General features: G+C 38.4%; 1 protein-coding gene across 2 annotated transcripts; it reads left to right on the top strand.

Annotated features, from left to right (window-relative positions):
• Positions 1 to 18,635: 18,635 nt before the first annotated feature.
• On the top strand, positions 18,636 to 52,458 carry hpgd (15-hydroxyprostaglandin dehydrogenase). Of its 2 annotated transcripts, XR_001170393.2 has the most exons (8): positions 18,636 to 19,033; positions 22,892 to 23,015; positions 24,271 to 24,377; positions 36,187 to 36,283; positions 38,125 to 38,288; positions 42,210 to 42,286; positions 45,000 to 45,163; positions 51,466 to 52,458. XR_001170393.2 is itself a non-coding variant. In NM_001007991.1 (7 exon segments), coding segments are annotated over 7 exon segments (795 nt in total). In that variant the 5' UTR covers positions 18,786 to 18,940; the 3' UTR covers positions 51,599 to 52,454.
• The last annotated feature ends 75,666 nt before the right edge of the window (positions 52,459 to 128,124 follow it).

Consider the following 128,124-nt stretch of genomic DNA (forward strand, 5'->3'; position numbering starts at 1 on the left):
AAACAGAGAAATAGTAGGAGAACTGATTAACAATTTAAAAAAAAAAACCTTCATCTTCTTTTCATAGATACAAGAAGATCATTGCTCCTGCAGATCCTATGCCAATTGCTTTCTAGTAATGACTGAATGAGAAAACATGAATAAGAGCATTAATTTGGGCATTGTGTTTATCATTAGAGTGTACATTATCTAGTAGAAATAAGTCTAAAGCAACTAGACTTTCGGAGTTTTCTTGAAAACCTTTCACCACTTATTTGAGCAGTTTCTTCAGTTCCCTGGTAGAAAAGTCACTTGCATTTATACCCTTAAGGTGGCCATACACGAGCAGATCCGCTCGCTTGGCGATGTCGCCAAGCGAGCGGATCTTCCCCCGATATCCCCACCTATGGGTGGGCGATATCGGGGAGCATTTAGGTAAAAAAAATAATAATCCGATCGTTTGGCCCTGGGGCCAAACGATCGGATTATGTGGGCGGCAATGGGGCAGTCGGATCGGGGACCGCATCAACGAGCCGATGCGGTCCCCGATGCGACCAGATTTTCTAACCTGGCCGATCGAGATCTGGCCAATTTCAGGCCAGATATCGGTCGGCCAGGCCGCTCTGCTCTCCCCATACACGGGCCGATTAGCTGCCGAATCGGTCCAAGGGACCGATATCGGCAGCTATAGTCGGCCCGTGTATGGCCACCTTTAGGCTAATACAGTCACCAATATCCATTCACAATAGTTCCATTGAGGCGTCAGCTCACATATAATACAGTCACAATGGTACGATGGTGCTCACTCCATGAGTTTCAGCTAACACCTAGGGGTACATTTACTAATCCACGAACGTCCAAAAAGCGCCCGAATGCGTTTTTTTCGTAATGATCGGTATTTTGCGACTTTTTCGAGCGCTCAATACGAAAGTCGCGACAATTCGCGAAAGTCGTACTGGCTATGAAAAAGTCGCGACAATTCACGAAATTTGTAATGGCAATGAAAAAGTCGTGACAATTCACGAAAGTCATAATGGCTATGAAAAAGTCGCGACAATTCGCGAAAGTCGTACTGGCTATGAAAAAATCGCGACAATTGGCGCAAGTCGTAACGGCTATGAAAAAGTCGCAAAAAATACGAAAAAGTCGCAAAATGTTCGTTTTCCAATCCGAATTTTTCCCATTCGGATTCGGATTCGTGGATTAGTAAATCAGACCCCTACAGTAATTGAATAGATTTAATGGAACCATTTTGATTATATGCTTGTGATTGTTCTACCCTTAAGGGGTTATATTCCAGGGGAATTCTCAACCACTCACTTGAACCAAAGAAGTTGCTCTATTGAATGATAAAACTTTTTCAGGAAAAACTTACAAAATCCAGTTGCTTAAGACTGAGTTGCTAAATACTGTATATCATGACCTGGATGAATGAGAATCTTCATAGACATCTTAACAGTGGATTTACAGTGAAACATGTACATGTTGCTGTATGTATATTATCCTTAGAATGCAAATCCATTATCAGTTTAGGTGCTTGCATTGTCCCAGAATATTCATTGTTTGTCTGATTCTGATGCAAAGCAGTGCAGTTCACTGTTTTGGTATCATCAAAACCTCAAACTGTTATCATGGTCAGCACTTGGTGCCTCATCCATCTGAAATATGTCTAGCTTTCAAATGAGGTTAAATGTATGTATGTATGTATATCTTTATTTATAAAGCGCTACTTATGTACGCAGCACTGTACAGTAGAATACATTAATACAAACAGGGGGTTATAAAGATAATAGATAAATACAAAGTATTATAATAAAGACAAATAAATAAAAGGTACAGTTGCAATAAGAGTCAAAAACATTAGAGGATGGAGGTCCCTGCCCTGTAGAGCTTACAATCTATATTGTTAATGTGTTCAGAATAGTTACTGTTTGCACAAACAAAGACTGCATCATAACTCATGGCATCCATTCACAATTACTCATTTAAACCAACACAGAATAAATATAAAGATTAATATCTTTTCTTGCAGTTCATAGTTATCTATACATAGGGTATATTGACTGTTCCTACACAAAAGAATGGCCTTAAATAAATTACTCTGTGGACACATTGGCCCTTTGCCCCATTAAGGGGCTTACAACCCCCCACTTTGTGTAAAGCAGAACTACTTAAGTCCATACAAGTTTCTGTGCCTTTTCTGTACACTCTTTGCTGTGTAAAAGCTTGGAATGTAATATAACTGAGAAGTGACTGCAAAGATGCAAGCAAATATTTCGTAACAAGCCATGACGTTTTAGTAAACTTGTATAAGAATATGCAATAAAAAATTGCATAAGGTATGTAACTTTGCCAAGTCCATTGAGGTGTATAATTTTGCATTCCATGATAACTCTGGCATGCACACTTTTATAAATAGCACAACCTGAACCTTTATATTCAACATGCATGCCAATGGGAAATTTTGAATCAATTTATATGTTGCAGGTTAATAACTGTTTAATTATTTTTTTTTGGATATTAAACTTTTTTGCCATTAATTTAGTTCAGATTTTCAAAAAGATTCCCGGCTGATGCAACATGTGAGGCATTCCAATACTATTTTTCCCAGATGTGCACCCCTTGGCACTTCATTTGCAATTCTGTATTTATTTACAAGTATTCCAAGATCCTTTCTTCGTTAAGGATTTTCTTAAATCCCATGAGAGCACGGGTTCCCAAGTTGAGTTTAGGTACAGATTACTTGTGGTAAAATTATTATTTTCAGTTCTAAATATCCATGGAACTATAGCTGTATAATTGATATTGTAGTGCTTTTGTATGTCAGTAAGTTTGTTATCAGCAACCAATACCATAACGATCATTTATAAACCTTAAACCCATAAATGCACTTTATAGTTTTAAATTAAATTCAATTTAATTATTTGGTAATTTTACACATCAAAAATCCACAAGGGCTCATTAACCAGCAAATTGGTATTTTGCAGAACATTGCCTTTTGATTGTAATGCTTTTCTGGGATTCAAGCCAGAAACCTCTTGGTTTCTATAGCATACCCTATCCACTAGGCCAGGTGAGAAGCTAGCAGGCTCGCTCATTACATATCACCTGGTCATTCCAATCTGATGGTTGGATAGGGTCAGCCAATCAGGGCTGACTCTGCACTATATAAACCCTCAGTTACCTCACTTTCTTGGCCTGCGCATTGGCATCTGTTAGCCCAAGCCAGAGGCACTGCTGCCATGGCGCAAATTGATATACAGTCACTGGGGGGGCCCTCTGCACTAGCACTGTGGCACTAGCTTGGGTCAGCGCCAAGATGATGTTGCCCCCTTGTGCCCCCCCACACTTTATCACATTAGAGGGGGCAAGGGGGGTGGCATCATCTTGGCGCCTCAGGTAGCTAGGACCACTGAGGTGGCGCTGGCCCAAGCACTGCAGCACATCCCTGGCTCTGGCTCCTGTCTGCTCCAAGTCCTGCTCCAATCCTGTTCTCTGCCCTTATCCTATTCTAGTCCAGTTCTTGCACCTAGGCCTATTCTAGTTCCAGTCCTGTCTGGCTCTTGTTCTCACTTTCAGTGCTGTTCCTGCCCATCGCTCCGTCCTGCTGCCTCCCGTCACTGGTTGTATGCCTGTGCTGTCCCTCTCCCTCCCATCACTGGTTGTACGCCTGTGCTGTCCCTCTCCTTCTCGTCACTGGTTGTGTGCCTGTGCTGTCCCTCTCCTTCCCATCACTGGTTGTACGCCTGTGCTGTCCCTCTCCTTCCCCTCACTTGTTGTACGCTTGTGCTGTCCCTCTCCTTCCCGTCACTGGTTGTACGCCTGTGCTGTCCCTCTCCTTCCCCTCACTGGTTGTACGCCTGTGCTGTCCCTCTCCTTCCCCTCTCCTTCCCCTCACTGGTTGTACGCCTGTGCTGTCCCTCTCCTTCCCCTCACTGGTTGTACGCCTGTGCTGTCCCTCTCCTTCCCCTCACTTGTTGTACGCCTGTGCTGTCCCTCTCCTTCCCCTCACTTGTTGTACACTTGTGCTGTCCCTCTCCTTCCCGTCACTGGTTGTACGCCTGTGCTGTCCCTCTCCTTCCCGTCACTGGTTGTACGCCTGTGCTGTCCCTCTCCTTCCCCTCACTGGTTGTACGCCTGTGCTGTCCCTCTCCTTCCCCTCACTTGTTGTACGCTTGTGCTGTCCCTCTCCTTCCCGTCACTGGTTGTACGCCTGTGCTGTCCCTCTCCTTCCCCTCACTTGTTGTACGCCTGTGCTGTCCCTCTCCTTCCCGTCACTGGTTGTACGCCTGTGCTGTCCCTCTCCTTCCCGTCACTGGTTGTACGCCTGTGCTGTCCCTCTCCTTCCCCTCACTGGTTGTACGCCTGTGCTGTCCCTCTCCTTCCCCTCACTTGTTGTACGCTTGTGCTGTCCCTCTCCTTCCCCTCACTGGTTGTACGCCTGTGCTGTCCCTCTCCTTCCCCTCACTTGTTGTACGCTTGTGCTGTCCCTCTCCTTCCCCTCACTGGTTGTACGCCTGTGCTGTCCCTCTCCTTCCCCTCACTTGTTGTACGCCTGTGCTGTCCCTCTCCTTCCCCTCACTTGTTGTACGCCTGTGCTGTCCCTCTCCTTCCCGTCACTGGTTGTACGCCTGTGCTGTCCCTCTCCTTCCCGTCACTGGTTGTACGCCTGTGCTGTCCCTCTCCTTCCCCTCACTTGTTGTACGCTTGTGCTGTCCCTCTCCTTCCTGTCACTGGTTGTACGCCTGTGCTGTCCCTCTCCTTCCCCTCACTTGTTGTACGCTTGTGCTGTCCCTCTCCTTCCCCTCACTGGTTGTACGCCTGTGCTGTCCCTCTCCTTCCCCTCACTTGTTGTACGCCTGTGCTGTCCCTCTCCTTCCCCTCACTTGTTGTACGCTTGTGCTGTCCCTCTCCTTCCCCTCACTGGTTGTACGCCTGTGCTGTCCCTCTCCTTCCTGTCACTGGTTGTACGCCTGTGCTGTCCCTCTCCTTCCCCTCACTTGTTGTACGCTTGTGCTGTCCCTCTCCTTCCCCTCACTGGTTGTACGCCTGTGCTGTCCCTCTCCTTCCCCTCACTTGTTGTACGCCTGTGCTGTCCCTCTCCTTCCCCTCACTTGTTGTACGCCTGTGCTGTCCCTCTCCTTCCCGTCACTGGTTGTACGCTTGTGCTGTCCCTCTCCTTCCTGTCACTGGTTGTACGCCTGTGCTGTCCCTCTCCTTCCCCTCACTTGTTGTACGCTTGTGCTGTCCCTCTCCTTCCCGTCACTGGTTGTACGCCTGTGCTGTCCCTCTCCTTCCCCTTACTTGTTGTACGCCTGTGCTGTCCCTCTCCTTCCTGTCACTGGTTGTACGCCTGTGCTGTCCCTCTCCTTCCCGTCACTGGTTGTACGCCTGTGCTGTCCCTCTCCTTCCCCTTACTTGTTGTACGCCTGTGCTGTCCCTCTCCTTCCTGTCACTGGTTGTACGCCTGTGCTGTCCCTCTCCTTCCTGTCACTGGTTGTACGCCTGTGCTGTCCCTCTCCTTCCCGTCACTGGTTGTACGCCTGTGCTGTCCCTCTCCTTCCCCTTACTTGTTGTACGCCTGTGCTGTCCCTCTCCTTCCTGTCACTGGTTGTACGCCTGTGCTGTCCCTCTCCTTCCCCTCACTGGTTGTACACCTGTGCTGTCCCTCTCCTTCCCCTCACTGGTTGTACGCCTGTGCTGTCCCTCTCCTTCCCGTCACTGGTTGTACGCCTGTGCTGTCCCTCTTCTTCCCCTCACTGGTTGTATGCCTGTGCTGTCCCTCTCCTTCCCCTCACTGGTTGTACGCCTGTGCTGTCCCTCTCCTTCCCCTCACTTGTTGTACACCTGTGCTGTCCCTCTCCTTCCCCTCACTTGTTGTACACTTGTGCTGTCCCTCTCCTTCCCGTCACTGGTTGTACGCCTGTGCTGTCCCTCTCCTTCCCCTCACTTGTTGTACGCTTGTGCTGTCCCTCTCCTTCCTGTCACTGGTTGTACGCCTGTGCTGTCCCTCTCCTTCCCCTCACTTGTTGTACGCTTGTGCTGTCCCTCTCCTTCCCGTCACTGGTTGTACGCCTGTGCTGTCCCTCTCCTTCCCCTCACTTGTTGTACACTTGTGCTGTCCCTCTCCTTCCCGTCACTGGTTGTACGCCTGTGCTGTCCCTCTCCTTCCCCTCACTTGTTGTACGCTTGTGCTGTCCCTCTCCTTCCTGTCACTGGTTGTACGCCTGTGCTGTCCCTCTCCTTCCTGTCACTGGTTGTACGCCTGTGCTGTCCCTCTCCTTCCCCTCACTTGTTGTACGCTTGTGCTGTCCCTCTCCTTCCCGTCACTGGTTGTATGCCTGTGCTGTCCCTCTCCTTCCCCTCACTTGTTGTACGCTTGTGCTGTCCCTCTCCTTCCCGTCACTGGTTGTACGCCTGTGCTGTCCCTCTCCTTCCCGGCACTGGTTGTACGCTTGTGCTGTCCCTCTCCTTCCCGTCACTGGTTGTACGCTTGTGCTGTCCCTCTCCTTCCCCTCACTGGTTGTACGCCTGTGCTGTCCCTCTCCTTCCCGTCACTGGTTGTACGCCTGTGCTGTCCCTCTCCTTCCCCTCACTTGTTGTACGCTTGTGCTGTCCCTCTCCTTCCCGTCACTGGTTGTACGCCTGTGCTGTCCCTCTCCTTCCCCTCACTGGTTGTACGCCTGTGCTGTCCCTCTCCTTCCCCTCACTGGTTGTACGCTTGTGCTGTCCCTCTCCGTCCCCTCACTGGTTGTACGCCTCTGCTGTCCCTCTCCTTCCCATCACTGGTTTTTCGCCATTTTCATCCTGCTCCTGTTCCAATACCCCTTTTCAGTTCCTGTCAGAACAATAACCAGTCCCTGCCCGAAGGACGCACAGCTTCCCCTCCATAGTATCCCTTACATTTACCCGTAATGTTAACTTTAAACAAAGTGCGTATGTAAATGAGCCTTGTGCCAATTTTTATATAACTTTTTTTTGTGCTTATGTTTAGATAAATTCTAAACCATCAAAATATTGCTAAACTTTTGTTGCAACATGCCCTTTAGTACGACAGCACTTTTTCAGCTGCCATGCACACATTTACCCAAGGGCAATTTTCACACTGTAACAACATGTTAAGTGATCTTTTTGGATGTAAAAAAAAGAGAACAGAAAAGAGGCTTAATCCTCAAGCAGCAGTTCCAAAAAAAAGCTTACGGAAAAGCTATGTGTAAATAGGCCTTCTATCACTTTGAAAAGTACCTAATCCATATGTTTTATTTTGTCCCTTTTCTATTTAATGATACTGATGTAGCTGGAATTCTACATACGTCATTTTCATCCAAAATGTTAATCACAGCAAAAGAACCCACAAACTACCACCCAAGGAGCCTTACAATGTAGGAGATTACATTCACCTTTACCTGACGTAAAGGGGATATTTTTCGAAAGGGTGAAATAGAGCCCACCATAATTCACCACATGAACATTTTAGCTGTCTCTTCTTTGTATGACATTTTAAATGGGACAATTTACCAATTGATAAAAGTGATTGATAAATATACCTCTAAAAATCTAATTTCACTCTTTAATAAATATGACTTATATATACCCCCATATGTAGTAAAAGGCACTAAATTTGCCCAGGAGCAGTAAACCACAGCAGCCTATAAGGTAAACAGGTGACCAGTAAATGCTTGCTGCTGATTGGTTGCTATGGGTTACTGCTCCAGGGCAAACTTAGTCCCTTTTATTACATAAACCCCTTAGGTCTCTTGTTCAAGTTTCCTGGGTGTGCTTATGTATCTTACTGAAGTACAGCATCTCCCTCTGACTACTTGCAAACCACCTTCATTTGACCAATAACTTTATAGTAATAAAGAATGTGGATTTATTAATTTTATAAAAACTTGCCTTCCAGTAGATGTCATTGGTGAGCATAGAATAGACGAGGCTGGCCTTCACTATGGGAGTGGAGGAAAAGAAATTTGAGCACTTGAAAAAAGTAAAAAATTCTGTGGAATTCACTGCCTAAAGGAAATGTAATAACTCATTCACAGTACTCATCCAGGAAATTACTAGAAGTTTTGTGGCTGGTGTAAGAGTCTAATGTTCTTTATTTAGGCAGAACTATAAGTAAGGGTCCATGTATGGAATGTTAGACTTAAAAGCTACTGTGGGCAACTAGTTGCAGGAATATTCAGTACCATTTTTACCAGGTGCCAAACTTTCCCAAATGCCGCAATAAATTAATACAATTAATTGGACAATTATCTAACTTTTGACATTGATTGACCTAATCCATAAAGGATACTGATAAACATTAGACTTTCATATATTTTAGATTCATTACACACAACTGAAGTAGTTCAAGCCTTTTATTGTTTTAATATTGATGATTGTGGCATACAGCTCATGAAAACCCAAAATTCCTATCTCAAAAAATTAGCATATTTCATACGACCAATAAAAGAAAAGTGTTTTTAATACAAAAAAAATCAACCTTCAAATAATTATGTTCAGTTATGCACTCAATACTTTTGCAGAAATTGGGTCTTGTGTCTCTCAACTTTCTCTTCACAATATCCCACAGATTCTCTATGGGGTTCAGGTCAGGAGAGTTGGCAGGCCAATTGAGCACAGTAATACCATGGTCAGTAAACCATTTACCAGTGGTTTTGGCACTGTGAGCAGGTGTCAGGTCGTGCTGAAAAATGAAATCTTCATCTCCATAAAGCTTTTCAGCAGATGGAAGCATGAAGTGCTCCAAAATCTCCTGATAGCTAGCTGCATTGACCCTGCCCTTGATAAAACACAGTGGACCAACACCAGCAGCTGACATGGCACCCCAGACCATCACTGACTGTGGGTACTTGACACTGGACTTCAGGCATTTTGGCATTTCCCTCTCCCCAGTCTTCCTCCAGACTCTGGCACCTTGATTTCCGAATGACATACTTTGGACCACTGAGCAACAGTCCAGTGCTGCTTCTCTGTAGCCCAGGTCAGGCGCTTCTGCCGCTGTTTCTGGTTCAAAAGTGGCTTGACCTGGGGAATTTCCTGCACACGCCTGTACACGGTGGCTCTGGATGTTTCTACTCCAGACTCAGTCCACTGCTTCCGCAGGTCCCCCAAGGTCTGGAATCGGTCCTTCTCCACAATCTTCCTCAGGGCCCGGTCACCTCTTCTCGTTGTGCAGCGTTTTCTGCCACACTTTTTCCTTCCCACAGACTTCCCACTGAGGTGCCTTGATACAGCACTCTGGGAACAGCCTATTCGTTCAGAAATTTCTTTCTGTGTCTTACCCTCTTGCTTGAGGGTGTCAATGATGGCCTTCTGGACAGCAGTCAGGTCGGCAGTCTTACCCATGATTGCGGTTTTGAGTAATGAACCAGGCTGGGAGTTTTTAAAAGCCTCAGGAATCTTTTGCAGGTGTTTAGAGTTAATTAGTTGATTCAGATGATTAGGTTAATAGCTCGTTTAGAGAACCTTTTCATCATATGCTAATTTTTCGAGATAGGAGTTTTGGGTTTTCATGAGCTGTATGCCACAATCATCAATATTAAAACAATAAAAGGCTTGAACTACTTCAGTTGTGTGTAATGAATCTAAAATATATGAAAGTCTAATGTTTATCAGTACATTACAGAAAATAATGAACTTTATCACAATATGCTAATTTTTTGAGAAGGACCTGTACATGCATACATATTCCCCCTTGAACACCTCTTTTCCTGTGTGAACAATCCACATGCTATTTACAAGCTTAGTAACATTTCTTTAGACCAAAATGAGACTGTGCTTTGTAAAGTGGACCCTTTTCTTCTGTGAATTTTACCACCCCAGTCATGAGCTCTCAGCCAGCACTTGCTGTATCGGCTTTCCCTTTAGAAAGACCAACATACCTTAGTATAAGAAGCAGTCATTTATGGGGCATTGTATCAAACACTTTGTTAAAATTCAGGTAGACCAGATCTACTGTAACCCCACTGTCCAGCTCCCTATTAACTTCATCATAAAAAGCAATCAAATTTGTCTGATGTGACCTATCCTTCATAAGTCATGCTATTTCCTACTTATAATGCCATTCTCCAGAACATAATCTTGAATGTGATTCCTACTTATACTTGATCACCTGAACCCAGCACAGGGTAGCTAGCATGGCAGATAGCCTGTTCACACCAGTGGAACTTTTCAGCATGCATTCCAGGGGTGCTATTGTCATTAAACATAACGTTGTTATGTGATTATGTTTTATGTGCTTTTATTTTTACATTTCATCTTAACTATTGTGTTAATAAAGTTGTGCAATTTCATGTCAATTCTTGGTGTGTTTTGCTTAAAGGTTAATGGCTGGGCTTGGGATACTAGGACAGGCTTAGTGATTGGCTATGTGTCTAGGAAAGCCAGTGTTGTCTTAACTGCCCCAGTCATTACAAATACAAACTTAAACGCCAAAATGCTGGACTTCCAATCAAACAAAAGAGCTTTAACCTGAAACACTGCGGTAAGGGATAAAAATATATTTTCTATAGACAATGGCAGACAAGTTGATTTTCAACACTGCAGAACTACCTGGCAGACAAGTGCACTGTTGTGCATCCAAACAGTTATCATTATCGTCATCTTCCTCATCATTTATCTATAAAGCTCCAGCAGTAATGTAGCGCTAGATTACACATTCAAAGAATGGCAATTCAGAACATTTTTCCACCATCCTGATGGGCTAGCATAAAAATATAAAATGGTGTAAAAACTGTGTAAATAGGTATATTTCTTTTTTTTTATTGTTTTTATTGAGTGAGTTTCTGTTCTGACAAGGCAATGAAAGATTTGCAATGTCTTCACAGTGTGGGTAGTAATAAGCAATTTTGTAAATATACATTATGTGAAAAATGGGGCTGTAACCACTAAACCAGCTGGTAATCCTGGCACAAACATTTTTACTGATCCAGTGCCATGTTGTGGTCATATATATTACTTTTAAAAGGAAATTTGCACCACCAGCTATACAAACAGGGTCTACACTACCTATATGTTTAACTTTACCACAACAGGATAAAAACATCAAGTATTTTTTTGTTTTTTAAGAAGAAGAAATGTGTGGCTCATAATTAAATCAGTTTAATATCCTTGACAAAAAAATGTGCTTGTTACATCTTCACATTCCCCTGCATTTTCTAATTCCATTTATATTCAAAATATCCTATAAAATGGCTTGCAGTGTCAATAATTTAACTATCCCATTATCTAAATGAAATATTAAGAATTCAGTGACCTGCAAAATATTTAATTTGACACAGAGGGAAGATTTCATTATCTATGCAGTGCTCTTAAATGACATTCTGAGCAGAAACAATGAGAAATGAAGACAAAACATTTATCCGTAAGGTGTTGACTGTCATTCAGTTGAAGCAGGTCAGGGGCATAGATACTATAATTATATAGTGCAAACTTGTTAAAACTCTACACCAGACAATTTATTTATTTTATTAGGTTTTGGCCTATTCTGGTATGGCCATGTCTGTAGGTGAAACCGCTAGACGTTTTGGAAAGGCATAGTGGGACAGGTTGAACCCATGTGTCACCCCCCTCAAACATATATAGCTCTATCAGGAATCTCAACAGCAGCTCACTTTTCCCCAATTACAAATATTTTTAAAAGAGAAACTTAAGGAGACCTATTTATCAAGCTGTGTGAAATGATTTATGCTGGAAAAAAAAAATGTAAAAAGCAGTGCAAAATAAATGGTGTGCATATATAGCCATGTGTAATTCCTTTATATGAATTATATGAAATCATTAAAGAAAAAGGAAAGGTAAAAACTAAGTAAGCTTTATCAGAAAGGTCTATGTAAATACAGCCATAAGCACTCACAGAAATGCTACACTGAGTCCTCTATCAAAAGAAACATGATTTCTTGTCTTCTTTTGTTACATAGTTACATAGGGTTGAAAAAAGACCAGTGTCCATCAAGTTCAACCCATCCAAGTAAATCCAGCACACACAACCCACACCTACCAATCTATACACTCACATACATAAACTATAAATACAACCACTAGTACTAACTGTAGATATTAGTATCACAATAGCTTTGGATATTCTGATTGTTCAAGAACTCATCCAGGCCCCTCTTAAAGGCATTAACAGAATCTGCCATTACAACATCTCTAGGAAGGGCATTCCACAGCCTCACTGCCCTCACTGTGAAAAACCACCTACGCTGCTTCAAATGGAAGCTCCTTTCCTCTAATCTATAGGGGTGACCTCTGGTGCGTTGATTGTTTTTATGGGAAAAAAGAACATCCCCCATCTGCCTATAATCCCCTCTGTTCTTCAGTATCAGAGCTGGGCAGCTATTTCTTCTCTCCCCTCTCCTGCTCCCCCCTCCCATATTCATAATCATCAGAATGTGTGATTTGAGCTACCAATGGCTAGAGCTGCTATGGAGACCCATTTTAAATGTCAGCTGCTATCTTACACAAATGAACTCAGGTATGGTAAAGCTTTCTGCAGAATAAACATAGTGTTCTAGGTGGCACTATTGTGGCTAATCTATTGGTAGCAAAATGCCAAAATGCCTTTCCCTCTCCTTTAAGTTCTTTTTAAGTGTTATTGGACACCCTATTCTTAACAATTTCTTTTTCTAATTTATTTAAAGTACGCCGCACGACTTTTTCGTACGCTTGCGTGAAACAATCGGAAAGGTTTTACCTCTGTTTACAATGGTTCTGTATGAAAATTTTGTGACTTTGGGTCGCCAATACAATATTATTGTGACTAATATGATTTTTTCGTAAGCATTTTCGGGATATTTGCAATCTTCAGAAATTTTTCCAATCCGAATTTTTCACATTCGCGATTCGAATTTGTGGATTAGTAAATCTGCCCCTTAGACTCATATATGCACAGTAGCAGGTCATCTGAAATGATTGCTCTACAACCCATGCACAAGTCTAACTCTGCTGAGGGGTGACTGGGAAAGTTAAGTAAGCTGGTGATACAGATGAGGGATCAATGGTCTGGGGAAACATGTATTAACTTAATTCGCTAGTGGGTTCCTAACATATTGTCACCCCGAGTGAAGTTGCCTTTCCTTGTCCTATAAAAACATTAAACAATAAATACAAAAGTAAGTTCTCTTAAAAAAAAAAAAAACTATGCAAAGTATATTGTGAGTTGCTACAAGGAAAAAGCTTTCCTTGACACCACTGACCATTGTTTGCATTCACTGATATCACAGACAGTAGGTACATTTTGCTTATTGATGTTATAATAAATTATTTTTTTGGAAGAATATGAAAACGAAGTTCCATGAATATGTGAAGTTCCATGAAATCATGTTTTCATGAAGAATTGAGGAATGAAAATGACACCACCTAAAACATGTCAGTATGCAATGGAAGTCAATGGGAAGTGTAGCTTCAATTTGGAAATCAAGGTTGTCCCTGCAAATTTTGCTATTCATGATTTATCACCTTGCTTGATGCCTGTACATATTTTTTTCTATAATGTTTAACCACAACTTAACATGATCATGATTTACCCATTCATTTCTTTGACTGGAAATACAAAACTATGCAAGGCTACTCAAGGGTTCAATTCAAGATAATTTAAGTGCAATATGAAGAAACCTGCCTATCTGAAGTGCAGCCAATAACAAAGAAATGATGTGCAAAAATAATTTATACTTCCTAAATCACATGACCATATCTCCTCTGTGACTGGCTGCAATATAAACAAACTTGCAGTCAATCACAAAGGAACAGAATAACCCTTTATTGTGCTATACCATATAGATACATTGATTTGGGAGTACACACTTCCCTCCCATCTTGACAAAGGGAGGTGTCTACCCCCTAAAACATTGTACCTGTTTGGCATGGCACAAAAATGCTAACACAGCAATGAACATTGGTTTGTTGGGCCCCCTCTTTCATTTATACTGGATTTATTGATGTGGCCATACATCAGGGAGTCACACCACCAGAGGGAAAAGCTTATCCTGATTCCATATTGTCATATGATTTTGTAGCACCAACTTCCCTTCAGATGCATTAAAGAGCACATAACAAGAGAGGTTCCTGACTAAAACATATTAAAAAAGTAATTTGACCCATGGCCACCTCTCTCATGTGGCTGGATAACAAATTCTGAATTAAAATTATGTTTGATATAATAAAGTATTGGAACTCAAAATTACTTTTTAATAGGGTCACAAATGAATGTTATAGTTAATTCACACTGGGGAAAACTGTTTGTGCAAAGGAACATTTTTCACATTGTTCATATTTTTCCTTTTATTACATTACTCCTTACATTTTAATAACACCTGACAGTGCATTTCTTTTTTTTCCCCCCCTTTGATTATTGCACAGTGTTATTTATATAGAGTTTTCTGACATCCGGAATATAATTGAACTGGGCTCATTTTACCACTAAGCTGGCTAAGGTTCTCACAGGATGCTGTCATTGATCTCAGGGACTACTGCTATTATAAACCAACAGCGTTAATGTAAAAAATGTAAATCTGTGTATTATAAGATGCAGCCTAATACAGAACAATCAATTAAATAATGTGAGTGATACAATTGAGTAACCATGTATTTCCACCAATTAAGCTTTGTGTGAATCATGATTCCCAATTGTTTACTGATTTACCTGATTAACCTGCATAGCAGGACTTTGTTTGGATACTGTACATATTGAAATGCCTAGTTTCACCTGAAATGCAGCATGTTACCTTTAATGTGGGTGCCATTGAAACTATGCTAATTGCGTGACTCACATGGGCCCATTTCTTGCTGTGCTAAAAACAAGGATCTAAAGAAATCATAATAGGCAAACAGAATAAACAGTTTCAACAGAAAAAAATACATTTTGTAATATAGGGCTCAATTATGACCCAAGTGTAGTCTGGCAACTTAAGGCGTAGTCATTGCACAAAATAATGTCATTCATTAAAGGAAAACTATACCCCCAGAATAAATACATAACTAACAGATCATTTATATCATATTAAGAGACCTTTTAAAGAATCTTGCCCAACTGGAATATATATATTGGTAAATATTGCCCTTTTACCTTGAGCCCCCATTTTGTGATGGGCTGTGTGCTCCCTCGGGAAATAATGCAGCAACAGGAAGAAGTGTGGGAGCAAAAGACAGTTGGCTAATGTGGTATTCATTATATCAAGCTATTGGAAATAGTTTTTGTTAAAGTGATACTGACATGAAAAAACGACTTTTTGAATTATGAATCTACATAAAAAGTTCCCTATATGTCATGTTGATCTTTTTTCACTGTTAGGGCTGGTTTTCTAAGTAATTGTTGCTTGAAGTTCCTAAACCTGACAGTTTTGCCAACCTGACTGTCCCTTCTCAGCCTGTCAGTTATAGCTTCTAATGCTAACGGCCTACTGCTGCACAAATATGGCTGCCCCCATAAGAACACGGGGGATCAGATAAGGAATGGAAAAGCATCAGCAAATACTTAAGGCAACATTATAAAGCTCATGCAAAGACAATGTTATGGTGTAAAAAAGGTTTAATTTCTGTTGTCAGTATCTCTTTAAAGACATTTTATTATGAAATCTTGCAAATCTTTTGACACAAACTGATACTAAATATAAATACTGCTGAAGCCAAGCAATGGATAATTTATTATCAATGAATGTAATAAGTAGTTTGATTCCTATGAATCATTATTCATAATTAACATATATATATATAGCATATATTTTACACAACAACTTCACCACACCCTGTCACACTCTAGTAAATAGACACCTTAGTGTGCATATTAAAAGTTTATATTAAGTTTCCAGAAACATGAAAATGGTGGGGGAGGGGTTGGTCAATGCACATTCCCTGCTCCACTGTTTCTTTAGTAATTTAGTATCTATGCAAGTGCATGTATTTTCAAAAAAAGGTTTTAGTTAAAATGTTATGATCATAAAATTGCCAAGCCACCATACCACATCAAGGTAAACCCCACATGATGGCCCCAACTATTTACCTTTTCATAAACTTGAGCCTTCCTGTATGGTTGCATTAATTGGGATATCTGCCCAGATATTAGTTTTTATAGGAAAGAGACTGCCAAGACCAAAACACTAATTTCACAGGCTTGATCCTCCACCCGCTTTTGGCTTTTAAGAGAGAGGGAGAGACCACCCAGACCACCTGCCATTTTTGAAGGCATAAGACCACCATGAGACAGGTGTGCGGCTGCTACAAACAAATAGAAGATGGCCCATTCTTCCTGCAGAGCAAATACATAAGTACAATGAGAGTGCAACTAATCTGGCCAAATAAACTACAAGCACACAAAAGAGATTGGATTGATCAAAGCACATTCCCGAGTCCCCAGTTTCACTTAGTAACTGTTTGAGTGTGTATACTTTCAAAAACAGAATTTTTGTGTATAACAGGTTTTTTTTTTTTTTTTTTTTTTTTTTAAAAAAGCATGAAAATTATGTTTAAAACGACATGGAAGTTTTTTAGTAGGGGCTTCAGGGGGCAGAAAATATATTATGTAAAGCTCCACTTAACACAATTAACCAGGCAGGACTTTGTTTAGACAACAAATTGTTCTCACTGTATAATGTGCCATTATTCTTGTGATCAGTGCATCACGTGCCAGGCTGCTATTAGCTTCTGCCTAGACCAGGGAATATTTCCAGCATTTGGGTTTAATGCATTAAGTGCACAGCACCTTGCAAAAGTATTCAGATCACTCACTCAGACTCTTATATAACTGAATAACAAAACCTAAATTGGTTCTTTCTAACGTTTTGCTCCAACATGAGGCTATTTGGATTATTCATTTGAATAGCCTTGCCCCATTATGGGCCAAAGCTTGCCCTAGTTAGCATTGAAGTGACATATGGTAATATTATTTTATGAGTATGTATAGACCTAGTGTGCTTTTCTGTATATTCTGTGGTGCCCTTTGGCAGACTTTGTTATGGTTTTCTAGGACTAAATGACTTAATTACGAATTGAACTGGACAATAAATGTAATAAATTGGACTGAAAATGGAAGGGTAGGCACCAAGAAAACTGGCCCGAAAGCAGTAACCACCAGCTTTATTTTTTTTTCTTTTGAATAAGTACACAGTGCAAAGGTTATTTAAATATGTGAATGCTCTCTGTACAATCCTGATATATATCTACTGATACCATGGATATTGGACATGTGGAGAATTTGGGTGATGTGCCCTATGTACCAATGCATGGACACAGGCAGATGAAGAAGCCATAGCTCCTCTACACTTTCTGCTGTCCCAAATAATTGCCTGTTAACCTGAATGGACAGAATAAGGGAAAGGTGTATAACATGGATGGCATGGATGTTCATTGCTGCCCTGGATACTCCTGGATCTATAAAAAAATAACCATTATGACAATGTTTTAATAAATATGCCTAAACTTAGAAGTAAAGCTAGCCCAAACCAAAAGGGTGGACTGCAAAGGGGACTTAAGTCTATAAACCTGCCGTAGCTACTATTAATAAAATTAATTGTGCATCTGTCAGACTGCTGGGCTAATGTGAATAATGAGAATGCAGTTTGGTCAGATCACAGGCACTGTGGCATGTCCAGCCTTTTTGTTGGGACTGCCATCTAATCCCAATATGTTCTTATTATTCACATAGACATTGGCTTTGGTGCCAACTCATCTTTGTGTCGATGCATTTACAAATGCACTGCACCTTGTTCCACTCATCTAAAGACACCAGCAGGACGGAACCTAACTCTGGCTTGCTCAGAGGACTCACTTCAGAAGAAATATTATTATAGGTATGGGACCTGTTATCCAGAATACTCGGGACCTGGGGTTTTCCGGATAAGGGATCTTTCCGTAATTTAGATCTCCATAAAAATTCATTTATATATTGAATAAACCCAATAGGCTTGTTTTGCCTCCAATAAGGATTCATTATATCTTAGTTGGGATCAAGTACAAAGTACTGTTTTAGAATTACAGAGAAAAAAAGGAATCATTTTAAAAAACTAGAATTATTTGCTTATATATGGGAGATGGCCTTTCCATAATTTGGAACTTTCTGGATAATGGGTTTCTGGATAAGGGATCACATACCTGTATCAGTAAATTATGTAACCATCAGTTGGGCCAGAAAGGCAAGCTTGAGCCCAATAAGGCTACAGTAGGCTCATTGCACAGCGCATGAGAAATGCTCCAGCAGTATAAAACTATAGTGTAGTTTCCCTAATATTCTAACATCAAGAACACAAAGAAAAGAGAAGCTCAATATAAAATAACTGCCACAATCAAGAAGTCCTGTCAGTTTTTCTCAGCTTGGCTCTGGGATTTGTGTGCAGAGAATACTGGCCCCAGCTCAGCCTGTCTGTCACGGATGATGAGAGCTGGAAACAGAGATGAAGAGATGAAAAGGGGGCATGTTTATGCAGGAAATCCAAAAATGTAAAATATTAACGGATAAAGATGAATATCACAATCAATCATTGACCTGTTAGAACACAGACAGGGACAGGACATAAACAATAACGAGACATAAAATTTAAGATCACAGACAGGGGAACTAAAGTCGAATGATTTATTAATGAATTGATAGTTTAAGAGAATAAAAGCCAAACAGGTACAACATCAGTGGACAGCAGTGCTGAAATGGTTAAAGGGCAGGTAAGGTAGTGGCTGCTGTACCTATAGCCAGCATTAAGCTTTCAGCACAGTTCATTCCCGCCCACTTGTAGAGAGAGTGAAGGAAAGGAAAACAGACAGATAACACACACACACACACACTACTAGCTCCAGGAAGGGGGGGAGGACAAACACAAAAAGCTCAGAGACGAGGCTGGTCACACACACAGCTTGGAAGGTGACAGCAGAGACCCAAGCAGCATCCTCCTACTGGGCTTCACTTTAAGCCTGGGACCTTGTACCAAGCCGGGGAGCACATCCAGCTGGAGCCCTCAGTGGAGCAGCTATCATGTATGCCAACGGGAAAGTGGCTCTGGTGACTGGAGCAGCCCAGGGCATTGGCAGGGCTATGGTGGAAGAACTTCTGCAGAAAGGGGCTGCGGTGAGTCCAGGCACTGTGCTCCTAGGAGCACTTTATCTTGCGCAGGAGTGAGCAGATCTTATTGGCTTGTAATGAATCTGAGCAGTGAGCTATTGATTGCCAAGCTGTTCCACTCATCTCTTTGCAGTGTTTGTACTGAAACTAGAATCCCAGGACAGCTGTGCAGAACTGTGTATATCTGTAGGATCTACTTGTTTTACTGACTTCTATACTTTGGTTTAGAGTCTGCATTTACAGCTGTTATATATAAATATATACATAGAGAAAGAGCTGAATAGTCAATTTGTTAAATCACGTTTAAGTTTGTATAATTTGCAGCTGTTGTTGTACTAGTATTCCCAGCTTCCTCAGCAGCTTTTGCCTGCCAAGGTTTGCCGGGAGTTGTGCTGCAGTTCAGCAACAACTGGAGGGCTCCCTTGGTCTAAATACACAAATGAAGCTTCTCAAGTGTTGCTGTGATGCAGTCAGGCTACCCACCCTTATAACATTTTGTGCTGTTACTCAAGTGTGTAGCTGTGTCAGACTGCCCTGTTTATCATAGCAACAGATACCACAAGTTATTTCTCTGCTGTTCTGATCAAATGGAAGGATGTTTATGGAACATGTATCACAGGCAACTGCACATTTTGTACTGCTGTTACGTCACACCCCACCGGTCGGTAATATTGTAGTAATAATGTAGCTTTAATATCCATTCTGGCAGCATTATGTGATATTGTGTGCTGCTCAGCTGGCGAGTAGATTATGGGATAGAGCGAGGTGGTGTCATGCTGCATTCCTTACTAGTCAAAACAGTGCTGGAGTGAAGGATTAGCCCTGTATTCACACAAGGTGGCTGCACTGAAACTCCAACCTGAGAATACAGATATCCTGCTCACTATTAACCCTTTCATAAGGCAGTCACACACCCCATTCTTTCATTCAATGCCAAATGACTGGCCATTCAAGGCAGAGAGAAACAAATGGGATTTTAATTACAAAAGGATCAAGATCCACATAACAACTTGTATGGCAATTGTTTGAATGTTTTCATCTAAAAAGGGCACAGTTTCACATGCTAAGTGAGGTTCCAGCACAATGCTCAGGTACGGGGTGGGCTGTTCCAAGTTTGCAAACTCTTAAGGTGGCCACACACGTGTCAGGGTTGAAACAGGCAGATAAGGAGGTAGAAACAATAGGATTTCTACCTCCTTCTGCCGATTCAGCCCCGACGGCAGATTTTGGTCAGGCGCCTTCTATGGCGCCCGATCAAAATCTTTTAACCGGTCCGATCGGTGAGTCGACCGATACCAGCAGCTTCCTGCGATATCGGTTGACTCGCCGACATGCCATACACGCACCGAATATCGTACGAAGCGAGGTTTTGTACGATAGTATCAGTGCGTGTATGGCCAGCTTTATGCTGCCTTTCCATGGGTGAGTGACCCTATTGCACCACCTAAACAATGCACAACCCACAGTAACCTCCCCCACCCAGCCTGTCCATTCCATATTTATTGTTTAGCTACCAGACCTGATAATGTGAGCAGCTAATCCCTACCATATTCATATTCCATGTTACCTACCATATCATATTCCCACATGCTTGCAGCCTTCATTATTACATTCGTGTAGCTTTGGCTATCATTCATATATGTATCAAGCTGTAATCATATACTTTGTAGTGACTCTAAAGCTGGCCATACACGCACCAATAATATCGTCCGAAACCTTGTTTTGTACGATATTCGGTGCGTGTATGGCAAATCGCAGGAGGCTGCTGATATTGGTCGCCGATCGGGCCGGTTAAAGATTTTGATCAGGCGCCATAGAAGGCGCCTGAGCAAAATCTGTTTTCGGGGCTGAATCGGCAGAAGGAGGTAGAAATCCTATTGTTTCTACCTCCTTATCTGCCGTTTCAGCCCAATGGTCGCACGAAAGATCTAAAATCGCCACGTGTGTGGCCACCTTTACTACAAACTAGATCATGGCAAATGCTGCTCTGGTTTTCTAGCGGAACTCTTTTCCCCACCCCTGTAGTAGATTTACCACCTCACCCTTTAAATACTGGCCACATATTGAATCCACACCCTGCATGGCTAGTTAGCAATTCCCTGTTGTAGGGTGGCCACCTCACGCCTTTAATACTGGCCACATATTAAATCCACACCCTGCATGGCTAGTTAACAATTGATTTAGATGCATGCTGATGGCAGCATATAAATCAGTTCAGTCTGCAGCATGCATTTAAATTAATTTGCTAATTAGCCATGCAGGAAGTGGATTCAATGTTTGGCTCATAAGGTGGCAACCCTACCTTGTAGTGATCTCAGTAGCATGGCTTGCAACCCTTTAGTATTAATGTATTGAGCCCAACTTAGTTGGAAGGTGCATCAAGGAGGTTTTATCTTACACTATATTTGATATTATGTGGTACAGTGGCCCTGTTATAGGTCCAGAGTGAATTTATGTTTTTTACATAATGAGACTACTCGTTGTCAACGTAAACATTTTTTTGTACTACTGTCCCTTTAAAGGACATGCCCCCAACATCCCACCAAAAAATGTAACAAGTGAACAGTGAAATCTTTAAATACATGGTTAATAGTAAGGCTGCAGCATCTCCTTGATCTCATGGGATTCCTCTCTCCTCCTGTAACCCACCTGGTCTCCTCCCTTAGGAATTTGCTTTGGCTCTTGGCTACTGACTATGCTCAGTTCTTCTAAACTCAGGTTACCAAACACAGCCTCCAGTCTAGCAGCAAATAAAGATATGGCACTGCTGGTTTCTATATTTTACACGGGACTAGCCACGTTCTTCATTTCCCAGGGTGCCACAGCCATGTGACTTTTGCTCTGATAAACTTCAGTCACACTTTACTGCTGAGCTGCAAGTTAGTTGGAGTGATATCACTCCCCTCCCAGCAGCTGATCAGTAGAACAATGGGAAGGCAGCAAGATAGCAGCTTCCAGTAGACATCAGAATAGCCAAGTCCAGCTTGGGACTCCTCCAGTTACAGTGAGTAGGAGAAACAATAGGTTACCTGAAAGCAGTTCTAATGTGTAGCGCTGGCTCCTTCTGAAAGCTCAAAAATATGAGATGGCTGCCTACATATCAATATAGGAATACAATTTAAATATTTTACAAAATAAATGTAATTTAGAAATAAAAAGTATATCATAACAGAATTTCTTTAAATAAATTAGAGTATCACTGAGAAAAAACATTAGTGTCAATTTTTTTTGCCCATCAACACTTTCTCACAGAAATGTGATCCTAGCTCAGCATAAGTCAGTGGTCTCAGTTCCCTTTGTATAACAGCTCCGCAGCATAAAGATTTATTTACACAGGAAAAGTACAAAAAATCATATGGTTATACTAACCCTTCACCTCTCCTAGATCCCCAGCCCATTAAACAACTATTAGTGGGTCAAATAAGTACCACTCATCATGCCCGTACAGACAGCTAACATTCTTTGCCTTGAAAGCAGAATGAATTCCTTATGCAATTTAAAAAAAGTCTGCTGAATCTTTAAAAGTAGTTTTTCAGCACTAATTAAACATTTGCTATTGTTGGTAGTTGTCCTTTCAGCTGATGTTTCCCTTTTAGTGTAACGAGGTCTAACAAAAAAAAACTTTATTTATAAAAAATGCCTCTGTGCCAAAAAAAACACCCCGCAATGACGTGAAAAGAAGTAAAACAATGAAAAATAAAACAGCTTCCATAGGCTAAAAATGTTACATTATTGTTAGTTCTATTGAGTAAATACGGCAAAATATTTCAGGTTTGAAAAATGTGAATTCTGTGGAGGGTTTATAGACCATAGTACCTCCCTTACATGTTTCTAACATACTTTCACGTGTGTTTTCTTGTAAAGTTGGCTTTAGTGGACCAAAATCGCATAGCTGGTGAACTGTGCAAAGCTTCATTGGATGAACAGTTTGGAAGTCACAGGACATTGTTTATCCAGTGCGACGTCACAGATCAGGAGCAGCTAAAAGGTACAAATGGGTGGGGTTGCTATTTGCTAAAATAGCATTGTGTGTTCTTTTGATAAGGTTGTTTGATAAGGTCCAGGCTAAAATGGAAAAGAAACAAAAAAGCCACAGAGGGCCTCCCTTTTTTTTGAATACATAAATACTGTATGTTTGCTCTGCTTTTCACCATTGTACAGATTATTGACTTTATGAAACAGTCCCAGATGTAAAAGCACTCTCTCTCTAGGCACCATTTATGTATACAGATACCAATATTCCCTTAGTTATATTGTTTAATATTTTAAATCTGTTTTCTTTAGCCATTCTCACCTAATCCTGTGCCTGGTTTACTTATGTCCCTCATGCTATCCCTAGCTTTCATTGTGTTACCTGGTGAGACACAGGCAAATCTTGCACTTGTTTAGTAATTAATTAGTAATTATTGCAAAAAAACATTAAGCAGTCATCTATTTGTGTATCCTGTAAATGACTTTGGGTTAGGTTGATGGGCCAATGGAGAAAAGTAATTATGAATCAAACCCAAAACTTGAAGTGCATTTAAACGTCCATTACAGATAGACCAGACACATAATAATCAGTCTATGAATAGCGCCCAATGATTCTTTAACTCCTTGCCATGGCCTTCCATTCCTCCTTTGACACCCCCCTGTAGTGTAATCCAAAAAATCATTATGTCAACCCACAAAGGCCAAATAAATCTGCATCAGACACTAATATAATAACCTGTACAGATACAGTGCAATATTATTAGAAAAGGTATTCATTCTACACTACTAGACACAATTCTGCAAGGAAAGTTCAGTACCCCTTTAATTAGTTTCATATATGAGTTATTTCCAGGTAAAGAAAACAGAACATATACCTGTATTTGCACTCAGAAGAGGAAAACATGGTCCATCCATTCCTCACATTAAAACATTGTGTGCATTAAGCTACTAAGATATGCCCACCCCTTTAAGCAAAACAGGGATTGTTTGTCCATATTTTGCTATATATTTCAAACAACTACAGCATAAGTCATTCCTGGGCTGGCCAGTCCTACACTATCATTCATTGAGAATTCTATTAGTTCTTTAGGCAATTTGTATAGTGACTTTACCTGCAACTTGCTTTCCAGTTACTGTATAAAACTCCCAAATGATTGCCCATGTTTTCGGACATCACAGGGACAGCAAAAAGGCAAACACCACTCGAAAATATATAAAGAGTTTAATATTTTCATATAGTGATTTTTTTTATTCCTTTTCATATAATTTAGATGCTTTTCGAAAGACAGTGGAGCATTTTGGAAGGCTGGACATACTTGTTAACAATGCTGGTGTAAATAACGAAAAGGACTGGGAGAAAACCATTGAAGTTAACTTGGTAAGTTTCTTGTGTTTCCAGTGCTTGTTTCTTACAATGAAAAGTGCTCATCTTTTAAGACATACCCCCATAAGTAATAAAATACACTAAGTTTGCCCAGGAGCAGTAACCTATGGCAACCAATAAGATGTTTGTTTTTAAATAGGTGATCAGTAAATTCTACCTGCTGATTGGTTGTTATGGATTACTGCTCCTGGACAAACATACTGGGGGTCATTTTTGAACACTGGGCAAATTTGCACCTGGGCAGTAACATGTGGTATCCAATCAGATGATTGCTTTCAGTGTTCAACCTGCAGCTGGCTGGAAAAATCTAACCGCTTATTGGTTGCCATGGGTAACTGCCCAGGTGCAGATTTGCCCAGTGTTTATAAATGAGCCCAAGTGCCTTTCATAACACATTAGAGTTAGAGACATATCAGACCTGATGGCCAACACAGATTTGGTCACTGTAAACCTCCTTGTGAATGAAGAGTGTTCTAGCCCTATTGGGGACATTTCTAATTGCCAGGCTATAAGCTACAGGTATTTAATCAGCAGAAAATTGTTTCCCATATACCCCAAACTTGCCATAATACCAAGAATTCTATTTTTATTCATAGGGGTGCATATTCACAATCTACATGGTAAGAGAGATATGTAATATGAAAATTTTTCCATACATTGTTACATTGCTATCTGTTGTCTAGGAGATGAGCAGCTAGACCCAAAGCCTGATGAGTTTTGGTTAAAATAACCAGTTATTAGAAGGTGGTGGTTTGTAAGGGCTCTGGCACACGGGGAGATTAGTCGCCCGCGGCAAAACTCCCTGTTCGCGGGCGACTAATCTCCCCGAGTTGCCTTCCCCTGGCATCCCATCGGCGACAATGTAAGTCACCGGTGGGATGGCAGACGCGGCGGGGTGATTTGCGCAAAATCGCGCCGCCGCGTCTGCCATCCCGCCGGCGACTTACATGTTCGCCGGTGGGATGGCAGGGGTAGGCAACTCGGGGAGATTAGTCGCCCGCGAACAGGGAGTTTTGCCGCGGGCGACTAATCTCCCCGTGTGCCAGAGCCCTAAGTCTCGATACAAGTAGTTAAATAAAAAGGCAAATCACAAAAAATCAATAAACTAGAGAAAAAGTTCTTACAAAAGAAGAGAGAGTTATAGTACAAGGAAAGAGGAGAGTAGTGTGACAGACTATGGCTGCACTCTATTTTATATGAGATATCAGTACAAGTGTCAATCATGTTCAACCTCTTAGTGTATTTCCCAGCATGGCTGACCCACATTAGGGAGAAAATGCACAGAAATATTAATAAAAATAAACTGTACTAGATTTTGCCAAAAGGGAAGTAGGTATAAAAATATGCCATATGACTCACAAAACTAACTCAATTAGACCTCAGCAGCGTATGATGGGAACAAAAAAGTGTGGCTAGGGTCAGAAAGATTAAAAGAGAAAGAGCTGAACAATGTAATATGCCTTCAGTTATACCAGCAAATATTAAATAAGTCAAATGCAAACAGCAACATATATATGTGAGAAAAGTTTAGGTGTTTGTGATTACTTTGACTGGAATAAAATGAAAGTAAATACATCAAAGTCACACAGGCATTCATTTTTTCATTTAATATGCAGACATGCATAGTGACAGTGACAGCACTCCGCAAGATTACCCATGAGGAGGTTCAGTGTTTCATTGCTTTACATTGATATTAAGGGTGGGACATATGACCTTAATTGCTTACAATATATAGTAATAAACTGAAGACAGGTTCTTCAACAACAAAAGCATTCTTCCTTATGTCATACATACACTATGTATTAGGAACAATTTATGGCAGACTAGCCATGCAGGCTTTGGGATCTGTGAATCAGATTTCAAAGGGTTGATCTGACAACCCTGCAGTATGCATAAGTGGCAATAATCCCTTTTATAAAAAAGCATTGTGCACGTGTATGTTGTACAGAGCCCCACATGGGGTATATTGTTATAAGTATCCTGCTTTCATTGATATACCCTTACTAACATAAACATTATGCTTTCTATGTACAATATGGGACATAATAATCAAAGGCTGAAACAGAGCTCCAACATGCTGCCGGGGGAAATTTCCCCTCCATCTATTGACCTGTATAGTAATTTAAGTTCATCTTTATTAATGGGTGAATATGAGAGTTCATACTTTGATTAATATGTTTCTAAAACCCCATACAAATGAGAGAACAGTAACATGCCCTGCCTCTTTCTTGTGGACTATTGTGAGGATGGTGACTATGCTATATATGTAGAATTAATGAAAATAATTGGCAGACTTAATTACTGAACCAAACTTTTTCTTTTATTCAACAATACAAAATAAAGGACAGAATGTTCTGGCTTCTCCTTGTCTCTCCATGGAGTCCCTGCTTCCTCCTCAGGCCCAACTATTCCTTCCCCAAAAAGCTCCTTTTCTTTCCATTTTCTTTTTTATTCTTAAAAAAAGCCATGACCCAAAAAAATCTGAGCAGTTTGTAAAGACCCAAAAGTGCAAAATGTCCTGTGTCTGCTCTTTAAACTGAAGGGCATTTAGGGCAGTGGTGCAAATGTCATTTAATCCAGCACATCACATTGATAAAATGCTCGGAGTAGCTTCCCATTACTACTTCTCTCAGTGAGAACATAATTGTTGCTGTGGAAATCAAGTGCTATTCAACTTTTTGAATGTCAGTTTGGCAATTTTTTATCTTTTTAGTTAAAACAATACCAATGAAGTAGTACATGCTATCCAATTGATATTACCTTTCACTACAGTTATGTCCCACCCCTAATTCTGTGGAACAGTTGAGAAGTTCCTTCAGCTCTGGCCAGGTTTCAACTATAGAATTATTTATCTCTATATCAAGCAATCATCCCACCCATGTACAGTGAGCCCACAATGTTTTTTAGCAAACAATGGAAGGCTTTTCTCTGCACTATGTTACCTGAACTTTTTATGGTGCTTGGACAATTTCCATCAAACCAACCCAATATAAATATAATCTGTTCTTTAAAAGGACAATAAACTATATCAAATCTAGAGCAAATGTTATATAGGCAATAAAAGGTAAATTGTGTCATACTGGAGCAATGAAAAGCACTCCAAGCAAACTTCTTCAGTACAGGTATGGGACCTGTTATCCAGAATGCTTGGGACCCATGGTTTTCCGGATAAGGGATCTTTCAGTAATTTGGATCTCCATAACTTAAGTCTACTAAAAATCATTTAAATATTGAATTAAACCCAATAGGCTTGTTTTGCCTCCAATAAGGATTGATTATATCTTAGTTAAAAAAAATAGTACCTTGTACTTGATCCTAATTACAGAGAAAAAGGAAATCATTTTTAAAAATTAGAATTATTTGCTTATAATGGAGTCTATGGGACATGGCCTTTCCATAATTCGGAACTTTCTGGATAATGGGTTTCTGGATAAGATATCCCATACCTTTATTTGTAATCCTTATGTTACCACTGATTTAAAGAATTGTATTTACTGCTACAGTATGTCCAACAATGATCAATGCAACTTAAAATGAATCAATGCAAAAGCATTGGAAGGAAGATGGATTGTAGCTTAAACACAAATATATTTATGGCTTGGAAAATAATTACTAGTCTAACATTTCATTGGTAAAACATTCAGATAAGGACTGTACTGTTTTCTTTTAATTTAAAAGAAAATGAAAGATACAATCACTGGATGTGCCAATATGCTAGGCACCTCATAATGACTATATTCTTTAACCTCCTAAACTGAGCTCCTTTTTAAAAAAATGCACTTGTTCGGGACACTTTGTTGCAGTGTGCAGTCCTCCCTGTTCTTTGGTTCTCCCAGATATCCCTGCTCTGATCTTAGAAGGCACAAATGCAGGCACTGAACTTTTTCACACATGGAGAAGAGCCTGTATCAGAAAACATGGACCCCCCCATTGACTTAAAGGGACAGTAACACCAAAAAATGAAAGTGTATAAAAGTAATTACTATATAATGTAATGCTGCCCTGTACTGGTACAACTGGTGTGTTTTCCTTAGAAAGACTACTATAGTTTATATAATAAAGCTTCTGTGTAGCCACGGGGGCAGCCATTTACAGGAGAAAAGGAACAGGTTACTTAGCAGATAACAGATAAAACCCCATTGTATTCTACAAAGCTTATCTGTTATCTGCTATGTGCCTGTGCCTTTTCTCATTTTTCCCAGCTTCAATGGCTGCCCCCGTGTTGACATAGCAGCTCATTTATATAAACTATAGTAGCGTTTCTGTTGCAAACTTACCAGTTTTACCAGTGCAGGGCAACTGTACATTATATTTTAATTACTTTAAAACACTTTCATTTTTTGGTGTTACTGTTCTTGCCCATGGAGGCCCTGGCAATGGTGCCTGCCAACTATGTAGAATGAATAAAAAAAAAAGGAAAGCTAAATGTCATGCTTGTCCATGCACCGACTCCAACCGGCCATGCCCAAACACACCTGTGATATTCAGTGTCAGGCTTTCCTCTATCTGCCCCTACTTGCTTTCCCTCTGTGCTCCAATGGTGGCAGCCCGGCCATGGAATAATGAAGAAGATATCACAGACACATTATGCAGGAAAGTATCCCAGGCAAGTGTGTTTTTTTTGAAAAGAGGAACACTGGCCCCAGGTATTGCCAAACATCACAAAATGGTGTTTAAAGGTCAAATACGTATCTACAGAGATGTATGTTCCAAGTTGATAAGATCACTTTCTATTTTTTAAGAATGTTCAGTTTTCCTTTGCTTTAATATTGCCTCAAAACATGGGCCAAGTGCCCTTTACAGGCATGCCCCTGCTCTGAATTCCTATGCTTAGTTAAGCCTGCTATTCTGCTTAATCTAGTGGCCCCTCCACTTTATATACAGTAGGATCAAACTAGCCACATTAATCATAGGCAGCCATAAAGGCCAATGCTACCATTGGCAAGGGGTGATTTGGTTTTAAATCAGAGTTACAGCTTTCAAACTATGTTCTTGCAGGAAGGGTTCCTTAATATTTCTAATATTCACTTTGCAGCTTTTACAAAAGGAAATAAGACCTTGACCAGGACATTACCACAGAATGATTCAGTGAGTAGAAGTAATAATGAATCATCTCCGGAGGGCTCCTAGCAAACTTGAGTTATGAAATACATGGCAATTAAGAAGTGAATTGTTTTTTATTTGCTGCCTTCTGCAAACATCTATTACCAAATTAAGGTGGGACATTTGATCTAATTAAACAGATATAGTGCTGATCATAACTTTATTAAATAAACACTTAGTCTGGGAGCCTGCTGGCAATCAGATGTTGATATATAATTTACTGTGTTTGAAGAATGTTACGTCAAAGGGTAATAAGACATAAGACATTTGCTTTATTACACAATCCTTAATTAGTAATGAGCAAATTGTCTGGCAGATTTGGATTTGCGGTGAAATTTCACATTTACTATTTCAGGAAAAGTACAATTTATTCTATGTGCTATATTTTCACTGGAATATACAGTAACACTCACACACAGGAAACCTTTTGCTTATGGGGTACATCTCTCAGTATACTTACAGTACTTAGATTCCATTGTTGCATGATTTTTAACCTTCATCTTACCTTAGGCATACAAAAAATAATTTAAACATTAAATAAACCCAATAGGATTGTTTTGCCACCACCATGGATTCAAGCAGCTTAGTTAATATAAAGAACAAGGCACTGTTTTATTATTTTAGAGAAAAAATAATCATTGACAATCATTGAAGCCCATAGGAGATGGCATTCCTGTAAATAAGAGCTTTCTAGATAACAGGTTCGCAGATAATAGATCTCACACCTGTTAAATCAGTGTTATGCCTTTTGTATCTGTGTATATAAAAACAATTGAAATAGGAAAAACATTTTTATACCCACATGCTTTTAGCAACACACTAGGTTCTTTATACTATGGTTCTATTTGCTTTTCTCAGCATTTGTTTGATTTATCTAGAAATTCCCCTTCTGACCTCTGCAGTGTTTGTGCTTGATACTTTATTGAAAGACAAACATTTCAAGAAATTAAGGGGGTGATTTATCAATGGTCGGGTTTGATTTTTATTCTCGATTCAAGTTATGGTTCGAAAACTCAAATGTCTGGTATTTATTTAGTGCAAAAAGCCGAAAACTCGAATGTAAAAATTTGCCACCTTGCGAGTCTCTATAGAAGTCAATGGCAGTTGTCATAGGCAAAGTCAAGCCATATTTTCAAACTTTTCTTTTCGGGTTTTTAAAGTACATAAACTCAAAAAATTAGAGATATTTAAACTAGTTTTCCTTATTAATAAATAATAATACATAATAAATTAGAAATACAAGCTCAAAATCACAAATTCAAAAATTGATAAATATACCCCTAAGGGGCCGATCTACTAATCCACAAACGGGTCGAAAGCGTCCGAATGCGTTTTTTTCGTAATGATAGGTATTTTGCGTTTTTTTCGTCGCCCCCACGACTTTTTCGGAAATTGTCACAACACGTAGCCGGTACGACTTGCGCAAATTGTCGCGACTTTTTCGTAAACCGTCGCGAAAAAATCGGAAAGGTTTGCCCGCCGTTTACTAGCGCTCAATACAAAAAAGTGGCGACAATTCGTGCAAGTCGTACCGGCTACGAAAAAGTCGCGACAATTTGCGCAAGTCGTAAGGGCTACGAAAAAGTCGCAACAATTCACGAAAAAGCCGCAACGGCGATGAAAAAATCGCAAAAAATACGAAAAAATCGCAAAATGTTCATTTCCAATCCAATTTTTTCCCAATCGGGATTCGGATTCGTGGATTAGTAAATCAGCCCCTAAGTGTTGTGTTTTCTTTCCTAGTGTTTTTGTAAATACCATATCTTAAGTTGATTTCTGCTCTGTGATAGCATTATCTGTTTAAAAGAATAATACTGTTATGTGTTTAAAAAATACTACATATAGGGGCAGATTTATCAAAGTGTAAAATTAGAGCTCACCACAGTAAAATTCCCTAATCCCCCTCTCTATTCATTCCTATAGGATATTTAGAGGCATATTTATTAATGGGTAAGAAGTTCACCATTTGATAAATACACTTCTAAAAACCCCATAGGAATGAACAGAGAGTGAGATGTTTTACTGTGGTGAGCTCTAATTTTACACTTTGATAAATCTGCCCCAAACTGTTTTGAATGCTGCACATTATCCAGAAAAACCACAGTTGATAAATTCTCCTACCCCTCAATACTGGGTGAGGGCATGGATGTCATAATACTTTTAATACTTGTTGCACGCTCCCCAGTTGAGTCAGTTTTCTAAAGAAGAACCTAAATGGGCAGGTTTCATGGTCTCGTGTTTTTCACTAGAAGACTGACACAAACACAACTGTAAGCAATACCACACTGTATATTATTCTACATAAATATATATTATTTTTCATACTTTCATGTCTTATTACTAATCTGACTTCTCAGACTCCATACCTAAAGTCTGCCATTAGAGTGCTTTATTCTGGTCTAATCTTGTGTTCCTGAACATCAAGTTATCCAGTGTATATAAAATACAGGACAAATTCTCCTCCCCCCCAACATCAGTTAGCACTGCATAAATAGGTGTGATATAAGTGACACACTTACTTCTTGTTTATTAAGTGTCAGTAAGTTATTATAACCTTAACCAGTTGGTGGCCAAAGAATATATAAACCCCATACGCAGGGAAGTAACTTGAAACAAATCCTTGAGTTTAACACAATTGCCCTTATAAGCGTCTCTACTACCCTTTACTGTAAAGAGGTTGGTTAAACATAGGGAACTGGGAAGCAAAGGAATTCTACCAAGTCTCTGATGTAAATCTCATTATGACATTATCAGTGGAAATATTGGTGTAATAGGAAAATGTATTCTATATGGAAGCAGAGCCTATTTTCACTGCAACTCTATTCTAGAATTATTTTCTAAAAACATAAAGTTTTACTACCCTTTATATAATTGTATATTTGTACTTTTTAATACGTATGAAAGTTGATATATGTATTTGTCCAAGGCCAAACAAAATATTATCCATAGACTTATAATAAAACTATAGTATGCTTGTTTAGTTTCATCAAAAATAATACACATTCCATTATGGGGTTGCCCTAGTGTTACTCACAGCTAGAAGCTTGCACTATCATTTGTTTCAAAATCTTACCAAACAAGAACTATTATATGCACATTCCAAATGTTATCATAAGATAAAAATGGAATATCCAAGCTTTTCCTGTGAAATTGTCAGCATGTACATGTGGTGATTTATGTAGCTGTCAGGGCTGTACTGTCTGGTCAAGTCAACTAGAATCATGGAAGAGGGCTGCATTCATGATCCAGGTGATTACACAAAACATCTGTTCCTCCTGTATATCTTTGGGCTCTGTTTTTCAGTATTTTAAGATTCCATGTACTTTATGAAAATACCTCGCTATACTATACCCAAAATAGCAACTTACCTAACAGCTTCTTGATAATCTTTAAATTGATTTAATGCAATGCAACACAGGGCTTAATAACAATTATTGCCATAAAATACTTGCCATAACACTGTATGAGAAGCAACACGCCTATGGTACATGATAGTTATCATCACATTTAGTATTAAGCCAAGAAATTTAGGGCAAGTACCCATATTTGACTGATGTGATTCTACACCAAAAAAGTCATGGCAATAAAACTGCCTTGAGTGCCAAGTGATAATTAAATGAATCTTAATATGCTACTACATAACATGTCTATGAAGATTCTCATTCATCCAGGTCATGATATACAGTATCTAGAAGAATTAAGTCTACATAACATATACCCCCATATGTAATGTAAGAGGCAGTAAGTTTGCCCAGTGGCTGTAAACCATAGCAACCAATAGGATGTTTGCTTTTTAACAGGTGACCAGTTAATGCTTTCTGCTAATTGGTTGCTATAGGTCAGTGATCCCCAACCAGTGGCTCGCGAGCAACATGTTGCTCACCACCCCCTTTGATGTAGCTCCCAGTGGCTTCAAAGATTGTGCCCATTTTTGAATTTCTGATTTTGAGGCAAGTTTTAGAGGCATAAAGACCATGTGTACTGCTAAACAGCACCTCTCGTCTGTCAGTCCACATTGAGCTACTAATTAACCAATCTGAGTCCTTATTGGTCACAAACTAGGAAAGTTTTTGTGCTTGTTTTGCTCCCCAGCTTTTTTTTTCATTGAAGTGTTGCTCATGGGTAAAAAAGGTTGGGGATCCCTGCTACAGGTGATTGGACCAGAATGAAACTTTACACCTTTTATTACATGTGTGCTCTGGATCTTTTTTTTATGTTCTATTCCATTAGTTATCATGTTATATATTTAGTATTATGAAAGGCTAAGTCAAAATAAAAAATACAAAACTATATCATTGTTCTTACATGAGCAAGCATAGAACACCATCATTTAACAGCATTCCAAAAAGAAAAACATAGTTCTATTTGCTATCTTTAAAATCTAAAAATTCCTAAACAGGGTATCAGCCAATAGTATAGTATCCAGCGATTACATGCTATGTTCAGACTTGCTAGGAATTAACATTTCTGGCCAAATTTTGACAAGCGTATATAATATTTTACAAACATATTTTCTACTATTGAAAAAAGGATTGTGAAATTAGTATTAACCTGCCTTTTGCTTAATGTCAGAGTGGTCTTTATGTCTCAGAGGGAAATGACTCATTGTCAGTATGTGTGAATACATTGAGCTTTTAAAAAACATCACTTAGAGCAGATGAATAAAACCTAGGTCACCCTCACACAGCTAACCTCCTCTTTAACCCATGTCACGTTCATTTTCTTTCTCATCAAATTGGATTAGACCCAAATATAAAATAAATATGTGGGAATGCTATAGTTCTGTCCATCCCAATGGCTGTACACAGTACAGGTATGGTATCTGTTATCCAGAATGCTTGGAACCTGGGCTTTTCTGGATACGGGATCTTTCCATACCTTAAGTCTACTTAAAAATTATTTAAACATTAATTAAATAATGATGAATTATATCTTAGTTGGGATAAAGTACAAGGTACTGTTTTATTATTACAGAGATAAGCAAATCATTTTTAAAATTTTTAATTATTTGATTATAATGGTGTCTATGGGAGATGGTAATTCAGAGCTTTCTGCACAACAGGTTTCTAGATAACAGATCCTATACCTGTACCTTGTAATGGGATATGATCATGATGGTTTTGAGATGAGACCTAATATGTCTGATTTTTAGTTTCTGTAATGGTAGGAGATGTTGTGGGGTGATTAAAATAGCATTTTTTATTTTATAAACGGCAAAGCATATAAATATTGTTACGCTAGGCCACAGTTCCCAAACCTTTTTTTTACCTCCTGAGCAACATTTAAATATAAAAACATTGGGGAGCAATGCAACCATGAAATAAGTTCCTAGGGGGTGACCTGTAAGGGCTGTGATTGGTTATATGGTACCCCTATGTGGACCGGCAGACTACATGCACCCACTTTTCGGCAACTGGGAGCAACATCAAAGGTGTTGGTGAGCAACATGTTGCTAATAAACCAATGGTTGGGGATCACTGCTCTATTCCCTAGATGATGATAAAAGCAAACAGACACCCCATCTGGGTCATTAAAAAACATGACACAATGAACACTGTTGCTCATCCATGTCCAGCACTGGGCAGACACAGCTTGCATTTGGCAGTTTTTCTGCCACCTGTCTGTTTGGCTTTATAACTGGTTATAGGCCCCTTGGTGGCTCTATCCAAGTGATTACAATACTATAAGTTTTTGCCAGCATGGTTTTATGTGTAACAGATCTTGCCAGACTAATTCAATTGCCTTTTATGAGGAGGTGAACAGGAAGCTCGACGCAGGAATGGCAGTTGATGTCATCTACTTAGATTTTGCTAAAGCGTTTGATACAGTACCTCACAGAAAGTTAATGATAAAATTGAGGAATATTGGCCTAGAACATAATATTTGTACTTGGACAGAAAACTGGCTGAAGGATAGAGTACAAAGAGTGGTGGAAAAATGGAACATTGTTAGTTGAGTACCGCAGGGGTCAGTCCTTGGTCCATTGCTTTTTAACTTCTTTATTAATGAAAGTGTAAAGTTGTGCATTTTGGTAGAAATAATATAAATGCAAGTTATACTTGCTACTAAAGCAAATAAAGTGCAGTCTTGTATAGAAAAGGGCATTGACTCAAGGGGTGAGAACATCATTTTGCCCCTTTATAGGTCCCTGGTAAGGCCTCACCTTGAGTATGCAGTGCAGTTTTGGGCTCCAGTCCTTAAGAAGGATATTAATGAGCTGGAGAGAGTGCAGAGACTGCAACTAAACTGGTAAAGGGGATGGAAGATTTAAACTATGAGGTTAGACTGTCATGCATTACTCTGTACAAGTACATTAGAGGGGATTATAGATTAGATTAGATTAGATTAGAGGAACAGAACTTTCATTTGAAGCAGCGGATGTGGTTTTCACGGTGAGGGCAGTGAGGTTGGGGAATGCCCTTCCTAGTGATGTTGTAATGGCAGATTCTGTTAATGCCTTTAAGAGGGGCTTGGATGAGTCCTTGAACAAGCATAGTATCCAAGGCTATTGTGATACTTAAATCTAAATTTAGTATTGATGTTGATATATATGGTTTATGTATGAGTGTATAGATAGGTCAGTATTGGTCTGTGTGTGCTGGGTTTACTTGGAAGGGTTGAACTTGATGGACTCTCGTCTTTTTTCAATCCAATGTAACTATGTTATATTGATTTGATTGATTTGTATCTCATTTTGCAGACTTCAGTTATTCGAGGAACCTATCTTGGCTTAGAACTTATGAGCAAAAAGAACGGGGGTCATGGAGGCGTTATAATCAACATTTCATCTCTGGCAGGTAAGAGAACAGTTTAGTGTAAAAATAAAACTAGATAAATAGGCTGTGTGAAATAAAAAATATTTCTAATGTAGTTTGTTAGGAAAAAATGTCTATCTATAAAGGCTGGAGTGAGCAGATGTCTAACATAATAGCCAGAAGATTACATCCTCCTTTGCCACTCTCTAAGCTGTTAGCAGTCAGTAACCAGCATGAAGCTTCATGATGGATTAAAATGTGTCAGCATCCAAAATTGCACTTTTTACGTTAAGCTTCTGTTCATAAATGAGCCTCTTATCACTAAGGACCACTTCCATTGTATAATTAAAGGTTATAAAAGGTTAAAGTCCCTGGCACAGGGTTAGCCTAATACATTTTTATCATCAAAAAGTTCAGTCATTTGTCATTAATTCAAACCAATTGGTTTCTTATCTTTTATTTACAAGCAGTGACGCAAATTTGTTTTGGTTATGGTCCATAGTTTGCTGTTTTGTTTTTGATCTGACTTCATCCAGATAAGCTTGGTGTCCAGTTTGTTGGTTACAAATACGTAGAAAAAAACTTCCATTGTTGCCTTACATTGAATGACTGCATTGTATGACTACACTGTGTGCCTTGAATTTAGCACATATAAAGCTGACCTTCGATCTGTGGCAAATTATGAACACAGGTGTGTCAAAACCCCATTTTAGTTCATATCTGTAATAGGCTCTTTCAAAATCCATATTTCTTGAATATTGATTAATTCTGCACATTAAGGATGATATATCTAGTAGATACTTTGCCCTAAGTAAGAATTAAAGATTGATCCAGAGCACTCTGTTCTGCACATAATAACCTGCTACCTCTATAGCCATTGGCATGTGATACTGCAGGCAGTATTTGTTAGTAATGTAGTAGCTGGGACTAATTACAAAACACTTTCCACTTTATATTGATTATGGTATAGAGCAAGTTAAAAACAGAGGGGAATTTTATGATAAATTACAAGTGAAATCGAATTCACTTTTTAGCTTTGTAGGTTTGGGAAAGAAATTCCATGTAATTTCTAAACATAAATGTTTGGGAATAAGATCTTCACCCCTTGGCACTACCATAACACTGTCTTTAACAATTATAGATATTTTAGCTACATCTGCTCCATTGTATTCTAAAATGGTTTGGCTACATTAGAGCCATGTCCTTTTTTATATAAAAGTCATATTGTCTAGTGCAAGAGGCCAGAAGGCTTGGCCAGCATATTGAATATGGTAAGCTGGACATACATGTTAATAGGCCTCATTCTGTGCATTTGCAATTGATGCGCCAGTTAATATTTGAGGTTTTACAATTAGCATTTTTTTTTTATAAACTGAAGTGCCAAATAGAGCCCCATGACAAATGGCCCATCGTTGATATGTGTATTGATAAGGGATCCATGCTCTATTCTGTAATCCTCTGAAATGATGGCTTATGTCTAGAACTAATATTGTGGTCATCAAATGTGCCTAAGCCTGAGCATGTACTGCATTTTCAGTTTTAAAGGGCATTTTAAGATCTAGCTCTAGCTATTTTGACACATATGAAAAGCTCTTAGTAGACGATCACTGCCCCAGATCTGTATTTTATAAAACAGATATAATATAGTAAGCAAGCTATGAAGAAAATGTAAATTTGAGTAGGTTGTACGTTTTTCCATGATTCTCTGGCACAGAGGCAGCCTAATACATTTTTATCAGCAAATCAACAAAATAAAGTTCAGTTGCTTGTCATTAAATCAAGCCAATTCATTTTTCTTATCTTTTATTTACAAGCATTGACGCAAATTTGTTTTGGTCATGGTCCATAGTTTGCTGTTTTGATTTTGTTCTTACTTCATCCAGATAAGCTTGGTCCAATTGGCTACGAATACTGGCTACGAATACTCAGCAAAAAGACTTCCATTGTCACCGCACATTGAATGGCTGCATTTTATGAACACTGTGTTCCTTGAATTTAATAGCACATATAAAGCTGACCTTAGATCTGTGGCAAATTATGAACAGAGGTGTGTCAAAACCCTGTCTTAGTTCATATCTGTAATCATAGGCTCTTTGAAAATCCATATTTTTTGATTATCGATTAATTCTGCAAACTAAGGATGATATATCTAGTAAATACTAGATTGATCTGAAGCACACTGTTCTGCACAAAATAACCTGCTTCTACTGTAGTCACAAGCATGTGATGCCGCTGGCAGTACTAATATATTTGCTGGGACTAATCACAGAGGGCTTTACAACTACCATTTGTGTTGTTTCATATAAAACCCTAAAACCCAAATGCAATAATATGAAAAACCAATACTCCTAAATGATATAGCCATGTAACTATTTATGATTGTTTGGCAAATACTATAAGTATTTCAGTCTGCCAAAGACAGTTAAGGCAATATGGTATGTATTAAAAATAATAATAATAGTTAAAAAGAATACTGTGACCATACTTTGCATTATGGTAACCGAAAAAATGAAACAAAAATAGTATTTTTTTTTAAGTTAGATCTAAAAAGGGATCAGCACATACTAATGTCCATTTTCAAGTATTTGAAATGGCTATGTAATTAGATACAGCTAGGAACTAGCCAACATTACTGAGTTAGTTCCATTCTTCATTGGTTATGGAAAAGGACTTTTATAAAAATAACAAGTGAGGCTCACTTTTTGGCTCTGTAAGTCTGAAAAAAAGAAATTCATTTGTATTCTTAAAACAAACATTTGGTAATAAATTCTTCAATTCTTGGCCCTATCATAATGATATCATAATAATAATCATTAAAGTCTTTAACAATTATACATACTATAGCAACATCTCTAGTTTTGGCTACATTAGAGCTGTGTTCTTCTTTTTTATATAAAGGGCATATTCTGTAATGCTATTCTTAATAGGCCAGGAGGTTTGGCCAACATATTGCAAAAAGTAAGCTGGACATTCATGTAAATAGGCCTCAATCTGTGTATTTAAACTGTGGCTAAAGAGTGAACTGAATTAGGTGTGTCCTGTTTACTATTCTGTACATATGGACAGTGGGATGGTTAATGGGAATATCCAACCTTTTGACCTTTGTTAATTAGTCAATAAGGGTATCCTTTAGCCAAGTACTTATACTAAAGTATAAAGTACTAAAGAGACCAGGCAATAAACACTTGTGTGTCTGTGCATAGTTGGCCTCATAAACTGACCTGAAGAAAGAATTTTAATGGTGTAGTTATTATTACTAAATTATACTGTGTACATTGCAAATAAGTCATTCTGCTATTTAAAATTTTATTCTTGAACCAATAAATGTATTTTTTAGCTGTAATATTGGTGTGTAGGCGCCATCTCAGGTTATTATTATAGGTGAGTCTGAGCTTTCAGAAGGAGCCAGTGCTACACATTAGAACTGCTTTCAGGTAACTTATTGTTTCTCCTACTCCCATGTAACTGGAGGAGTTATGTCCAGACTTGGGAGTTTTACTATTGAGTGCCATTCAATAGTACCAGGTGGGGCATGGGAGCATTTTTAGCAATGCAAGTGTCAGGGAGCTGTTATCTTGTTACCTGCCCATTGTTCTGCTGATTGCTGGGGGGGGGGGGGGTAGGGAAGGGTGACATCAAACTTGCAGTGCAACACAAATCACATGGCTGAAAGCAACTGGGAAACTAAGTATATGCCTAGTTCCACATAAAATTTCAAAATTAAATATAAAAAAATCTGCTTGTTCTTTTAAAAAATGGATTTAAATGCAGGATTCTGCTGGAGGAGCTCTATTAACTGATGCATTTTGTAAAAAACATGTTTTCCCACAACAGAATCTACTAAAGGTGCTATCTGTTTCTTCTGTTCCAAAGGCCTTTAAACATGCCATATGACATACAGGTGTTTGTTATAGATATGATTTGAGTAAATTACAGTAAATGAGAGGATCTGGATGCATATTTTCTTTTGGTGCAGAGATAAAAGCTTGCAAATGAAACTAATGTACTGGTGAGCATCTGCAAAACAATTCTCCTCCTGATTATATTGTGCAAATATTTAATATACATTTACACCATAAGCAGTGGCAAAGCCATTCTCTAAAAATACCTGATTTTTGTAAATAAAACACTTTTATGTAGACATTGTACTCCATGTTTTTTCTGTGTACATAATTATCCTTTACAAATATGCTATATGGCTAAAATTATCTGGGCACACCTTCTAAAATCACTTGCACTCATTTAGGACCCACTGCACTCTGAACCAGTGGAACTAGGTTCTTGGCAGTGGTAAATCATATTCTCCCATCTGCCAGTGGAGGAAAAATAACGTTCTGGAGCTATTCTTCATGATTTATGGTAGGGATCCCGTGCCAGTGGACTAAACCTTAACAATTCTGTTTCATACTACATTCTTGCCAATTCTGTGCACCCTTGTGGTTGAATGAATGTCCACCAACAATATTCTAAAATCAGAAAGTCTCCCAGAATAATAGTAGACTATTATAACATTTCTGCTAGAAGGTAGGTATTTTGCAGAAATACTGTATTTTTAAAACAATTCCTACAATATTTTTAAACAATACCTACCATCATAAGAAGTCCTAGAAGTAGCAGCAAGACTTTTACATTGTCATTTTAACTTCTATTGGAGAATTATAATATATTATTCATTTTTATTATATGAGCATATCATTTATAAATAGAAGGGCTTGTTTATCACATATTAAACTGGGGAATTTAGAAGGATTCCTAACAGTTTCATACTTTCCCCATTTTTAAGAAATTGCCACATTTATCAAAATGTATTCCTGTGTCATTTGTTCAGAATGTGTTCATCTTCTTTAAAGAAGACAAAACTCTTCTGAGCACTATAACTTTCAGCAATCTTCCTCCCCAATGGGTATCACATGCAGGGAGAAAACATTCAAGCAATTCCAATGCAAAAATTGTTGCAAGAATTGTTGAATCTAAAACCTTCTGTAATGTTTTACTAAGTCATAAAATTACCAAGGTTGATAAATTAGCCCATATATTCTAACATTTGAATATATATGATAAAAAATAGCATTGAACCCATGTTTTGTAAAAAGTTAATTGTCTATACAAAATATTTTTGCGGCAACTACAAACACATTGGTTTCTATAACTTACATTGAAGTGTTTGAAGGGAACACACACAATTTTTACAAGTACAACTAAATATAGCATTAGGTTTAACCAGACTGGTGTAACTGTTCCCTTAAGCACTGTATCTTATGCATGCTAGAGGCCTCTGGAAAGCCACAACCTTCAGATCTTTGGTGTGTTGCTAGAAAGAACTGTGTCTTATCAGTTAAAAACAACACTTCCTACCGAGGGCCCCTCAACCAAATAGCCTTTCCTTCCTTTCAGAATGCTATATCTTGGAAAACTACATCTTATCTCCATTGGCTATATTCCTTACATCTGTTACGGTTGTATTTCTCTTATAATACAAGTTAATTATTTTTACATGAGCAGTGGGATTTCTTCTTTATAGTACCTAATATAAGACAAGTTTTTAATGTTCTCATATGAGCTGCTTTTATACTCATTATTCTATACACTTTGATCTCAATTTATCCTCAGTAAGACCACAAAATAAATGAGAGAAAACCTAAAGAAACACACTATTTTTTGAATTATAAATATTATAATGATCAGTGATGAAACCAATGGCTGAGGTGTATGGCAGCTCATATACAGATATATATATCTTCATGCGTTTGTATGTGTACATGCTAGTACCTTCCTGAATTGCATTTTTTGTTTGCGTTTAGTTTTAAGTTAATCCCCATTGGTTAAGAGATGTACTGTTGTTGCCAGCAATTTATTGTACACCATTGTAATATAAAACTGTACAAGCATGATATGTGAAATGTATCACTGTGATTACAATAAATGTCTTACCAAGATAATATACCTTTTTATTATTATCATTTTAAAGGTCTTACACCCGCTGCCTATCAACCAGTTTACTCGGCTTCAAAACACGGGGTTATTGGATTTACGCGATCAATAGCTGTAAGTAAACTGAAGTCATCTATATCAATTATCATTCAAGGCTTCTTTGTAAAAAACAAAATTGTGAAGATTCAAACTCCAATGTTGTCATATGATTTATGATTTTCACTAAAAATAATGCTTCCCCCTCCTCCAGTTCGTCTGTAATACAAAAGAGGTAAAAGGAAAAATGTATAGCTCTGTTATTATTATGAATGTACATGTCAGCAATAGTAAAGTCGAGAGTGACTATACGTAACGATTCATTATGGGGTAACTACAACCTGTATCTATGTTGCAATTATTTTCTATTCATTTTCTGCAAATGGGCAGAAATAAAGCATATAGCTTATGGGGTGGCCAGAACATTCCATCTCTACATATTTCTATGTAGGTGGACTGCTGAGCTGTTTGCCTTTAGCCCATGAGAGTATAAAGCTGAGAATAGAAAATGTATTCATCTGTCCTATTCTGAGCTGTACAGTTTATCCGTACTATATGTACGTTGATTGTCATGTTCTGTTTGTAAAAATTGTATTAAGTACAAATGAAAAAAAAACAAAACATGGAGAACAATATGTTCATTCATCTTGTTCGATCTCCTAGTGCCGAGCATAACGCACCGTACATAACTCTATAAGATGAATGACGCTGTTTAAAACCAGTCGGAAATTAATGAATGAAAAATTTTGCTTCAGAGTCAAAAGATTATAGAAGATAACCAGAAATGGTGTATGCATTCTAAAAAAGTCAAAAGGGCTCGGTCATTTTTACCCTAAATCTGTTTTTATTATAATGAATGATATTATTAATATCATGTCTGCAACGAAAAACAACTAAAATCATTATCCATGAAATTTTAATATGTTGGGAAAATTGGCAATTTTTTTTTCTAATATAAATGTAAGTAATTATTTATAATATGCTAAATGCTGGTAATCTATCCATAATAAAAATAATATTTTATTTGTGGCCCTTGAGAGATTTGGATATACATAAACCCAAGTAAGAATTTTGTGGCCAGACAGGTCTAGCAACCCATAAAAACCAATCAAAAGTGTGTTTTGAAACAGGTGACCAGTGAATGGTGTATTTATGGGTTACTAGACCTGATGTAAATTTTTTCTACAAAACCCCTTGCCATGTTTCCTTTTGGGCTAATGGAATTGCATAAGACATAACCACAAGTCATACTGACATTTTGCACTTCTTCCTGATTGGTCTGTATCTTTATATTTAAACAGAACTTACAGAAAAGGCTTTTATTCATTATCATTTAGCTGGTTACAGTAAGGCCTTTTGGGTTTAGCATTATAACCAATCAATCTTGCACCGTAATTTCTTTGTCTGGCCAACATCAGTTTTCGCTTTCAAATTAAGCCTGCCAATAATTTTAGACAAGAATAATATTTGGGATTAGAAAATGTCATTATTTTATTACTTGTTTATAGTTTAAAAACACAGGTTTGAATATTTGCCAACCTTTAAATATTGGCAAGTAGATTTCTGTGAATGTGTAAGATATACTAAAATAAGTATGGAAATAAAAATGTATGGGTGAACAATGTGCACTGTAAGTAGTTCTTAAGTTGGTACATGAAGCATTTGAGTCATGGCCACAATTGTATAAATATGTGATTTATTCTGTAACTGAGATTGGAAGCATGACTTTCTATTGCCCAAGTGTATTTCCAGCTGCTCTATACTGTTCAGTTACCCATACTCTAATGTGGGTCATTGAACAGGGTGCCTCTGGGCAGTTTCAAAATATACCATCTGTTTTAGGCAGGTTCTATTTTCACAGTTTAAGATCTATTTCAAGTGAACTTTATTTGGTTTGATATTCTTGATTTTTATTGTTGATCATACAGAGCAGGATTATTGTATTTGTGAAAATGCCACAGGATAGCAGTTGTTTGCCATTTGCACAGTGAATTAATATTGGTACAGTATATGTCTTTGATAGTTACACAGATGACTTGGGTTGGAAAACTGTAATAGTTCAACAAGTTCAACCTTTATCCCCAGCACATACTGTATATACTGTAAGTACACATGTATATATAAAGACCTATGGATGCAGTAAGTTCCATGTGCATAACCCACTTTTAAAAAAAATGTGGTAAACCACAGAATCACTCAGTCGGATTTTGACTCATACTTTCCATTTAAGAATGACCCTGTCATATATATATATTTATATATACACACTGTCAAGTGTCATGTGCCAAGGGGGTGGATAACAAATAGAATAACGTAAGTGTACAAAAGTTTGGTCACTGGTGCTTAAGTGCCAAGATTGGACATGATAATGTTCTGGTGCTCCAAAAGGTAGGTTGAGGGAATTGCCCTGTGAAGGAACTCGTGGAATTCAAGAGATAAGAAGCAGAAACTCTTGTCTTTTTAGACAAGAGTTGGCAGTGATCATAGATGGTATGGTTGCTATGAGTGGTGGGGGAGACGAGAGTAGTAAAGAAGACAACAAGAAAAGTACAGGGAGTCAAGTAAAAAAATTAGATGAGGAGCAGAGGAGTAAAGGGCTTTGAATGTTAGCAAAAGGATTTTGTAAATATTTAATTGTACAATAAAACTATTTCACTTCTTGTATCACCAGTGTCCTGATTACTTCCTACTCACCAGCACTTATGACCTAATGACATGTATACAATATACTCCAAAAGCTACCAATCAGATAATCCACTCTAATGCCATATTTCTTTTTTCTGTTCCATAGGCACTTGCTTCCATTGGAAATTATGGCGTACGGATAAATACTGTTTGTCCAGCCTTTGTCGACACACCTCTTCTAGAATCTATTGAAAAGGAAGAAAATATGGGGGAATTTTTTAAGTACAAAGATAGAATAAAAGATATGATGAAATGCTACGGCGTTCTAGAGTAAGTACAAAAATTATATTTTATCAAGAGGAACCATAGACAATCACTTGAAGGACCAACAAACTCCACACAAATAGTGCCTTGCCTTCAGTATAAACTAAAACCCTAATGCAAGTTGTCATCAATGCTAACCACTAAGCCACCAGTTCTGCTCAGTTGTCATCTGGTCATTTAACCCTCAGGTCAGTTCAATGCTGTGCAATTTGGCATTTTCACACATAGTAAAATGCATTAGATCAGCGCAGTACAATTTGGCCTGACTTATCAGCTCACCAACCAATAGGTCAGATGTAAAAACTAGTCTCAGAGGCTTGTGTGATGAGCTTAAACCCTTATTTATCATTTTACATTGCATTTACTATAGCTAAAACTGATACAATAAGAGTCATAATTACCTTCAGCTTGGTAATTTAAAGTTTATCTGAATGTTCAAGATACTGAAGAAAATGTTGGTTTCTGAAAGAACAAGAAACCTATGGAGCAAAAATGTGAATTACAGGTACTTGAAAGCTACAAAGCATCCTAACAAATATAGGGAAATGCCAGTTACAAGTAAAAATGAGAGCTGATGAAAGTCGATCAAATATTCACTGAAAGGTTAAACCTCTCACGTTACACCGAGCATTGGCAGTGCCTATAGCAAAGGTGCCAACATTTCCTTAAGAACTGCAGTTTTCTGCTGAGATGTCACGTTGGAGCTTATCACGAGTATGTCATAAATCTGCAGGGCACAATGCAATTATCAAACACACTTGTACCTGAAGGGTCACAGTGCCAAAATGTGACAGTCTTATGAGAATGTGATATATAACAAGCAAAACTAAGCAACACCTGTGCCCTATAGCAAAATATTACTAAACTTTGGAGAAGGGACACTTTAATGATAATAATAGTATAGCACTAAGTCAGTTACTGAGGAATTATCTAGTGTAAACTGTGCCTTAGGACTATAATTATCTAGTGTAAACTGTGCCTTAGGACTATATAAGAGTGCTTGGCAATTGTCTATAATAGCACTTGACCTGTGTTCTATTTGTCATTGTTCATTATATGCTCAAACGCCTTAATTCAAGGAAATTCCCCTTCAATGTGATGGGCCTGAAGAATAATTTGTGTTTCCTTTCCTGACACTCCTTTTTATCCATATTGCAAAATAAATGCATTATTTAAAGTGAGCAAAAATCACTTGAGCACAAAATGAAAAACAGCATTCATGCCAGTTATAGAAAGTGACGAGTGCCACTATGCACATGGCAACACTAATCTGCAAAGAGATTCACAAAGACACAACATGTTCTCTAGAACTCATATTTACAAGCAATAAGAAATGAAGAAAATAATGTATAATCATGGGCACACACACAGCTGCTTATGCCAATAACTGCCAGATTGACCAGAATATAAATATTATATAGAAATTGTGGAAATAGGTCTGTTGTGTGGTATACTAGCTCATTATAGTTTGTGTCGGTGCATGAGAACCACACAGGATGGCTCAGTTCATGATTTTTATGGCGTAGTTTTTACTAAATTACACTGGGTACATTACAAATAATTTATTCTACCATTTAAATGTTATTCTTGAACCAATAAATCTATTTTTTAGGTATAATATTGGTGAACTGCTTTCAGATAAGCTTTTGATTCTCCTACTCGATGTTATTTCCCAAGTCGTGTGGGACTTGGCTGTCTCCTATTTCTTCTGCTTGGGTGCTTTTGTTATATCTACCACTAGGTAGAACATGGGAGCATTTTTAGCAATGCAAACTAATTCAGACTTCATTTTAGTTATACACTGTTAAAACCTTCTGCAGGTTTCAGGTAACTCAAGGTCCTCACTGTTTTACATGTATTTTGAGCTAAAGTTTCCCCTGCCTTTCACTGTATTTAAATGACGTGTGTAAACCCTACATTTTCCTACCATATTCCCTCTGACACATGGGGCTGAGGGGATACTGAAGCCTTACTATTAACCATTTAACACCCAGAATGGCAGGTATTTAAAGATTTTGTTCACTGATGACATTTTCTGTGGGGGGGGGGGTTACTTCTCATTTAATGTATTCGTGGTATCACTACCCTCTGTTGATCACTGTATAATGTATTATGGATCTGAAGTAATTTTTTATTGTGTGTGCATATATATCCTTTACTGCGCAGACTAATGGCAGTTTTTTTAGCTGCTGGTGATATTCCTGAAGCCACCCATGTCACATTCTATTGTAAATAGATTCACACTGACACCAGTGCAAAGGAATTTTTGGAATAGTTGACACTCCTAGGTAGCACAGATTTCTTGTGGAAAACAAGTCTCCCCATCTGCCATCACCCTAAAGTGAATGGAAGGCAGTATTGGCAGTTTTCCATATTTCCCCACAGGAAGGTTTCTTGACCAGCAGGGCTATTAGCCCCAAGCAGAGCAGTGACAGCAGCACAGAAACAAGGAGGCACTATTATTTCAGGCAGCTGAATCCTTTAGCAGAAGTGTCAGGGAGCTGTTGTCTTGTCACCTTGTTCTACTGATCGTTTCGGGGGGGAAAGGGAGGGGGTGGCATCACTCCAACTGAAGTTTGTCACATGGTCACATGGCCATGGGCACCAGAAAGCTAAGGATGTCTAGCCACATGTTACATTTTCAAAATTAAATATACAAAACCCACTTGCTCTTTTGAAAAACATATTTCATTACAGGATACTGCTGGCATAGAGTAATTAACCAATGTGTTTTGGGGAACAATCCAGACAGAATCCCTTTAAACACTGTAGTTCCAAAGGAACATTTATCTGAAGTGAGCCCTATACCAAAACATTAAAATAAATCAGCATTTTCTAACTTGCACACATCCTAATATTCTGTTTGAGGAGGCAGGTTATGCCAATGGGTCACCCACTGCTGTTTTAGTCCACATTGCTTTTTCATTTCAATTTAAAAGAAACTCCACCCTACTTTAGTTTCCATAATGGAAGAAGAGTAATTTTTAGGACCTTTCCATATACATTAATAAAATGTTAAGATTTTAGAGTTATATGTAATTGTAATTGTTCTCAAAAGCAGTATTTGTTGACTCTATTCTTTGCACTGCTGGTTCTGACTGTAGCTAATTAACAGGCCTATGAAGATGTGTGCAAGGCATTGTGGGAACTGAAGTCTTGGCTGACTTCTCCTTAACTGTTTGAAGAGTCAGTAGTAGCGGAGCCGAAACAAATACTGCTTTTATTTTTATTAAAAAAGTAACTAATGAAAGAATTGCTAAATTGTATTAACTGTGTATTTTAAAGCTGCTTGGAATCACATCTCATTTTATTCTGCAAGAAAACAATTTAGGTAGATTTTTCTATAACACTTGTGTTTATGAAAGGTATTTACTGCATAATCAGCACCATAAGCAGTGCACCCCTCACAGTGCTCCCCAAAAAATATACTAGAGGATGTAATTTACAATTCTACCTGATGCCGTATTGTGCTTCTGTCTGGGTAAATCTGCATTTATGTTACAGATGATAACAAGGTAATAGCATTTAGCCATCCTGCGTAATCCAACAGGCAGCATTGCTTGTGCTAACCAAGCCTTATGAGTATAAATATAGCTAAATGTTTTGTGACTGCCCGGGTTTGGGATTCAGAAGTCATTACAACAGAGGAAGTGGACTGCTACATTAGGTGGAAGATAGAGAAATACTTCTAACATTACTTAAAAAAGGTATTGCATGCTGATTACAGCGAGTTTTTTCTGCTGTTGCGGCATAACAGTTGCGAAGGTTTTGCCTATGGCATATACTGACACTTGTAGGCTTTATTTTAGCTCTGTTAGATTAATCATTGTTTATTATGCACTTGGCAACCTCCCTGCCAGAGGACTCAGTGATTTTTATATTCAGTATTCAATTTGTGTTTCCTCTCCTGGGACTCTTTGGAGAGTTGGGCGAGTGTAATTGCTTTAGTCCTATTTATACATATTAATACACAAGTATGCAGTACTATTAGCCATTGTAAAATAAATTGCTGCTTAATAACTGCATGAGAACAAATCAGCTTTTTTCCTTCTGAAAATAGGTTTTTTTCTGTGACTTTAAAGAGGTAACTTTAATCATATAATTTTGTTGATTGCACTTTTCGCTCCCTTGGCCCTGGGTGAATTACTTTCAAGTGGCCAAGCAATAAACTAACCAGAATCCAGTCAGAGCACTAACTTTAAGGTCCCCATACACCAGAAGATCCGCTTGCTTGGCTATGTCGCCAAGCGAGCTGATATTCTCACGATATCCCCCACCTACCGGTGGGCGATATCGGGAGAATCCAGGGTAATTTTATCATTTGGCCCTGGGGCGAAACGATCGAATTATAATGACGGGCATGGGTAAAGTCGTTCCGGGGACTGCATCAACTAGCCGAGGTTGTCCTCAATCCGACTAGATTTTCTAACCTGCCCGATTGAGATCTGGCCAGTTTCAGGCCAGATATCGGTCGCGCAGGCCCATTGGAAGTGCCCATACACGGCCCGATTAGCTGCCGAATCGATCCAAGGGACTGATATCGGCAGCTACTATCAGCCCATGTATGGGGACCTTTAGTTTATAACTAATCAGTAAAGAGAGCCACAATAACATCAGCAATACATTAATAGGCTGTAGAGAGCATTATTTATCATCTTATCTGTCTCATAACATATTGTTTACATATAATATGTGAAGCTATATATCTTAATATACCTTAGTCAGTGAAAACCAACAATTAACTAAGGATTGCCCCATGCCAGCTCAATAAGCCAAAAAAAAAGAAAAAATTGGGGCAAATTTGCTAGAATTTGAACTGGGGACTGATGAAGTATTTCCAACAGCTCAAATTTTGGCTTTGTTACTCACCACTTTCCTCAACAATTTCCCTGAGGAAATGTGTTTAGCCAATTGATGACACATTTATCAAAAGTAATGTATGTGCCAATTCCTTAGAATGTATTAAGCTGTTTTAAGCTCTTAACACCACTCTTAATTGTTAAAGGTCATGTAAAGTGTATTTCGTTGGGAGGTGCCCCCAGTAAAATAGATCACTAAGCTTTCCCTTGGGCCAGTGCTTCTGTTAGGAGAAAACAGCACCAGCCCATGGAAAAGCTGCCTAAGCATTGTATGCCTGCTATGCATCTCTATACCTCTATATCTCTATACCAGGTTAGAAAACTTCTGTTGCATAATGATAATATCTGTGTATTGTGTGTCTGACGATATCCTTGGGTGACCTACAATGTATTTTCGTGACATAACGTTCGTACGAACAAAGCATCTACAGATTTGTTATTTTTACGAAACCTAAAATTTTAGTCTGAATGTTAGTTTTAGATTGTTGCATTAAAACATACAATTATTATCTGAATGTTCGTCACAAGACAAATGAAATATAAACATGTATTGCCAGCTTTAGTGTTTAGCAAAAAATAAACATGTTACTACAGGTATAATATTAGACTGACAGATATTAGGATGTGTTTTGTGATGACATACTTTCCCTCTAGATATACAGTTGCACGTACCAAGCTGAAATAATATGATTTCTACGTTTACATACATTGAAATTGTTTCTGAAAGCTTGTCATATGTTATAACCATGTTTTAACAATAAGAAAGGCCTTTCTGTGCACCTTAATCTTACCATGAATGTGACACTGGCGTCTGGGAAAATTAAGTACTGTCATTTTGCTCTATCTATCTATCTATCTATCTATCTATCATCTATCTGTCTATCATCTATCTATATCAGGTTTGCGGCTTCTATAAAACAGGCTCTTACTCCTTAGGGCTCTGGCACACGTATGCCATCCCACCGGCAATTTACATTCTAGCCGGTGGGATGGTAGTTCGGGGAGATTAGTCGCCCGCAACAAGGGAGGTTTGTCGCGGGCGACTAATCTCCCTCGTGTGCCAGAGCCCTTACTGAAGTAAGTGTTTCAGGAAAGGGAATTTAGGAAATGTGCTCTGTCCTCTATTAGGCACTGATAGAAAGATTGGGCTTTCTAATGCAATTTATTTGGAGTAGATGGGCATGAAATGAATTTTTTTTTTAAAAAAGCGTTAAATAATTTCATATTGATGCCAAAAGTGTCAGCAGGAATACATATTGTTTCTTTCACCAGCTATATTATTGCTCTCACAACTCTCCTCCCAGCCAAGACCTTGCTAATTACAAGCTGCAAAAACAAAAAGTCTATACTGATCAAACATATAGACAAGTACCCAAAAGCTAATGGTGTGGAGTTCACTTTCAAATACAAAAAAGCAATTTCTTAATTCTGTTTTTGGTTTCTTTTCAGTCCAACTCTTATTGCCAAAGGAATGATAAATCTTATAGAAGACGATGCATCCAATGGGGCTGTAATGAAAATCACAACTTCCCGGGGGATTCACTTTGAAGAATTTGGAGTCCAACAAAAGACAAAAATATAAAAGTGTTTATGAACCAAATTACACTGATTTTGTATTAAAATTCTACTCTTGTCTAATCTCCCAAAGCTTTTCTACAATGAAGTTGGCGCTGAAGAATTTAAACATTTTTGTTAAATTTTATAATTTTGTTGTCATTTGCAACTTAATTATACTTTTTTAATAGCATGCAGCAATTTTATATTTGTCTTGATTGGTTTCCTTTTCAAAGCAATAGTTCTTAGCAAAGGCCTCTGCAAGACCGTGATCCACATTGCCATCAGCTTGCAAAGGCTTGCTGTTTAAGGCTCCTATAAGGGGGTACCATAGTGCTTTCCTTCCCCAGTGTCACTGGTTGCCTATGAAGGGGACCGGCCAAATGGTGTAAGATAGCATACTCTTAATTAATCAGCAATTTATTTTTAACTTTTACAAGTTTGCACTAATTTAATCCAAGTGTTTACCTTTCGATTAGCTCCACCGTTCATTGTTTCCTATGTAACATAACATACATATTCAATAGACAATGATGTATATATGAACTTAGTTTTGGAATGAGGCGCCATTTTCCAGCACGAGTCGCACTCCAGTAAAAGAATGGCTGTTAGAATATTACAGGGAAATGTTCAATTTTGTACAGTACAGTATAGTGAAGCAAACCTTGTACAGTTATTTAAATGTTATTCTTGTAAAATACTTTGTTGTGTGACTTGCTTTTACTGTTTTATTGAGTCCTTCTAACGATTTTTTTTCTTATTTAAAAAAAAAAATGTCCATATATTCTTATTTGTACAAATTTTAATACTCACCATTGACTCAAAATCCTTCAAAAATCTTTAAATAAATCATTTCTTAAATAAATATGAAAGTTGTTTACATACTTACATATTCTAGTTGCTGGTTTTTTTTTTTGTTTTTTTTGAGCAGATCATGAATTTCTGATTACAAGAAAATCAATAAATATCTAGCCCAGTAACTGTCGGGCTGCTGTGGGAAATTACAGTGCAATAGCACTTGGTATGATATATAGAAAAACAAATTACCTACAGCTTTACCCCAATTACAAAAAGGCAGAAAGGTGCATGTGTGATCTGTAGGCACTAAAATGGACAAAGAATTGTGCCCAGAAAAATTCAATACAAAATGTAGCCATGTATACTTACACTCATCTATACTGGCACCAAGCACCCATTTTCCATTGCACCCACATTGGTGTATGGTCCTGTGCCCATCACCTTCCCTAACTTGATGCAAGGACATTTGCATGTTGCCACTTCCAGCCATGTTGAAACAGAACTGAAGAGATGCGCCTGCCTCCTGTGCTGTTTGGAAGCTTTAAAGATGGCAGCTGCTTTGGGGAAACAAATTACTATACTTGAAGCACCTGTAGTCATTTGGTCATGTATTCTTTGGGACACTCCCCCGAAAGAGCTGAGCTTCATGAGAAAGTGGGCAGAGTTTGGGAGGAGGGTGTCAACTTTTAACTGTTCAAGGTGTAAAATGTGTGGGGTTGAAAAAAGACACATCCATCAAGTATTTGTCCATGAAGTGCTGTCCTGATTGCAGCTGATATGCAGAAAGAAATATCCATATAAAAAATGGATTCTATGGTCGTCTGCCATTACAACGGCTTTGGGGAGATAATTCCACAGCTTTATAGCTCTCAGTAAAAAATCTTATTCCACCTTAAGATAGAGCCTCTGTATTTCCAGTATCTGGAAGGATTTACTAGTGAATAAGGTACCAGAAAATGTATTGTTTACCCCCTTATATATTTGTATTTAGTGATTATATCTAAGTGATTATCCCATCATGGCCAGCCTTTCTTCATAACCTTCCCTTGATTAGCTTAATGCAGGATGAGGCTTCACCTGTGCTTTTTATATGGACCTTAAGCTGATGCTGAACTACAGTTTCCAGCTGTGAGTTGTACAGGTGTGATTCAGGTTGGGCAACAAGTATTTACATATGTAATAAAAGGCATTAAGTTTGCCCTGGAGCAGTAACTCATAGCAACGATTGTTTTCAAACAGGTGACCAGTAAATGCTACCTGCTGTTTGGTTGGTATTAGTTTCTGCGCCTGGCCAAACTTAGTGCCTTTTATTACATAACTTATTAGAGTATTATTTCCATCATGCCCTTCTATATGTAATCTCTGCCATCCATACTCTTACAAGATCAGAGATCCTGAGCATTTGACCTTATTTGGACCCCCTTAAGACATCTCATAGCTCATAGCAAACACCATTGTCTAATTTGCACCACACTATGCCTGATTGCTTGCTATGATTGTCTCTGATCTCCTATCTGATTTCTGATCTCCTATCCAGCACATAATTATGGGGAATGCTCTGATTAAACCACAATGGAGAGTGCTTTTTTATAACTGAATTGCAACCTCTTAATAAAATCATGGATCCTGCCTTCAGCATCATATTGTAGCTGGGCCTAATGCTGAACATTTTCGCTTTACAAATATGATCATAACCTGGCACTGGCATTTTTTTCCCTCAATCACTCAGGCTTTCTATCAGTTTAAATATATTTCTGTTTGACTTATTCTGTTGAGTCTATGTAAAGGTATTTTCTCATTTTCTGAAAATGTTGTAGTGCCCCAGGCATAGACTTTCATAATGATATGTGTACCTTCGACATTTATATGTTGTGATTGATTGGGATACACACAACACGCAATGCTTTACAGTTACAATTCTTTGATGCTAAACAACGTCTGTGTTTGTTATGTTTGTTGCATATTTGTATAAAAAAAGAAATGTTTTTGCACAGAATGGTTCAATACCCTAAAGGGTGACACGGGAGGGGGGGGTTTATTTATCAGTGTTCATATTTTTTTCCGTGATTTGAGCTTTTTTGCAATACAAATCATGGATTAGAATAAAAGCTAAAAAAACACAATTTATTTATATTTATTAAGCGAAGAAATTGTAAATGTAAAACTTTGGCATTTAAAGTCTTGTAGGAAAATTACACAAATATAAATTTTGCAATCCCCTCCTTCCACCGACTTCTACATGAACTCACAAGCTTTCAAAATTTTTTAAAATCTTTTTGCACCTGTTTTGGAAGCAATCATTAGAATTTGGGAGTTTTTTTTTGCACCAAAAAAGTTCAAATTGTGAGGAATAAAATATTAAAAAATTTGAACATGGATAAATCATCCCCTTAGGGTTTTTTTTCCAAGGAAACTGTTGAGTTTTTGCATGTGCTAAATGAACTGTTAAGTTTTCCACCACCATAATCGACAGTTAAGTAACACCCTGTGTTGTCCTTGTATAATTAAAGGGCAGTGCTTGTATATCTTCCACTATTTTCTTTGTAACAATGTGACATTCTGGCTTTCACAGGAGAGATAGGGGTGCTGCCTGTTGGAGAAGATATTTGGATTGGGGAGGCGGGATTAAGTGGGTAATGCATTTCGGGTAGAACAGAGGTTTTTCCATAAATGTCCCAATGTCCCATTTGATGATTTGGAAAGAATTTCTTGCTTTGTACAAATCCTATTTTTTACATTCCCTCCATAGAGCGAGAGGCTCATCCATCTTATTCTAGGGTGGTAGAGACTCCCAGTCACAGTCAGGTCCATACACAACCTAATGCAAATGCTGCTCATGTTGCAGTGTACAATACACTGTGTCAGCCAATGAAGATTTATAGGCTCATTGGCGTCTATTCAATCAGCCTCAAAGAGCCATATCAGCTGTGAAAACCCCTTTTTTCTCTCACTCATAGCTATTTATTTAGCCTTGTACATGCATCATAAATCTTTTTCTGACATTTTGACTGACTACAGTGGGTTTTTAGATATTAATCTTACGGCTTTTGTTGTTATGGGTCACACCCACCTACATTCAACAATTTACTATTGATACTATATTTGTATCTGGCCAGCGAGTAAGTATATGTGCTCGTGCATTGGGATTTCATGCCTTGGTTCATTCTAAATACAGCACAACATCTCCAGGGGAATGCCAGTACTGTTAATATAGGTCTGTGTGTCGGCTCATGCTTTTGTGTACATTTCCAGCTACTTTTAAAAGCTATGCTCCAAATATTTATTTTCCAGGACCATCTGTGTAAATAATACAACACAGTATCACAAAGAAAACTTCCCATTGCTCAATTCTTACGTAGCCGTAATGAAAACATGAGATTCTTGTGCATTTGTACATCTGGGTCACATTATTTTATTGGCAGGACATGGAATAGCTCCGGAGTGTGCATATCATAGTTTTGTGCATTTGTAGTTGCTTCTATGGATAATTTAACTGTTTTGGTTCCTAAAAGAGATTCTGAAATTCCTGTATTTGGGTTAGAACGGCACCGATTTCGGTTCACCGTATTAATAAGTGTCTGATTTACTTGGCCAGATCAGTAGTGGAGATACTAGTGGACTATTTTCTCTAGTAGCTAGTTAAGTGATCCCCAACCAGTGGCTCAGGGGCAATATGTTGCTCACCAACCCCTTGGATGTTGCTCTCAGTGCCCCCAAAGCAGGTTGTTATTTTTGAATTCCTGACTTGGGGGCAAGTTTTGGTTGAATAAAAACAAGATTTACTACAAAATAAAGCCCCCTGTAAGCTGATAGTGTGCATAGAGGCTGCCTTATAGCCAATCACAGCCCTTATTTGGCACCCCCGTGAACTTTTATGGTGCTTGTGTTGCTCTCCAAGTCTTTTTACATTTGACTGTGGCTCACAGAAAGGTTGGGGACCCCTGAGCTAGTGGAACATGGGACTACTGCCACTGTAGTGGTTATTCCAGGGATTCCTAGCATCAATGCATGCACTAAGCACTATACATCAGAGTCAGCTTGGTGGGAGCACATATTTGGGCTATTGTCTCATGTAAAAAAAAAATCATATTAGTGCTATTGGGCTTTTTAGCTTTATAATCCCCACACCTAGCTTCTCATACTGTTTTCCTTTTGGATTGTAATCACGTTTAGATAGGGCCCTCTCTACCTTTTGTATAAGTTATTGGTTGTTTTTGTATGTAAATCTGTATGTTCAATGTATACAAAAATTAAGGGGCAAATTTACTAAAACACCACATTTTCAATTTTTTTTTCTCATTTTTTTTATTTTTTAAAAATTTAAATAAACTCATTTCCACAAATGTCCGACATTTACTGAACTGAAAAAGTCTGTGCGGGAAAAAGTCGCTGAAAAGTCACAAAACTGCGACTTTTTTAAAATTGTCACATCCAAAAGCCCTAAAAGGTTCCTCCAGGGAAAGGAAGGGACATCTGCCATTGACTTCTCCATCATCTCAGCAAGTTTTAGCTGGCGAATTGTTCGTTTCAAATATTTAGCCGGCTAAAAATCTGAATTGAAAAAAAAAAATCTGACAGTAAATGGCCCCCTAATTGTACAGAGCTATGGAATAAGTTGGCACTTTATACATATGTGTTAATAATAACATGAGATGTATGTAATAACATGAGATGCTTCATAGCTACCATGACTGATCCATTCCTGAGTGCCATTTTGTGGTCTCATGATTTTTCTCTCTGTGAGGCTGAACTCCAGAACTGATTTTACCCATAATTAGCTCTGATATGAATGAGTATTTTGGAATATATTTATATATACAATATAAACAATATATTTATAAACTCTTCGAAAAGCACAGTTCTGTTGTACAGTTATGAAATCTATTCAAAAACCCATTGTACTGAATATGGCAATGTTGCTTCTCACAGTATCCCATTTAAGCAAGCATTTGTCATTCCTGATGGATTTGCTTTGCTCTGTAATAATAAGACAGTGGCTTGTACTTGATGTAAACATAATTTCATACAGATAGCAAAATGGCTCTGTTGTTCATTTAATGCCTAAAGGCATGGTGCTGCACATTACAGAAAGTCCCCTATTGGGTAAAACCTAGGCCCCATACATTCTGGTTAATAGATCCCACAGCTGTATTTATGATTTTTTGTTCAGCAGAACAAGAAGCACCATATCCCAATCCCCCATTTGAAGGCCATTGTTCTGTAAAAAGAAACAGTAGGAAAGATCATTCTTTGCAGTCAACATTTACGTTTCAGATAACTTAGATTCAAAGGGCTGATAAGCTTTAAATAAATATTTATTAAGGTTACACAACGCAAAATGCACTATTGGTGCCGAGTTCCTTGAGTATCTCCTGTGTTACAGTATCATCTCCCGTTTGTGCAGTGAGGATACAAACATACAGATTTCTGGCTAAGGTTAACTTGAAGAGGTGGGCGATGTTATATAAGCTCTGGAAGGGATCTGAAATTTCCCTAGTTTACATAGCAAACTGTAGCAGAATTGTTCTACAGCTTTGAAATAAAAGAATGAATTTCATGGTTTATCTAACAAAAACAAAAAGGTGATTTATTTCGAGGATACTGGTAAAACCACAGAAATGCTGTTTTTTATTTGTTTTTGTTTTTTGCTTTCCTAAGCAGAGGAAGCAGTATGGCAGCTCCATATATTTTGACTGGTCTTAAATTAAGTAAGACTTTTGGCATAAACTGTATTTTTTTCCTTTCTTACTTTATATAGGGAATTATGTACTCTATGGTGAAATATAATAAATACTGTGAAAAGCATTTATAATACATTTTGCAGCCAGAGTATTTATTTTTCCACAGCCTTCCCAGTGTTTCTCTCTCTCTCTCTATATATATATATATATATATAAACACTGGGAAGGCTATGGAAAAAAAATATATATATATATACTGTATATATATATATATATATATATATATATATATATATATATATATATACAGGGCCGCCATCAGGGGGGCACACTCATCCCGGGCCCGGGTGTTTTTAACTTTAAAGAGGGCCCGGCCATGCTAGAGTTTTCTTAGCTCGGGCCCCCTTTAATCAGGCCCGGGCCCTGTCATTGCTGGCGTCCTCCGCAATCTCCCGTGGCTCCCCGCTACATCTGCGCTTTTATAAGGTTGTGCCCGTGCCCAGAAAATTTTATTGTGAGGGGCCCCGTGATTTCTGATGGCGGCCCTGTATATATATATATATATGACATGCTTCTAGTATCTCTACTGTGCATTGCATTCATTCTACACAATAACCACCCTCAGATCATTATTCTGTTTTTCTATAGTACAGGTATCGGACCCCTTATCTGGAAACCCGTTATCCAGAAAGCTCCAAATTACGGAAAGCCCATCTCCCATAGACTCCATTTTAATCAAATAATTCAGAATTTTAAAACTAATTTCCTTTTTCTCTGTAATAATAAAACAGTACCTTGTAATTTATCCCAACTAAGATATAATCAATCCTTATTAGAAGCAAAACAATCCTATTGGGTTTAATTAATGTTTTATTGATTTTTTAGCAGACTTAAGGTATGGAGATCCAAATTACGGAAAGACCCCTTATCCGGAATACCCTTGGTCCCGAGCATTCTGGATAACAGGTCCTATACCTGTATGGGATCTATTATCTGGAATGCTTGGGATCTGGGGATAGCAGATAAGGGCTTTTTGTTTATGGCATGAATTACCATATCAAAAGTCTACTAGAAACGTTAAAAAAAAAAAAATAGGATTGTTTTGCCACCAATATGGATTCATGCAGCTTAGTCACCATCAAGTACAAGGTACTGCTTTTTTATTAGTGTTTGGGTTTTTTTTGTATTTCAACAAATCTTTATTGAATACTCACAATTTAGTTACAGCATCGTTATCTCATAAGAGTAAAGTATGTACTTGTAATCAGATGCTCTTAGGTATAGATAGTAAACTAAATAGGAAGAAGGTGAGGGGGGATAACGGAAAAGAGGGGAAGGAGGAAGAACAATTATTAGTGTTTTATTATTGCAATTAGAATTATTTGCTTAAAAATTAGCCTATAGGAGATGCCTTTTCCACCATCTGGAGATTTCAGGATATCAAGCTAAAGGAAGGCTCAGCAAAAGGATCATTGTAGTCTAAATAGGTAAATTACTAAGGTAGTGCAAAAATCCAATTTTTGGGCACAAATTAACATGCTTTAAACATGGTCATTTTAATGGGAGGTGTATGTTTAGAATTCAAGCTATTTTAAATATTAGGGTTTTTTGAACAAGTGACAAAAAAACTTGATAGTTTATTCAATAAAAAATAATACAACAATTTCCCAAAATTCCAAAAATAGTAAATTTGCATCTTAGCAGTGGCTTTCTCTGGGCACTGAGAGGTGGATATAATATATGTGAAGGATTAAGATTAGGCCAATAGAAGATAATATAGTGTAGCAGAACAGAATATCTGTGTGAAATATTAGAACAGAAATCATTTAGGCCAAACAGTAATAAATAGTATAAAAATGTAAATACCTGGAAAACATCACAATTTAGTTAATGTAAACCTAAAGCGATTTCAGCAGTCGCTTCCATGGAATCTGAGAATATACACACTTATTGCACAACTTCCCCTATTAAATCGAGTGTTCTGCTCAGTTCTTCCAGATTCATTACCCCAAGACAAGCATTAATCATGAGCTGCCGTTATTATTACCTGCAGAAACTTGTAAAAAATGTGGTTCTGGTGACTGCATCTCTTTCTTGTATTTCCCCCTCATTACCCTAGTCTTGCTACTATTACTAGACAAACATGTCAGAGACAAAGCAATATCAATTTTCCACTGCATCACACAAAACCGCGCTAAAGATCAGATCAGAAAAGACTTGATGAGGATTATTTTGTATAGACGACACCTGTGTTTCAGCACTCCCCGCTCTGGTTCAGCAGTTGTTTCTAAATTGCATTGATACACTCATTTGGTCAATGGGGAGAAGGAGCAAAAACAGGAGACAGACTTCCATTCAGTCACTTCCAAGCCAGGCAAATCCCTCAATGTGCATGACATAAAGCATTTGGAGCCCCTGCAGTGAGCTGCACCTAAAATTACTTTCATTAAATGCGCTCCTTGCACATCCCTATTGGTGCGCTTTGTACTGTTCAGTCCTTCCTGCCTTCTGTTCTGAATTAAGCATTGCTGCACCTATTGCAACAGTGGAACCCTGGAGATACTGTGACCTTCTTAAAAGGCCATAGCCTGTATGCAACAATCATAGGCACAGCGCACTTGCACCTGAAGTATTGTGGCAGGCACTTGCATGCTGAACACTGGAAATTACACAAGCAGACTTGCGCGCAATCCCTATTGGTGATAAAATGCATGCGCAATTTCAGTTGACACAGTGCAATTTCAACCACAGTGTGGCTGGAATTCTGGGATTGTGCAGATCGTAAATAAATCCCAGATATCAACTACAAGGCAAATATTTTCAATCCATACATGGGCCGTTAAACAGCAAACTCAGTAACTAAATGGTGAGCCAGTGCCTTCCCATGCATGGTCACCTTGTTGCTTATCAACACAATCCCCGATACCAATATTTTGTATTATTTACACACATTCCTACCTATAATGCTAAGCTATAGTTAGACCTTATGTAAACCCAACCCATGCACCCAACCTTCTCATTGCCCTTTTGCACAATTATTGCTCTTTGTACAAAAAAGAAAGAAAGATGTAATGGGCTGATGAACACAAATACAACCTGTGGAATGTCAGCACAGTTGTTAGAGACATAATCAAGCCTTAATCAAATCAAACAAGGTTCATTTATTTATATGCTGTGGTAGAGTGTTCCAAAGCTGTGTAGGTTTGATTGTATTAAGCAAAAAACAATCTCAATTCTTATATTGCAGACTTAACAAAAGAAATATAATCTGTTTTACCTAGCACACATCCCACACAGCAAAAAAACCACTGTTATCTAATTCAAATGTGAAATTAATTTCCTTTCATAGCCCAGCCTGCCTCTTCTCTAGAATTATTCATATTTTGATGTTTCTTTTAAAACTGAATTTGGAGGTCTCGCTTCTGCAATTTTCCATTATTATTCTCCACTTATATTCTCTTTTATGCCACACTCATGTGACGCTTCTTCATACATTCCGCTGAAAATGAATATAATAATATACAAATACAAGCACAATAACAAATATCCCCCGAAGGCATCTCTTTTTAATAAAACAAACCAAATTTGGGGAGACTTTTAATTTGTCGTTGACTTAGCGAGGTAAACTGTCAGTGCATGCAAACTGTCAATATGCCTGTTTGTATCCAAAATTATTATATTTATTATATTTATTCTAGCACTATACTGATCTTTTTGGTTTGCTGGGTAAGTTTATATATATATATATATATATATATATATATAAATGTATATATATATATATAAATGTATATATATATATATTTATATAAGGCATAGTTTCTTGCTCATTGCTCTTTAATCCTAACAGGAGAAGGTTGGGGTTTGTACATATTTTATCAGTGCTATTCACTTTAGGAGAAAAACTTTTGTTTCTCAGGCATTTAAGGCCAAAACCGTACATCAGGGAAGGGTGTGGTATAGTTTACTATTACATTTATAATTCCTAGTTAAATAAGTGATAATACAAAAAAGCTGTTAACCCCTATTTATGCAGTTTCTCTTGTACTGTGCTGTTAAGCAGTCTTGGCATGCTGTTCTGTCTGCATTGCATTGTTTCTTTTCCCGGGGTCATGTACTATATGACATGAGATAAACTTGTAAATGGAAGGTGGGGTTTACAAGCATGTCATCCCTGGGCCAATGCAAACCAAATTTTTTCATCATACTGCTTCTTTGTGCTTATTTAACATATTTTGCTATACTTTTGCCCATATGTCAGCCAAAAAATGATCATGATTTATAGTATGCAACCATCCCGCAATGTGTAAAAATAAAAACTTCATAATGAAAGAAACGTTTTTTTTTTTTTTGCTCTAAAATATGCTAAGATTTAAAAAAATATGTCAGACACAATTATAATTTGCAATATTATAAATGACGGGGAGAATATTACACTGCAAAATGTATTTTTCATTATTATATTTATTAGCCAAGAGTTTCTGATACCTTACAACACTTTTATGGGTCACCGCCCTAGGGAATTACACCTGGTAAAAGTCCAGGATCCAATTACAGGGGAAAAGAGGACAAATGGACCCTCTGTTTTAGGGTCTTCAGCAACTCTGACCCATTAATATTGCATGGGTGTTTAAACTTATTGTAGGGACCTATAGGATTAACAGTCTCTATGGCTGGATATTTCCTACAAGTGCTGTTCCCCTTGTTGCTAAGCCCAGGTAATGTATCCTTCCTGTCACACTTTAATATAATGATAAGAAAGGGGTGAGTACTTTTTGGCTTCTATCTTCTGAATCTGGTGGCTATAAGGTATGTGCCTAGGGTGCAACAGTTGGGGGAGCTAGGCATGTACCTCTATTGTTGCCTACCCCTAGTCTGGGCCCTTGCCCCCCCATGGGCACTCGTCGTTTGCCTGACCCTACCCCAGGTTGTCACTGGCACGTGTGTATGTGTGGGGATGGGTGAGGTGGCTGTACGACTTGGTTCAGCACTGGTGCTGAGGAGCCTGGAGATGACAGGGCCCAGTAAAGAGTCCTGCTCTAGAGGGACAACTATTCTAAAGAAACAGTAGTTGGGGAACAGGGACCACATAGACAGATTACACAACTAGCTCTGTAAGGAGTATGTTCTAGGAAAATAAGATGAAAATGCATAGCTAGAAAGAGCAGCTTTGTGCTCCACCATAGAATTGGAACTGGAGTTGGCTCTTCTTACGCATTACTGGCCTAAAGTGAAGGGACCACAGTGCTGAAGGGATCCAGGCTTAGTATTTACTACGTGAACAGTTCCACTGGAAATGGATCCAGGCCATTAGCTGGTAACCTAAGGGCTGAGACACAAGGGGAGATTAGTCGCTGCACGACAAATCTCCCTTTGTCGCGGGTGACTTATTCCCCCGAAATGCCATCCCACCTGCTAGAATGTAAATCGCTGGTGCTTGTGAAACTTGTGTGACTTCAGCAAATCGTGGCATCGCGTATGCCATCCCACCGGCGATTTACATTTTAGTCAGTGGGATGGCATTTTGGGGAGATTAGTCGCAACACTGTCTGCTTTCCCCCTCCACTTAGTGAGGGCCCATCTGGAAAAAGAGTCCAGTGTGACCCATATTCTACCATCACTAACTGGTAAACTACATTTTGGACCAAGATAGGGTTTCTCTATTTTACCAAATGTCCTTTCTGGTTTACTCTAGAAATGTATATAAGGTATGCTGTGCAGCTTAACCAGTTTGGAATGACTGCCACCTTGATAATGTCACCATCCCTAGGACTATAAGGACAATATTAAATACTAGAAAATAGGTCTGAGAATGAGATGTTATAAAAAAACTTGCTTTGCAATTATAACGTTTAAAAAACCTCTGTATTACATTAACATACAGCATATCACTAATTAGCAGCATACCTGTAATTCATTACATGAAGCGAGGCTAATTTATCCTTCATATGTTCTAGAAAGCTCTGGTGCCAAGTGATCATATACCCATGAGGAAACTGTGTACAAATTACAATAAAGCAAAGTTTCCTATTTGATATTTACAAACGTAGCAGTTCAAATAAGGTCGAATCTGATGTATTATCCTGAGAAAAAAAAATCATGTTTATTTGCCCTTTGAGTCTTATTTGGCATCATTTCATACATGAATCATCATTCCATCTCAGGATTCCTAGTATAATTAACAAGTTCATTTCACTAGAAGTCACCCCTGTCCCAGTTACAGCAGGTCAGTAGTGTTTTCAATGGTCACTTCAGATAACTTGGTAATTGTACAAGCAGAGCTATTCACTGTTTGAGTCGCTGTCCTTAGAAAGGGACACTGCAAGTGATTATTCCAAAATGCAGTGAAAACTCAAATTGTCTCTGCTCATTTAGGGGCAGATGTATTAAAATATGGGGTCAGAGCTCATTCACTCACTTTCTATTTATTCCAATTGGATTTTTAGAAGCTTATTTATTAATAGGGGATAAATATGCTTTTAAAAATCCCATTTAAATGAACAGAATTTAGGTAAATTTTTTCTATGGTGAGCTCTAATCCCATACCTGGGATTTTTGATAAATCTGCCCCTAAGAGTCCTTTTAGACTGTGGGGGTCACTTATAAAGTTTGTGCATATGTTTATCAAAAATGGTTGTATGCGCATGTTTCTCTTAAATTTTGCACTGCTGTGCTCGTCTTTCCTTTTTTTGCGAGTCACGGTGAAAATCAGTGAAATCAGTTTAGCGAATATTTTTTACACAACTAAAGTTGTGGCGTAACTCGGATGCAAAGTGTGCGTAAATATTCTCAATTTGCGAATATTCCATATTTAAAGGAACAGTAACACCAAAAAATGAAAGAGCTTTAAAGTAATAAAAATATAATGCACTGTTGCCCTGCACTGGTAAAACTGGTGTGTTTGATACAGTAACACTACTATAATTTATATAATAAGCTGCTGTGTAGCCACGGGGGCAGCCATTCAAGCTGGAAAAAAGGAGAAAAGGCACAGGTTACATAGCAGATAACAGATAAGTTCTGTAGAATGCAATAGTGTTTTATCTGTTATCTGCTATGTGCCTGTGCCTTTTCTCCTTTGAAAAGGATTTTTTACAGTGAGAGCTGTGAAGTTGTGGAATTCCCTCCCCGAATCAGTCGTACTGGCTGATACATTATATAACTTTAAGAAGGGGCTGGATGGATTCTTAGCAAGCGAGGGAATACAGGGTTATGGGAGATAGCTCTTAGTACTAGTTGATCCAGGGACTGGTCCTATTGCCATCTTGGAGTCAGGAAGGAATTTTTTCCCCTCTGCGGCAAATTAGAGAGGCCTCAGATGGGGTTTTTTGCCTTCCTCTGGATCAACTAGTAGTTAGGCAGGTTATATATAGGCATTACGGTTGAACTTGATGGACGTATGTCTTTTTTCAACCCAACTTACTATGTTACTATGTTACTATGAATGGCTGCCTCCATGGCTACATAGCAGCTTATTTATATAAATTATAGTAGACTTTCTGAAGTAAACACACAACTTTTACCAGTGCAGGGCAGCAGCACATTATATTTTAGTTACTTTTATACACTTTCATTTTTTGGTGTTACTGTTCCTTTAAAAGTCTTTTAAGGACATTCGCACTGTGAATAAAAATTCACAATTATGTTTGCACATTAAATGCACCAGCCTTGTCCAGCTTTATAAATACAAACACAGGAAGGGCAAATATGTTCACTTTGTGAATAAATGCACAAATTTTATAAATGACCTGTGTATTTAACAGGTCCTGTGATAAGGGGCACTAGAGGGGTGAAAAGATTACAATAACCCCCCCAACCCTATGCCTTTACCCACTAACAAACATAGGAGGGGTTCCTACAAACAAAGTAGCAAAGTCATTTATTATTTATTACATATACACCCCAAACCTTGGGGAAGGAGGAATGGATCCTGCATATTTATTTAATATTGTGCATCAGATTAAAAACCTGCAGAGCCTATACTTGTGTGCCAGCAGCCTTGGGATCTATTGTTACGGCCCTTTGCATGCCAAATTTCCCCTAGATCTGCCAAAGTTCTGAAAACATATTTAACCCAGAATTTAGGAATACTGAGCCAGCCAAAATAAGAACTGTGGGAGGAAGGGCGTGAGTGACTTCTTAGAAAATACAAGTTGAAATTATACTGAGTATTCAAATACATAATGCTGATTCATGCATGAAACAAATCCAAATGAAACTCAGTGTTCTTTCATAGACATGCTGTTTCCCTTGTTCATTAAATAGGAAAATAAATATACTGTATATATAGAGAAAATATATTGTCTCTCTTTTTATTTTTAGCTGTGCCTAACACCAGTGAGTAATACAGAATAAAACAGACTTTGTATTTAATGTACAGTATTTTAATCATTTACCTCCCATATTTAGCTTTATTGAACACACAGGAAGGCAAAGTGCCAACCAGGAGTGGTGCCTAACATGTTTCAAACAAGATGCGTATTTGCTGACAAATTAGTAATTGTTGTCTCGACACTTGAAATGGAGCTTACGGTTTAATTCCTTAACAAATAAGGTTTACAAAAAAAGAAAGGAAAATATTTATATATAAAAGGTAACATCTGGAAGTTTAGACTGTAAATAATGCGTGTCTGCTACTCATAGGTCATAAGTGACGTCAGGGCTGGATTTAGCTGTGCCCCTAGGCTGCTTGCACCCTGCCTGCTCCATGCACTCTCCCCTGTATGTTCCCACACCCCACACTGATTGGCTGCACTTGGGGACTGGGCAGGTGGGATATTTAAACAACTGTCTCCCATCCAGTCCCCAGTGCAGATGCGGCCAACAGACGGCATGCCACCATCCATTTCTTTGCTGACCTTGACCCGGGCCTTTGTGGCCTACCAACAAATCCGGCCCTGAGTGACCTCTCTGTTGAATAATATGACATTCATATCACCAGTGCTCACCACTTTTTAAGTTCCTTGGACCAACAGAGTGAAATGATCTCAGCAATGCATAAAAATGTTCATAGCAATACCTGTGGACCTATGGATCCCCATATCTTGGTTTATTATTGTCTATCTATGGCTTGGTCATTTCACCCGCTGTCAGTTCTAGAACTTAATACATTACCTGATCATTGAAAACTCTCAGAGTATTGTGCTAACATCAAGCATTCATCCTCTAGGGCTAACCTATAAAAATCATTTTAGCTTGCTACAAGCAATCAGCTACAAAACTGGTGCTAAATTGGTGCATAATATGCAAAAAACAGTACATTAAGCCACTGTGAGGAAAAGCATATTAATCTTGTGCTTGAGAAGGATTGTCTCTTCATTCATTTAAACTAAGCACACAAAATCCTCGTTATGTATAGCAAATTGGCACCTAATACTGATAACTAATCCATGGGTGCCAGTGGCTGTAACAAAAAACTCTAACAGAAAAAATATCCATGATTCAGAAGATTTTTATTAAAAGTTTTGCAGATCCACAGTAACTTAACCACCATCAGAAAAAAGACTGCACATGATGTATTTTCACTCGTGCCCAGTGTATGCAATAATGCTTCTTATTTGCATCATGTTATTATTGTGACTGTCTAATTTTGATTACATTTCACACAGAGAATTCAAAGCAATGTAGCACGCATTTAAATGGGAGAGCTGGAACCTTTAATCCCAAGTGATATTCAATGCAGTTATATAGTGAATAGTATAACCCCAATTGTAAAATATAAGGGTATTATAAGTCACTGAGGCCAAAGACCAAGTACAGGTCATGAACTCCGAGGTAACTTCTAATATACTCATATGTTACAACAGAGGGTAATTTATTTATTAGAATCCATACGGTTCAGTGAGTCGTGTGACAGAAATTACATAACCAAGCACCATTTATATATAATTTATAATATGCATGGCTCTTGTGTATTATATTCTGATATACCCTTATAACCAGTACAGAGATTTCATAATTTCATAAGCTTGTGCTGGCATAAGCATTCTCTTCAATTCTTCAAGAAAATTTGAGGGGCATAATAGTAGTCCCTAAAATGATTTGCTACTTAGTCAGGCATATTTCCTAACCCTGAGCATATCTGCACTTGGGCAGTAATCTATAGCAACCAATCAGTGATAAGCTTTGTTGCAATAAGAACAATTGCTTAAATGTAATTGGTTGTCATCCGTTACTAAACTAGTGCTAATGTCTCTGTAACCCTATTGTTATGTATTTGCATAAGCTCTGTAATGTTTTATAAAATTGCTTTTGAAAAATGTCAGAATGTTGCAGCCTTGGGAAATAGTGGTAGGAGAGTGTGTTAGTCTGTGTGTGTGTGAGGGGGGAATAAAGATGGTGAATCTGCATTACTGTGATATTATAGTGGTGACATGGGGAGCGCTGCAGGCGCTGGAACAAAATGAACCACTTTGCTAAATTCTGCTGCTCCGTGCCGGACACATCAGTTCATAATTTAGAGCAAGATAACTGTGTGCCTGATGATATTCTATTCATGTTGTGATCATTCAAATTTCAAACTCTGCCATTGTTACTGCTGAAGGCACAATTCTTCTGCTTTTGGACACTGGGGCAAAGGTTTCTATTATAAACTCTTACAATGCACATTTTCAGCATTACTTACTCCAGATACACTAACGTGCTTACCCGGCTGCAGTATTACCCAAATTTCAGGTTTGGGCAAAGTAAATTAACCTGTTACACACCAAAACAAGCATTTGGGCAGCTTTCCATTTTATGTCACTGAGAAGAGAACAAACCTTCTGGGGCTGGGTTTATTTCAAGCTCTGGGATTTAAGTTCTTGGCCAGACAAATTCTTTAATCTACTATAAATAGAAGACAATATTTGGAAGGAAAAATATCCTCAGGCCTTTACATGACTAGGTCAAGTATGCACATTTTCTCACAATCCAATGATGAACATCCAGGTATCTCCAGTGGTGTAGACTCTGGGGGGGTGCCATATTGCATGTATAATTGCAAAATATTATGCCTAATTGTTTCCCATGGTCTGCAATATTCTTTATTCTGTTGCAGACATCAAATTCAGCAAAACACGAGACTCATTTCTTTATGCAGCCATAAAAAATCTGTTCTGTAAGGCTTTTCATTCATCTCACCCACAGCATATTAGTTTGTTAAAATTGCATCATATGTTATCTCTTAGCTCACCCATATAAATAGCCTGCAGAATGGAAGGACAAACTCATTTTCTTCGAACAATTCATCTAGAACATTAGGTTTATTGTGAAATTGTCTAACAGTAAGGAGCAGGGCTTGAAAAAATGTTCATATTACAGTTTCTAAGGCAGTTAATATACTCATTATGATTGTATCATTACTTCTGTTTCTTGCTGCCTAGTCCATTAGTCTTTGTTGAATGTTCGTTTCTTATTATTTGACCTCTGCAATACCATTTTCAGCTCAGATTTGAAATGTATCATAACTTCATTTACAAGAATGTCTGAATGTAAAATTCCACCAGTCTTCAAAAATGCTTCAAAAAAGAAGCTTTTTCCCTATAACTTTAAGAGACCCTAATATATTCATTCAAGTTCAACCAACCAATCCCAGTATTACAAATTTATTCTTTAAGCTTTGATTTTGAAAGTTTCAGTAGCATAATACAGCAGTCATAATTTTATATGCATTTATATACTGTATACTTTATAAAGGAATATTATTACAGCACAGAAAAGCATTTTTTCTTAAGTGAACAATCTCCTTTGCCCAGTAGCACTCCATTAATTTCCCATGCTTCCTATTCTGTCATCGTTGTGCATCAGTGCAAAATCATGTGACCAGTAGGGGTTACATACCTTGCATACTAAAAAGCCTAACCATATCCTGATGTATATCCTCCTAAACCTCATGCTGGATTTGTTAACAGAACAGAGACATACAGGGATAGGGATAAATTAGTAAAGTACCCTGTCCCTCTTTATCCATAAGCCAGGCAGCTTTACTAGTATGCTTATTGGGAGTAGGGCAAGATGCAGGTGGCAAAAATGTGGTGAATTTTGAAAGGGGAAGCTAAGGTAAGTGCTCTCAAATTATTACTGTACACAAGAAAAATAAAAATGTAAAATGGTATAAGGAGTTTAACAGCAGTATAGTAGATGATAACATCTCTAGAATAGTAAATGATAACATCTCTAATGCTGTTTGTAGTTTTGTTATCCAAAACTAAAATGAAATTTACTTGAGTGATATTTCCATAATAATATTAATAATGCTCTTACCCTATGTCATTTTAGAACAAAATGTTATCTAAATTTTTATGAAAGGGTAACATAACCGTAGAATAGAGAGACCAGTTACTACTTGCAGCATGGCATATATTTAGCATATAATTCTAAATGTGTGTGTTTATAGTTTGTATACAGGCCATTATTGTACATGCATACAAAAGCATATAAAAATCTGTATAAGACTCTATTGTATTGAAAGGTACAGCACTAGCAGACTTTAATGTCATTTTGTCTGTAATCTGTTCACTACCTCTTGTGTGTGCCTGTCTTCTGATGAACAGTTAGCGAGTTAAGTATAATCACTTCCTAAGGGAAGATGCCAGAAGTGAAAGGAAATCTATAGATATGACAGGATAAGGAAATGATAAGCTGGGAAGACTTGGTGAAAGTTAAGACAACAGTTTTCTATGCGTGTTTCCCAGAGGTATTTCTAGACCTAATGCCACCTAAGGCTGCTTTTGCGCTGCTGTTCCCCCCCTCGGCCCCCCCACGCTTATCTTTACAGCACTGGAGGGGGGTCAGGGGGGCCTGACCTCTAGTGCAGAGAGTGAGATTACTAGAATAGCCGTAATTTTGAGTTTAAACTGGAAATATGTCTCTTCAATTTACCATGAGTGGATTTTTGCTGCCCCTGGTAACTTATAGGGCGCTGCCACCTGGTGTGTTTCTTAACTCGCCTCATGGTGCAGCGCCTCTGATGTTTCCAATAACTAGAAAACAGTGAAACCTCAAAATTTTACATAATCTGATTTTTTTAAGTCTTCCCTTATTTTATACTGTATATAATGCTTACTGGGAAATTTATAAATTGACTGTCCATAAATAAACTCTCCCTACACTAGTACCAACCAAAAGGTCCACCAACCATTCCTGGAAGAGAAAATAAAGTTCCATGTTATCCATGTCTTCCCCTGTTCCTTGGCCAAATAATCTCTGCATTTTAACAGTCATACTAAAAGAAAAACAACCAGCTCTGAGAATCAGTACATCTGAAAGTAGACTGTGGGGCAGAGAAGAAAGACTGTCATCCAGCTGCTCAGTGGCTAGACCCAAATACCTGAAAATAATCCCACCCAGACAGGGTCTTTCAAAGCTTGGCATATGTTTCCAGCAATCTCTTTCAACTGTGCCTTGCAAATGGCTCCCTATTTTAGTCCCTTTCTTCAAGGACTGACAGATCTAACAAGACCAGAGAGTAGGGAGATCCATGGGAACCAATTCTCTAAAGATGAATTCTATTTTAAATCTTTTGTTATGTCTGCCTGCCTTGGGTGTTCTTGTTTGTGAATGCAAAGAAGCCCGTGTTCAACACATACATATTAATACATGATTACACTAAGATTTTCATTCTTTTTTAGTTATTATTACAGCTATTATAAATGCCCCATCAATTCGCTGAATTGTCACTTGTAATGAGGCAGAAGGCACCCGCCATGCTGACTGCCTTATCACTCATTGGATCCGAAGGAAACATAAGTGTGCCTCTCTACTAATGATTTCTTTCATGTTTTTAGCCAACCTGAAGATATATCGTTTCATTTGTTTCGCCGATGACAAACTGTGATTTTGAAAGTTCTGTTGCGTAGAAGTACTAGACTGAGCTTGTCTTAAAGAGCATTTCACAAAAAGATGTCAAATACGCACATGTCATGCACAGAGCAATCCGGGAAAGGTTAAATCTGCACGGAGGCACGGAGTGTTCTCTTTTCAGTTCAGCAACTTTGCCTTCAGGTGATGTTGCAAGCATCATTCTTCTATCTACAGCTTAAGGCTTGAATGATATTCAACATACTCATGGCTGGTGTCCCAGTGAGACAAACAATTAGGAATAATTGATAAATCTTTGATGAGCAAAAGAAATAAACTATCCCTATGCATGCATCATGAAATATTAAAGAACACATATAAACTCCTTCGTTTCCTGATTACATAACACCTAGAAATGCTTTATTCATTTTATTACATACATTAATCAGAAACATGGAGGAGGAAACAGGAACATTAGAAAGTTGTACTTCTAAGTGGTTGCTTTTTAACAGAAGATTAAAATAAGAATAAGCATTTAAAGGAATATCCACAATGATAAAATCGTTACGTAATGTTAAATTGACAAGCATAAGGCTAGCCCAGGATATGGGATATGGGCAAGAGAGGCATTAGAGGGTCATAGTTTCCACCTAGGCAGAGGACTTTAGATACTAAACACTGAGGAAACTCACTGCATATATCAAAGCTAACAACTTGGTGTTAGTTTTGTGATCCTTTAGATCCACAGAAATTGTATTATAATATACTACCATTTGCTATATAGTTTCTAATATATTCTCTAATTAAATCACAGTTGATGCGAATATCCCTCAGTGAGAACATTTTTGCAGCAAATGTTATACTTAAGGTCCATTGTTGCCAAAGCAGCCTTTAACCTATGAAATGACTGATCTTGTTTGGCCTGGGAACCCTCACCATAAGGTGGAACAGTACATTCTTTATCCTGGCTTCTGCTTTAAACCCAGTGGGTGAGCTTTAGCCTATAGGATAAACCCATGTAAATGGGACTTTTCTAGGAACCCTAAGGAATTTTTTCCCAGAATCCTGCTATGACTTATTCTTCATCCATTAACTGTTTTCACTTTGACAATGAAGACTGCAGGAAACTGAAAACAATATAACCTTCCCACAAAACAACAGGTTATTAATGAGAAAAATAATTGCTTACATTATAAAATGATGCTGCAGTTTATATCAGGGCAAAGGCTAGGGACAGCATCAGCATCAAACATTGGATCCTAGCTTGTATGATGTCTTCTTCTAATCCAAAAGAAAGTGATTGCTTGAAATGCTACTTTACACGAACATTTCCTGGTAAATTGTACCTATGCTGGCATAGTAGGCGCTGAGAGAAAAGTAAGGTGCTTGATCTTGCTTCAGCTAAGTCAGTGGACAATGCCTAAGAAAAGCCATTACTGGTTGTTTTTATTTGCCTGTGCTCCCAATGATATCAGTCCACACAAGCTTGGCTGCTAGCCCATAGATCCTAGTGGCTTTTATAGATTATAACTAAAGACAAAAACTAAATCAGGTTGAGACATTGTGGCCATAGGCCCTGTTGTATAGGGTCTAAAAACAATAGCATATTATTCAAGACTATTAATGCAAGATGAGTCAGTTACACCTTCATGGAAAAGAAGAGAATTTCAGCAATAGGCAAATAATTATTAGCCTGATATATTATCCTGATATTTCCCGTTTAGCATCTAGGTTGGTAAATCAGCTTTGCTCCCTCAATGCCTCCTCTTTTGCTTTCCCCACCCCTACAACCCTATAATTTTAGGGTCCGCATTTTCATTTTGATTGTGTAACTTTGTTGAGTCACGTCACTGAATTACAGAGAAAAATAGTTCATATAGCTAGCAAAGTAAAACAATGCTTTTGTACTATATCCCTTCCTCCCTCCCAACGCTTTATTCTATTATTTCTTTTAAAGGTGATGGTAGGGATAACAGGGCTAAAATACATATATTGGGGGCTCCCTGTATGGCTTCTCCAAATGTCAGGTCTTGCTGGAGGATATTAGAGCAGGGAGACATGCACAGTGAGGTGATGTGGAGATATTATTAAGCTCTCAGAAGACAGAAAGCCAAACAAACTGTTATCGAGCAACATCACAGATAACACAATCACTAACGATTTTCCGATAATGAAGGATGACATGAGTTCAAAGGCAACTCAAAAATGAATCAAGTCATGGACCCCACCCAGTCACCAGAATGGATAGATTATATATATATATATATATATATATATATATTCATTCATATTAATTAAATGGTCTCACTGCCCTCCCAACATAGGCAGGAAGCCATCTTATCACATGACATGATGGCCCTGCACATACATGGGGAGCTGTGGTCAGAAGTATATAGGGGCAATGCTATTAATAATGTGCCACTGGCTTAAGGGTTAATTACTTTGCTGGTCATTTTTAACTCTTTATTCCTTCTCCAATCATTGCAGTAATGAATGTAATAATTACCACTCATTTCCTATCTCTACTCATATGCTGAAACTAGAGGAAATAACATGTTATTTTTATTTATTACTCCACCACACAGGACAAATTCTCACCCTACCATTCCAATTACAGTGTAATTTGCAGAGGTGTTGGCTGTAATGTAATTTAATAATGGAATGATGTATTTCTGTAATTATGTAGATTCATTCATAGTTTGCACAAATCCTGATGGTTCATATCTATCCCCATACATCCTCTTTTGTGGCTCTTTTACTGGCTTATAAATACCCTAATCAACCCAGTTTGGATTTTGGTAGATTTAGGGAGAGTAAATTACAAGCAGATTGCTGTGTTTAATAAACAAGCCCCTTTACCTCATTCATTACCTTGGTATTGCCCTGTTGAAATAGTAGGGTTTATCTACTAACAAGGGAAAACTATACCCCCAGACTGAATAATCAACCAACAGTTATATTATATCATATCATATTAAATGGCCTTTTAAAGAATCTTACCAAACTGGGATATATATATCAGTAAATATTGCCCTTTTACATCTTTTCCCTTGAGCCACCATTTTGTTACATAGTTACATAGTTACATAGGGTTGAAAAAAGACCAGTGTCCATCAAGTTCAACCCATCCAAGTAAACCCAGCACACCTAACCCACACCTACCAATCTATACACTCACATACATAAACTATAAATACAACCACTAGTACTAACTGTAGATATTAGTATCACAATAGCCTTGGATATTCTGATTGATCAAGAACTCATCCAGGCCCCTCTTAAAGGCATTAACAGAATCTGCCATTACCACATCACTAGGAAGGGCATTCCACAACCTCACTGCCCTCACCGTGAAAAACCACCTACGCTGCTTCAAATGGAAGCTCCTTTCCTCTAATCTAAAGGGGTGACCTCTGGTGCGTTGATTGTTTTTATGGGAAAAAAGAACATCCCCCAACTGCCTATAATCCCCTCTAATGTACTTGTACAGAGTAATCATGTCCCCTCTCAAGCGCCTCTTTTCCAGAGAAAACAACCCCAACCTCGACAGTCTCACCTCATAGTTTAAATCTTCCATCCCCTTTACCAGTTTAGTTACACGTCTCTGCACTTTCTCCAGCTCATTAATATCCTTCTTAAGGACTGGAGCCCAAAACTGCACTGCATACTCAAGGTGAGGCCTTACCAGGGACCTATAAAGGGGCAAAATTATGTTCTCATCCCTTGAGTCAATGCCCTTTTTTATACAAGACAGCACTTTATTTGCTTTAGTAGCCACAGAATGACACTGCCTGGAATTAGACAACTTGTGATCTACAAAAACCCCCAGATCCTTCTCCATTAAGGAAACCCCCAACACACTACCATTCAGTAGATAGTTTGCGTTTATATTATTTCTACCAAAGTGCATAACTTTGCACTTATCAACATTGAACCTCATTTTCCAGTTTGCTGCCCAGTTATCTAATTTTGTCAAATCGCTCTGCAAAGTGGCAGCATCCTGCATGGAACTTATAGTTTTGCACAATTTAGTGTCATCAGCAAAAATAGACACAGTACTGTCTATGCCCACCTCCAGGTCATTAATAAACAAGTTAAACAGCAAAGGCCCAAGGACTGACCCCTGCGGTACTCCACTAACCACACTGGTCCAATTAGAAAATGTTCCATTTACAACCACTCTTTGTACTCTATCCTTCAGCCAGTTCTCTATCCAATTACAAATATTATGTTCTAGGCCAATATTCCTTAATTTGATCATTAACCTTCTGTGAGGTACTGTATCAAACGCTTTAGCAAAGTCCAAGTAGATGACATCAACTGCCATTCCAGCATCAAGGTTCCTGCTCACCTCCTCATAAAAGGCGACTAAATTAGTCTGGCAAGATCTGTTACGCATAAAACCATGCTGGCACAAACTAATAGTATTGTGAACTGCAATGTATTCAAGTACCCTATCCCTTATTACCCCTTCCAAAAGTTTTCCTACTACTGATGTCAGACTAACAGGCCTATAGTTTTCAGGCTGAGAACGGGATCCCTTTTTAAATAACGGCACCACATTAGCAATCCGCCAGTCTCTTGGCACCATGCCAGACCTCAATGAATCCTGAAAAATTAAGTGAAGAGGCTTGGCAATCACAGCGCTCAGCTCATTTAATACCCTGGGATGAATCCCATCCGGCCCTGGACCTTTGTTTACCTTTACATGTTCAAGTCTCTTTTGAATTTCCTCCTGAGTGACCCACGCGTCCGTAGCTAAATTACTAGAACTGGGCATATTACAAGGGAAGCCTTCATTATCTGGCTCCTCAGATGTATAGACAGATGAAAAATAAGAGTTCAAAATTTCAGCTTTTTCCCCGTTTTCATCAACCAACGTACCCCCCCGTGATAATAAAGTTCCCACCCCTTCTTGCTTCATTTTTTTACTATTCACATAATTAAAAAATAAATTTTGGATTCTTTTTACTCCTAGCTGCAATATCCCTTTCCATCTCTATTTTAGCTTGCCTGATAGCTTTTTTGCATGCTTTATTTGCTTCCTTGTACCTGATGAAAGTTTCCGCTGTCCCAGCTAACTTGAGTGCCCTAAAATATTTTGTTTAGATGAAGTGGGGTTTTACATTTGAGCTTGTTTATACAATGTATTTTTATAGAGACCTACATTGTTTGGGGGTATAGTTTTCCTTTCACTGTCTCAGTGCAGTAATCCAGTTAACCAATTGTTATTTTGTTCAGTCTACTGAGTTAAGTTAAGCTGCTATACACGACCTTGCCAAAGCAAGCTAAGTGGTGGTCCATTATAGGGTATTCCAATCTTTTGGCCTGTAGACCAGTGACCAGATCAGATGGAGGGTGAAGAATGCATCAATATCAATGAAGGGACAAATAAAACTGACTGGAATAGTCTGTCCCCACAAATATGATCATATCACACAGGCATGTGCAGTGAAAATGGATCTAGTGAGGAAATGCAAACCCTGACAAATGTGGTCATGGTTCTATGAAATTTTTGACCAAACCCAATCAGACTAGAAATTGTTCTACACCTTAATAGTGGCCAGAGGTCTACAGATTTAATTAAGAATGTCTAATGTCTAACGCAGTCCTGTCCTTCTGTGGTACCGAGGGCAGGATTTTTTCTGGCTTACGTGGTGGAGTGCCGATAAAGGAAATCAGTTTTGACCACTCCCTTTTTAAACTACAATCATTTTATCACAAGAGATTTTAAGACCCACACCAATGGTGTTAGCACAATAAAAAAAACAATATTTGGTGTTCACTGCAGGGACATCACCTTAACTCATATGTGAAAGAAGTTTAATATGTCATATTAAGACACACCCTTAATTCCGTATGGCTCCTCCTCCTCTGTGAGTAGCACTGTAACACCCAGCACATAATTACACAACTTAGGGTGAAGACACATGCAGTGATTAGTCGCAGTGACTTTTTAAAAAGTTGCAGTGACTAATATGCACAGCAAAATCCACAGGCAATTATTCACAGCGACTTACACAGTACCCTATGGCAGGAAATTTGCCGTAACAGACTGCTTAAATTGCAGCAACTTATTGCCCCATGTGTCCTCACCCTTAGGGACCCCCTAACAACTATTTACAAATACTAACAAGCTCTCAGAACAAACCCCTGCCAGGGTCACCTCTCACAAGCAGCATAGGGCAGGCAGAGTATGGCACACACAGGCAGAATAGGGCAGGCAGAGTATGGCACACACAGGCAGCATAGGGCAGGCAGAGTATGACACACACAGGCAGCATAGGACAGGCAGAGTATGACACACACAGGCAGCATAGGGCAGGCAGAGTATGGCACACACAGGCAGGGTAGGGCAGGCAGAGTATGGCACACACAGGCAGGGTAGGGCAGGCAGAGTATGGCACACACAGGCAGGGTAGGGCAGGCAGAGTATGGCACACAGAGGCAGGACAGGGCAGGTAAAGTATGGCACATACAGGCAGGGTAGAGCAGGACAGGCAGAGTAGGAAAGAAGACAGGGAAAACTCTTATGATTACACAAGTAACTGATCATGACCACTCCAACACAACAGTTTGTACTGTACAGTGACACAATACCGGCACTGCTCCTACAGTCTGTCTGAGTCTAAGGTCTTACAGGTGTGAATAATGCAGGGCTTTCAAGGTGTGAACAACAGAGGGACTTACAGCCTCAATCTAAGGTATAAACAATGCAGGGGGGCAGTTAATCTCAGTACTGATACCATTTATAGTTTACACAAAGGTAAGTAGTCACAGCAGTCAGACAGATGGGGAGGGGGGTCACACAAGGGGGGGAGGGAGTGGGACGCCAGTTGGACAGCACTGGTTTAACCCATGCTTGTAATGAGTCTCATGCTTTTATATATTCTGATTGTGACATTTCCGCCTACTGCTTCTAACATTACAACTATGCAGAATGTGGCTAATATTCTGAATTCCCCATTCAGCACTTTGGCTGACTGATCCCCAGTGACTGTATATTGCGGATTGTTGTGTAAAACCAAATTAGATTGTGGGCTGTTTGAGGTAATGGTTTCCTCTTTTCTCTGTTTTTGCAATGCTTGTTTAATGTAAGTACTTTATCCCCTAGTCTGCTGGGGCCCTTTGATCTTGTCGGGACATGTGATTCCAGATAACAAGAAGTGCTAAATAGATCAGTAAGTATCCCAGAAATGACCGGAATTCTGGCTCAGTAGAATTTACAATTTGGTTAATACCTTCTACTGTATTTTTCTAACTATGTTTACTGCTTCATATCTGCTGGCTCCATACAAATAAACTTGAAATACTTGCACACATAAAATTGGACAGCTGTTTAAGAAAATTACAAGAAGAATGAAAATAAATCCCAAACAGCTATGTTAGCATTCACCATACATTGATAAAAGTATTCCAAAAATTTAGCCATACAGGGACACTATAAGGGCCAGTAACTTTAAAGTTGTAATTTTATGCCCCCTCCAATTCCTAATAATGCCTCTGCCGAAGATCCCCTCATTGTCATCATCATAAGGTTCCTTTAGAAGTTTTTTGAGGTTTCTTGCTTGTTGCTCTACTTACAATGTTTGAGAAATATACATAAATGTAGAATATAATTACTATGCATGGCTACATTGCCAGCTATACTCCCATGTCTGGGGGATGCCAGGCCATACTTACATAAAAAAGAACAGTAAGGTGCAAAAATGGGCAGTAGTTTGCGAGAATTCCATATGCCTTGTCAATAAAAACATTTAACACTACAATAGGCGGCATTTACAACAACAAAACAACAGTACTACAAAGTAGTACACTGCATCTTACACCAAATTTTAAAATGAGGCACAAGGTACAGGCCATTGCGAGACAGGGGGAATAAGTTATTGCAGAATGAGCACTAAGGGTCTTAATCTAGTGCTCTGCACTTCTTCCCTAGTCTGTAGTACAGTTAAACGAGTCCTTGGGTCCTTGTACCTATGAATAGTGACTTTATACTTATCATTACATAAAATATAGCATTGAAAATGATTTACTTAAAGCTGATCTGCACTTTAAAATTACATTTCCAACTTCAGGCAGAAACCCAGTCTCTAAATTGTGCATCACTGTTTAAAGTACTAAGGTAAATGACTAAGTAATGAGGCCCTTACTATAGGTTGTCACTGCTATGGATAAAAAAAATCTTTATTTTTCATATCCCATTGGAGGAAAAACGTTGTTGCATTTGCTTCTTACTAGCAGCTGCTGTGTACCTATAGTGCTGCCGTTTCACATGGAGCGGATTTGGACTGATGCCTGAAAGTGATGCCCTTGAACTGACCTTCATTCTTTGAGTCCATGTTGCGTGTTTACTTATGATTGAGAACAGCCTGTTATCGAAGAAAGTCAGGAAGATGAAGTAACAGGGAAACCACTTATCTCAAAGAAAAAGCGCTAGTGAGCTGTGGGTGTGGCTTTCTTCGTCATTTGATTGAACAGACTGTCTGTACGCTTTTCTGCTTAGAATGTACTAATGTGAACTTTAGATAAAGGGGAAGCCTTTGCCACACTAAAGACACTGGGATATTAATAACAAGAAGACTGCTATGCTGTTATTTTAGTTGATCTACTCCCATGTTTTCCCTTTTTTTATATTTTCCATTATTTATCTCTATAAACTTACATTAGCATACTTATTGCATTTGTATGTCCATATAATATCCAAACAACATATAAATATGCCTAGTATACAATACATTCAGGCTACATTACTCGAGATGAGCAAACTGTGGCTATGGTAGCGCTTTATAAATAAAGATATACATACATTTAGCTTTGTCTAAGAGGGGAGAGGGATATGGATACAGAATGTAGTGGCACATTCATGTGTTTTATTGCAAGGGAACATGAGTTAACGCAGTCCATGCTTTGCTATGATTTTGTACTCACTGTGCCACTCAAAACCCCCAAATACAAGTGGAACACAACTTGGTACAGCAATCGGTAAGCAGGCAACTAATACAATGCCTTGCATGATTATTGACTTTATGGACCATTTTGTTGTGTTACAACCTGGAGTTAACACAGATTTTTAACTGGAATTTTACCGTTTGTTTCACGCAACATACACTTGGAAGGTACCAAATATTGTTTAATTTTTAGACACAAAAGTTAAAAATGCAGCAGAATTTGTCACATACATATTATTAACACCCCTGATTTAATACTTGGTAGAACCAGCTTTGGGGTTAATTCTCCACCAAGTTTGCACATGTGATTCCTGCAATTAGATTTTAAAGTCTTACCATTAATTCTCTGTTGAGTAAAGGCTGAATGTTGACATTTAAACCACCCCAGTTTAGCTTTGGACGTGTAATGAGGATCATTGTTCAGCTGGAAGCTGACCTTCCACCAGTCCTGTATTTGGCTCTATCTAACTTAACCTAAATCATTAACCTTTTCCCACTCACAGATGATATAAGGCATCACTCCAATATGATGCTGACACCACCCTGCTTCATTATGGGAACAGAATGGTGTTCTCAGGGTTATGAGCAGCGTTGGCTCTCTACCACACACTTTGTGCTAAAGACATAAAATTCAGTTTAGGTCTCATCAGACTGTCTCCTGAATGCACTTTGAAAAATGCCAAACAGGCTTTCAAGTGGGGTTTTTAAAACAGTGGCTTACTTCTCACCAATCTTCCATAATGCCCAGCTTTGTTAGAGCATCTGGGTTAGAGTTATCCCATGCTTAGTGTATCCGATCTCAGCTGTGGATATCTCCAACTCCTTCAGAGTTACCACTGGCCTCTCGATTGCTTCTCTGACTAAGCCCTCCTTATCAGCTGCTGTGCAACGTTCCTTCTGACTTAGTAAAGCTGTACTTTTGAGGGATCCTTACCAATCTTTAATGCACTTACTGTACCTTCCCTCTGGGTATTGGTAAGACTCTTCAATAAAGTTCTTTCTACTTTTATGCTCCTAGGTCTTCCTCATTGGCTCAAGCACTCTAACTAGTCTATTATTTACTGGTATCTCTCACTAACACTCAGGAACTGTTAGGAATCGAACCCTGCACTGTGTACTAAACTGCTGCTGCATTAATCTTGTTAGTTACTGGAGGCTTTCAGAGTTAGTTATTACTTAGTTAGTTAGTTGGTTAGTTATTCTAATGTGCATCCTGTATCCCTCCTACTTTCTTTCCTCTGCCTACCTTGTTAATTCCATGTGTTACTAATCTTTATGGGCCTATATATACCTGCCTTTTGCAACAGATAGTTGCTGAAGCTTTAAAGCTCCTCAGCCCGATCCAGCCTATCACTGCACTTCTGCCTGATTCCTGCCTCATAACCTTTTTGCGTCTCTCCTTGTTCTTGAGTCCCTGCCTGGTTTCTTGTTCTCTGGCTTGTTCCTGAGCTACAGTCCCATCCTTTGCCTGATCCCCATGGATCACCTGGTTTTGATTCCATCCTGTTTCCTGACTTTGCCTGCTGCCTGCCCAGACCTCAGTCTTTTGGACTCTGCTTATCTTCTGCCAGCCCTGACCCCTCAGCCTGGACTATGCCTCTACCTGCCAAAAGGCTCAACCTTTGGCAAGTGTTTGGACTTATTTCACACTTTTTTTTATCATACTTCTGTTTCTGTTATATTTACTTCTTGGTTATGAAATCAGTGTTACATTGTGGCTTTCAATTTAATCTAGCCATTAATGGGTGTACACCAGGCTAGCCAGTGCATAGGCTCCTACCTGCTAGTTACACATCTGTGCCAAGCCTGACAGTCAGAGATTGACTTTCCCTGTCCATTGTCTTATACAGTGTATGGGGATTTATTTAATTCAGGGCAAAACAATGTGACTACCTATATTAAACATTTATACCTATACCATATGTGCTATAATTCCTTCCACTACTCTGTCTCTGTTCACACTTCATTGAATCACCATTTTGCCATATGCCTATACTTACATTATTTACATTATAAATGCACATTATGTTATGTTATAATTGCACAGCTCTGTAGCCTGTGGCAATTCATCTGCTGCATAATTAATATTACAGTTATAAGCCAAATTAGGTACAGGTTTATTTTTATATACTTTCATGTATTATACTTACAAACACAGTTTGGGATGTTCACATAGCTTAGGATGTTCATATTATTTTAATTTGTACAAGCTTATATCTAGAAATGTCATGTTTGGGGCTCTTTGCTTTAGCAGACACATGTAGCTAAGGTCCTGGAATAATTGGCCCTGTGTGTTTGATAGATTTAGCCCCATATTTTTATTGACAAACCAGGTGATCAGATCAACAAGAAAGCACTGCTTATTCACTAATAAGCTTGATACTGCAAAACAGTTACTATATGTTTGTTGTGCATAATGTTTAAAGAGGATTTTCATTGTTTTAATTAATTTGTTGTTATTAAGCATTTTATTGCAAGATAACTTTGCTTTTAGTTGTGGGAACTGGTCACATTGCTAAAGATTTTGCTTACCCCTCCTCAGTGGAATGCATAGTTTCAATGTCTTTTGTAATGCTTTGACAAAATATATAGTGATCCAATACTGCCACCTTGTGATACAACAATAAAATTACTTTTCCTATAAAGAAAAACTGGAGGATGCATCACTCTAGGGGGGCGATTTATTAAGACCCGAACGGGTCCGAACGGGTCCGAACGCGCAGAGCCGATTCGCACACGATTTTTTCGAGCGGCCGTGGCGTTTTCGCGTGGGCGCACGAAAAAGTCGAGCGAAAAGTCGTGCGCCCGCGCGAAAAATTCGGAAAGACTGCCGCTGTTTGCAATGGTTTGGTATGAAAATTACGTGACTTTCGGATCGCCAATACGATTTTTTCGTGACTAATACGATTTTTTCGTGACTAATACGATTTTTTCGTGACTAATACGATTTTTTCGTGACTAATACGATTTTTTCGTGACTAATACGATTTTTTCGTGACTAATACGATTTTTTCGTAAGCATTTTCGGGATATTTGCGATCTTCAGAAATTTTCGTTTCCAATCCGAATTTTTCCCATTCGGGATTCGAACTCGGGTTTTGATAAATCTGCCCCTAGGACCAACACATACTTTCACCAATGTTGTTTAGTAACACCTACTCCTGGGAGGTGTTAAGTTCAGTAATTATCGCCACATTTTATGTTTTTAACGCTTAAAATATGTCTGTGAATTATGCGTTAGTATTATTTCTATTAGGTAATTACCACAACACAATGGAAATAACGCTTTGCGATAATTGAGATTTTTGTGCATGCGATATGAGTAGTAACGCATGCGAACTTACTTTGATGAAACGTTACTTAATTAACAAACACTTCTTAACGCATAAAACTATGCATTAAATGTTAATGACCTTTAATGAATAGGCCCCATAATCATGACACATGGACATATGAGAGCCAATCACTGTCCATGCTGCTGGTTCACAATAACACAATAGGGTTGATTCACTAAAGTGCGATAACGTTTATTGCATGCTATTTTGCGTTACAATAGACGCTAAAGTTTCGCTAAAGTATTATTGCATGCGTTAAGTCACATATGCCTTTAATGCCTTTAAGAGGGGCCTGGATGAGTTCTTGATCAATCAGAATATCCAAGGCTATTGTGATACTAATATCTACAGTTAGTACTAGTGGTTGTATTTATAGTTTATGTATGTGAGTGTATAGATTGGTAGGTGTGGGTTGTGGGTGCTGGGTTTACTTGGATGGGTTGAACTTGATGGACACTGGTCTTTTTTCAACCCTATGTAACTATGTAACTATCGCGTGCGTTAATTAGCGTGAAACTGCATACGTTAATTTTACTGCATTGCGTTAATTAAAGCTCAGAAATAATACTAACTCATGATTCACAAACACTAAGACGCACTAAATAGCGCATTAGTCTGTGCAAAAATTAACACCTACTTGGGGCAGGCGGTAATTATAGAAAAGTACAGTTAATGAGCATTTGGCAACACAATATGGACTTTGCAGTGGGATTTATTCAAGTCTGTGTTGGCCCTAGAGTGATACGGCCTCCAGTTTGCAGGGAAATGGTCATTTAAAAAAAAAGTTGTTTTACGAACGTAATGGTGTGTGCGTGCGTGCGTGCGCGCGAAAAGTACGACAAGTAGCGCGCTGCATTAATTAGCGCGTGTTGCATCAAATACCGCACAAAAATAGTCTTTGCGACTTAACGCAAACAGCATCGCATCTAAATTAACGCAAATATCCTTTCAGTGAATTGTGCGGTAAGATGCAAAAAATTAGACGCAATAACATTTTTAACGCATGCTATAAATAGCGCTTGTTTTAACGCACCTTAGTGAATCAGCCCTAATGTTTGTAAACTACTTACAGCCAGGTAATGAGTTTGCCTAGGAAAGCTGGACTAGCAGTATAAAACACCCATGTAAGGATTATCACTTAAACAAAATTTATAGGGTAGGAACTTGGGCTACAGTACCTGCATTGAGTGTGTTAGAAGAGACCAAGTCTGATAATTCCTAATATTAATCCATGATTAAAAACTTGATTAAGTCATAATGTAATTGCATAAGAATGGACGCTGGGTTTAAGGAAAGTTATTTCATGATTTAGTTTTTCTAGTAAACGACAGTACAGATCTCAGCAAAACATATTGCGAAGGAAAATAGTTCTCACCAAAATGGTCATGCATAAATATAATAATTAATAAATCAAATAAAAAGGCAGTAACCAATAATGCAAAAGGCTGAGAAATACAATACCTCTTGAAAAGATAGCCTGTGAGAGACTAGGACTCTCTTTATTATAAATGTAACCTGTGTCCTAAACTATCTGTATCCAAATTTATTTGTGGCAAAAATGATCTCAGGCTCTTGGGGCAAGCTGAGACTTCCTGACTTGTTTGATTACCATAACATGTCTCAGCTTGTAATATTCTGCATATAATTATGGTTTTGTACTTTTCTGGTTTGGGCACCAGAGGGCAGCAACACTTAAGATTGGGTTTTGGTTAGGATTCCCCAGGAAGTTTCCAGTATAAAGCTAAAAGGCCTGGAGCATATACAAAAGGATTGTGGAAGGGGAAGACCTCTCTAGCCTGACAGAACAGCTTGGATGCTAACAGAACACTTGGAGCCTAGATGCAAGGAGTTTCCCCTGTCAAGGCTCATGATTGCAGATTTATAGATTTATAGCTTGCCTCAGGATTGAAGATGCAACTAGGTTAGCAAGGACATCTCTGACCTCATTGAGAGTATTGATCCCAGAGAGCATATTTTCAGAGTAAAAGCTGTGAGCTCAGGTAAGTTACAGAAATGTATAGCTGTGTGGGGTCAGGTGGTTCCTACGTACTAGAGTGGGAGAAAGAGAGTGGCACTTTGCGCTGTGTGTCAGAGTGCAGGTGGATGTGCTGCCGGTCAGCTCTGCTATATTTTTGCAATGCAGGTGGGTACAGGTAAGATTGGGTGATGCATTCCACAACCTCACAGCCTTCATCTTGAAGAACCACCTACACTGCTTCAAATAAACGTTTATTCCTCAAGTCTGAAGGGGTGGCTTCTCATTCTTTGGTCCTTTCTATGGAAAAAAGATTCCCAGGTTATGTCTATAATCCCCTCTACTTGTAATTGTACTGTACTTGTAATGAGTAATCATGTCCTCTCACAAGCGCCTTTTTCTCCAGAGAAAACAGCCCCAACCTTAACATTCTAACCTTATAGTTCATAGTTTAGTTGAACATCTCTGCATTCTCTACAGAGAGTCCAGCTCATTAATATCCTTCTTAAGAACTGGAGCCCAAAACTGCACTGCATACTCAAGGTGAGGCCTTACCAGGTAAAACAGAAAAATGTTGACTTAATTTATTTATGCAAGGCAGCACTTTGCTTTTCACGCCACTGTGTGTCACTGCATAGCGTTACGCAGCTTGTTATCCACAAAAATCAGATACCTCCCAGATAAGAATGCACCAAATATAACTCACTCCTTCTAGGCACTCCTTGTCGGGACAACAGGCTGTCCTTGCTGACTAGCCCTCTCTCCCTTTTTATTTCTGGAGTGAACTTGTCACTACTATCACTAGCTAGCCCAGGTAATAACCTCCCCAGTAGGTCTGACTACAAGGTCTTGCTGCTGCCTCTCATGTTCTTAGGCCAAAAAGTGCGCAGCTGATGCACTTCCCTTCTTATATAGGCTTACAGGTGGACTTAACGCCACCTACTGGCTAACCTGCATATTGCTTTAACTATTTACATTACTAAAATACATGTTTTATTTTATCCCTTTTCATGCTCACATAAACCTGGTTTCATTTTGGTTGTTTTCCTTAAGGAAAAGCTCATAGTCTCATGATACAAAATTGCAGATGCAGGGGCTCATGTTTTATATCTGCACTTTCCACCTACAGGATTTAGGTACTCAAATCCACTACACATGCAACAGATTGCTCGCTGAAACCAATAGCCATTTACATATGGGAAGTCCCATTTATCAATATTATTATATAAAGGATTTTGAAACCACAAAAAACTAATTTTTACTAAAACCAAGAATGGCAAGTAATTTATTAAAACAGCCTAATATAAAAATCACTAATAAAAAAAACCCCTGCAAAAACATATTCTGAATCAGAATATGAAAACTTTGAAATCTAAAACCACGAGTTACATAAAGATTGTTACATTTGCCTAGGACAGCTTGCATTGACTGCTACATGACCTTGCTAGACCTTGACTGAGAAGTTTTGTATTAGTGTTTTTTGTGGTTTTTACTTTAATAAGTTACACATTTTTCCTGGTTTAGAGTAATAAGTATAATGCATGATTTTTAGTGCTAAAAATGTGATTCTTGAAAATGAACAAAATACGAACCTTAGTAAATGGGACCCTTAGGGGCACATTTACTAATCCACGAACGTCTGAAAAGCGTCCGAATGCGTTTTTTTCGTAATGATCGGTATTTTGCGATTTTTTTCCGTAAATTGTCGCCACTTTTTCGTAGCCGTTACGACTTTTTCGTAGCGTTACGACTTGCGTGAATTGTCGCAACTTTTTTGTAGCCGTCGCGCCGAGTATGAAAGTTTCGGATTCATTCAAGCTTCAGTATCGTGACTTTCCCTTTCCTTGGGCCAGGTTGGAGCTGTAGAGTGCCATTGAGTCCTATGGGAGACTTTCCTTGGGCCGGGTTGGAGCTGCAGAGTGCCATTGAGCCCTATGGGAGACTTTCCTTGGGCCGGGTTGGAGCTGCAGAGTGCCATTGAGCCCTATGGGAGACTTTCCTTGGGCCGGGTTGGAGCTGCAGAGTGCCATTGAGTCCTATGGGAGACTTTCCTTGGGCCAGGTTGGAGCTGCAGAGTTCCAATGAGCCCTATGGGAGACTTTCCTTGGGCCAGGTTGGAGCTGCAGAGTGCCATTGAGCCCTATGGGAGACTTTCCTTGGGCCGGGTTGGAGCTGCAGAGTGCCATTGAGCCCTATGGGAGACTTTCCTTGGGCCAGGTTGGAGCTGCAGAGTGCCATTGAGCCCTATGGGAGACTTTCCTTGGGCCGGGTTGGAGCTGCAGAGTGCCATTGAGCCCTATGGGAGACTTTCCTTGGGCCGGGTTGGAGCTGCAGAGTGCCATTGAGCCCTATGGGAGACTTTACTTGGGCCAGGTTGGAGCTGCAGAGTGCCATTGAGCCCTATGGGAGACTTTCCTTGGGCCAGGTTGGAGCTGCAGGGTGCCATTGAGCCCTATGGGAGACTTTCCTTGGGCCAGGTTGGAGCTGCAGAATGCCATTGAGCCCTATGGGAGACTTTCCTTGGGCCGGGTTGGAGCTGCAGAGTGCCATTGAGCCCTATGGGAGACTTTCCTTGGGCCGGGTTGGAGCTGCAGAGTGCCATTGAGCCCTATGGGAGACTTTCCTTGGGCCAGGTTGGAGCTGCAGAGTGCCATTGAGCCCTATGGGAGACTTTCCTTGGGCCAGGTTGGAGCTGCAGAGTGCCATTGAGTCCTATGGGAGACTTTCCTTGGGCCAGGTTGGAGCTGCAGAGTGCCATTGAGCCCTATGGGAGACTTTCCTTGGGCCAGGTTGGAGCTGCAGAGTGCCATTGAGTCCTATGGGAGACTTTCCTTGGGCCAGGTTGGAGCTGCAGAGTGCCATTGAGCCCTATGGGAGACTTTCCTTGGGCCGGGTTGGAGCTGCAGAGTGCCATTGAGCCCTATGGGAGACTTTCCTTGGGCTGGGTTGGAGCTGCAGAGTGCCATTGAGCCCTATGGGAGACTTTCCTTGGGCCAGGTTGGAGCTGCAGAGTGCCATTGAGTCCTATGGGAGGCTTCCAAAATCATGCAAAGTCTGAAAGGTTTGCCCGCCGTTTCCGAGCGCTCAATACGAAAAAGTTGTGACAATATACGAGCAAATCATAACGGCTACGAAAAAGTCGCGACAATTCGTACAAGTCGTAACGGCTATGAAAAAGTCGCGATAATTTACGAAAAAGTCATAACGGCGACGAAAAAAATCGCAAAAAAATACGAAAAAGTCGCAAAATGTTAGTTTCCAATCCGAATTTTTCCCATTCGGATTCAGATTCGTGGATTAGTAAATGTGCCCCTTAAAGTATGAATATAACTGACCACTTGGGGCCATCAGTAGTTCAAAAAATGTAGAGCCTTTCCATCTTGTCAAAAAGGGAGGGGCATGTTTGCCTATAAAATCCATTGGTGGCCACCAGGAGTTCAAAGTTTTGGACTTGGGGGGCATTTACTAAAGTTTGTTATTTGGAAGGGTTAAACTTGATGGTCTTTTTTCAACACTGTGTAGCTAAGTAACTATGTAATTTCTGGTGAAAAAAGTGTGACTTTTCCAAGATTTATTATGCAGTTGCAAATCTTTTGATAAATAACTGCCATTCATGGACATTTTTTTTTATAAATCCAAAAAATGAGGTTTTTCTGCCTCCAAAAGTTACCTTGGAACTAGAAACACCGCAGTAAGTAGTAGAAATAAATGGGAGCCAGAATGGGCAGCCTACTACAGCTATATTGCTGGCTTTTTCATATCCAATATATCTCAGATATTGCCTTATGCTTGGGTTAATAAGAAAGAAACCTTGTTGATATTATTTCAGCAGCCAACTTTAACAGATTAATTTCCTATCAAATATGTCAAACATGCATAAAATGTAAAATATCGTTTACAGGGTTTACAGTTTTAGTAAAATCCACCGTTTATATTACTGCTAAACTTAACAGCTTTTAAATCATTTCGAATGCAATAACATTGCAATGATTTATTTATTATAAATATATATTTTTTTTTCAACTGCGCGAATAGAGACTTCCTCTTTTCCATAATTAAGTTTTGTCTCCATAGAAACATAAAATTCCTTTCCTTAATAAAATGAACTGCTTTTGTCAGCTCCAGACTGTTTGAACAATGGTGTCTGTTAATATATACAAAGATGGAAATCATATGCATTTGTACTTTTCTTTATTAAAATGTACATTTCAGAAAGTGGTTTTATTTTAAAAAAGATTCAATCAGTATTTGTGCAGTAGGAAACAGTGGGAGGATAAACATTGGGATATTATAACAACAACATAGGTGTATAGAGTTTCTACGGGCTTGCAATCATTTATTTTCCAAATTTACCACAAAAATGTACAGTGACCTCAAAAGGAGACTAATCTGTATAAAGTAAGCATTCTCTGTGGGTGTAGCAATACCAAATCAGGGCCAAATGAAGGCAGAAAAGACATTGGTCTGGTTGTCCCAAGCTAGTGCCAAGCTAGATGTGACATTATGTTTCCTAGAAAATGATCAGAGTGCAATTGGCTTGGCTGGAGAACGAAAGGTAACAACAGTGTTGTCCAAATTGTTCCATGCATTGGACTATTTACATGACATACTAGATGTTCTTTGCCTATATCATATGAAAATGATGATATTACTGTATATACTCGAGTATAAGCCGAGGTACCTAATTTTACCTAAGAAAACTGGAAAAACTTATTGACTCGAGTATAAGCCTAGGGTGGGAAATGCAGAAGCTACTGCTAAGTTTCAATAATCAAAATAAATACCAGTACAATTACATTAAATGAGGCATCAGTGGGGTATATGGTTTTAAGAAAACCATTAACTAGCTCTGTAAGTGGAGAAGAGGGTCAACAAAAACAATATGGTATCAACAATGATACGTTAAGAGTACTACCCCCTTAGCTTAATCAGCAACAAAGCTAAAACACAAAATCCTTCAAAACTACAGGTATGGGATCCATTATCCGGAAAGCTCCGAATTACGGAAAGCCCATCTCCCATAGATTCCATTTTAATCAAATAATTCAGAATTTTAAAACAGATTTCCTTTTTCTCTGTAGAAATAAAACAGTACCTTGTAATTGATCCCACCTAAGATATAAATAATCCTTATTGGATGCAAAACAATCCTATTGGGTTTAATTCATGTTTTATTGACCCCTTATCCGGAATACCCTTGGTCCTGAGCATTCTGGATTCTGGCATATAAAGTATAATGTCTAGTGCAGAACGGGACAGGTGAGGATGGTAGATGAAGATGAATTTGGGAGTGGGCAAGGCCACTGGAGGGTCTGGTTGCGGGTGGCCTAATTTGCACAAAGGACAGAGGGTGCCAGTCTGGAGGGACCCATGGCACCCGACTCGAGTATATACAGTATATGAAAATGATGATATTATATACAAAGCAGTCCATGGAGCCCATAGACTTCCTGGCTTCCACCCCAGTTCACAGTACTCCATAGTATCCCGATGGGCAGTCCGACAATATCCCTTTTATAATAAATGAGGATCTGTGTATGTAAGCGTAAGAAGATTCAGTTATATTTGTACACATAGAGCCTTATAAGTAGAAAAGCTAAAATCACTTTAATCACTTATTAAAATGTGCTTACCGCCTGCTCCTTGACAAGTAGCAAGGACAGGGCACTCTGCACCTAGTTCTGGGTTTACAGTAAATGAACCATATGCATCTGAACTAAGAGGGGGGTAACCGTGCCCCCACCCCCCCGCAAGAATTTCAACCCCCAGTTCTTGAAGTAAGTGTGGGTCTGGGATGTGGCGGCAAAACCTACCCCCGAGCCCCCCGCTGAAATTCATCTTCCAGGGTACCTGAAAAAAACTTTAATAAACTACGACCCTCTACTATATGAACAGCAGCAACCACCTGGAGTTATTAATGATGACTGTTCACAGATACAGACGCTTTCTATTTCAAGTAACTATAAAATCGCTACTAAAAACAATGTTACAAATCTTGGATATAAAACCTCACTATATAAGAGCAGTTAAAAGGGGCCTTAATAACACGTGTGCAGAATAAAAAATCAGCTAGTAGACTATAGCCAGGATTAAGGAGTTTATTCAGGTCTTTCTACACAAGTAACCTCTCCCTTATTATAGATGTAGTTGTTACGTTGCCCCGTGCTGCCTGCTACATCAGGTGGTTGGCATGTTGTTTAAAAAAAAAACAGATGCCATATCAAGTACGGGTTTAGCAAATATGGTGGAGCAGACAATTGGATACAGTGGTTCAACAGTATTGCACAATTGTACCCCACAATAGCCCCAAGTTTCCTTTTCTAAACATATCCATCAGACAAGAGCAAGTTATTCTGTATTTATCTGCATACCTGTGTTTTTTTATATGTGAAAAAGATGTACAAATCAGAAAAACCTCTTTTAAGAATTCTAATTCAATACACATGGCCCTAGTGGGGCACTTCACACTGAAAGTGGCAAAATGAGGCACCTCTGAGGCAGTGGAGAATCCTTTTAAATTTATATTTATATACATCAAAAGCTTATCAACCAGTGGGATTTTTGCCACAGCTGCACAGCTCAGATATTCTGTATATTGGTGGTCAGTGCATTACATGAGGAAATTGGGGATATAAAAAAAAAACCTATAAATTATAAAAACTAAAGGGCAGTATTAACTGTAATACTTTATAGGAGTAATTTACCTTTAAGGTGACATTTAGGGGCACATTTACTAATCCACGAATCCGAACGGGAAAAATTCGGATTGGAAATGAACATTTTGCAACTTTTTCGGGTTTTTTGCAATTTTTTTCGTCGCCGTTACAACTTTTTCGTAAATTGTCGCGACTTTTTCGTAGCCGTTACGACTTCCGCAAATTGTTGCGACTTTTTCATAGCCGTTACGATTTGCTCGTATATTCTCGTGACTTTTTTGTAGCCGTTACGATTTGCTCGTATATTGTCGCGACTTTTTCGTAGCCGTTATGATTTGCTTGTATATTGTCGCGACTTTTTCGTATTGAGCGCTCGTAAACGGCGGGCAAACCTTTCAGACTTTGCATGATTTTGAAAGCCTCCCATAGGACTCAATGGCACTCTGCAGCTCCAACCTGGCCCAAGGAAAGTCACGATACTGAAGCTTGAATGAATCCGAAGCTACGAAAAAGTTACGACAATTCGCGCAAGTCATAATGCTACGAAAAAGTCGCGACAATTTACAAAAAGTTGTAACGGCTACGAAAAAGTTGCGACAATTTACGAAAACATTGCAAAATACCGAACATTACGAAAAAAGCGCATTTGGACGCTTTTCGGGCGTTCGTGGATTAGTAAATGTGCCCCTTAGTATGTTATAGAATGTTCTATTCCTAGCAACTTTGCAGTTCAATTATTCTTGATAGTTTTTAAGTTACTTGTCTTCCTCCTCTAGTTCTTTCCATCTTTTAAATGGGGATCACTGACCCTTGTAGGCAAAAAACTATTTCTCTGTGATGCTACAGTTTTATTGTTATTGTTATAACCTGTCTTTCTATTCATTCTCCTATACTTATTCCATTATTATTCAAACCAGCTGGACTACATATGTATATGGTCTGTTTTCATTCTGTTCCACACACACTTTAGTTCACCTGTTTGCACCATTTATTGGAGGATATTTTAAACCCAAATCCTAGTACAGGTATGGGACCTGTTATCCGGAAACCCGTTATCCAGAAAGCTCCGAATTATGGAAAGCCTGTCTCCTATAAACCCCATTTTAATCAAATAATTTAGATTTTTAAAATTGATTTCCTTTTTCTCTGTAAAAAATAAAACAGCAGCTTGTATTTGATCCCAACTAAGATATAATTAATCCTTATTGGATGCAGAACAATCCAAATGGGTTTAATTAATGCTTTCTTGATTTTTTAGTAGACTTAAGGTATGAAGATCCAAATTATGGAAAGACCCCTTATCAAGAATACCCTTGGTCCTGAGTATTCTGGATAATACCTGAACTGCATTATTTTTCAACTTTTCCTATTAGAAGCCTTTCAAGGGTTGTTTTACCATTTTTTAATATCAGGAATCTAAGTACCTTTGGAAGTGCATTATAAGTTAAAGGAAAACTCCACCCAAACACAACTTAAGCTTTTTGCAAAATAAACATAATTTCAAGCAACTTTGCAATATATATCAATGAAAAAATATTCAGCCTTTTCATGATTTTGAATGTAATAATATAGTTTGGAACAGTTCCCTAAGCCCGGCCCCCTGTTCTCCTGTTGATCTGGCTGACTACTTTGAGGCTAAAAAAAAACGTAACTGTAGTCCTCATCCTGCCTTCAGCCTGCATCCTCCAAACCCCACAATCCCATGAACACTGGATGTTAATAAGGAATGAAAGTGTAATGCATTGTGGGTTATGTAGTTCATGCATGCTGTCACATGTTGTAACATCAATGTTTTAGTCCCTCCTCCCCTGCCAGGATTTCAAATGATGCAGAAATAGAGAAACTGTTTTGCAACTGGAAGGAACAGTGATATATATAAGGGGTTTCTGTGTTGTGTGGGGCTCTTTAACAAATTTTGGTTCAGAAGCCGGAGTTCCCCTTTAAGAAACAATATGACAAATCAACACCATGTTTCACTGAGCAACACTGTGGTTCCTGGAACTACTGTTTAGTTAGAGGCTATAAGAGAGCTGAGCTGTTATTTGAAGCAACGACTCTACATATTTCATAGAAGAAAGAGCTGTAGAATGATTGTAGCACGCTTCCTTGTTGTCAAGATCATCTGCTTTTAGTTGCCAGTTATGAGCTGTCACTAGCAAATCCTGTTATAGAGATTGATCACCTGTTCCAGGTCCCTGTCCCATTGCATGCACAGGACTTGTGAAAAGCAGCTATTTAATAATATGACTTACCTTTAGTGATCTTCCTTGCGGCCTGATATGTTGTTATAACCTTCAGTATCTAGCAGAGTTGATATCAGGTATTTCACTAGAGAGTGCCGCTTGAGTTTCATCATCATGATTTGCTCATACATCTTCTCTGACTTCTCCGGGAAATTATTCCAGGTGGGTTACTGTGTGGATATTATTTCTGCAAACGGAGTTCCAGCACTATTTTCTACAAGAGCTATCAAGGCACCGGTGCAATCCGTAGGGAAATACTGAGGTAATTAAACAGGATTGCAGATAGCTGGGGATAGAGATAATGGGAAACACATTTTCCTCTTTAGAGCAACACATGACCCTTACTTACTTACATTTGAAAAGAAACTGGGTCTTCCGAGAAAACATAAAATTAAATGTCTGGAGGTGCAATAACAAATGATTCTAGGTGAATCTCTGGTCATAGCTTAGAAATGTATAGAACAATCTGCTTTCTTTTTTATGAAATTCTGTAGCCAGTGTCGGAGGCCTGTTTATCAAAATTCGTATTTGTGTTACTTTTGTATTTTTTCTGCTTTGAATAACCTTGAATTTTTAAAAAAGGAAAATGTTATCTTATTTATTTAAAAAAATCTAAATAAAAAAATGTGATCAAATAAAACCATGAAAAAAACTTGGAATATCTTGTATTCATAGTTTTCTTATCATTTTCAATGGGTCAACAAGCTCAAAGAAATGTAAAAAACTCACCAATTGTCTTCTACATGACCTTGGAAGCTTTCAGGTGCCGAAAGGTTTAAATTCTTGCTTTTTTGCTTAATAAATATAAAAAAATTCACTTTTTAAACACATTATACAAATTCATGACTTTTAATGCAAAAAAAACTTGAATCATGGAAAACATATAAACGTTGATAATTATACCCATTGGTCACATATTATCACAACGTAACCTTAATATCTAAAGAAAGGGAAAATCATTTTGCTATGTACAAATAAAAATACAGGTCCCTTATCCAGAAATCCATTATCCAGAAAGTTCTGAATTATGGGAAGGCTATCTCCCATAGACTCCATTTTAATCAAAACATTCAAATTTTAAAAAATTATTCTCTTTTTCTCTGTAATAATTAAGCAGTACCTTGTACTTGATCCCAACGAAGATATAATTAATCCTTATTGGGGGCAAAACAATCCTATTGGGTTTAACTAATATTTAAAATATTTTTCAATAGACTTGAGGTATGGAGATCCAAACTAAGGAAAGATAAGGGAAAACCCCAGGTCGCAAGCATTTGGGATAACAGGTCCCATACCTGTACTGTATAGATTTTTGCACAGCACATGTATGGCACATGCATCAAAACACTTATGTTTTATATCAAACATATGCAGCCTGTGACCTTTGGTTTCCGGTAAGAGTACAACCTAGAACTTTATAAATGAATATACACTCACAGGGTAGTTTTTCTCTTCAATACTAGGCCAAAAACTAACATTTTAGAATGTGAATTCAAGAGATCACTGCAGGAATCATGATGTACTGTATATGCAGAATGTATTACCAGTAACCTAGTGAGAATAGCAAAGTGCAAAACCCATCTCTATTCCTTTAAAGACACCTATAATTTAATTATTATAGTAATTTATAAAATGCCAGCATATTGTGCCGTGGTGTACATAAAGGTCCATAACTGACATACTGTACTGACAAACTGATACAGTGGATGTATTGAGAGCCCTGTTATGAGCTAACCATCTTCCAATGGATGCAAAACAAAAAAAGGGAAAATGGAGCAAATATCCTGTTCGAATGAAGAATCACCTGCCAAGGAAACATCGTTTATGATAAGCTACCACATCTGTTCCTCTGTCTCTCCACAAATACATACAGAACATAACTCACAGCTGATCCATATTTCATTACCAAATAAGACATACAGGATGTACATTCCAACCTCTCAATACAATAAACCATATGTGTAGTACGTTTGTTTTGTGTTCATAACCTTACAAAGGAGAAATATGCGTTTCCTGATGAAGCTGTATGTGGTAAAAAATGAAGTAAGGACGAGAAATAATAGAGACATAATGTGCTTAAAACGTTCTCTCAGAGTACAGCTAAAATGTGAACATAAACTGTTTCCAGCAGTGCAATGATAAAGCCATATTCTTCCTACAAGTTGTTGGGGAAGTACATAATTGTGATGCACTTTGGTAACAAATGTTAACTCAATAGGTAATTAGGGGTAATTTTCCATTGCAACTTTTTTCCCATAATTCCAGCATTCGTGCCAACTGGGTACAAGTTTTATCTGGCATTTTCAGGGTTAACATCTAATCTGGAACTACTGCCAGGTCCAAGGTGGCACAGCTTTAGCACTCCTCAGCAATGGCATTGGCCATGTGGAAGTACAGGGGTGTGTTTGGACACAAGTACCTTAAAAGAGAAGGAAAAGCACTTGGACATTTTATTGCCAATAGATTAGTCACAATAGTGCAAGTTAGAACGCTATATTTATTCTGCAGAATACTTTACCATACCTGAGTAAACAACCCTAGAAGCTCCCTCTCTTTGTATAAGATAGCAGTTGACATTTTAGCTTGGTCTGACTTTTATTCCCTGCCTGCACACTGCTCCTAAAAAACAGCTCTAAACTCAGATTACACAGAGAGTAGAGATGGGAGGGGGAGAGAAAAGAGATAGGAGGGGAGGAGGCGGACTGAGCAGACTTGTGCCGTGCCTTGAAGGATTTTTCTGAGAGCAGGAAGTCTGACACAGAAGATCATGTATACAGAATAAAAGGAAAGAAATGTGGTGTTTCTCTTCACTAAGGAATCACAGCAGCAGTTCTGTAAGTGCTTATGGCAGTATTTACATAGACCTTTTTGATAAAGCTTACTTAGTTTTTACCTCTCCTTCTTTGAATTTCATCAATATGCACTCTCCATTGCACCCAATTTGGAGCACCTGTAGTAATGGGTGCCTTCGTATAAGATCTTCATATTAACTGTTGTCTAAATTTTGTCTACAGAATAAAATCTCCCCATATCTTGTGAAAATGTATATTTTATTAGGTGGTTCAGTAGGCCATAAAAAAGTAGTTAGTCTGTCATTTAACCGCAGAGAGTGCTGAGTAAGTTCAAAATCATTTTGGCATAGTTATAAAAGGTAACTAGCGTACAATTCTTTTTCTCTAAACCAAAAAACTAGGAGCATGATAAAGTTTTCCCACTGGCAAATCAAATTGGTTTAATATTATTGCTACATCCATAAATTTAAATAATACACACTAACTAGAAAGGGAGCAATTGTTCTGGGCTAATTTTAAGGAGGAGCAATTGGTCTCTAAAGAGTAGTAGATCTTAAATCAGAAATCAAAATCAGAAGTTAATGGGCTGCGAGATGAGTGGAGCCATAAAGAGACAGCTCAGTTGGCACAGCCATAGGCAAAGGCAGAAGAGTACATTTCATATTCATATCTTTTCTGATTGATTGCTGAAAAATGCTGCACTACTTCTATGTCTAGGGATGAGATAATTTTTTTCAGCTGGTACAGTTTTTTATTGAAATTACAGTAGTAGTTTTGCCAGCAGTGACTTTTTCATAGAGGTCAAATGAATATATAGGTTATAAACACCTGCACTGAATAAAGACTAATATTTAATTCCACTTTTGTAATAGTGGTAGTGTAGATTTATCTTGATTTATGCTTCTTTTTTGATGATCAAAATCATATATATATATATATATATATATATATATATATATATATATATATATATATAAATATATCTGATTATATATAACAGATATTATACTCATAGCAAGTAGACATTAGTAGAAATATGCTCAGGTGCAGGCACATGTAGCCGAAATACATATAAAAACGCATTCTCTTGCATTTTTATGTGAATATCGGCTACATGTGCCTGCACCTGAGCGTTTTCCATTGATTCGGGTGCAGGCACAGGTAGGAGGAGTATGGCAGTATTTTCGGCAAGCGTTTTTCAGCTTGTCGAAAATATATGCCATATGCTCAGTGTGGCATTAGCCTTACACAGGGCTTTACAGAAGTTTTTCATTGTTCAAATCAGCAAAATCATCACAACTGTACATGCAGATGGGGCACAGTTGCACCGAATATTTTCTAAGTCTGCCTGGCATAATTTCTGGTGTTTGGCATGCAAGTGACATGTGTGCCCTATTCTTTCAGAGTAAATGTGTGGCCCTACTGATGCAGGGCACTGATGGAACTACTGCCTGGTCAGGAGTTGGCGGTAGCTCCAGGTCTCCCCAGCATCAATAGTTGTTGCAGCGCCTAAATCATAATGGAAGGTAGGAAAGACTGAGTGGCACCGCCAGTGCAACCATATGGAAGTGCAAAGAGTGCATTTTGACACAAGTAACTTTAATGAAAATGGTTTTAGGCGTAACTCTGCGTGAGTAAAAGCACAAGCTGCCCACTGCCCTGGCAGATTGCGGTTTGCATGCACATGCCCTCTGTGCGTGTTCACTGTGTGCAAATATAGCACCGTTTTTATTTTAAATTTGCGTATTTAAATTCACAATTTTCAAAATCAGTTTAGCAAATATTTTTTCCGTCACCCAAATTGTGGCATAACTCAGACGCAGAGTGTGCACATAAATATTCGCATTTTGCTAATGTGCCATATTTGAAAAGTTTTTAAGGACATTCGCACTGCAAATAAAAATTTGCAATTATGTTTGCACATTAAATGCACCAGTCGCGTCCAGCTTTATCAATGTAAATGTGAGCAGGGCAAATATGTTCATCTTACGAATAATTCTGCTCTGCACAAATTTTATAAATGACCCCCCACTAAGTAAAGGTGGCCATACACGGGCAGATCCTACCACCTACGGGTGGCGATATCGGGGAGGCATGTCGGTGAATTCGATCGTTTGGCCCTGGGGCCAAACGATCGAATTCTGCAAGCAGCAATGGGGCAGTCGGTTCGAGGACCGCATCAACGAGCCGATGCGGTCCCCGATCCGACGGGATTTTCTAACCTGGCCGACCGATATCTGGCCAATTTCAGGCCAGATATCGGTCGGCCAGTCCGATCGTTTCTGCCCCTACACGGGCCGATAAGCTGCCGAGTCGGTCCAAGGGACCGATATCGGCAGCTTCTATCGGCCCGTGTATGGGGACCTTAAGTCAGTAAGATCAGTCCCAGCCAGCTCCCACAGACCCAGTCAGAGTCACGCAGACAGTCATGTCCCTTACAATTATTTTGCAGCCAGATAAGATAACTCAAGAGTAGCAGAGACTATTTTGCTCAGCTCAGCTGTAGCCTTGCCCAAGTCCTGCAGCCTGCCCTCACTCCCTCCCACATCCAGACCCAGTCAGGCAGCCTTGGATCACGGCCAGCAAGAGCAATCAGATGAAGTCAAGCTGCTCAGCTCAGCTGTAGGATGTGGTCTTTAGGGGGAATCTGAATTCTAATTTGCATATACAAATCTGGACAAGGATGCGTTAAAGAAAACTGCGCTGCGGAAGCAGTGAAAAATTTTCAGCTTCCATGTTTATGTGACAAAAATTCACATGACTTTAAGATTTCGGTTCGGCCAGGAGCGTGGCCGAATCCTCCTGAAAAAGGCTGAATCTTGGCTGAAACCCGAACCAAATCCCTAATTCGCACCCAGACGGCCTGGCCCGGATTTGTGGCGAGGCCACAAAGGCCCAGGCCTAGGGGGGCAGAAACTTAGGGGCGGCATGCCGCCTCGCCGCACAAAGATTCTGACATTTTGCTCCCATATGGAGCACTGGGGACTTCTCCCCAGTGCGCCGTATGAGAGTTTAAATGTCCGCACATACGCGTTTGCGTCGGCACGGTGGGAGGTGGTTTGTTCGCGCATGCACGGGGGGAATAGGGGGCAGCCTAGGGGCGCCCGGATTTGAAATCCGGCGCTGCAGGCGGCCACACCCTGTACCATGGTTAATGATACCAAAATGAGCGGGCACTAGGCAAGTGCCTAGTGCGCCTAGTGGGTAATCATGCCCTGACCAAGACAAAAAATTAATTTCAAATTTTAGCTGGCAAGGTTGAAAATCCAGCATTGCTCAACATACCTTATTCAAAATGCCAGCCCTTGAGGCATGTCTTGCCCCAACATGACTGATACTTTTCTCTTTGCACATGTGCGTGTGACATCATTTCTGGAGCGTGCATGACATCACTTCTGGGTATCGGGAGAAAATTTCGGCGGCACGTGCAGCATTCCCCTCAAAGACCCAAGCTGTCAGGTTGATAGCTCTGAATATGAGACACAATTTTACCCAAAAATACCTACAAAAGCTCACAAAGCATCACAATGGGACTATAGGACATCTTTTAAAACTCTCTGCTCCAAATTCCTAACTCTTGGAATCTTGAATGGCCTCCTGACGTAAATTCAGCTACTTACTCATGAGGAATAAATAAAAGATATGAAAATTCAAAAAAACATTAAAAAGAGCCATAAGAACAGCAGTATATTTAAAACTGTAAACTAAAATGAGCCAAAACATTTACAGTATATTAAAACTGTAACAAAAATCACCTACAGGTATCTATATGCAAAAATGCCTTAAATATTTATTGAAAAGGATGTGGAACACTTAAACATTTGCCTTGTAAAGCACTATGTACATTTGTGGTGCTATATAACAGCACTTAATAAATACTATGTTATACAAAACAATATTGACCTAGTTGAGAAAATCACAACTCTAAGATGGACACAATATCCACCTATTAGTAGTGAATCTAACCATCCCCACATAAACACAATCTATACATGCTATACAGTCATAAACTTTTTGCAAGACTATGGAAATCATCTGATATCCCCAGTCGAAGGCAGAAAATAACAGAAATGTTGACCAATGACAAGTAAAGGTGGCCACCCACGGGCCAATTTCAGCTGCCGATATCAGTCCTTTTACTCTGTATCTGCTTCTGTATGGGCACCAACAACGGGCCTCCCCAACTGATATCTGGCCTAAAATCCGCCAGATCTCAATCAGGCCAAAAGATCGAATTAGCCCGATATTGTCCACAGGTACCTACCTGTGGACAATATCGGGCTAATTCGGAAGAGGATCAACTCCCTTGGCAACCTCGCCAAAGAGCAGTGTATAGCCACCTTAAGAGCTATTCTATGGCATGGTTACTCAAAGCAAATAAGAAAACTGTGGGAACCTAATTGGACATATATTGACAGAAATAAACCAGCCAATTACTATAATAGTACAGATATGGGATCTATTATCTAGAATGCAAGGGACCTTGAGTTTACCAAATAAGAGATTTTACTGTAAATTGGATCATGTCTACTAAAATGATGTAAACATTAAATAACCCAATAGGATTCTTTTGCCTCCAGTAAGGATTATCTTAGCCAGGATCAAGTACAATATACTATTTTATTTATACAAAGAAAAAGGAAATCTTTTTTTTAAACTTGAATTTGATTAAAATGATTATTTTGATTAAATTGGACTCTGGAAAATGGCCTTCTCATAATTTGGAGCTTTATGGATAACAGTTTTCAGGATAAGGTATTCCATATCTGTGCAACTAATACCTATTAAAAGAAACTCTACATATACAGTACTTATATGACATAGCTTCAGCTGTCTATATTATATTTGCCTTTTTCATTTCTCTCTCATTGGTTAACATTAATATACTGTTGAATACTTTTCCCCCAAGGCAGACTTCTCCATGCGATTTTGGTTCTGAAATTTATAAAGAAAAAAAACAAGAAAAAAATCAAAAAAGTTGAATAAATTAGTGTTTCATTTTTCAGAAGAGTTCTGTATTTTCTGTGTTTAAACTTATGTTTCCCAGTCCTCATTTATGAATACTATTTATTTGAATACAGGTATGGACCTCTTATCCAGAATACTTCCCGCATAAGGGGGTCTTTCCATAATTTAGATCTAAATACCTTAAGTCTACTAGAAAAACTAATTTAAACATTATTAAACCAAATAGAATTGTTTTTCCTCTGAAATTATTTTTAAAAATTAGAAGTGTTTCCATATAATGGAGTCTAGGAAGATGGCCTTTCTGAAATTCTGAACTCTTTACAAAATGCCATACCTGTATTTAAAAATTGCTAACAGATGGTTCACATGCATTGTGCCTGCGACAACTAAATTGTTATATAATGTCCTGTTTACTCTTTTCACAATCAGATGTGAGTTTGTAGGTCACGGTTCTTAGCAGAAAATGATATACCTATTTTTTTTAAAAGATCTATAATAAATAAAACAATATTTATGAAAAATATACATATACAATTTATGTATTAGAATTTACTAAAACTGATTTTATATGTAAAATCCTTTTTACTGATGTAATTTGTCATTAATTCTGATAATTAACCTGTGCTAAAATATTAGATAATACATCCTTTCTTTAAACACACAAAATAGTTAAAACATTTAACCTTTTTCTGATTTAGTAGGTGGTCTGTTAGTGAGCCTGATAATTGCAGGGTTTTTGCTCTCATCTTTTTAGTATGGCCCCCAGTTCCACATGTAGCTTTTATAGGCTACCATATTTTTATTCTGTTGGGCTACTCTGACATGTGTTTTACTAGGGTTACCTTTAAATTAATTAAGCTGTTTCTGAAAGCAGTTCCATAGGCCTGAAGGTGCTTAGTAAGTAATGGAGTGATTATTAGAGAAATGTACAGACCTAACGTAGAAAACTGCAAGAGCCATAATTTACACGATACCCAACTACAAGACCACCAGGGCTGCATTGATCAGCCTTGTTAAAGGATGAAGGAATGTGCCTGAAGCTGGGATTCTGAGCTTTAAAACAAAAGTTTACAGAGAATATATTCAACAACAACATATTTAAATGGGAACGGTCATTGTTGTTAAATATCCAAACAGGTAGGATATGTGTGTGTATAAAAAAAATGTATATATATTTATTTTTGGTATATATTATATATAAATATATATATATATATATACAGGTATATATATATATATATATATATATATATATGGTTGTGTGTTACAGATATAAAACCCATATTCAGTAGAGATAGCCTGAGGGCCCACATAATACATATAGAGTTAAAAAATCATTACTTAAACATGGAATCATAAAAAAGGGTAATAAGCAATTATATGCTAAACTCAAAAGATCCAGATGCATTTTAAAATCTAAAGCGATGAGTTTTGAGACTTTGTTGAAACTGTAATAAAAATGTAGAAGTGTGAATGGCTGAGGGTAATAAATTCCAGAAAATTGTATTAAAGACAGCAGGCCTCAGTCAAATGGACAGTAAAAATATTGCTTTAAGCATGGGGTAGCAATATTACTGCTAGTCAGCTACTTCTCTGTTCTTATTAATTGGACAGTTGCAGATATTAGCACCATATGCAAAGCAATTAAATGAAAAGGCTATTTAAATATAATGTCCTCTAAAACGCTTATCATTGTTTTTATGGAAGTCATATTAAAAAAGAAATTGATAATTAAAGAATCCCAGATATACAACTTCGCTTGGCTAGTTTAAAATTAGATATGTCCCTCGGCCTGAATTCACACTAACAAAAATATACCAACCAATCAAAGTACAGATATAAATTACCAATCATAGTGAAGTAAAGTTATAAATGTGCATCGGTTTTAGAAATAACGTGCAGGAAAAGACCTTATTAAGTACATTCATTACATGGTAACACAGAAGAATACTAAATCCCTAATGGCAAGCTTGATTTATGTTCAATTAACCTGCAATAGGTTTACTTAATAAGGTCTCTTTTTGCCCTTTATAACTACAGCCTCTGCACTTTTTCTTAATAAAACATAGTTAAAATATTTATCTCATACCAAAAATGCTGAAATAAAGTGATATCTGATTGGTGACTAAGAGGAGGTAAAGGGGACCTGTCACCCACCCATAAAAAGCTGCATAATAAAAGTCCTGTGACAATAAAACATGGAACCCGAAAAGTATTTTAATATTAAAATATCCATACCTGTTATATATGTATTTAAAAATCAGAGCTGTCAATCATATATTGCCTGCTCTACCTCTATGCCTCAGGCATAGAGGCAGGGCAGTCAATAACTTTCACTTTACATTTATCACATCCCCTTTCCTCCTATTTGTGTAGCCTTTGGAAAGGCATCACGTCCCCCATTCTAGGAAATACACAAGGTTTTGGGATGATGCAAAGACTTGCATTTACTTAACAATTTTGAGATAATTTCATATTTTTCCTAACTTATAGAACATTTCGGAATGTATGCAAAAAGTTTGTTAAAATGAAACAAGTTTTACGTGGTTTTTGTTAAATTTCCAGGAAAAAAACGTACTTTGCGCAAAGAACACAAACATTTCGGAATTCGTTAACACTTTGGTTACACTTTCCTTGGGACTATCTTTTCGCCAGGTTTGGTCTGTCGAGTACCATTGAGTCCTATGGAAGGCTTCCAAAGCCAGACATGGAAGGCTTCAAACCCAGAAAGGTTTTCATGGTGTTGAGAAACTTTTTGGCACAAAAAATTAGTGACTTTGGCTAACGCAATTGCAATATTTTAGCACAAACGATAAAAGCATTGTCTAGACATTTTAGAACTTCAGAAATTGTTGTGGTTACTTCAAAATTATACCATATTGTGTTTATAAACCATAAATGTAAATAGCTTAAATAGTGTAAATAAAGTTTATTTTGCTCAACTAACACAATAGAAACTCCAAGAATGACTGCATGATTTCCAGAGTAGTGCAGCAAGGTTGGTAGGCAACATCTTACACCGTGTATGGTTCTGTTGAAGCCAAAGTGGACCTGGTTTCAACTGCCCATACACAGTTCGCAGTTGCCAAGAAGAAGACCTGTAGTGTGCGATGGTGCCCCCAACCCTGCTGCACTACTTTGCTTTATAGTAGAGAAAATTGCCACATTTAGGGGCTCCTAAATGTTGCAGTACCAGAGAGCTCTGGAGGGGGGTTGTTCTCCTTTAATAATTTGCAGCTGACATAAAATAATTTCACCTGAATATTGTGAATGGCAATTAAGACAGGATATGCAGAAAGATGAGTTGCTAAACCATTGCACTAGAACTGCAGAGCTGAACCAGGGCACAAACTGCACTGAACCTATTGCATTCAAGTAAGTAATCTGGTACCTAGGGCTGGGCTGGACTACAATACAGACTGTCATGCCAATTACAGTGCTGTACCACTTTGTGCAGATGGATTTAGCAGCAAGTATATGGTGCCAGGTGGTTTTTTAAAGCAATATGTATATATATATAAACACCTAAGGAGCACATAATATCTGCTGTTGGCCCACATGCCCGAACCAAACCCAACTCCTTGTCTGTTATATTATATCTGAAGAAACAAGGGTGAGCATAAGAAGAGGTTGAAGCACAACAATAAGAAAAGAGGGTGGATGGAGAATTCAGAACAGGAATGTAGGCAAAAAGTGGAGTGAATTAAAAATTGAGAGAAACTCATTTGGGCCGAGGAAATGTGGAAATATCTAAAAGGAACTGAGTTAGGGAAAAGTGAGCAGAGTAGAAAGCAAGTAGAAAGGTGCAAACAAAGGTCAGAGAAAATGAATTAATTTAAAGGAAGGAATGAGAGACAGAAATAGAGAGATGAGGAAGAAAGGTAATAGTCCCACAAGGTATGTGTGGAAGGCGCTGGATGAAAGAGAAAAAGACAAGGGGAGAGGTGGGAAAGAAAAGAGAAAATAGGAAATAAGAAGAAACAACTAAAAGAAATAAGAAAAAGTTCAAAAACACTGGTGCTCGGTGGAGGAGAAGGGCTCACATATTGGCTACAATAGCAGGACTCAAGATGAACACTGTTAAGTATGCTAATTAATGCCCACATGCTATGTAACCTAATTGAACAGACTGTTACCTGCACACTGGGAAAAGGCTATTTGACTGATAGGTTTTTATAGAATTACGCTGGAGAAAAATGTTTTATTGAATAAAAGACTTTTAAAATGCTTTTATAAGCTATATTATAGGCGCGCGCCGCTTGTTTTCTTTTTTTGCTGTTTGAGTATCTGGGGGTCTTGTACCTCAGAAAGGCTGAGCTAAAAAACTTTTTTTTTTTAAATAACACATCAAGGGTGGAATTTGAATATGGAACAGCGCTGGAAACAATACAGACTTGCAAACTAAAAGGAATAAACCTTTATAAAAAAAGAGCAGCTAAAAACAGAAGAGACTGTAATGCTGCTGTATCGACCAGTAGATATGTATTTTGTTTGTAATTTTAGGAAAAAGGCTTTTGGAAAAGCAAAACCTCTCAGCTGCAACAAGTGAATATATTCCTATTCCCAAAATATATTCCTGAATATGAACCCACAACAACCTTTCAAATATCTTTCAATATCATTTTATAATTTGGCTGCAGTAACAGCTGTGAGCCTTAGGGCTCTGGTACACGGGGAGATTAGTCGCCCGCGGCAAAACTCCCTGCTCGCGGGCGACTTATCTCCCCGAGTTGCCTTCCCTCTGCCATCCCACCGGCGAACATGTAAGTCGCCGGCGGGATGGCAGACGCGGCGGCGCGATTTCGCGCAAATCGCCGAAAAAGACTCGCGAGGCTTTTTCGCCGATTTCCCGAAATCGCCCCGCCGCGTCTGCCATCCCGCCGGCGACTTACATGTTCGCCGGTGGGATGGCAGAGGGAAGGCAACTCGGGGAGATTAGTCGCCCGCGAGCAGGGAGTTTTGCCGCGGGCGACTAATCTCCCCGTGTACCAGAGCCCTTAAGGAGCACATACTAGATTCACACACTGTTCCAAAGTGATTTTGGCTCAAACTTCCAGGCAGATTTTTCAGGTTAGTTGGAAGACGCTTGTTCAATGGATTCCTAGTTGGTTAAAAATCAGGGCTTTGACTGTTTTTGCCTGTATTTTGCACCATTGATGGTTCCGCCTATTTTAACAGCATGCCAAGAACTTGCTGATGAAAATCATCTCCCACACCATGCTACCTTGTTCATATTTCATTGTAGGTATGTTTTTTGAACAGGCATACCTATCTATCTAAAGGCCTGGGTGTGCCTTTGTATTTTGTGACTACAGTTGTAAATTTGCACTACACATACTTGTATTGCTATGAACTTTAGCCAAAAAGATCTTATGGTCTTATCCGACACAAAACATTTTCCTGCAGCTGGGTTTTTTAGCATACTCTAGACATGTTTTGATATGGTTATTTTTGCATAATGGCCTTTTTTTGCCACTCTATTTTACAGGTGACTCTCTTTTGAAATGGCTGACCCATTCCGTCAGAGAAGAAAGATGGTGGTGGAATAATGCCGTGGATCTGCTTTTCATCAGCAGGGTCAAGGCAGCTTGTTTAAACAGGAAGAAATTTGGATGGTGCAATATACAGGTGAAAATACTGCAAAAAATACCAGTCTGCTAAACAAAATAATGTTTGGAGAAAATTAATCTTTTACAAGGATAATATGACAAACATAAGGCCAAAGTAAAACTACAGTGGCTCTCGAATAAAACAGTTCAGAGTCAAAAAATGAAACTGGGTAATTACATAGGCTGTGCAAAATTAAAAATGTTAAAATATAGTTAGTTAGCCAAAAATGCCAGAACACTACTTCCTCCTTTGCAGGTCTCTAACCTGTTACCAGTCAGTAACCAATCAGTGACCTAATGGGGGGGCCATATGGGACATAACTGTTTGCTTTTAAATATGACCTGCATGCTAAGGAAAGCAGGAAGCAGAGTTCTGGCTATTATGTTAGACATCTGCTCACTCCAGCCTTTATAGATTACATTTTTGCCTAACTATATTAAAATCCTGGTTTATTTTGCATGGCCTGTCTATTTACCCAGTTTTAACTTAAAGGAACAGTAACACCAAAAAATGAAACAGCTTTAAAGCAATAAAAATATAATGCACTGTTGCCCTGCAGTGGTAAAATTGGTGTGTTTGCTACAGTAACACTACTATAATTTATATAATAAGCTGCTGTGTAGCCATGGGGGCAGCCATTCAAGCTGGAAAAAAGGAGAAAAGGCACAGGTTACATAGCAGATAACAGATAAGTTCTGTAGAATACAATAGTGTTTTATCTGTTATCTGCTATGTGTCTGTGCCTTTTCTCCTTTGAATGGCTGCCTCCATGGCTGCATAGCAGCTTATTTATATAAATTATAGTAGACTTTCTGAAGTAAACACACAACTTTTACCAGTGCAGGGCAGCAGCACATTATATTTTAGTTACTTTTATACACTTTCATTTTTTGGTGTTACTGTTCCTTTAACACTGAACTGTCCCTTTAAAACATTGGCAATTTTCCGCCTTATTAAAAATGAATGAAACAATGTGATTTTTGCTGGCATGCGACTTTTCTTACCTGAGAAAATGCGACTACAACTATTAGGTTTGAGTTCTCTCTTAAATACGGTAGCAGAAAAAGACATGATTGATTATTGACCTAGGAAATTAGTAAATAAGACCCTTTATATATGTATATTTATATGTATCTTTTATTGGGACACGAAAGACATTAGTTGGGTACCTTCACCGCACAGTCAGTAATTAGTAGAACATCCTTGGTTTACAATAACAGTTGTAAGTAAATATGTACAGCTTTTCACACTGAATTAAAACTTATTTTTTTATTCTCCATGTTGTTCAGAATAATGGAATTGTGCTTGTGCACCTATATTTTCAAATAGTGCCAGAATTGTTTCAGGTGGATTTTTGAGTGTTAATTAGAACATTCTGATGCCTTCCAAAGAAATTTCCTTCTACTCATTGTTTTCAAAGTAAATGGGCTACATTGTTTTTGACCACATGCCATGCCATATTGCTGGCCTTATTTCTTTATATATTGTTAATTACCCATAGCCATCTACAGTCTTCCATCCTCATTACTTTATCTTACTTCCTCTACTTGCTCAGTCTTAAAGATTCATATTTTTAAAAAAAAAAATGTGTTTTTTTTTTTATTTCCCACTCTGTTTTGAGCACAACAAGGTTCCGCTACTTATCAGTCTATGTCCAGTTCAAGTTCCCACATAGCACAGCTTAACTTTTTTTTGCATTTTCTACAGGTTGTAAGTTTGCTTGAGCAGAGTTTTTATCACCTTATATACCATCAAAACAATTTGATAACTATGTAATCTTTTCTACATAAAGCACGTTTTTTTTTTACAAAAATGGCCCATGATAAGATAACAATGACTACATCTCCTACCATTCTTAAGGTGGCCATACACGGGCCGACTATAGCTGCCGATATCGGTCCCTTGGACCGATTCGGCAGCTAATCGGCCCGTGTATGGGGAGAGCAGAGCGGCCTGGCCGACCGATATCTGGCCTGAAATTGGCCAGATCTCGATCGGCCAGGTTAGAAAATCTGGTCGGATCGGGGACCGCATCGGCTCGTTGATGCGGTCCCCGATCCGACTGCCCCATTGCCGCCCACATAATCCGATCGTCTGGCCCCAGGGCCAAACGATCAGATTATTATTTTTTTTACCTAAATGGTCCCCGATATCCCCACCTACGGGTGGGCGATATCGCCAAGCGAGCGGATCTGCTCGTGTATGGCCACCTTTAGTTTGCTTTTCCCCCACATCAGTTAAATTACAGCTCCCACTATCTTATCCTTTACTTAGTAGGAGGATGATTGATCTTCATCCCACAGTCCAGAAAAAAAGTCACACAAATCCTTTACAACCTACTGAAATTGTATAGTTGCCCTTACATGCTATATTATGTGTGTGCCACAGTACTTCCTATGAGCACCAATTGTAATCCAACCAAAAGCAGTATGAAGAACAGTAAGAATACTAGTCAGTGTGCACCTTGATTTACTGTGCATAAGATGTGAATCAAACTTTGAAAGTATTCGCGTTTCTTGCTATTCCTTGACATTAGTTTAAGGTCTTTTGAACTTCTGGTAAGCAATCCATTAACCGTTACACTAACAAGTGTTAATGTAGTTCCTGTCTTTCCTCTAAAGGCCCATAAAACCTTGGGGCTTTTAGGATTTACACATACTCATAAATCTTGCATCCAGGTGTTTCTAAACCACTTTCCATAATCAGAAATGACATTGCTTTTGCCCAAATCTGGCTGAAGTTCTTGAGAGAGCATAACATGTTTGCATAGTCCAATTCTCAGAAGAATGAACGTCACAAGTAAAACCAAACTTTCTGACATATTTTTCTTGCGGGAGAGTTGTCTAATGAAATATGAAATAAGATTAAAAACACAGCTGTGAAAAGGCAAGAAAAAATGTAATAAATTGTATATGCACACCGTCCAGAGCAAACTCTTTCTGCCTAAAAAAAGGTAGTGCGTTCCAAAACAATGTAAAAAAAAATGTTTCTGAACCTGAATTGACTTTTTAACGTCATACTTAATACTGTCCTTTTAAAGTACAGTATGCTGCTAAAATGTGTTCCTAGCTTGCAAAAAGCAGCAAATCACATAAACAGTAAAAAAAAAAAAGCGAGTTCCGGAGGGGAGGTAAATGCACTTTGTTATGATGCCTGGAAGGCTTGTTTCTGCAGATAAGGTGTTAAAACTCAACAACTTTCTCTTATGTGCCAATTTAATCTTTATAGTGTTCATCCTGGCAAAGAAACTGATCTCTAACAGACTGCAAATTCATCAAAAGATGGACTCAATAAATGCTCATTAGAGTTTAAGATGGCTAACGTTCAAAAATTGTAAATGTTATCTTAAACTTGTCTGTGAAAACAATGTGAAAAATCAAGGTTAATCCAGCAATGGGGAAAGTCATATGATTCAGGTTTAAATATGAGAACTTAACTAATTTATGGGTATAGCAGGATACTAACTATATTTATATAAACACCCCCAAAAAAGTTCATTTATGTATAGGAAGGAGGGATGTTTGGAAACCCCTTTTCTTATCCCTTTCTGAAAGTCCCATAGCGACGCGTGTGAACTCAACTCATGGGTGCTGCCTTGTTTGTTGAGAATCAATTCTAGGGCTGCAGAAAGTTCTAACAAAGTCTACAAACTACGAGAGGTAAAGGTGGCCAGCCTGCCAAAGGCAGAAATCAGAGACAGGACACTGTCCTGTAGGCAATGAACTAGAGTACCACCTTAAGGTAGACTCTTTGGAGCATATTCATATAGAGGGGGATCTGCCAAGGGATGCCTGAAATGACAATATCACATGAAGATGCTCAGGTGGAAGAACAACTACCATGCATTGACTTAACATGCAAAACATATTTTTGTCTCTATACAAGGGTATGATGTGAGGTATGTAGTGTAGTTCACTGCTCCTGTCTATAGAAGGGCTATTATTAAAGTAAAAAGAATGCAGATATTTATCCATGTGGATGTTGGGTTTGTTTTTCTCTGGAGAATATGTTAAGCACATTATAGGCAGATATTGGATCTTTTATCATATAGAAAAATACATTGAACAAGAGGCCACCCTTTAGACTAGAGAAAAAGCTTTGACCACACGTGTGGTTATTCACCACTAGGGCAGTGAGGCTGTGAAATGCTCTGCCAGGTGATGTGATGACAGATGCTTTTAAGAGAAGCTGTGTGAATGTACTGTACAAACGTATATGTGTGTTTATGTGTGACAAAGAATTCCTCTGTTCCTCTGTATATTTTAGGTGGTACATTATTCCCTATATAATGAACCCCCTTCTGTAAAATATTTGTCACCAAGGAGTACCATGACCCTACAGAGGTACTAGGTTGAATGCCAAATGCTTTTGTACTGGTCATGGAACTCCAAAGGGACTTCTAATAGCCTCAATATGAGTGGGTACATTATTTATTATAATACACAATTACTGTTTACTTATACAAGAACTGTTTATAAAGATTAATAAGAATAATAAGTATATCGTTATGAGATCCGATATATATATATATATATATATCCAAAAAAAGACCAGCAACCCCAAGTTATATTCCAAAAAGATCAATCGTGTATTAAAAACGCATGAACAGCCAATGTTACGTTTCGGTCCCCATCGGGACCTTTCTCAATCATTTACATTGCACCCAAGGTAAGAGCTGAAGCAGAGTACCACCCTGGGTTCGCTATATATATATACATATTTTTTTTTTTTTTTTTTTGAAAATCATTTGAAAACCCGGTTTCATCACTAAAGCAATCAGTGCATGTATTTTGGGAACAAAATGTGTACCCATGGCAATATCCCTTTAAGTGATACTGACACTAAAAAACTACTCTTCAAAATATGAATGCACATTAAAAGTCACTTATAGGGCATGTTGATCGCTGCTTTTGTAAGTAATTGTTACTTGAAGTTCCTAAACCTGACTGTTTTGCCAACCTGGCTGTCCTTTCTCAGCCTGTCAGTTAAAGCTTTTAATGCCAACAGCCTGCTGCTGCACAAATATGGCAGGCTCCACATAGAGAAACTTCAGTGAGCAGATAGGTAATGTAAAAGCATCAGGCAGACTTTTATGACAAATGTATAAATAGCATGCAAAGACACTGATAAAAAATGGTTAATTTCTGATGTCAGAACACAACACTGTAAGGGCTCTGGCACACGGGGAGATTAGTCGCCCGCGGCAAAACTCCCTTTTCGCGGGCGACTAATCTCCCCCGTGTGCCAGAGCCCTAAAAGTGTTTCAAGATTAATTTAGCACAAAAACACATACAAGTATAGGATCTATTATCTGGAAACCTGTAATCAAGGAAGTTCCAAATTGCAGGATGGCCATAGCCCATATACTCCATTTTAAACACATTTTTAGAAAATGATTTCTTTTTCTCTGTAATTATAAAACAGTACCTTGTACTTGATCCCAACTAAGATATAATTAATCCTTATTGGAGACAAAACAATCATACTGGGGCTATTTAATGTTTAAATTATTTTTTTCTAAGTAGACACAGTAATGAGATCCAAATTACATAAAGATCCCTTATCCAGAAGAATCAGCCTTTAGGGCCCTTTATACTATTATTATATCCCTTCTGAAAGTGATATGGACAGTCTGTAGCTAAGGACATCAGCAGCAATACTCATAATCATACAGATTGTTTAGTACCTTTAAAAATAAGATTAAAGTACTTTACTTTTTTAGTCAGTAGCCCTAGTGTTGTTTAGTTAGTCTTGTATACTGCACAGAGATCTCACTGGTGGAGCCACAGCAGTAAAAAGTACTATTAAAGGAACAGTATCACCAAAAAATTCAAGTGTATGAAAGAAATTACAATATAATGTACTACTGCCCTGCACTGGTACAACTGGTGTTTTGCCTCAGAAACACTACTATGGTTTATATAAAGAATGCAGCTATGTAGCCATGGGGGCTGCCATTCAAAGGAGAAAAGGCACAGGCACATAGCAGATAACAGATAAAACACTATTGTATTCTACAGAGCTTATCAGTTATCTGCTATGTAACCTGTGCCTTTTCTCCTTTTTTCCAGCTTGAATGGCTGCCCCCATGGCTACACAGCAGCTTATTTATATAGTAGCTTTTCTGTAGCAAAAACACCAGTTTTTTGCAGAGCAACAGCACATTATATTTTAACTACTTTAAAACACTTTTTTTGATGTTACTGTTCCTTTAAGGGTTTGTTATGGTACACAAATTACATTACTAAGCACCCACTATAACTGATAACATCACTATGCACCAAGTGATTCATAGCCATATATATATATATATATATATATTTATATATATATATATATAATGCACATATAGTGGCACACACATTCCATAGCTCCATAGCCCCTAGGCAAGGCCATATCACAGTGATCCCCAACCAGTGGCTCCTGAACAAAATGTTGCTCACCAACCCCTTTGATGTTGCTCGCAGTGGCCTCAAAGTAGGTGCTCATTTATACATTTCTGGCATGGAGGTAAGTTTTGGAAGCACAAAGACACATTTTTACACCTAGCAGAGCCTCCTGCAGGCTAGAAATCCACGTGGTATTACCAAAGAGCCAATAACACTCCTTACTTGCCATCACCAAAGAACTTTTTATCATGCTTGTGTGGCTCCCCAACATTTTTTTACATTTGACTTTGGCTTATGAATTAAAAGATTGGGGATCCCTGGCTTATCGGATGCACTCTTCAGTGAAAGCATCTTCTTAAAAAAAAAAAAACATAGCACAAGCGCTGTGATTGGCATTTAATAATAAACAGTGTATATGTAATTAATTTATGAATCTTAATTAAATGCATTTTATTTGCATACTACTAATCCAAAATATGAATCAAACCGTGCGCTGAACATTCAGACTCAGCTCATAAGTTCTGCCCAGCTCTAGATAGAAAGTCCCACACATATGTGAATGATCATTTCAAATCCATTTGTAGAAACTGTGAGGTACAGCTGGATCCCACAGAGCAACGCAGATTATGTACCTTATTGCTTCAGCTGCAGTGAGACCATGAGTCATGGAAGTTATTGTTCTTGTCATATGTAACCAGAGCATATGAAAAACATAAATAAGACAAGCTGATCTGAATAACTATTTTTGTTAAAACAAATATACAGTGCTGGATGTAAGGGACTGTATTGCCCAGTAATGAGAAATGGAAAGATCCTAAAATTAGCCTAGAGCACTAATTTGGAATTCCAGTTCATTCTTTATCAGTTGTGATTCTTACCATTCAGGGAATGGCTACCATATTCATCTGTGCTTGAGAATACAGTATGGCTAATAGGTATCCATCATCCCAAAGCTAATTGAAGTTCAATGCCATGAGATGCAGGTTCATTACAGCCATATTTTACTCCCACTTGGATATTATACAGGTGCCTTACAGTGCTGTGCTGTGAATTGTGAGAAATGGCATAATGTGTATGTTGGTATATAGTGAGAGACTTTCTTTGATTTCAGCCCTCACTATTAACCAATGCACTTGAGACCATGTACTACAGCACACATGGTTTGGAAAGTAATTAAGAATGAAAAGTAAAGATGTGAAACCTGATAAAGGAAGCACCTTCCTTTGTCAGGTTTAACATCTTTACTACCCCCTGAAAAATGTTTCTTTTTGTGGCAGATATGGCTCAATAAAGAAATATTGCACAGCAAGAAATGGTGTGTGCCAAAAACTCTTTATTTGGAGTTAACATAGTAAAGATGTGAGTCACAGCCAACTAAAGGCAGAACTAGAAAGCATTTTAGCATCCAGTACATACAGTATAACTGGGAAAAAGTTCACAGAAATGGGAAAACATTATTAGACTTAGAGGCCTGCTGACCTCTGACTGAATATGGATACACCAAAGGGTCCATTAACAACTAAAATTGCAACATGCAAGTACAAAAATGGCTCTAAATCACCATGTTTTTTACCCACAATGCAATGTTTTTTCGATATTTAACTTGAACAGCAGGTGATAAATACTACAGTGATACGCACTAAATTAAGCAAGTGGCTTGGATATCAAGCAACGAGCCTGTCACTTAAGATCACCTTCAAACTTTCTATTCACCGAAAGACTTCAACAGACTCCTCGGGAAATGTTGGTGGCCAGGTGCAGCAGCCCTGAGCCCGTAGTACGGGCAGAGTTCCGGCATCCAACCCAAATAGCTGTTCTATTTCCATAACATAACGTTAGGAACCTTAACTTGCAATTTCTGTGCAATTTCCCTATTTTTCTGTAGCGATGTTCCTATCACTGGAAATTATGTTTTATACAAACAACACGCATGTATGCACAACACACAAAGGGAGCTCTGGAAGCAACACCTTCTCAAGGCAGGTGTTCTATTTAGGGATATTTTGTGTCTGTGTGACCTGTACATTGGACAAAGTGCAGAAAAGAAGTCACAATTGCCATTTTGTCTTCTTCCAAATTTTGGTTGTAATTGTATATGGATGTGTAAATAATAGCTTTTAAAACCACATGCCATCATACTTCTTAAACTGTGAAGCAGCCAAATTGGATGTACACCCAAACTTACCTTTTAGAATAAATAAGGAGCAGGGTGCATAGCAAATCATGCCTCTAAGGAAGCCTTCCAGGTGAAATGTGTTAGGTGGAGGCACTTCGTAGCAGCTTGAAGACTGGTAGGAGACAGAGATCAGGATGCTGGTTACACCCTTTTCTGAAATCCAGGATGCTGCAGTTTTAAAGTCTTTTCAGTGCCACTAAACTAAAGGATTTTACATTACTGGTTGCTTTTCATGTTCATTGTATGATTTTAGTGAGAACTATTATGCTGATTCGGAATATTAAGATTATACACTCTGATTCAAATGAAATCAGGGGTTTGTGAGTACCCACCTTCATCTGTGCACTATAACTAGTGGGAGAGTTATAGTATAACAAGAACCATTCTCTTTCTAATTTAAGTAATAGTTTTCTTTTGGGTGTAATTTTCCTCCTTTATAAAACCACCACAGATAAGGGATTAGATTTGAGTGTTGTAAATCGACTGTTTTTTGGCTTCAAAGATTTGATCTCTTTTCTACTGATCACTTGTTTAATAATACACTGGATCACAAAGAGTGTATTGTGAAGAGAAAACTACACTATGGGGGACATTTATTAATGTACGAACAATCCGAGCGTATTATCTGCGACAATTGCATACCTTTCGCGACTTTTTTGTACTTTGCGACAAAATTTGTGTGACAAATCATACTGTCACGCCGAAAGTTTTGGATTCATTCGTGACTATCCTTGGGCAAGTTTGTTGCTGCAGAGTGCCATTGATTCCTATGGGAGGATTCCAAAATCATGCACAGAAGGATCAAAGTCAGAAAGGTTTTCCCGCTGTTTACGATTGTTAGATACGAACATTTTGTGACTTTGGGAGTGCCAATACGATATTATCATGACTATTCCGATTTTTTCGTAAGCATTTTCGTGATATTTGTGGTCATCAGAAATTATCGTATGCAATCCGAATTTTACCCATTTCAGAATTCGAACTCTTGATTTGATGAATGTGCCCATATATATATATATTTTTTTTGCTGTTTCTATCCCTTGGCAAAAGGCGCTGAAGTTTTTTTTGTATATTTCTTAAACTGACTGGTGCAAAGGAATTCTTTTTAAAGGTAGAGTAACCCATAGTTGTGACATCCAAATGTGTATGGCAAAGGGCATATAATCAGTTTTCTGATGACACAAAACTCTAACAAAGACAAGAATGACTCACCATTTTGTGTACCATAAAAAGAAAGGAAGTCCCAATACTACATGAGATCGCTCTATAATGTGGTTGAGGGCGATATAAATTCCAGAAGTCCCATAATGATAATTATCAAAAAGCAAAACCCATGGGGCTTGGCCAAATCCTGCTAATTTTGGCAACATATTCTTAGCTGTATTTTTAGCACACAGGAAAATAAGTAGTTTTCCTTTCTTGGGAAATGATTGGATACTATAAGGAATGTGTAAGAGTTTGAGTGATTACATGAGTTTCCAAAGAAAAGCCCAGAAATTTCAGGTTAACTTACAGAATAAATGACTTGAAAAATCTTTGTTTGATCTGCGGCCTTTAAAATAGGCACGACTTGTCCTTGAGCCTGTCAGACGTATTAGTTGGGGGAAAAGCAGTTATATTTTAAATTCTGACTCCTATGAATTACTGATGTTTTAACTAAAGGGTCCTTTTTAGAAGAATAATCAAACTATGGAAGGAACATTCTCCAAACTGACCAATAAACTAAGTGACAATGGAAAACATGTATCATAATTTATGAGCTCACTTTAGGCAAGAAATCTACACGTCTAGTCGGTAAATCTTCCTGCTTTGTATAATGACCCTTTTACTGGGGAAGTCAGAAAGAATAATCCTCTTATAAATCCTGAGACTTGTAAAGGGCAGGATGTTATTTTTTTCCCCTTTCCAAGAAAAACCAGTGCAGTTTAACAAGACTGTTCGGGGGCCTATATTAATGCTGATCTACTTAAACAAGAATAAAGATAACCCTGGGTTAATGGAAACAAATTAGTTTTTGCCATTTTGTCACAAAATGAATCCCTCAGTCTTATCCCTACTGTATATATGCCTCTGTCTTAAACATAACATTAGTAACATGTGTGTCATTGGTCAAGCAAGTCTGGCAACTAAATGTAAGCTTTACAGCATTTAGATCACATTGTAGAAATATATCTTGCAGAATAACTAAAATCTAATGACTGGAAATAGCTCTTTAACTTAAAAAATAAATAAAAAACAGAAATAGCAGACATTATAAGAACTTGTCACTTATATGATACTTGGACTGGATATTACCTTAAATAAACATGGCCAGTGACTGCTGTATCTGGCTGCAAATGAGAAATTGCAGAAACAGCGCAGGTGTGAAGAGAAACTATAAATTGCTGATTGAGTGTGCCTGGCCTTAGCCTATATAAAAATGCATTCTTGGGCATTTATTGCCTGTGCAAGGTTCCTGACTGGAGCAGCTGCATTATTCTTGAACATTTCTTGTTACATACAGATACATACAGACTGTATATATAACAGTTTGTCACCTATCCTAATGACTTTTTGGAGTATCGTGTCTCTTTAAATAGAAGTTAGCCCTTGACCCAAATTCAAAATAGAAAACATCTGTAAATATTTGATATATTGGTTAAGTACAGGTAACAAAAATGTGCTTTTAATTGCAACCACCCATGTCAGATGCAAAGCTTTGCTAGAATTCTAAAGGTTTGTTCCAGTTGTGGGAAATGGTTGTCTTACTGCATGGCATTCCATAGGAACGAGACGGAGAGCCTACTGATGTAAGGTGTTATTTCTAAATTACACTGTTTATGTAACAAATAATTCACTCTACCATTTTAAATTTTATTCTTGAACCAACAAATGTATTTTATTTAATTATAATACTGGTGTGTAGGCAGCCATCTCTGTGCATTGTCTGAGCTTTCAGAAGAAGCCAGCGCTACCCATTAGAACTGCTTTCGGGTAACCTATCGTTTCTCCTACTCCCATGTAACTGGAGGAGTCCCAAGCTGGACTTGGATTTCTTACTATTGAGTGCTATTCTGATGTCTACTGGGAGCTGCTATCTTGCTCCCTTCCCATTGTTCTGCTGATTGGCTGCTGGGAGGGGGTGATATCACTCCAACTTGCAGCTCAGCAGTAAAGTGTGACTGAAGTTTATCAGAGCACAGGTCACATGGCTGTGGCACCCTGTGAAATTTTAAAATGAAACATAAAAAAAAAATCTGTTTGTGTTTTTGAAAAATGGATTTCAATGCAGGATTCTGCTGGAGAAGCTCTGATACATTTTGAAAAAAACATGTTTTCTCATGACCGTATTACTTTAAGTACAGGGTGCTGCATTAACGTTCAATAAGCCACAGTACATCCCTGCCAGGAGTGCAGATAGGAATCATTGCTACATGCTTGGTGTTTTAAAGGGTGCAGTATTGCACCAGCTGAGTTAACAATTGTAGGGACCTATACGGTTAACACTCCCACTAGATTTAAACCCTACCTTCCTTATTTCCATTGTTACTGGGCAGATACCCATGTATGTATTTTGATATTAGCATAATATCTATTATTGGCCCATAAGACTAAGACACTTTCTGCCACACTTTAATATAGTGCTTGTTTAGGGGTGGAGCTCTCTTTTTGTTCTACTTCTCTTTCTCTCTTGACCCAGGTCGATGTACTTCAGGGAGCCTGGGGTCAACATGGCCCTAAAGCAGGGGTCGGGAACCTTTTTGGCTGAGAGAGCCACAAACACCACATATTTTAAAATGTAATTCTGTGAGAGCCAAACAATATGTTTGGCCGTGGATGCTGCGGGACAAGGTAGGGTAGGTCCCAAGGATGCCGGATGCGGATGTGATGCAGAGGAGAGCGTGCCCTGTGCTCGGCATATAGAAGACATGTTCTAAGGCTTAGAACGCATCTTCTATCCGCCGAGCACAGGGGCAAGGTAGGGTGGGTGGCAAGGATGTTGGATGCGATGCAGACAAGGGCATGGCCTGCGCTCGGCAGATAGAAGACGTGTTCTAAGGCTTAGAACACGTCTTCTATCTGCCAAGCGCAGGCCACGCCCCCCATTGTTTTTTTTATTAAAGATTTGGAAGCGAGCCAGATGCAGCCATCAAAAGAGCCACATCTGGCTCCCGAGCCATAGGTTCCCTACCCCTGCCCTAAAGCATCTAGCCCTGGAGGACATCAGTCTCTCTAGTGAAAAAGGCATTTTTTTTCTTTTCTCAAATGATGGTCTTGCCCCCATTGGAAGCCATTCTCAGGAACCACATTAATTTCCATAGATTGTACTGTAAATGTGCTAGTTAGTTTTGTTACTCTTTTACACCAGTATTTATTGTGCACGGCTGCTTATCAACAGGTCAAAATTTTTAAATTCAACATTTTCACCCAATTCGGAAAACAGTGACTTCAGTAACCATCAAAAAATACATTTGTTGATTCAAGAATATAATTTTAAATGGTAGACTGAATTATTTGCTGTGTAAATAGTGTCATTTAGAAATAAAAAGTATACCATAAAAATCAAAATTAAAGAAAATGTAAAGATGCATGGTATACACATTAGAATTATTTTACATTCACAGTTAAGAATCATTAAAAAACAAAATATGTTGTTTACACAGACAGAAATCATAGATGAGTCTGATAGTGTTTCTAAAATCACATAACAGGTTTGATTTCCACGTTTCTATATGATAGTATAACAAAGTCTGGTGGCTGTAGGAAGATAAAAATACACAAAGGGGCACATTTATTGTGCAGTGTAAAAAACTGTGACAAAATTTGCCACACATCGCCAGTGTAAGGATGTTAAATCTGGAGTTCAGATGGCAAAACTCGCCATTATTTTAGTTTTTTCGGTGAATTTCACTTTACACAAAACCAAATAGGCCCCAAATAATTGAGGTGGATTTTTTTTCTTTCAGTTTGATGTTTAATATATTTGTATCTTCAGTGCTAGATAAGGGATGGGATTATTCATTTACATATTTCAACCTCTCAGAAACCTTGTGTACTATCTGCTATCCAACTAGTGACCCCTAGTCACAAACACTTTGACTTTGTCCATTTGTATTACATCTGTTTGTGGTTTTTTACTACTCTGATCTGAAGCCCTTTTTACTTCATGCATTTTGTTTGTCCAGAATCCTCTGGGTCAAGATTTATATCATTGTTCTTAAATAATCACTGTAAATTCAAATATGAAGACTATGCATAATCTATAATAGTTTATATTAACAGTAAATCAAGTTATCGCGTATAGTTATTTATATATGCAGCACTACTGCAAGTACAGCCTTCCTGACTGGCACATGTGCAGGAAAGTGGTTCTGAATGAGCAGATTGCATAGGACCCCCTCCACATCTTTGCCAGCAGCAACCCTATACTCGCAAATACACTGGGGATTAAAACATTAAAAAAAAAAAATCTATATGGAAAACAGTTACCCCAATTGGAAAGTAAAGCTATGGGCGTTGTAGGAATCTCACTGTAAATTTGCATCAGTGTATTAAATTGTGACCTGCTGAGCACAGTTGCCTGCATTTAACTAACCTGGCTGGAAAACTTAAACTAAAAATCAAACACAACTAATTATCATCAGTTTAAAAATACAGTGGAGGAAATAATTATTTGACCCCTCACTGATTTTGTAAGTTTGTCCAATGACAAAGAAATGAAAAGTCTCAGAACAGTATCATTTCAATGGTAGGTTTATTTTAACAGTGGCAGATAGCACATCAAAAGGAAAATCGAAAAAATAACTTTAAATAAAAGATAGCAACTGATTTGCATTTCATTGAGTGAAATAAGTTTTTGAACCCCTACCAACCATTAAGAGTTCTGGCTCCCACAGAGTGGTTAGACACTTCTACTCAATTAGTCAACCTCATTAAGGACACCTGTCTTAACTAGTCACCTGTATAAAAGACACCTGTCCACAGAATCAATCAATCAAGCAGACTCCAAACTCTCCAACATGGGAAAGACCAAAGAGCTGTCCAAGGATGTCAGAGACAAAATTGTAGACCTGCACAAGGCTGGAATGGGCTACAAAACCATTAGCAAGAAGCTGGGAGAGAAGGTGACAACTGTTGGTGCGATTGTTCGAAAATGGAAGGAGCACAAAATGACCATCAAGCGACCTCGCTCTGGGGCTCCACGCAAGATCTCACCTCGTGGGGTGTCAATGATTCTGAGAAAGGTGAAAAAGCATCCTAGAACTACACGGGAGGAGTTAGTTAATGACCTCAAATTAGCAGGGACCACAGTCACCAAGAAAACCATTGGAAACACATTACACCGCAATGGATTAAAATCCTGCAGGGCTCGCAAGGTCCCCCTGCTCAAGAAGGCACATGTGCAGGCCCGTCTGAAGTTTGCCAATGAACACCTGAATGATTCTGTGAGTGACTGGGAGAAGGTGCTGTGGTCTGATGAGACCAAAATAGAGCTCTTTGGCATTAACTCAACTCGCTGTGTTTGGAGGAAGAAAAATGCTGCCTATGACCCCCAAAACACCGTCCCCACCGTCAAGCATGGTGGTGGAAACATTTTGCTTTGGGGGTGTTTTTCTGCTAAGGGCACAGGACAACTTATTCGCATTAACGGGAAAATGGACGGAGCCATGTATCGTGAAATCCTGAACGACAACCTCCTTCCCTCTGCCAGGAAACTGAAAATGGGTCGTGGATGGGTGTTCCAGCACGACAATGACCCAAAACATACAGCAAAGGCAACAAAGGAGTGGCTCAAGAAGTCAGTCTCCGGACCTTAATCCAATAGAAAACCTATGGAGGGAGCTCAAGCTCAGAGACAGCCTCGAAACCTTAGGGATTTAGAGATGATCTGCAAAGAGGAGTGGACCAACATTCCTCCTAAAATGTGCGCAAACTTGGTCATCAATTACAAGAAACGTTTGACCTATGTGCTTGCAAACAAGGGTTTTTCCACTAAGTATTAAGTCTTTTTTTGTTAGAGGGTTCAAAAACTTATTTCACTCAATGAAATGCAAATCAGTTGCTATCTTTTATTTAAAGTTATTTTTTCAATTTTCCTTTTGATGTGCTATCTGCCACTGTTAAAATAAACCTACCATTGAAATGATACTGTTCTGAGACTTTTCATTTCTTTGTCATTGGACAAACTTACAAAATCAGTGAGGGGTCAAATAATTATTTCCTCCACTGTATGTAGCCTTTTCATTATATTTAATAGGGGGTTTTGTGCAAATTAAAAAATTTTCGATATCCCCTTTAATTAAAAAAAAGCAAGATAATCGACATAGGAAGGTCAGTTATTTTTCAGAAAAGCAAGCTGCCCTACTGCCATGCTGACTGCGTTTTTAAGGTAAATCTTACAGCTTAATGCAAAATAACTCACGTTTACCTACAATATATATGATACATATATTATATATATTATACTATTAAACTATGTAGTGAACAACTATGCTACGTTATACTAGTAGCTGAAAATGTATAGCACTAGCAATTTAAAGCAGTGGGTGAATAAAAAAATAAAAAGGTCAGACAACCTTTGATAAGGAAAGTTGAGCTCCACAAGAATAAATCAGTACCGCTGTTTTGGGAATAAAACTCTGTACCATGTAGCATCAAAAATGCAAAAAAAAAAAAAAAAAAAACACATGATGAATAAATGTGCAAAGTTTATAACACACATACTAAGCTAAACACACTAAAATGCTAAGTATACCTCCACTATAATATTTTTAATCACAAATTTGACAACTTCAAAATGCAAATTGTGGCAAATTCAGGATTTGTATTTGCATATACTTTTGTGTGTTCCAAGTTGTGCTCCTTTATGATTAACTGCCTAGAACAATATACAAAATATAGCGGCTTGGAATTACTCTAACCCTAAACTACTGCCTAAACAAGTCCTCCCGTCTGTGTTCAGCAGAACTTATAATATTTATCTGAATGGGTCATAAAATCCCCATGTAGGAAATGACAAGAATAACATCTTTTAAAAGTATAGTTCAAGCCAACATTAAATACTTACATGCCATTTTCTAACTTACTTAGCCACTATATTGTGAACAAAAGCTCTTACTGGGAAACAAAGAAAGCCTATTTTGCTTTATAACACTATACACATGAATTAGGTAGCTGCAATCAATGTGTTTTTTACTTTCTTTCAGAACTTTTGAAGATGAGAGGTATTTGTATCCAGTTTCCATTACTTCATTCTAGATTTTCCTTCACATGTCAAAATTCCCTACACTCTTTCTCTAAGGATCCTTTTTGTTATACACAAGTATTAAAAGGTTTTGTTGTGTTTGTGTGATTATCTTGAGAAATGTGTACAGAATAAGCTCATTTACAGCCCTGAGCGCAGTTGCAGTGATAAAATGGTCATTTATTAAGGGGCTGGATTTGCTACCAAAATCGAATTATGGTTTCCAAAACTCAAATGTTCAATATTTATTAATTGCAAAAAAAAAAATTAAAACCTTGAATGTAAAACTTCGGCATCTAAAATCTTGTGAGCCAATGTAGTCAATGGGAGTTGTCCTAGGCAAAATTTTTACTTTTTTCCCCACAGTTTCAATCGAAATTTTTAAAAATAAAAAATATCAAGATTTTTTATAATAAATAAGCAAACATGAGTTTAGTCAAAAATCGAATTAAAAAGTAACTCTGAAATTCACAAATCTAAAAATTGATAATAAGCTTTACAGTGTACATGTGTCCAAACTTGTAATCATGCAAAAAAACATTGTGAATTGTGTGGTAAATTGCACACTGCACTGTAAGTAAATGGCTACATTTTCAAGACACAAAGACAAAGTACCTGCCTTTGTGTGTGCTGGAAAATTCTGCACAACTATAGCTTTCATGCAGGGGGTACTGGGCAGCAGTTTAAGTTGATGATTGTATTTTGTTAATGTGTAGAAAACAGTCTTTGCAACTATAGGCAGTGTCTGTTTTCTAAAGCTAATAAGGTTCTTGTATAAAAAGAGCATTGGCTTGAAAGATTAAATAAGAGTCTGTAAACTCTTCTGCCTGATAAAAATGTAAAATTGCTCAGGATCAAAGCACTTCTGCAATTTAAATTCATTTTTTTTTTTATTCCAAAGCTATTAAGCTGTTTCATAAATTACTTACCATATATACTCGAGTATAAGCCGAGTTTTTGAGCACTAAAAATGTGCTTAAAAAGTAAGCCTCGAATCATACTCGAGTATATACGGTAGTTGCCTATGGATTCACTGATGCGACGCGCTCCTTGCGCGCAAGGCATTCTACGCATCGTACGCACCATTACGATCCGAGTTGCTGCATCGGGAAGGGATTAACAAGGGAGGGGATTTGCCATGCGCAACATCACCCGCGCCATACCATTGCTTCCATTATGAGACGCGCCACTGCTTCGTTAAGGTATAAACGCTGCATCAGTAAGGGATCAGCAGGGCAGAGATCAGACACGTACCAATTTAGGCAATCCTTGGCTTATGACCTTCACAGTACTTTCACATGTAGGTAATGGCACACAGGGGCACCTGCTGCTGCACTCACTGGTGATGTACAATATGAATAACACATTCATAGGGTTTGGTTAGACATGTATCGTCGTTATGGGGCGCATTAAACAGAATACAATATGCTTGGATCAATATACTTGGGTCATTGGATGTGCCTGTCACTGGTAAGAAATAATATGCTAGGAAGCCACAGTATTCTCCCACTTGTGAGTTTTTCTGTGGACCTCTATTCATAGTGCACCATGTAAAGGGAGAAGGAGAAATGAGCAAGAGTGGGTCTTCTTGCAGGGAACTGATTAGTGAGGTTTTTATACACATATCAAGTAAATTTTAAAGGAATACTGTCATGATTTTTATGGTATACTTTTAGTTCTAAATTACACTGTTTACATAGCAAATAATTTAAAATTGTGTTCTTGAACCAACAAATGTATTTTTTTGGTTGTAATATAGGTGTGTAGGCAGCCATCTCAGTGCATTGCTACACATTAGAACTGCTTTCAGCTAACCTATTGTTTCTCCTACTCCCATGTAACTGGGGGAGTCCCAAGCTGGACTTGGATTTCTTACTATTGTGTGCTATTCTGATATATACTGGGAGCTGCTATCGTGATGCTTTCACATTGTTCTGCTAATTGGCTGCTGGGAGGGGGGTGATATCACTTCAACTTTCAGTAGTGGCTGCACCCTAGGCTTATACTCAAGTCAATACTTTTTTCCAGTTTTCTTAGGTAAAATTAGGTACCTCGGCTTATATTCGGATCGGCTTTTACTCGAGTATATACGGTATATAATTAATTCTGTAACAATGCCACCCAGCTGCTGGTCAGTTCTTCAAACTGCACAGTTGAGGAGAACATATTCAGAACTCTTCTGATGTTGCTTTGTTCAGGAAAGACATGAAAAAGGCTTTCTGAGTTTTTTGATCTCTTCTTTGAGTAAAGCAACATCAGAAGAGTTCTGTGTTTTCCTTCTAAACATATTCTCCTTGGCTGTATAGCTGGATGAACTGGCCAGTAGGTGGCACTGTAGTTACAATATTCATAATATTAGGCGTTTATAAACAGTTTAATAGAAAAAATAGAAATAAAAAAATAAATGAAAATTTAGATTTTTTTAGATTTTAAGGTTTGCAGGGAAAAAGATAAAAGTTAGTTTTATATAAGTATCTGGCTGTGTAGACATCTATTTACATTTGTGTTATAAACACACACACAATTATAATAAAGAGGAACAGTGGCCAAGAGTTTTTCTCTCACTAATGATGGTCAGTAAAGCTGGAAGATACACCGAAGGGGTGAAAAATTTTCAGCTATGTAATGTATCTCCTTTATCTCCCTTTTGGCTAAGATTAAGTGTAGTATCGAAATCAGAAACACTTGGTCCTCTGGCCTTTAGGTTGCAAAGCGGAAGCTTGATGTAAGCGGAGGAGCGGTGTTCCCATAAGGGAGAGCTGCTGGCTTATTTTTAGTCGGGAGCTTTGGACATGCTCCTTCTGCCTAATCACGCTTCACTTCTTTTGCCCCAGCCATTAGGTGGACGGGAAGTATTTTTCCCTTTTTTTCTTTCCGGCCGCCAGCTGGAGCCTTTCCAAGACAATCAATGGAATTGCACCTGCACACTTCAGCACCTTTTTTGCATTTGATTTGTGCACCCTGGATGGGTGTCATA

The sequence above is a fragment of the Xenopus tropicalis genome, chromosome 1, assembly GCF_000004195.4.
Source record: "Xenopus tropicalis strain Nigerian chromosome 1, UCB_Xtro_10.0, whole genome shotgun sequence".
NCBI lineage: Eukaryota > Metazoa > Chordata > Amphibia > Anura > Pipidae > Xenopus > Xenopus tropicalis.